The sequence below is a fragment of the Rhea americana genome, unplaced genomic scaffold, assembly GCF_003343005.1.
Source record: "Rhea americana isolate MKP2758 unplaced genomic scaffold, rheAme1 scaffold_13, whole genome shotgun sequence".
Lineage (NCBI taxonomy): Eukaryota > Metazoa > Chordata > Aves > Rheiformes > Rheidae > Rhea > Rhea americana.
Window position 1 is genome coordinate 5,598,154 of NW_028185372.1, and position 133,542 is coordinate 5,731,695.

The following is a 133,542-nucleotide window of genomic DNA, read 5'->3' on the forward strand; positions in this document are numbered from 1 at the left end:
TTTTGCAATTACAGATAATGGAGAATGAGGTCTAGATGATCTCTCGTAGATGTATATTGCATTGATGAAACAATGTAATATAATCATGAGCTTTGGAACCTTAGGAACCATACTGTATGAATGCTAATACTTGCTTTTAGATACTTGAAAACATGTTTAAGATGTTATTTATGGTATAGAGCAAAAAAATGACCTATAGTTGCATCACAGTAGACATCTGTTGATTTCATCAACAAAAAATGAATGCTGTTGTCATGTTTCATTAAGTAGTCTGCACATTGAAAGGCTTAGTGACCTCAGGGGAAACTGGATGTCACTGCCTTCCCTGGGATGCTTTGGGACATTGCAGGATTAATGCTTGGTCACCATCCCGTGTGTACCTTTGTGCCTTCCAACAGCTACATGAATTGAAAATCTAACTCAGGCCACGTATCATCCTAGATGATAAGCAATTCTCAGAGTGTGCAGGAGTAACCTCACTGTAGTCAGAGCCAGAACTGCTGTAGAGAAGGGCTTGAGGAAGAGAGACTATGGTGGTGGAGAACCAAGGGGAGAACAAGAAGCAGAAGATGGCTGGATACTGTGAAAGGTGACAGAGATAAACACATGTATGTTGGAAGGGGAAATGGAAAGGCAGGTGTGAGAGCTTGAGTCAGAGAGAAAATGCTGCCGTCATGAACATGTGAGAAAAGATCGTATCGGGGGGAAGAAACTCTCTTAAGAAAAGAGATTTTAATGTGGTGTGTTCTTAAGAAATGTACATCAAAATAATTAAAATAGGTTACAAAAAGGAGTAAAGAGAAATACATTTTATTGCTATGTTTATAGGAATCAAAACAGAAAAGAAATAGAAATAAAATGCTCAGAATAGTATGTAATTATACATATAGCCTGAGCAGCTATATAAAAYAAGGCAAACTTTCTTATAATGTGTTGCGCATTTGCACATAAGTGCATACATTTATGTACTATAAGGGATATGATAATGTTGGCAGGGCAGGACACGTGCCTTTCTCTTGCTAATTGTTAAGTTCTTGCTCTAAAGCACAGAGTCTTCAAATCTTGCAAGGGTATGTATATTTTTTTCATAAGGATAAAGAACATTTTCTTTTAGCCTCATTCCTAGAAATAATTGGCTCATTTTAGTTTTTTTTTTCTTTTTTTTTTCTTTTTTTTTTAAGAACACTCAAGGTACTGATATGCAGTTTGAGAAACTTCCACTAAAACTTTGACAAAGACTTGTCCCAGTTCAACAAAGTCCAGGGCAACTGAAAAGGAGGTTTTTAGTGATGGCATGATAAACCATGTTATGTACCATGAACGGATTAAAATTTGGCTTTAACTTCAGTTGTGTCACTATAACTTAGATCTAATCGTTGCTGTTGCAGTTTGTAACAAAACTTATAACTCCTGGCTGAACTAGCATTTTCATTTCAGGCAAACAAATTAAAACCGTATTAATTATAGAACAGCTTTTCACCATATATTGCCTAGGTTTCCTACTAAAATACTTAGCTACAATATGAAAACTGAATGTGTGTGTGTGTGTATGCATACAGATGAAGGAGAGGTTTGTAACATCTGTCTAATTGTCAGTGGGATTTTAAATATGAATTGCAATCCTGATCCACATAAATTTACTAGAATAAAGAGTTTACAGTGGGGGATGCTCAGATAATGATTCAAAATGAAGCCTACAGAAGTATGTAGAGATTGTGGTAGACAGAATTAACTATAGAAGCTGCAGTTAGGTATGGATCTATTACTGTCTGTTATGCATATTTTAAAATAAGCTCTCATGTGGTGTGCTTTTATTCCAAAAGTCATAAAACTAAGACAAGAATTGGCATCGCTAGAAAGGTAATATCCTTGATGCTTTTCAAAGTTCCTTTGAAAGTAGAAAAGTGCCYTCTGGTAGAGACAAGCCTGAGTTAAAATGGAGAAGAGACGGCGAGAAGGGGGTTCTGGATGGATCTGAAGATGTACAGAAATTTTACATTTGGAGACATTTCTGTTGCTACCAGAAATAAAAGTTCACAGCACATACTGTTATGACTTGCCTCCAAACATTATACCTTGCTTTCATACTGATAACTCAAGAACTTACAAACTAAAGGAGTGTTGAGTGCATGTTCCCAACGCTTCTGTTTGCAGCTTGCACCAACACTGGCATTTGTGAGAATTTTTGCCCTCATAGGAAGAGGAAGAAGAAAATAAGTTGYTAATCATTTCTTAGCTCAGCAGGTCCCTTTCTCCCCTTGCTAATGACATTTAATTGGGGACAATTTCCTTTGAAATCAATGTTGAGCGTAAGTATAACCAGGCAAGAAAAGAAGAAACTTGTTCTCTTTGATTCTAATTTAGAACAATTCTTAACTAAGTGAGCTATATCTGAGATGTGGGAAGAGAAGCATTGAAAAATATTCAGTCTGAATTGCATAAAAAGAATAAAAATGTTCTAATGCATAATTGAAACATGTTAAAAAAAAATTTTGTATGTTCTTAAGATTGCTTTAACTTAAAGTCCTCATGTTTCTTAGAGGTGTAGTCACTAAGTCTGAATGAAACAAAGGTCTTATTTGGTGAAGTGGTAAACTATAGGGGTACTGTTCAGGGAAAATAAATCAGTTCAGGGTAGTATTCTCTGTTTTATTTTTCAGAGGATTTATTTATCTGAGCAAAAGATATTTTGCTTCCACTGTTTCATTTTGGAATATTAAAATTAACTTTCAAGRACTTTTGTGTGGCAGATGTGGAAAAAGTATGTCTGAGGCAGAATCTAATTTAAATCACATCTTTTTAATTTAAGACTTCTGGTAGCAATGGGAACTCACAGATATTTAGTGGACCTGGAAGATGAATGAAATTTTTATGCTGTCATGTATTTAATCCATCAGTGCTGAGACACTAAAATTAAAACATACATTCCTAAAATGCTTTAACTGTATGCATTTTCTTTTTTAAAAAAAAAAAAAAATCTGATGTGCACTTCTAGAGCAGTGCAGTGCTGTGGGTTAGAGTCAATCCTTCACTTACTCTCTGAAGGCAGTGCTGGGAACATCAGCATCATAAGTGCCATTCTTCAAAGCGTTTCCTCTTTTTTCTGAAACAGGAACAAGACTTACGGAAATGTTGTTTCTTAGCATTGCCCCTTCTAAAATGTTCCGTTAGAAYCTACTGCTGAAACTGCACGACCACTAAAATCTTCTGCTGAAGCCACATGGTCACTGCATGACCACTAAACAGGTGTCTGTTTCCAAAGCCGAGTGGCCGCATTGTGTTCCTGCCATGCAGAGCCTCTGTATCTGAATGGCAAGATACACTGGTCATACTCGTCTTTGCTGTACTGTGTAGGAAGCCCATATGTATAATTAATTATCCTCTGTACCAAAGCTTAGACTCTCCTAGCTTTGTGTGYGCTCTCATGCTACGGTGAAAGTTGGCTCTGCCTACAGATGGGCCTCTGTAGTATTTGGTTCTATTTCTAAGGTACCCGAGGCTTTTCTGTACAAAATATTGTTGATAATGAATAGTCCTCCTTCTGTGAGAAGTTTTTCTGCTGTGCCTTCTTTATGTTGTGAATGTTGTTTGGAGTGTGCAAGAAATGCTTTGTCTGACAGGAGAGGGTTATCATATGTCCTAAAGATGGTCAGAGTGTGAATTCAGCTTAGCCATCCTAGGAAAGTCTGTCCCAGCATCAGATCTTCCCAGTTGAGTGTTTTGTCCTCAGCTTTAATATAAAGTTCTACCTAATGATTCACTGTGTTTTGGAAAAGCACTGTTGTCTATGCAGTGTCTAGGAGGAGTAGCAAAATCCTGATCTTTCAGAGAACCAAAGTAATTCAGAGGGGAATGCACTTTCTATTGGTAGAGACTTTTCTGGAAGCAGGTCAGACTTACTAGCTTGATCTCTTCACTGGAATGGATGCTCCTATGGAAGAGAAGTGGTAGCAGGGAGTAAGGAAAGGGTAAACCAGGACAGGGAGCAGGACATGAGGCAACAAGCAAAGCTGCAGAGCTGCTGTGATGCTGTGGTGGCTGCCTTGTCACTGAGCAGCAAAGCTGTTACACTTGGTGATGCKCCCCCCTCTGCATGCTCAGCAGGAGATGGAGTTTGGGTTGGGTAAACCACAGCTATGTGCTYCCAAGTTTCTTCTCTTTTCTTTCTTTTTTTTTCCTTTTTTTTCTTTTTGATAGAAGATACCACTCCTTTTTCCCAACATGTTCTCTGGGTGCAGGCACTCTGCTTTTTATTCTCCCAGGCTTGGGACCATGAAGCCCAGAAGTCCTAATCCTGGTGCTGATGCCTCTGGCTTTGCACTCCTTGCTAACTTCTGTTTCCAGGGTCTCACCTCCARGGTGGATTTACAATTTAACAGGTAGCTGTCAAGTGAGAAGAAAAGGAAACTGGTAGGGATAGGTACAGCGTAGGTTTTTCTGTGTCAGTTACATTTAACTTGGTTGATATTACACACAGACAAACCCAGTAGAGTCCTACAGCTGCTTCCCTGCCTTATTTCTTCGCTGTTCTGAGGCGTCCTGTGGCCACAGCTCAAAACCTCCCACACTGACCTGTGTGTGTTTGAGTCACGTTCCCAGGTTTGAGGCTTGCTGACCTGCTGGGGAGGGCCGTACTTCCCTGGCTGTCTTTGGCTTGGTTCTTCTGACTTTGTGGCTGCCTTCTTCATCCCCAAGACTCGCAGCATCAGACTCTGCTCTCTTTCTTTGGCGGAGGTGGAAGGTTTTTTTGTCTTTAAACCTACCACCTTTTGCAGAGAAGACAGAAAATTTGTGTTAACACAACCTGGTTCATTACTTATTAGCTCTTAATTACTATATTTTTTACCTGATAATTTTGTTGGTATTATTTCTCTTCATCAGAAGGAAGACAGTTCAATCCACAGCAAAAGGCAGCTGTTAGACATAAAAATAGAGACAGTTATAAAGGCAAAACAGAATTCATGTGTTTTTTATATATATATATATATATATATATATAAAAATATATATACACACACAGATTCACCCACAGCACCAGAGACAGTGCTTTCAACTTTTGCTTGTGTTATTTCCTTTCTCCCTCTTGTTGGTCATTCTTAATGAAGTTGTTCGAATGCTACTGTAATATTTTTGTCATGCTTTTAATAGGACCTGCATTTTTTTCATCTCCAGAAATAAAGGTTGCAGATTCCTGAGGCAAATACTCTCATTCTAAGTCCTCTCCCTCGTGCTGCTTTTTTTTTTTTTTTTTTCCTTTGGTACCTGGATGAGGACTTGAAACTTGAGAAAGAAAGCACCTGGTGCTGTGCAGCATTCATCTCAAGTTAGAGCTGCTGCCATCTTGCACACCAAACCCTTCACAGAATCACACAGCAGAACACTCTTTTTTCACGTTACGAATTTTTAGGTAATATATTTCCCTAAAGAAAATCTGAGATGTTTGTCAGGGGAGATGCTATCTCTGCACTGACCACAGTTTTAGAGAAAGAAACTATCAGTTTCAGAAGGATTATAGTGTGGGTAGGACTGCATAGTGTGTTGCCACAACTAACCTGATAAGCATAAAAGATCTTTTTAAAGGCTACTTTTTCCTTATGCGTAACTGTTTATGTAGGACTTTACTATAGGGATTTGATAGTGTTAGTATATTTTTCAGCACCAAAGAATTCCTTTTTTTCAGTATATGATATTCAGTTGTGTTGGCAAAACATGAAAATACTAGGTTATTTTTTATTTATTTGTGCCTTTCAGCTGTCACTTCCTTAATCTTTTGTATGATCATAGAACAAATGATTAGTCTGGTTATTTCAGTTTATTGCAGAGAGTATTATTTCATTCCTATAAAAGCAGCTCTGTAGTATACACCTGAAAGCAAGAAAGTGGTGTTTTAACTGTCAGCTCTTTTAGTACCTCAGTTTCACCAGTGTTGCATGGGGATAACAGTACTTTTTTTTTGTAGTTGTATTCTGAGAATAATTAGTCCGTGGTACTTTATCTATGTTAAACCAGCACAGTCGAAGCTTGTCGTCATTACAATCTTAAGGTTAGGCAGCAAGAGCCGTAGCAATTCCAACACCAGCTGATCCGTGCTCCCACAGCTGAACTCTGTGTATGCGCCTGCTGTAGCTAGCTTGAAAATTACAGGGTAGGTAGAGCATTTAGCTGCCCACCAGCCTTTGTGGTTGCCCCAGCCTGTACAGGAGYGTTTACATTTCTCTTTTCCTTGAACTACCTAAGCAGATGGTACTTAAGGTACATATCCATGAGGACTTAAAGACTTGACATTTCAGAGCTTAAGCTTTTTCATGATTTGCAAGAATAGAATATCAGAATTTATACTTATGACCATGCTAGTTATTTCTCTGGGGGCTTTGACATCCCTTGATACATCTTAAAGCTTTTCGTTGTAGTTTTGTGACCAAATAGGGAAAAAAAAAAACATCTTCATAACTGCTATGCTCTCTCATGTGTGCTGCTATCCACATCTGAAAATTTAAGTCCGATGATGCAAATTCAGGGTAGAAAAGGGTGAAACATTGGGGAAAGTGTTGTTGCAGAGACTCTGTTCAGTCTCAGAGCATAATCCCATGTTATACTTAATCTAGTTGAACTGCAGACTGCTGCCCAGAGGCTGCTTTTTGGTTGCCCTGCGGGAAAGCGGCGGTGTTAGTATCCCCTCCCTTCCGTCAGGGAGTTGAAATAAGGGAAAGCTGATGATTTATGCTGCACAGTCACTAGGTCCAGCACAAGGAAGGCAGTGAGATTGGTGGCTGGGTCTTGAGAGCGGTGAAAGCAATGAGAGGAGAGCAGAGAAAGGGATGTCTCTCTTCAGTGGCAACCCCCTGTTTAGGCTGAAGTAAACACAGTATGAAGCTGCTCTCTCAGGGACCAAAGAGTTAAGCCTGAGATTCTTCAGTTCCTCTGTAACTCACCTTTGTTGTTCCCACACGTCTCCCCTCTCAGTCAGTGTGTAACAGCATGATTCACACCCCCCCCTTAGTTTTAGCTTATTTTGCTTTGTCGCTGTGGTTATGAATTTGTCACCTCCAGACGTATCTTCATGTTAGGCACATTCTGCTGGAGAAAACCATAGGCATCTTGCTTTATTCCCCTGTGGTCTGGTTTGGATTTCATTAGGCATGCCCCTTACAGTGGTTAGTCCCTCTGATGCCCGAGAAGAGGTGATGCACACCGTAACATTTGCTCCTTCAGACTCATGTTTTTATGCAGAGAGCACATTGAGACAATCTCTCACTGTCTTGCTGCAGCSGCAGGAGCAGGCATACTCTTGGTGCATACAGACCAGTTAAGCATTCAGGAGCAGTTCTGCTCCCTCTAGACTCTGGTGTGATAGCTGGCAGGTTGAGAATTAGGTATCAGAAAAATTTCTTAGCCTTAATATGAGTCATTGTGGAGCAGCAATGACAGCATTACGACTTCCAACCACTTACTGCTATTGCAGATAATTGTGATTACTAGGCAGCTACTTCCTAGTGCATGGAGATAGGAATTGGTTAAGGAATGGGTATGTATGGGCAAGTGAAAGGAGGTTTTGGGGTTTCCCTGTCTAATAATACCTGCTGAAAATGAGGTGGACTTATTGAAGATAGCGTATGCTGGTGAGGGAGACCTGGTTGAAGCTTTGGATATAAATTTGAATAGATTCTGTAGCATTAGGTCCAAGCTATTTATTTTTGGGTAACAGTGTCATGTAATACACTTACTTGATATATAAACTTGATATAAGCAAATTATCTTTGCTGACACCTTTCTTTTGATGATTAGAAATTCTTTCCATTTCTAACATAACTATATTTAGTGAACTAGTGCCCATCCACTTGTTCTTGATGAACCTTTTCTTTTGCATTAAATAGCTGCTGTTCTTTCTTGCTGTAATTTATTGGAGTGAATTTGCATTCACTCTCAACTTTATTTCTTCTTGACCTTTGTTGGATTCCTCCTGAAAGGGTGGTTCTCCCTCTGCCTAATCATTCAGTTTTGAGATGGCTGCTACAAATCTGTGAAATGAGGTCTGTGATTTCAGACTGTAAAATCAACTTCCATCTTTTTTTTGCACTTTGGCTTACTGTGTTATGGCTTATTAAATCAGTAATAAATGTTCATTATCTGCAGATATCGCTAACAACTACATGCAATTAAGAGAAAGAGGTTTCTAAATTAGAGATTTGTAACTGAAAGCCATAGCTTTTTAAAGTAAACTGTGTGTGTTCATGGCTGCATTTTAGTTATTTTCYTCAGCTGGAAAAGATACCAGCCCTTTCATAAGTGGCAGCCATTAATTTGGCATATTATAAGAGAACATGCTTACATTTTCTTTTGAACTATCTGTTCTTATTATTAGATGCTGGTATAAATTAAGGAACTTAGTGTTCCCCAATGTTGTCTAACAGTCTCATTTGTTAGACTTAGCTGTTCCATTGTAACAGTTTATGACATAATTTGATAAGTTGTAGATTCATGTATAATATGTGGAAGGAAGAGTATACAGAGTGAACAAGTTTCTCAGTACTTTAATGCAAACGTGTGTTGCACTGCAATCTGCTAATAAAAACAATGTCTTGAAAATCTATTTAGCGGTTAATGGGCTTGCAGTAATTTTATTTGTCTTGTATATAGACAAATGAGAATGTTAAGATAAAGTTAAAATAAGTGCAAATATATATGTATAATTTGTATTTCATATAGCTGTTTTTCTGACCTTGTTGGGGTGTCAATACATGGCATATAGGGATGCCTCCAAAATGACAGAAGAAATACCTTTTTTCCCCCCTCTGTGGCTAATGAAAAAGCTCAAAGTACTCCCTACCATTTTTTTCATTTCTATGTATTTCACACTTGCAYATGATATGCTATATATGACGTATCTTTAAATGGATAGGGTTTCTTGACACTGACACGGATGTACCCTACCTAATTTGAGGTACTTACCTGGAACTGGTGCTTCTACTACGAAAGATGGAATTGATGTAGAGGATATATTATTTAGTATAACTTTTAAACTCATTCTGGCATCAATATAGAATTTTACTCTTGCTTGCATTTACTCTCCATCATATTTTTGTGTTCTGGTTTGGGTCATTCAATTTTCTGGTATTTTGACTATGTAAGGAGTGAGAGACCTAAGAATGTGTCGTCTTCCTAAATCCATCTCCTTAGCTGTTTTGTTTTCCACTGGGGGATACAAAAGTTCTATTTTCCCCTCTTTCTGAATTTCAGAGAAAGTAAGGAGGTATAAATTTCTCTTCCTGTGAAAGCCTTTTTGATTCCTATATAAAATCAATAGCTGCTCTTCTCTTTGAAATCATGAAATTCTAGACTGTTTACTGAAGTAGGATCATTTAGCCTGCATACCAAAATTAAATGATGCAGTACTGTAGCTTTTTAGTTCTGCATTGCTCTGTAATGAATATAATATGAGTTGTGTCAATAAAATATTTCCTTGTGTGAAAAAAATCATTAAGAGAAGAACTTTAGTAATGCATGGAGGAGGTAAAGGTTCTGCTAATGAACAGACTCCAAACTAACCAAAACAGTAATTTAACTGGGACTGATTTTAATGTATCTGTAAGTAGGCAAAATGTGAAACACTTGTTTGGAACTCTAGGAGGATCATATTAAATTGTCCTAATAGCTTTACACTATTATAAATTTAATCATTATGGGGAAAATGGGATTTGGGTTTTGTGCTTTATTTCCTTACTTGACCAATGTAGGTTATATGGCAAGTCTCAGGGAGATAATAAATCTGCCCTCTGTACTGTAAAGTTGTGAATAGTTTTGCATGCTCACATTATTATTATTATTAATTACTATTATTATTAATTACCACCACCACTTAGACTGTAATTGTTAATTGCTGTGCCCTAATATGAATGGGGAAAGAGGGAGAATATTAATTTAATACAGTCTGTGTATTCTCTAATTAGGCTTATGCATCTCATCCCCCCTTCAGTGCTTTTGAACAAATATTGTATAATACTCAAAAGTATAGCTCAGGGACAATTTTAATTGTGAAGTGCAGTTTTCAGCTGAAGTTTGTTTTTTTCCCTCCCATCAAGAGGCAAAAGACTCCCTGGTGGAAGTGGTGTTGGGATAAGTTTTAGATGGACTGAATGAACTGAAGGGATGGARCAGTGCTAGGCCTCCCTGACAACGTGTGTCTAACTTGCTTTGTAATATATCTTGTTTGWCAGTCACTGGGATCTACTGAGAACTCAGCTAGGGCGGACTGGTCTTAGGAGTGCGGTGGTTTTATGATGTAAAGAAACATTCACTGACAGCTATCACACTCCACTACCTGGTCTGCTAAGATATTAGTTACTGTGGCAAAGTGGCTATCTGCACCAGTTTGAACAAATCGTCTCAGTGCCCCCTACCAGCGCACAGGATCTCACTGCTGAGCTTTATGGATGTCACTGTCAGGGCATCCATCCCGCTAGGCAGAAAATAATTAGAAGTTGTAGGTCAGTCATCTGTCCACATATATAGGCTAACCTACATTGAAGTCAGAAAAGTCATGTTSTCTTATGCATAATGTATTTGCAAAGATGTTCCAATATGGACATTCCCTCCCTGCTTATATTCAGGAACTCATATCTAAATCTCTGAGTTTTAGTACAGTTTTGCTGCGTATTTTTGTGTTTCTGTAATGTAAGACCATAAAACTTTAATCAGAATGAGACTGAAGATTTGCTTGGGTAGATACTCATTTACTATATGTTTATGCAAGGCACGGGGAACCCCAATCTTGCCTGAGGTTTGAGGATGTTAATGTTTTACAAGTAATTAATTTAAGCTATTCATAATTAAATTCAATTGAAGTGATTTTTCATAATAAATTGTTTAATTGTAAAARCTTATAAACATCTCTGCTTAGATACTGGCCTAATATCTTAACATCCTTATTTTGTAATTGGCAAGGATATTGCAAAATAAATGAACATTATTGYTCCTCGTGACCTTCAGGCTGTTGTTCCTTGCATTCTTCCTGCTTGCATTATCTAGTAGTTCAATGGTGCAAATTTACCCCAGTATAAACCCCTTAYTATGGGCCAAGACATCTTGCTTACTGGCTGCCATGAAGCTTCTGCTTCTGTTTTTGCTCTTGAGTTTGTTTCATTATCTCTTTGCAGTGAAGTGTGTTTGTTGGTCAGTTAGTTGCCTTGGATGTTAGATCATGTGCAAGAGTTTCTGCCACTGTGTTAAATACAGAGTATTTAGTCTGCTCAGGGCACAGAGGACATGAGGTTCCTTAACTACAATTCCCAAGAAGCTCTGAGGCCATATAAAAATATTTCTGCTGAAGAGTATTTAACATTTTGATTGAAAATTCATCTGTAGAAAGCACATTCTTCTCACAGAATTTTTGGGGTTGGTGAAGGCATGATGTTCAGTTTTTAAATAAATAATGAATAATTTTTAAACCCTTTCTATTTAACATAATGAACTATAGCCTTTCAGAGCTCCCTGTAGATCAAGAATGAGGAAACGCATGAGGAGAAGGTGAGAGAATAAAATGCAGAGGAAAAGAAGGAGGAGGAAGAGAATAGGGTAGGTAGGTGAGGAAGACACACTTTTTAGGAAGAGAGAAAATGGAGGCTTTGACCACCTTGCAGTATTAGAACAAATAGATGTTTGTCTGTGTATCAGTAAGTGATTGATTAACCTAGCAGAGAGAAGCAAGAATTACTCCTTCGGTAACTCAAAGACAATGTAATTTGAAGTGCAGAAATCTTTAGCAAAAGTATTTTTTAATCATTTCTTTCATAAATGCGTACTTTAGAATTATAAACTATAAAAAATCCTATGCAAATCTTAGTTTTCCACAAAATCTACAGGCTTCTATTTTCATGGGCAACAGTGCTTTCCTAGTTTTATTTTTGAAATGTAGATTTTAAAAACTGTCAAATTAATGCAACTGGTTTTTTATTTATATGCTCAAATTATACTAATGTACACATTTTTAAAGTTAAAAGCAATCCTGAATTTATTGTTGCTTAGGCTTTTCCACGGTATACAGAAGCAAGGTGACATGTATTATGAACAATACGTTTTTCAGATTGTTCAGTTTTAAGAACTAGATTAGGTAGGGATGTGGAAAACCAGCACTCTTCCTTTTTACTGTTTGTGAGGGACAGAGGCTCCTGTGTAGTTTGGGCATAGCTTGGCAGACAATCTTTTCAGAAAGCCAGGTGCTGCACTTCAGATTTTTTTTTTTAACACCACTTTTCCCAGTCCCCCACTATAAATGAAGAACACTTTGTTTATTTTTTTCTTTCCCCCACCCCAATTTTTTTTTCCTTAAAAAAATCTCTGAGACCTTACAGCATTGTGTGTCATGTTTGCCGTTGGCTCTCTTCTATTTTTATTCTGGTGCCTTTTGCTTCCTTTCCATTTCTCRTGTTGATCATTTTGAAATACACATCAGCAAAGACATTTATAACTTCAGCTTGTGTTAATGAGATGCTAAAGGTGAAAAGTTTCTCCCTCTGCAAAGGATGTAGAAAGCTGTCACTGAAAGTATGAGATTGTCACCTAGGTCAGTTTGAAATTAAGGGAAAGAGAAATAAACCATTCTCCATTCTATTTTGTGTTAAGGTGTAGGACATGGATGGATTAGAAAAGAAAACAAACCCCCTGAGATAAGAATTTGCTAGTCTTTCATATTTTGCCAAAGGTCTCTGTCCTGACCTGTGCTTGAAAGAAATAAAAGGCAATAAAACACCTTGAACAGATGAATCTTTAAACCTAATGTGGACAAATCCAGTGTTCTTTAGCAATATATTGCTTTGGAGTTCACAGCTAAAGAGAGATTTGATGAGCCTGCAGATTTTTTAAATGAGTTATGATTACTCATGATTGACATGGAATTTGAATCCTGAGTGAAAACCAGGCATTGTCCTTTGGGCGATGGCCTAGTGAAGCCTGAACCCTGAAGTTTGACAGATCTTCAGAAAGCAGCTCTGTCTTGTTTTGGCAGATGAGCTGTGTTTAACCAGTGTTTCTGAATCACGGCTCAGACGGACATGGGCAGTGTGGGGGCCATGCACGTGGTAAATGCACTCTGTGTATTGCCATAGACCCCCCTCTCAGGTTTAGGGATATGGTGGTTTCCTCCTTGGGCTCTGTACAGGGCAGTAACCCACACTGGACTTCTGTGGCCTAGCCCCTGCGTTCATCAAGGTTCCAGAAGTCGAAAGGTTCACCGAAGGAAACAACTGTCCACGTAGACAACCGCCAGCTCTTTGAATCAGCAGGTTTCAAGATCACACTGTATGTGAGTTGGAAATGCAGTGAAGAGGAAACCTTAATGCCTCTTCTGATGCACTGTTTTGCAGGTTGAGAGCATTCATACAGCTGGGGTTTTTTTGTTTGTTTTTTTAACTTCATCGTGTTGTGCAAACATTAGTGAATCCATTTGGTGTTACCTATCTTTGGATCTTGGATCAGTAAGAGTTTGAGCTAAAGTCATTATCTCTGTGTTGGATATGGGAAATAAATCTGTAGAGGTGTATTTGGTACTGACCTGATTAATGAAGAGTGTGGAAAGGCATCATCAAATCTGCTGTCAGATCAATAGCTGTTGGAGTGAGGAGTTTATCCACACAGATAGTTATTCTGCCTGTGTCTTTAGGATTGCTTGCACTAATGCTCTCTGAAAGCACTACTCTTTTAAGTATACCTGTGGTTGCCTGAGAAATTTTTTATCTCTATCTGAAAGCATATGTCCTCTCTCTTTATGTGCAATCGTTGATCCTTTCCCCTTCTAAATGTAAAATCAAAGGCAGTCTATCAGATTGTACTCTCTTAGACAGAGAGCTGGGAGCAATGCCAAATATGTTATTGGACTGGTTTAACTGTACACCTGTGTTTTTAATGCAGATCTTGTACCTGGTGCTGTGCAGTGTTTAAGCCTGCAGAAATTAAAAAATTTATCTAGCAAATAAGAACATGGGAAGGAATTCTTGAGTCCTCACAAGCAACCCTGTAATATTTTTACAACACAGCAAACTATTAGAGAAGATGGTCCCAAAATAACAAGACACGCTTGCATTTAAATTAATATACTTTCATGTTTCTCTGGAAATGAGTATAAATGCCTTTCCTCTCAAGCTAAGAACAGGATTATTGATTTAGATTTGTATACAAAATGTAGACGGCCGTGTTGCTGGCCGCCTGTTCAGTGTGTTCTCTGCCTCTTTCCCTACTCAGAACTGTGGTGTTTTTTTTTTTTTTTTTTTTTTTTTTTTTTTTTTTTTTTCCCCTCCTTCCTTCAAACTCGGGCTTTCTACCTACTGTTCTTGGTAGCAATGCTTGCTTCTTCACTGGTGGCAAGCAACAACAAAGTGTAGTGGCTTCTCCTTCTGCCAGATTTGGCCTCGTTTCTTTCCCAGCAGCTGGGGAGGCACATAAGGGTGAACGGGAAGTGTGGATATTCATTATGTGGGAGGGAGAATAGGTCTTTGGGTTGCAGAGGGTTGTGGGCCCTATATCTTTGCTGGAGGAAAAAGAAGATTCTGGAGGCATGTGAGAGCAACCTGAGATACTGGAGACCAAGAGATGCCCACAGATACTTCTCACCCCATCAGAGCTTTCCAATACCCCTTGAAACTAGCTCCTCCTATCCTTCTGCCTTCCCCAAATCTCCACTTTTYTCTGTCATCTCTTCTCAGCCCACTAGTATTTTATTACTGCCACTCCAGAATACATGTTTTGCCTTTCCTGGAAAAGACTCTCTGACTGTGCTGCAGAGAAACCCTGAGTCAGCTTACTCAAGAGGAGGAGGAGGTTGGGAAATCTCCTTTTATGATAATTCTTCCCACACTTCCTGGTATTTCTGTTTTGGGAACATTGATCCCAAAAGCTGTGGGCTGCTTTCTGCCCGGTTTCTGAGTGTATGGAAACTGTTCCTCATATATGAGGATGTTGGCATCACCTACTTCTCCTGATAGTAGATGTCAGCATCCTGCCTCTTTCCCCATCTGTAATGAGGACTGATGTTATCTCCACTTTAAGTGTGTTGTAGTGGGAGGCACAGAGACAGGAGGCAGAAAGCCTTTGCTGAGCTGTGTAGTTTCAGATTCCAGTTATGTTAGAGATTTCTGAGGTGGTCCTTAGTCTGAAAGGCTATTGCTTAGAATTTGATTCTGTGCGATAAATATATTCCCATTAAATTCCTGGGGACTTCAGTGTTAATTGAAGCATGACTGGACATGCAAAACTGACAGCCAGTAAGTTTTGCAAATAATGCACCATTCATTTGAGAAGTTTATGCAATTAAAAAAATCACTTCTGTTTTTGAATTCTAAAGGTCACATTCTGAGGCTGAGCATAATAGTGCTGATTTGCATATAATATTCATCTAGATAAAAATAATGACAAAAGAGAAAATAGTATTATTCAGTTCACTTTTGAAAACATCTTCAAGTGCTTCATTTCTGTTTCATACTGGAATTTAGAACTGCTACAATAGTGACAAGAGGAAAAAAAATAGAATTGCTTTAGCTCTGTTCTTTCACCCACAGACTTTTTTTTTTTAATGTGGAAAATGAATCATCAAGAAAAGATATTTTTACTTTGCAACAGAGATTAGAGAAAATTTGGTCTTCAAACAAACTGTATGTCAATTGATTTACCACTCAAAAGGTCTGATCCTGCTTGCATTCCCTTGCACAGATCATGCCTCCCCCCCCCCCCAACTCTGAAGTTGGAAAACAACCTGAGCAACCAATTTGTTTGCAAACAGTTTGGATATGATTCTCACTTTGGGAGTTTTGTGACATGACTGATGTGMGGGTTGTGCTGGCTACTAGGTAATCTGACTTCCTGCATTTGGAAAAAAAAAGTAGGGCAGCAGGTTTGCAGAGGCTGATGCTGTCGGATGATCTTGGGCTCTCTTGCAAGCACTGCCACAGGCTGTCCCGCAGCGGGAGCATGGTGGGGCTGCCAGGACAGGGAGCTGCCCTTGTGTGAATCACTCCACTGCTCTCCCCCAGCTCTGGTTCGATGCATTTTGCTACTCTTGGGCATGTGTGAAGATTTGAAAGTAATGCTGTTGATGAGGCCAAGGACACTGGTTGTTTTTGGAGGTGGAGGCTCTGACAAATTGCAGCTTTGCAAGGAGTTTTAAAGAACATTTCCTCTCACAGGTGAAAATTGAGAACTAGTTTGTGAGCTGACTTTTTGGTTTGAGAAGAATAAAGGTGGAGATTGGCGAGGAGGCTTTTGTATACTGTCTGAGAATTTGACCACTAATTTACTTACACTCCAAAAGGAGACGCAAAGTAAAAGGCTTCAATGTGTATATATAATAGACATATACTTTTCCTTTGCAGTTTTCAAAGCAACCAAAGGGGAACAGGAAGCATACTGCCCAAAGCCATATAAAGGACTTTATTAGTTGTCAGGCACAAAGCTAAGAACTCTTTCTCATTTGTTTTCATTTGCCCACACTTTTATGAGTGTCAACTGTTCAAAGAGGCTGTTGGCTCAACTGAATGTAATGCTACAAACTTAAAACCACAAACCTGTATTTTATCACCCAATCTTGTTCTCTGGCAAACTACCGTGATCTTTGAGTTAATATTTTTCCCTAGCAAAAATACAGATTTTTATTACTGTTTTTACATTATTATTACATTTTCTATTGTATTTGTTAGTATTTACTCTGTTTTCAGCTTTTTTACRAATAGAACATCTGGAAAGCTTTGCTATATGTATGTTCAATCGTAATTGATTTTTGGAAGCTGGTGAGCTGTGAAGCTTACAGTTAGAATATCCTTAATCATACTTTGGTGGTTGGTGGTTATACAAGAGCTCTTTCTATTTGGAAATCAGATGAAGAGTTGGCAATTATTTTTGTAAGTCCTGCCCAAAGATGACAGCCATCAGGAGCTGTTGAATGGGGTAGCTTGACAGAGGTGATGCTACCCCAGCTCCGTGTCCCCAAGTCCAGCCAGTAGTGAGTCTGGGCATGTATTTCCAATAGGTGCACATGCACACGTTCGCAGTATGCCCCATACCAATTAACACCGACAGCACCACTCGTGCAAACACCAGTGACACGAACGGCCTAATCCTGTCTCCCTCTTTGGCAGATCAGGATGAATGTCTGTTAGTGAGAAGTATATACGTATATATAATGTAAATCCCTCCAGCAGCTGGCTYTGGACACTCCATTTATCCAGTAATTGGCATCCGCATCCCCAGGTCTCCTCAGCTGCTGGCAGGTGGGYGTGCAAATCCCTGTGGCCTGCAGCCCCATGCCAGGTGCAGGTACTCAGACCTGTGCACATGTGCACTGTGGATCCCCTCATCTCCCCTTGCCTCACACACACACATACATACACACACACACACGCGCGCGCGTGCAAACAGGTCTCTTGGTTGACCCCCACACTCCACTGTCTCTCCAGTAGCTGGCTTGAACACCCTGGTCCCTCCAATAGGCTCTCTGGTCTCTCCAGGATTCAGCCCAGACCTAGGGCCTCTTCAGTACTTGGCTCTCCAGACTCTTGCAATGTCCTCTAGCGATTGCACGCTGACCTGCACACTCATGCAACTTGCAGTCCAATCTCTCTAGTTGTGGGCACCCCAGGCACACAGCCCCCRTGGCTGCAGGTACTAGCACACCACCATACACACGCAGGCACGCAGAACAGAAAGCCCTCTCACCCAGAAAAAAATAGCTAGAAATAGTTTAATGAGAAGACAGGACAGACGGGTGATTAGGTGCAGGGCATGGCCAGACAAACATACTGATTTGTTACTGACCCCTTTCTATTCCACTTTTATTCCCTTACTCATTTAGTTTCCCACACTTGTTCTTGCCCTCCCTTTCCCCACCTTGGCTCTTCCTCTAAACAACCCATGATAAATCTTGTGCAATCCTCAAATGCTCTTTGTGTGTCCCATAATGACTCCATTCCCCCAGGCCATGACCCCAGTCTGTGTGGCGATGATACAGAGTTAAATGCTTCTTGTGGCTTTGTCTGTAGACCTTGCTGCAACAGGCACCTGTAATGTGCGAAAAAATATGGAGAGTTCCCTCAGCTGCTGACTTGTACTGAGTCATCAAGCTGTTTCCTGCTGGTTTTATCTGTCTATTAATAAATCGACATGCATCACTTTCGCTTGTGCTTTAAAAAGGTAAAAACACTTGAACTGAACTCCTTGAACTCTTTTGTTTATTTAAATTCAGTATGATTTGAGAGAACACTGATTTGGGCAAATTATCCTTTTTTTTCCCCCTCTCCTTTTTTCTATATGACTAGGTCTCTTAATGTATCATAAAACAGAGTTCACTTTCATCTCGCAAATTGGATGCTCAATTATGAAAACTTTTACTTGTCTGTTTCTGCATAATAGAATATCTTTTTATCATAACTAATAATTTAAAACATAATATACGTATGTACATTATTCCCTTGAAATCTCATAGGGTGGTGATACCTTCTGAGATGATATGTGGGCAGGACACCATGTGCAAAGCAGTACACAATATGGTATTTATTTTGATAAACATTACCTATATGTAAGTTGAAAGTCTGGAAGAGTGTTCATCATAGTTGTGTGTCTTGTTGGTTGGGGAATATGCCTTAAGCATATATTGTGTGAAAAATCTTTGGATTGCATTGTTGGCTTTAGACACAGATTTTTATCATCTCAAGAGAAGTAAGGGCAAAATATTTGTGCTACTATGTGCAAAAGGAGAAGGTTGAGTATGTTACAGCCTCACATGTTGCCTGAGAAGAGTGTAATTCTGCAGGTTGCTGTGACAGTAGTGTGGGATGCAGCCCACTCTGTCCCTCCAGCCTCTCTTTTAGGGTGGGATAAGTTAGACGCTGTTCAAACACTCCTTCATTCTTAAACCTTCTTTTCAAACTTTTCCTATAATTTAGTAGTTGAAGCAGTGGAAGTATTTGTCCCTTTGTGGAGGGCATGCTAAAATCCCTTAGACCTCAGCTGGGCCGGGATTTACTCTAAGAGTTTTGATTTAATGTGATTCTGAAGAACGACTGAGCAAGTTCATGACCTGCTAAATCAGCACCTGTCAGTTTTTGGGAGATTTGGACAGGTCTAGAAGAAAACAATGTCAGGAGTTTTGCTACGGAGGCCTACGGTGGTACAAGAAATGGTAGAAGATGAAGCATTTAAAGTGTATGGAAGCAATTCTTTCTCTGTGGAAGTGGATGCTCCCATTAGTTAGTGGCAGTTTAGTTGAGAAGTTTAATCACTAAGCATTCGCAGTTCATGTAGCTTTCCACATTTCAGCTCCACACACTTGATCAGTTAAAACATAACACTTGTTTTTCCTCTTTTCTCCTTCCCCTGCTATAAAAGAAGGGCTAACATGGTATTTTCAGTTCTTTCTTAAAGCAGTAGCTTCATTTATTCTGGTGGATCTGAAAGAAGAGGCTATAAAAGGAGAGAGAAACAACCTTTGATTTAGAATTCTGTTTTTCTAACAGATCTACCAAGGCCAGTGGGAGAGGGCTGCTTGACCCTGAAAAGCAGAAGAGACTCCTAAACTCAATAGTTTACATTCCTAGACCTCTAATTGCCTGAATGAGCTATACCCATTTCTTTTTATATTTATTTAGACAGTAGTTTCTGCTTACACAAATGCTTTGATGAAAACAAATACAATTCACTTAAAATATATTGTGTGTGTAAGTTGTTGATGCCTCTGTTTGCCTGCTTCATTAGGCACATTTACAGTGCACTGCTGCATTTCCCCTTCTGTCTTACCCAGTAAAGTATAATACCTCTGATGGAATTGAGTTTCATTTCACCCTTACTTAGCAGTTGCTCCCATGTCCTGCAGGGTCTGCTTTTTATTTTTAAAAGCAAAGACAAACAAAATTGTTGTTTCTCTATATTTTTTCTCTAGATTTTGTGTATTCTCTACATTCTATTTTTGAAAATTGTTATTTCTCTATAATTTCACTTAGATCACTGTTTTGGGAGGCCAGTTCTTTTGATATTAGAAAGATGAAAGATGTAGTGTGAATTACATTGATGCTCATTAAGTTTGACTGACATGATGAATTCACAGAAGGTGAGGGGCAACTAATTATTGTTTAAGAGATTGAATCTTAATTATACTAAATTCTCATCAAAGTGAAGATTTGTTACTGATGTGAAGAATATTTTGTAAAAGCAGTCTTCTTTTTCGTATTTCAGTATGATCCATATTACAAAGATCTTTTTCAACAAAATCTATATGCAGAGGGTTTGTTTGTCTCTAAAAAAGTCACTTAACTGTATAATTTTCTTTTAATTTTCCTTACACAGTATTTATAACACTGTTGTATCTGCAAGGTCTGTATTGGCTTTACTGCTGCTATAAAGCCTTATAATCATGATAGGATCATTCCTTTTGGTAATACTATGCAAGAATGGTCATGCTCAGTAAACTCTTGTATAAATGCAATATCCTAAAAATAAGAGCTATACCTAGTGGAAGGCCTCTTGTTTCCATTGTTGATGATATTATTTACYGCTCAATTTTCAAGCTTTTAAAGATCAAACTGATTATTACTCATCTGCTTCTGTTTGGAGTCACTAGTGAATGTGTGTTCAGTAAAATCCCCTTGGCCTGCAAACCAGTGGCAATCGAATAGTCAACTGGTATGACTGTTTGGTGGATTTTTTATTAAAAARGAGGATGTTATAAAACAAAAAATCTTAATTTTATTTAAAATGCATAACAGTTGCCTTCATGTAAACCATTCTACTTTGTTATTCCAAAAGAGAAGGTAAAGGGTTTTGCAATTTGCAAAGAGGAACAGAGCAGTATTGTTTATATTAGTTGTAATTTCATTTTATTGCACAACAAATTCATAGTTTGACTTAGCTAATTAAATTAGCAAATAGTAGATATAAAAATTGGATCATATAACTCACGACTTGGTAAAGGTATCCAGCACTCAGTCAACTCTAAACCTTCCCGTGGGGACAGAAAATACGTATATTCAGCGGGAATCAGTCAATGCAACTGGTGTCTTGAAGATGCTAAATGTTTTGCCAGCATTAAAGAACTTCGTAGAAGAAAGGATTGTCTTTCAGCTGAGGCTTATGATGGTCTTGTTGTCTACCACTGACTTAACTGTTTGTGCTGAAACTTTTCAGAGTCCTGGGTGTTGTTCCCCACCTATAAAACAGGAGGGATATCTGTTGGCTCCCTACCAAAGCTGTGTCCCAACACCCTTGTTAATGAATGCCTTTGAGAAAGAATGAAATGTGTATGCCCACTGGTGGTTCAGCAACTGGCAAAACTCAGAAGGGAGACAGGACTATTTCTGCCTCTGTCAGCTCAACTGCTGCTGACTAATAGGGGAACTGAATTAATCAGTGCAAAGTTGTTAGATTTAACAAAAAAAAAAGCTTGAAATCTGATTATGTTTAACATTGCTTACCACGTTCTTGTTAAATGCTGTCAATTAATGTTACTTGATCTGATTGAGTCATCTAGATTACCTTGTCCTTCAAGCATTCTGGGCCCTATCCTGTAAGGTGCTATTCCCACGGAGTTCTCAGTGGGGCTTGAGAACCCTTAGCGTGTCCCAGGATCTCAAATCCAAGAGATTGAATCCCGTACAGAGTAAAAATACATTGAAGCTTTTCAGATGTGTTTTGGTTAATACATTTTGAACTCTACTACAGTAGTAATTCCTGTGCTTTAATATATCACTGTATGTATTTTGTTAAGCAGTAAAATAYTACTATATTTTTCAAGCCCTTTGCTATATATGTCCCAGTATGAAAGGAGACTTATTTTTCTTTTAATCTCTTGGGTGTAAATAAGTGATACAGCTTTACTTTTCCATTTCACCCTGGGGAAGTAATTGTGAACAGTTGTCCCACTTCTCTTGGGCTTAATGACACCATGAGATGATGGAAGGCGAGTGACCTTTCAAAACGGAGTGGGCTGTAGTCACTCTTCCACTGTGGTTTGAGTTTTCCGTTCTGCGGAAGCCGCCTTCGCAGTCGCCCTGTAGCACCCACCTGGGCTGTGGAGAACGTCTGTATCGTTACCGATCCGGGTGCTCACGTGGCCTGCGCCGCCGAGGTTCCTGACGATAAYTGTGTAAGCGTGTGGGCAGTCTGACCCGTGCCTGCTGGTAGGTTTTTCAGGGGAAATGTTTTAAGGGCATTAAAATGCAGTGCACCCACCTACTTGGGGAAATACTCCCTGAAGTTTTTCCTATGTAAACTCTGCTTCCTCAGAAAAAACTCTATACTCTGATTCTCAAAATAAAAAATACTCTCAAGTGCTTGTGTTTACACTGTTTTAACTCCATCTGATTTGAATTATTTGCAGTTTGCTTACCAATGCCATGTGTATTTCTGTGTCCCGACATGCCTGAGAAAACAGGTTAGATTTCAGTAAAACTGGCCCAGATTTTTCAGATGCAGATGTCTGAATCAGACTTCTAAATCTCTGTATTCAGGTTCCTCAGTAAAACAGCCTTAGTTTACAGGGTGACAAGCACTTGCAGCTGATTTACTACTTCCACTGATACTTTATAGTAAATGTCAAAGCTGGCTGAACAGTTCTTTATGTCGTTGAAAGTGCATGCGCTGTCAGTAAAGCCTAAAGAAGAGAATTATTCTTTGTTGTTTGTTTTATTTTTTTTAATTATTATTCATCTTATTTTATAGGCTAGTTGTTTTTTGTTCTCTTTATGCTATCACATTTCTTATATTAGTCAGCATCTATATCTGTGTATTAACTGGTCTGAGATCTTCAGATTAGGAGTTCTGTATTAGTGAAAGACTTGCTGTTTTTAATCTCATGTTAGTAGAAGACTGAAATTTTCTGGACATGTTGATTCTTGTTCTCTAGACTTATGGAAATGCATCGTAATAGAAGTATTTGATAATTGTGCCYGATTAGAAAACTTAGTACTTACAGGTGATTTCTCATCTTTAGGAGGCTTTCTAAGGTTTGGTGATCATTTTTGTGGCTAAATGTACTATACTTTGCAAACAGAATAGTAGTAAGGAAGGGGCAAAGGGTGTTTGTCTCCTCTGACATTTTATTATTGCAGATTTGCTGATGAAGAAGCGAAGATAAGGGTAAACTCTCACTTTTTTTGACATCAGTGAGAGTTTTGGCTGTAGATTTCTGTGGGGCTATGATTTAATTGTGTGTTTTGAAAAATACGTACCAATTTTGAGTGCCTTAGCTTGGGTTTCATTTGGCTAATTCCGCAAAGGTATTTACATACTAACCTTAGAAAAGGTGCTTAGATAGCCATCTCCTTTTTAAGATACCTAAATGCCTATTGTGGAAACCCATGATAAATTAGACATTTTTATATCTTTGTGAGTACATTGAGCTATCTAAAATAGTGGATATGTCCTGATGGGATTTTCAAGTCAAGCGTCTAACAGCAATTTCTGCACAGATTTTGTTGCCTAATTCTGTTTTAAATCCGGACTGTAAAGCTAAATTTTTCAAAACTGCCAAAGGTTCTAAGTGTTTTCTGTTGGAGATCTAGAGGCTGAGCATACATGAAAGRTAAATCAGTGTCTCAACACTTTGTAATTAGTGAGTGCCTTTTAAAAGCATGTGCATTTCTTCTTGCTGGGAGGCACTTCCAAAGTCAGAGTAACAGAGCTGAGAATAGATCTAGCTCCATCTTTCCAAAAATTACATGGGATTCCTAAGTTCCCATGGTGTTTCATCTGACATGTAATTAGTTTTATGGGAAGTCAGGGACCTAACTAAGACTAGTGAAGGGATTTTTTTTTAAATGTATCTTTATAAGTTAAAATAATATTCAAACTCTACATGTTGGGGTAATATACTAAAATTATTTTTCTATGTTCTATAGTTTACTTAGCATTTTCTATAGGAATGTCTATCAGACTATATTCAGGCATTTTTATTTGGATATAGTATAAAATACAGTATTCTGTGATCTGTCATGCATTTAGTAGCTGTTTTTTGGCTCAAAGAACAGTGCTTATATTTAGATGTTATTCCCTATTAGATGGACTGATGCTAAGTGTTCTTTAAGAGAGAAAAAAAAAAAGAAAGAAAAGTAGTGGCAGTGTGCTTTTATTGCGTTCTGTCGTGAAGAGGAAATCAGTGTGTGGTGTTCAGGAACAGCTAAAATTCATGAGAAGTTGGTGCAAGAACTGTTTCAGATCTTAGCTGATGCTGACACTTCAAATGCATGAAAAGCTCTTGAACTCAGATTCCCTGCTGCTATTGTTCTGCATGCTATTAAGTTATAGTACAAGGGATATACTTTGAATTTTTTCCCTGAGTCACACTGAGAATCATCAATGTCATATTCAACCTACAACTTTTTTTCCTCYGAGCAATAGTGAGAAAGGCAAGTAACAGTTTACCCATTGATAACAGCTTTGAAAGTAGTAATGGAAAACATACTAGTTCGTATCATTGCCAATGCAAAATTGTTCCATAAATTTTATTTAAGCTCTTTTTTTCAGGTTTTAAATGACTATGTGATTAGCCTTCTGCCACTTCCCCAGGAGACTAATTCACTGTTTAATGGGGTTCACAGTTTCTGATTTTCATCCTGGTTATACTTTTTTCCTCTAATTTCACTGAATATGACTTACCATTTTCCTTTGGGCCATCATATAAATGATACCCATCTTCACGTTTGCACTCTGGAAAATGTCTCCTCTGCATCATTGTATTTTCTACCACACTTGGTCATTGATTTGCCACACTATGTGTAACCAGCTGTCTGAACATCTTTTAATTTTTTTTTCCTCGCTGTCCTATTCTACCAGATTGAAAATTGTTTCTCAGTGATGCCTGAACTACCTCCAATTTTCTGGCACCTTTCTAATGCTCAGGATGTCCAGGACTAAATGTTGTATTTGAAGTGTTACTTCAGCTATACGCTCAAACTGAAACTGTCATATATTTAAAAAAAGAAAGAAAAATGTCWTKTCTTCGTGTTGTCTCACACTGAATTTTCTGTTTTGTTTGGTGTTCATTGTTACGGGTTTTGCACTATAGTAGCAAGGGAGTTAAAAGTATCCTGTTGTGAATCCAGAGGCCAGTTTGACCCACTCTCTTGTTTTATGTTGTTCCTTGCACCACTGTAGTTATGACACTGCTGGCCCAAGGATGCAAAACCAGCTGGAACTGAGGGTAGCTTTTTTATCTCCAGCTACAGAAAATGATATGTTTTGACCATACTAGTGTCACTGGACATGAAGATGAGCCAGTCCATTAGTCCTGCAAGCAGTCCTTGCAGCTCTATACCATAGGCATCTGGAACAACCATCCTTGCCTTGAAAGTGTTGTTTCATGATCTAGTAATCAGAGGTGCCAGTCACCATCTTATTGACCAGACCAGAAGACTGGATGCATACAGACAGTTTTTATCTGTTGCTCACAACTACACACAGAGACCTGAATTATGTGTACATTACTATGAACATACTGATGTGTGCAGTTTCATACATCAGTATCTATTGAAACTCTTGCTCCATGTCATTTTCATATGTGGAACGTGTGCAAGAATATGCAATTGTCAGTTTGAAGTATTTGGAAGTTATAYGTTCTGTTTGTATTGATGTTAATGGAAGCTATAGGTACAGAATTTACAGAAAAATACCTTGATAGAACATTTCAGCAATACCAGGAAGTGTTACGGACTTTATGGAAAAACAAATTTCGTACACCATCACATGTCTCAAAGAACTGACTAGCCTGAGTATTTCAATTTGTTATTTTTTTGCCCACACAGTAGTGACTGTCACACACCTCATTAGACAAACAAGCAAAATGTCAACTAATTAATGAATACATAGAGTGATCTAAGAAGGATGCCTAGAACTTTGCTCTCTAGCCAAACACTGCATGTAAAGGAAAAGAACTTTTTCACTTGCTAGTGACTTGATGAAGGTAACGAGTRTATGTCCCTATGGATTTATTAAAGCTATATTTATTTATTTAATAATGGCCAAGTGAGTAGAATTATCTGTTAAAATGACTGGATGATAATTCTTATGAAAGACTCTCTTCTGTTGCGTGGAACATTGTTAAACTTTACTCAGTTTGTGGTTTCCACGTGTCTCTTTGTTAGGATGATGAATATTTTTTTGTTTGTTTTCTTTTATTTTCAAAAATCTCAGCCTAGGGGCTCCATACAGGGGCTGGACAGGATTTCTGGTGCCATTACATGAATGAAATATGTATTGAAAGCAGAGTTACCAGAAATAAAGTCACTAGAGTAAGCCTAGTAAGCCTTACTAAAGTCACTGGAGTAAGTTCCAATAGGAACAAAGGGGACCAAAACAGAGTTTAGAAGCCAGAGTTATCTCAAAAAAGGAGGCATGTCAAGTGGCTGTTTCTAACAGTAATGCTCCAGTGCTCCAAAACAAAAACAATTTGAAGAAAGGAACAACTTTCCTTCTCAAAAACAAACAAACAACCACCACCACCACCACCAACAAAAACAAAAAAAAACAGCGTAAAAAGATGGGCCCAGCACGGGAAATAAGATTTCGTAGAATCAGTAAGGTTGGAAGGGACCTCTGGAGATCATCTAGTCCAACCTCCCCGCTCTATGGTCACATGTACCGTACGTACACTGTTCTGGCTGCAGCTGAGCTGGGCTGAGAGRTTACTGCCCAGAGTTTGTTCTGAACTCTGGGAAAGGCTGAAACTGGACGAGCAGCTAATGAGGACTGTGGAGACGGAACTCAATAGTGAAGAGAAGGAAGAGTGCAGAAGACAGAGGTCTAAAGAGTATCTGTGTTACTGGGAGGGATCTGGCACTGGTTGGACAAGGGCAACTGCAAGGAGACACCACCTCTGCAGGTCTGGGACAAGCTGTGTAGTTCTGATACAGTCTGGTTTTGGACCACCTGGCTTTGTACATGTAGCTTTATGTTAGTGCATTTCTTTCTATGTAAAAAATAAGTGGTTCTCATGAAAGCATGCAGGGTTTTTTTCAGGTGGTCTTGATTTGGTTATTTTATTAGTAAGATGATTTTTATTTTTAGGAGTGCCCTTGTGTTGCTTGTTGGAGAGATGATTAATCCTGTAGAGTACTATATGTTTACTAGAAGTTGTCATACTTTTTTTCATGGGAAGTTTTATAAAAGGGAAATGGTTGAGCTGCAGTCTTCTGTTTCCCCTTTATTTGAATAACATGCTAAATCAAGCAGCGCTTTATGAGTAGCAGTCACCATTTGATTCAGATGTATTTTGGCTGTGTGAAAGGACCAGTAGCACACTTATTCTTAGTGACAAATGCAAACATATAATAGCATTTGACTCAGCACCTCTGTTCCTCTAGGTTATGTCAGGAAATAAAAGCAGTGCGATTTTTGATGTATTGACACTGTTCATATGTCTTTGAAATGGTTTGCATTTGTCATCGAAAAAAATGTTACAGGTGCCTGGGAATTTGCATATGTCATCACACATACGTTCTCCAACATTCAGAGGAAAAGATTACTCAGAGTCACTTGTTATTCTTTTCTGTATAATTGCAGGTGCACCATAGGGAAATTTGATATATAGTGAAAGGAATAAAGAATATATCGACAAATTTTGATTCTTTACAAGCACCTGGATCTTTCTAGTTGAAAAAATAACGGTGACTGTTGCTGGGTCATCAATTATTGGATCGCAGAGGAAACAAATTTGTTGAACTAATGTATTTCAGAAAAAGATTTAAAGTGGCCTATATATCTGAAAACAAATTGCTGGGATACAGACAAGCACATTCAAAAAATTTTAGAGAGTACTTAAAATATTGGTTTGAAATCCATGAGCTTTATTTTAATAAGGAATCCAGAAAATGGCATATTTGTGAAATGATTTGATAGTCACAGTAATATAGCAAGCTGCAAATGTGAAAAATAAAAAAAAATGCTCACCAAAATTTGCACTACCTGGAATACTTCTTGAAAGCTTTAGCAAAGCAGTTACATACGTGTTTATAGAAATACCAGGAGCTTTGCAGAGGCTGGAAGTCTTGTATTCCCTGTGCAGCTCATCTGTAGTCTTAGTCGAGTACTAAAAGCTGCCTTAAATCTCGGTGGGATTTAATTCAAGTTCTAAATTCAGTAACAAGAAGAAAATATATTTTAGTATCGTGAGAATGTTCTTGCTGCAGTTGGTTAATGGTCACTTTTTCCACAGCTGTACTAACATCTGCGTGAGAATTTATATCCATTTACTTTTAATTTCTGTCTTATAAGAGTGTACTTTTAATTGTCTTTTCTGGAAGATAAGTATGATGATTTTCAGTAACTTATTTAATGACATTGGTGTATATTTCACTGTTTAAGAAAAGATCTTCTGCTTCAACATTTATTTGACTATGTGCAAGAGCAAAAAKGCTGTATATATATTTTTTGAATTTAAAAAGCTTTATGCAAGCTTTTATTTTCAGAATCATATGATGTGCTATCTTCCATATTTCTAACTGGCCTGATTCTAACTAGCTATTCATCTCTCTACGTGTCTGTTTAGACACGTGTCATTTTGTGGTTAGTGTTTTATGCAATTGAAACTTTTTTTTTCTTCTAATTATATTTTTGTCACATTACCTGGACCTTATTGTAAAGATAACTTGAATAAATGAAATACAATACTTGCTGATCTTTTCATTTGGCTCTTTTGAATAGTATTTACTTCACTCATAAATGTGATTTGCATTACATTTAAAATTTATTAAGTCTCTAGTGTGTTTTAACTAAAGACATTGTAAAGTCAATACTACCACTAGTTCATTAAATAAYTTACCTAATTAAAAAAACATAGAGTGCTGCCATAGTTTTACGTGCATTTCTGAAAACTGACTTCGGTACAGCCCTTCGCTGATGTGTGCAGAGTTGGAGGGATTCTTTCAAAAGCCCCAGTGTGGGTTAGCGAGATTGCTCCACCTATGGCATGGTTGCATTCTTTCTGTAGAGCAGCAAAGAGAGGTATCCACAACCATTATGCTATTAAATACGTTGATACCAAGTGATCAAATATTTTGCTAACTCATTTGTTCACAAATTCTCAGKAGAATTACCATTTCTCATTCACTCATGGCTGTGACAGTTTTCAACAGCAAAAGGAAACTTTGCATTACGTTTTTCTGGCTTAAGTAATCTGGTACTGCTTTCTGCTTGTTTTTCARTTGCTTTATACTGATTTTGTTTGTGCTGTTTTCAGCATAAAATGTAATTAAAAATGTCTCCAAACTGTGATTTTAGAAGGCTTGACTTTTGGCGATGTTCACTAAGCTGAAGAGAACTTGTGGCCATATAAGGCTGCTGGGTCTTTTCTGCTGTTSTTTGCATGTATATTATCTTCATACAAATTGGAAGAATGATGGTGACATTGAAACCTTCTACAGAACATTAAACCATTAATTCTTTCAGAGAATTTCCTAAGATTCAAATAATGTCAATTAACAAACAAAAAARTAATAGATTATGGATTTTGTTTCTGATTTCTGTCTATGTATTCCAAAATTTTTGTGAAAATAGTCTGCCTGGCCTTTCAGGTGGTAGATATATAAATATTTTTGTCTCTTACCAACTCTCAAGGTACTTGTTCAAATGTCAGACATTTCTGGAATGCAATCCGGAAGTTTTGTTTGGAGGGTGTCCCACTGTACATCTTCTGAAAATAGTAATTTCTACCTTGTACTTGTGATGTGATTTATTCCCAAGCTTTTATGTTTCAAACTGGATCTCAGACCAGCTAGTAGAAAAGAGAATAACCTGTGTTTGTGGATGTAATCCTTATGGAACCAGATTTGTAAAAATRCCCTGGTCAGAAGAGAAGCAATTGYAAGGRTCTGGCTTCAGGACCAAAATGCGATTTTCCTGAGGTGGAAGAGGAGGCAAAAGGGAATGAAAGCGATAGGAGTCTATTSAAAGATTTGGACCATTTTTGAAGCTAGTGAAACAAAGGGCTGAAGGTGGTGTTCTTCTTTTTCATGTTATAAAATAGATAATAATTGTGATAGTTTATAGCTAACAATTGGTAAAAGAATGCAATTTCAGTTGAATCTGTGCAAYTGAACCTTGTTCTTATTCCTTCTTATTGCTTCATCTAGAATAAGGAGTAAAAACATCAGGCCTATATCATGCTGTGCTTTCAGAAATAATATTCAGATCATTAAAAAGGCCTTTAATCCAAAGGTTTTTTCCAGGATATTTTTTCTTTAACAAAATGTCCCTGACATTTTTCCGCCCTTTTTTTTTTTTCTTAGCTCACCAACTCATTCAGAAGTTGTCCCTAGCATATAATCCCAGAGTAGTATTTAATCTTATGTATTTGTCCATAGTTTTCAGTCTTAGTATTTTTCTTCTGGAACAGACCTTGGTGGCTCTTTTTAATTTAATAATTAAGTCATTGATGAGATAGATGTAGGGTTGTGGATAGCTTAAAAACATAATATCTTTAGTATATGTACTTCTGAACCCATTGAGATTAGGTCACATTTACTCTATTGTTGTATCTTTTCTATTGTGTTATAGATTGATATCAGACGACCATAAATGTCCACACAGCAGAAAGCTTGTTCCCTTTCTTGAACGAGTTTTTAAGCTGTAACATTAGCACATGGATCCCTGGCTCTAGGAGAAGCAGCTAAAACTGGAATAGAAACTAGATCACAGTTTCCACACTTAATAAGGCATTAATTCAGCTGTTGCCGTGGGACAGAGCTGGTTAAACTGTCTGTCATAACTATTCCATAGGCATAAATCTTATACTTGTGCCAGATGCTTCATTCTTTCCTGCTGTGTAAAACAGYTGGAAATTCAACTTAAAGGGTTTCATTCCTGGAGAGAAACTACAGGTAGGATGAGTTGAGATAATGTGAATTTGATGGGATGACACGTCATGTACTTCAGCTATAGCATCACTGTTGTGACTTCAAGATGAATGCTTAATCCTGTGGTATATACCATGATACATAAAACTTACAGTTCTAGGCACAGGAAACAATATTACAAATTGATTTAGAGGCATAAAGCTGGGTATAATGGCTGATATGAGTTTATATCAGGAAGCTGACCTTATGGAAGAACATTGCTATCATTCATTTTTCTTCATATGGGCTAAATTCATGTAATCCCCCCAAAATTGTTATATTTAAGGGAGTTTCTTTTCTTTTCTTTTCTTCTTTTTTTTTGTTTTTTTTGAACGTATTTTGTTTCAGTAAATTTTGCTTTGCTGTCTTTGGAAGTTTTCGTGACATTTTTTTCTTTGCCCAGGAGCTTACATTTTGGCATTCTTTTTACTGGCCTGTGCCCAGTAGTGTAATCTGTTTGGACTCTGTGCTGATTATTGAACCCCACAAGAGATAAGCCCACTTAAGATTATTGTATAGGACTGTGGCTTAGTATCATAAAAATGTTGTTTGTCAGGGATATCTGAAGGCCATTTAGTTCTACTTCTGTCAAATCTCAAAGCATGAGGGGTGTATGTTACTGGTGGCATATAGTCTGTCTACTTGCTAAGTAATGTGGATGTGGATCCTGACTCTGCAAGTTGTGAATCTACACAGGCTAAAATGCCTTTCTAATCAGCTTTAAGAATTTAATGTCAAGTGCAGGTGAATCTGCTTGTTCTGTATCAAAATGAAACAGATTCATCTGAAAAATAGCAGTTATGTTGTGCATCCTCATCCAGTTTATAAATCAGTTCTCAAATGCACATAGACCTTTACAGGATAATCTCTCTAAAGAAAGAACTGATATTGTTGAAAAATATTAGAAAATGCTTGCAAGAAATGCACCACAAATAAAATTATTGCTAAAATAAGGCAGGAGCTCTGCATATGAATATTAATTTAAGAAATAAGAGGTTTACATTAAAATCTCATAAGCAGTGAAACATGATGTTTCTCATATGGTACTCTATTGTTCGCTAAATAACAAAAATTTTGCAAGACCGTTTCCAGTATGAAGGTTGTTCTGAGCTTAAAGATCAAGAAATATATGTATTTTAGGATGCCTTCTGCAAAGTGTCTAAGCTGGAATCAGAGATAACGTGGTCACTGGGGCTTTGTTTACACCCAAGAGTTTAACTGTGTGTATGTAGCTAACGCAATATAACTGAATGAGCATGGATGATGGTTGGCCGGTTAGGATGTGTTTATGGGAATGGAAATAAATTATAGTCCTATAAGCTGTATTTATAGCAGTGTAACTGCAATGGGGTTGTGCAGTAGAACTGCACTACCTGAAGGAAAAATCACACACCTCACTGGTATAATCATGTTGTACTTCTACGTGGAGACCAGACCTAAATTAGTTCCAGTTACATTTCCGAGTACTTAAACAAAGCTGCTTTAGTAAAGGCTTTCTTTAGCTCAGTGAGAATTTAATACTGAGAGGTGTTAACAGCTGCATGTTCACGAAGGTCTGTGATTACTGAAAGTGCTTTAGGCCATTGCAGTCCTGTGTTCCTGGCTTGGCTCTAGATATCTTTGAAGCCAGCGAGAAAATGTTTCAGTGACTGCAGGACTGGAACCTCAAAAGAGACCTTGTTAGTCTAGTATGTCTTGTCTTCTGATAAATCAAGTGCCCAACCAGTAGGAAGCAGTTTATCCTGAGTATGGAAAAATGTGCCAGACTCTGATCATATGATCATACATGATCACCAAAGTGAGTGGGAACAGAAAAATTCTGTTCCATTCAGTTCTTTTATTTTGACTTTTTGTTTCCATAGTCTGAACATAACTAACATAGGATTACAAATGCAAGCAAAGTAGCACCACTCTGAGTAGCCTCACTCAGCCTCACTCTGTGGGGCTCAAACAAGCCATGTATTCTCCCCAGCTCTGAGCTCAAATAYGTATGAGAGGAATAGCCCATCTAAGAGCTGTTCCCTTAGAGCTTTCTCTGACGCAGTACTTCTCAGAGTATATCCCCCGCGTGGTCTGGGGGCCCTTGAGAGAGGGCAGCACAGGGATCCCAACATGTGCTGAAAATAAGAATTTAAATAGAAGAAAAACAAATGAACAGTCCTTTTTTGTGTATGTGGAGAGGCTATTCATGTAAAGAGTTAGCAATTTCAGATTAAATGCACCCAGCATAATAAACAAACAGTTCTGCTGGGAACCTTAAACTAAGTTCCAAAATTGAGTCACTAGTGTTACTAACTAAAACTTCAGGTTTCTTTTATTTGGAAGTAAACATTCTGTTTTCAGTCACTTTGTTTTGTAATCTTTGGCTTACGTCTCCCTTAAACACTGTTTTCTGAAGTGGCGGCTCAGACCTGTCTGATTCCAGCCAACATTTTATCATTTGATTTTGGTTTGGCAGTTACATATTCCATTAATGCTTTTTCAAGTGGAAGTGACGTAACGTTTTCATGGCAAAGTTTTGTCTATGGAGGGAGTTTTTATTACTGGATAACAGAATAATTTTACTTTATACTCTTTTATTTATTTAAAAAAAAAAAAAAAACTTTTCCTTTCCCCTCTCTTATGATGCTCATCATAGTAGTGAGGCCACTATGAGATTCCCTGGGTTTTGGATTAGAACCTGAACTTGCTTGCAATCATTACAAAGTCTGGTTTCAGATGATTAGTAACCTGCATCTTCATGAACCTTTTCATTTTAATTCCATCTCACAAGACTGTATAGGATTTTTTCACATTATTTTCCATTTAATGTGGCCACAGATACTTCTGTGACAGATACCACATAATGAAGAAGAAGGAAAAGAAACACACTGTCATAGGAAACGTGCACATAGGAACATAGAGTAATTTGGATGGGAGGAGACCTGTGCAGGTCATCTGTTCCACCCATCATTCAAAGCAAAACCAACTTTGAAGTTACATCCAGCTTCAAATTTAGATTAGGTTACTGAGGGCCTAGTCCAGTTGAGTTCTGAGTACCTCTAAGTATGGAAATTCTGCCACTTCTGTAAACCCCCTTGGAATGTTAGACCACCCTCACTGTGATGAGATTTTTATTAGTCTTGGAAGGACTTCTTTCGGTGGTAGGAGGAAGAATTTGTGGTTACAAACATATCTTCTGAAAACTTCCTGTCCCACACTGGATGATCTTCTCTTTTTTTGGAATGTTCTCCTCTTTGAAATAGTGATAGCTAATGCCACAGCAGATTATTTAGCTTTAAACGTCCCATATCTTTAGGGAAAATTATCCAAGGTGAAGGGATACAGACACTGCCTGTTCCAGATGTCTGAAAAGTAACTAAAAGAGARAAATCACAATGTTGAATTTACACAATGATGGGATTTAATGCTGGCATGACTGAAGCTATCAAAGAGTTGTGTGGCTAAATATGTTGTCAACTGTAATAAACCCTCTTTCTGCTTCCATTTATGTGAACATGTGCAGCTGTTGAAGAAACAGGCATCTTTGCTTCTTAATCAAACAATACATAAAATGAATTATACTAGAATAAATTATGTGCGAAAACTGAGCTGTGCTGTAATAGATTCACTTGTAGAGGAAAGTATGATATATACCTTTTTTTAGTGATTGACTCCCATGGTCATTGAATTGTGAAAGTAGAGCTCACTTCTTGTGAGAGAAAAAGAAAAATATACACAGATTTATTTTATAGTCTGCATGGAAGTTGCATTCACCTAATTTAGAATGATCCACTGCATCAAGTTTTGGTGATGTACAGTACATATGAAAATTTATTCAGAGAACTCTGCCATCCTGCCTTTGTGTGTCTGCCGAACTCTGCAGATGTGAGCACACATCGTGTATTATTTAAATGTGTAGGTTGACACATGCAATTTATAGGATTCAGAAGTGGAAAGAACTTTAATTATATGGCAGGAAGCTTTCAGCATGCTCCAGAGTTGAATTTATTTAAGGCAAAATGAAGATATATGCTAACCTTAAAAAACCAACAGGACTCAGAGGGTACTTAGACAGTTGAATAGACCATTATATCCATTTGTACTGTTCACAGCAGTGAATTYAGTGAGCATCTCACTGGGTAGTAGGGAAAGCACATGTGGACTGAGCTGGAAAATTGAGACCATATATTTGTATTTCTATTTTCTGACAAAAGAAGTTCAGATAATTTGCATAAAAAAGCTACTCTTTAGTGTGACTGTGGCTCTCTTAAATTTGATTTCTACCCAACTTGATGAAGAAGTCAAAGAAGGTTGCCACAACTTCTATAAATACGGGATTTTGGACAGAGAAAGCAGTCCAAACCATACAGAGCTAGTGTTGTGAGTAATGGGGGTACTCCCCATTATAATGCAGGGTTACCTCAACTGGCAAGAAAGGCTTCCTGCTGAGCTTTGAGTTAGCCCCAGGAATAGATGCAGAAGAATGTAGGCTTTTCCAGTTGCGATGTTCATAGAGCAATTTTTTTTTTAAGCGTAAGTACAGACATTGTGAAATACTATTCTAAACTGARCGTAGTGCAGTCCTGATTATTCTTTTTAAGAATGTTGAATTCAAGATGTGCCAGTTTAGCAAAATAAGCGTTCAAAATGGGCATGACATAATTGTTTTTTTAGCTGAACACTTCAAAAGCTGTCAAAATAGCTGTTGCTTCCTGTCCTGGAAACTGTCAGAAACCTATAAATAAACCTAAAATAATACAAGAGTAGGAAAAAAATCTTATGCCAGCAGTTAATGTTACTGTTATTAATTCTGTGTTTTTTTTTCTTTTTGCAGTGTGTCTTATTCCGTGCATGTCTCTGAGGATTACCCAGGTACAGTGCAACATTCTTGTCCATGACACCTGTATGCATGTTGCCACAATTTGCAATATTCAGATGAGAATATTTGAAAAGGTGTTAATGTGTTCCAGGTGCATCCTTATGCTAAYCATTCTCCATTAGTTAGATTATTTTCACAGTCATTTCTCCTTTTCAGGCAYCATTTGTCAGCTGGGTCAGGGTGAGAAAACCTGGTTCACAAGTTTCCTGAGGCCAGGGGTTGTGATGCTTTCAGTGTCTGGAACCATCAATGTTAGAGATCTGGAAGTGCCCAAATCTTGTTTGGCAAAGTAGATAAGGCTTGATCTTTCAAGAGGCTGAGCAATCTGGCACTGGTCCAGTAAAGCACTTCAGTGTGTCAGATCTTAATAAGACTACCCACGTTCTTAAAGTTAAGCCTGTGGTATGTGCTTTGTTACCTCTCAGGGTTTGCTGGACCTGAGGGTTTGTGTATGCGTATGTCTCCGTAACATAAACTTGCAGAACAATTCCTGGCTGCTCATTCCTAACTCCCTGCTGTACCTTGAGCTGGGTTGGCAGGCGCATGGTGGAACTTAGACAAGGGGAATGATCCATGTGAAAGACAACCAAGCAAGAAAAGAAGGCATTTTTCAGCTAGCTTATTTAACAGAATCACAGAGGTTGGAAGGGACCATTAAGAGATCATCTAGACCAACCCCTCCTGCTCAAGCTGGGCCAGCCTCTCTGGGCAACKTGTTCCAGTGCTCTGTCACCCTCACAATAAAGAAAGTTTTTCTTATGTTCAGAGGAAACTTCCTGTGTTCAGTTTGTGCCTGTTACCTCTCACCCTATCACTGGGTACCACTGAAAAGCATCCAGCTGCATTCTTTCTTCACCCTCTCTTCAGATACTTAAACAATTTGATAAGATACCCCCTCAGTCTTCTCTTCTCCAGGCTGACTAGTCCCAGCTCTCTCAGCTTTTCCTCATATGAGAGATACTCCAATCCATTAATCAGTTTATTGGACTGACTCCAATGCACCAGTAGCTCTGCATCTCTCTTATTTCCCTGATTTCATTCACAAAGACCTTGGATGAATACTGCTGGTGGCATAGAGGTTAGCAGAGCTAGGAAAGGGAAGCTGGGGTGAGGGCAGACAAGGAAGTACCTAAGTAAAGTTTCATGGTGATACTGTTGGATTGTACCTTTTTGGAGTATTCTACACTTGGTAGTATTTAAAAGTATAAATATATTGAGTTATGGATATGAAACTCTCTGGCCTTTTTTGATGGTTATCCGTAACATCTCTGTAATATTTCTAAAAGATATTTCTTGTTTCTTTCAGAATCTCTGAAAAAGTAAGGCTTTGATCTTGTTCACTGATAAACAGGAGTGTACTATGTCTATTCACAACACCACAATGTTTGAAACAGATGCAGAGAGGTCAGTCTCAGTATTGATGTCAAACAGGATTTTGTGAAAGAATACTCACACTTTTTATGAGAGAGGTTTTTTCTCACCAGTAAAAAACAGAGGAAAAATTGCTACTAATGCTAATCTATTAAAAGCATATAGTAACTGGAGAAACATATTCATAAAAAACACAGTCATACCAATTGTAACTTGATTAATTGACTGCTCTGTTGACCTGACAGTGAAAGGAGGGACAAATAGTTGAAAAAATCTGCATCGTCATTAACTTTTTCTTTTATAAAATGTCAGCAATGGATTTATTCATTTCAGCACGTGAACTTTTGTAAAGACAYGGAACTTAATCTCTGAGAACTCCCACGCTAAGTCACAAAACTACAACACTGAACAAACGGTTAGTCCCGCAGCAAATGAGGTCTTATTTTCCAGCAAACTCTCCTGTCTGGCAGGTCTCAAACCTCCTTTGCAGATGCTATTTGCAAGCATGCTCTGATGTTCTACAAGGCTGAGCGACTTTGAATCAGCGTCACTAAAACTTGTTGAATATTCTCTGCTATCAGCCCCTGTATTTTAAAGCCAGCTAAAATTTGAACATTTTATGTTATAGCTAACTTGTGGAGGGGAAGTAAAGCAGCTGTGTGTGTGTTTACTGATTAAAATTTAAACCTTCAAGCCTGTGGAAGAGCTGATTTCACATCTCAGGTTTTTGCAGTATGTACATTTGCTTTGTGATGAAGAGATGTTTACTGTTAGGAATGATAATTCCTAAAGAGGAAACTCTTTGCCATTTTACAGCTTTGGGCCTAAATATAATACTTTTGACTTGGTGGAGCAGATTCTTTGCCTTCTTTCTTTGTACTAAACCTCTAACTTAACATTGCTGCTGACTGTGACTGTCTCTTCTCTAGCATGTCTTTTAAGGGATGTTTCAGATACATGTAAGGGTGTGATAGTGTCAGGCATGGAAAGCTCTGTGCTGGTATCTTCTTCAACTGCAAGATGATCTTCAAGTATTGCTACTAGTTGGTGGAGTTTAGAAGAGCATGTACTCATCAAACAAAATTTATTACAGGATAAGTTTTTACAGATCGCTTAGCTCATAGACATATCAGTTACATCCTTTAGAGACTGAGTGTGTGTAATACGCAGTGGATCAAGTTTGAAAATTCAGAAGAAGGCTGTCAGAGTTGATCATCAGGTAAATTGCTAGTCTACTTAATAAATRTATGAAAATAGAAGGGAAAGAAAGAAAAAAGCTACTCTACAATTGGTGTTTGTTCAGCCAGAAGTTATACCACTACAAGTAAATTTTATTTACCATAAGAAGAGCTTTGGATACGGAATATATTTTAGCTCCCTGCATTGTGTTGTGTGTGCATCGTCATCATTTTGGCACTGATAATAGTGTGATGCTATCGCTCAATTGGTTCATATTTGTACCAAAAGATTACAAACAGCTGAGTGTTAATCATAGCTATGGGAACTGTTATATGGCATGACAACTTTAAATAATGGGAGGTATTTGACAGTTTCATAATTGTAAGTGAAAGCTGAAAGTATGCTCATAAAGACACACTGAAGAACTTAATAGGAATGGTGTTGAGACAGTAATGTCTCAAAGTTATTTATACATTGCTGAAATTGTGAAAGAATCAGTGAAAAATTTAGAGGTAGGTAATAACAGTTTCAGCAAAAAAAGCTTTGCAACCATTTTCTCGTAACATTGAYACAATTGGGGGAAAACTGTGCTCCTCTGGAGCAGTTACAGACTCTAACATTAATGAGTAGACTGAAGTTCCATTAATATGAATCGATCGTGACTCCTGTGAGAATCATTACAGTAGCAAGCATTTTGCTAATGAATCAGTGTTCTGAGTGATACATGCTGGCTGTCAAAAACTTGTARAACTGCAATCGTCTACTCTCAGAGTGGTTTATGGATTACACACACGTTAACAGAAACACCTCTTCTTAGAACTCAGTTGATAGCAGCAGTGATGGAGAGAACCAGAATGTAAACCAAAACCAGTATCTTAAGTTTCATTAGACTGGCAGAACTAAAGAAGGAAAGAAAAATACCCTTAGTGGTTGCCAGATGGAAAACAAAGCTTGGCAGTTAAAAGTTATTATCCAGCTGCCAAGAAAGAATGACAAACAATGGGCATAAAAATATAATTAAAATCTATAAAAACTGTTATTGACTAGTCCTTTTTCCATATATGTAGATCTTGGTGATTTTATATTCTGTACAGCACATATGATTTCTGACTTTTGTTTTCTGCTGTTTCATACGTGTATTTCCTACTTTTTCATACACTACAGCAGTGACTTCTAGCAGGTGGATTTCTTTCCATCCATCCGTGTATATTTTGTATTAGGTATGTTCAGAGCCAAATGATAACCTTCCTTATTGCACGGCCTCAGTTTGGCAGCGCCAAGCCACAGGCCCAAACCTGGGAGAGCGGTGGGCACTTGTTGCCTCCCAGAGCTGCCCCGCGTGGTAAGGCCAAAGCGATGACAGCGCAGTGGAAAACGCAGGTAGAGGCGAGGCAGGAATTCATGGGAAGAGTGAGATGCAGCCATCGCGGGGGGAGGTTTACAGCCTCCCTGCAGGCCTGGAGGCCTAGGTGCCAGTAGAMAAACGCGGGAGAAAGAGGAGTAAATGCTGGCAGATGGCTGGAGGCGCCGCGTTTTGTTCGCGCTGTGGTGTGGCTCTGAAGCGTGTTGCTGTGCCAGCGCGTAGCAGAGCAGACGCCGCCTGCRCCGGCTGAGCGGATGGAAGGAGCTAGCGTGCCCGCCGGAGGGCCGGGCGCAGGGAGGCGCCCTGTCAGGCTGCAGGACCGGTTGCCTCCTCGCAGTGCGCGGATTGCTCGCTGAGCGTCACCCCACGGGGCGGTGCAGGAGTGCAGGTAGGCGAAGCTGTGGGATGGCGTCAGACGCGGCAGAGCCGTGCGAACGTGGCGGAAGGCGGCCGTTTCCCGGGCGGCGAGCTGGGGAAACSCCGCGCGCTCGTCCGCGTGCGGCGGCAGCGCGGCCGCTCGTCTGCGAGGCGGTGCAGCGCACCTGAAACACCGCTGAGGCCACCGCGAGAGAGGCGCCGCAGCCCCGGCTCCTGCTCTCGATACGGGCCTCTAAGAACCWCTGCAGTACAAATGATACTACTTGTGAATTAATGTTGCGTTTTTAACGTTTCACTGGAAGCATGTAGTCAGAGGCAGTGAGACCCAGGTGCAGCAGTGGGCTTAAAATTATATATGATTTTAGGCCCTTTGCTGAAGTGAGGCCAGAGTGTGCATCATCACGGTAGATCAAGTCCTTGTTTCAGTTCTCTTATTTCTCTCTCTATCTGTGATTATCGTAATTGTCAGCATTTCTGCTCGAGAGCATAAGTTCCGATTCAGCCCAGGTCGGTAGAAAACAAAATTTTATTACCATCATAGGCAGTTCAACAATTCACACAAAATTAGCTGCTGCAGATACAACGTACAAAGTTACTGCTCCTTGCTAGTTGTTGCTAAAGGTTTGTTTGAAAGCAAAAGAGAAAAAAAAATCACAAATATAATGTCTTCCTCTAAATCCAAATTGCGATCAAAAGTTTGGGGTAGACTCTGCAGATTCATATCCATAAGTTTTTGTTAAGTTGGGTGGTTGGATGAAAGATGATTTTTCCTGCACTAGGCAGAAGAAAAGTTCTCCGGTGATTATAAGATACTTCAAACACCCTCTGTGGAACCAGCCAAAATGAGGCACAGACGTTCTTCATAATGTTGTTATATGAACACTGGGCTCTGGATCCAGCCTTTACTCTGCACACAGACCTAGCTTCACTTTTAGTGTCAGGCATGGCAAGAAATGCAGAACAAGTTTTTGTTTGGGGAGAAGTTGGCTCAGCCCCACACGAGCCTTGCGGGGTGGTTCTGAGCAATGCTTCTGGCTCAGCACTGGAATACAGGCTTTTGCTCATACAAAACGTAGGTCTGAATCTTCTATCTTCCTTCTGGTATTTTTGTTATTATTAGCATTCTCAGCAGAAATAAAGGCACCAGGAAAGATTATCGTGCTGAGCTTATGGTACAAGGGTGAACATAGAATGGGCATCGTAGGAAGAGGTTTGAACAGCGCCATTGAACTTCAATGTACATGTTTTTCTTTTGTAGATAACACGTATGTTTCCAGTTCAGATAACGATGAAGATGTGTTAGTTACAACAGAGCCAATCCCAGTAATTTTCCACCAGATTGCTACAGGTAATCTTAAGTTCCGAGTGTTTTATCAAGTTCACATTTGGGGAGAAAAGACAAGACTCTACACTTATGTAAAGAGAGATGTGTTAATGTGTGTAATTGGGTAGCTTGCTATTTCCTCACAGGCTTGCTATAATGGCTAGTCTTACATTTGAGAATAGAGGAAACTGAAATACTTCTTTCTGGGATCAACACAGCCGTGTAGGCAGAATGCRTTTTATTCTTCTAAAGTCTTGCAGTCTTGTGCTAAAGCATTGCTCCTTGAATCCAGTCAGGGTGCTTAACTCTTCCCAATTATAAGTTCTCATGCTCACTTGCTTAAAATGTCACTAGATCTTCACCACTGGGGATGAAACTGTTTGTAGCTACCATTGTCTCTGGTGAATTATTTCAGAAAACTTTGAACAAAATTGTTCAGTCATTTCAGAATGTAAGGCTGTGGAAAAAATATGTTTTTTTTTTTCCTGTGATAAAAAATTTTAGGATCCTTTTCACTTGAAATTATTTCTGTGCTGTACATGGAAGGGCATGCTTTTCAGAGATCTAGCCACATTTATACAATAGATAATCAAGATTTGTGTATACACTGTAGAGATTTTTTTACRTTTTAACAGCCAAGTTCTCTGATAATCTCAGGATGCAGGAGAGACTGTACAGAGAAGTCTTAATTCTGGTAGTTCATCAGATAGGATTACTTGACTTTGCAGTCTTTTTATTATTTTTGCAATGCTTTAGGGTTTTTTTTTACGTAACAGGATTACTTTGAATTCCATTGGAAAACCAATATAATCTTCAGTCCCTGATCTTATTTGTATCAACGTAAATCAAGAATAATTTTATTGATGTTGGTGGAGTGGCACCCAAAAAATCATCATAGTCAGAACTTTAGGATAAATTTGTACTGCAGATATGACTGTAATTTAAAAATAAATAAAGCTTGTAATTTAAAATAGAATAAAACCACTCCAATTAAATATTTCAGGTCTACATATGCAAAGTTATTTCACATTTTCTCAGATGTTCCTTATTCTTTTTTTTTTTTTTTTTTTTTAAGAATTAAGAAAAACCAGTGATGTCAACTACTGCTTATCCATAAAATCAAAATTACAGAGGGAAATTGGAGAGGTATGTAGTTTCTCTGTGTATATTTTAACAAAAGACATATTAATGACCTACAGAGAATAATTAAATACGAAAATATATCAAAGACTTCATCCTAAAGGCATCCTTACCCAAGCTGTGGGTTTGCGTGTTTTAGAAGATGGGCCCTGCATTTCACTGAGTGACTCGCCGTTGAATTGCTCAGTTAGGCTATGGATGCTGTCACCCTAGGAGATGCAGTTTTGGCATTTATATCACTGCTTGTCRAACAGTGACCCAGACCCTGGCTGCTCTAGAAATACAGCTCTGCCAGAGAGGTTGATMAGGATGCCATTACCTTGTAACCTAGTCCTGCACGCAGGACCGCATCCTGTTTCTCAGCTCCCTGCTTATTCCTGTGGCCTACAGCAATCCTGCTAGTATCTCTGGACCTCTGCATGACACTATTCATCATAAGTAGCATCTGGAAAATTAAGCCCTTCCAGTCACAGTTGTGTTTGTGCTGTACCTTTATCAGAGTTCCCTCTTGACATTAATTTAAGAGAGAAGTGATGCTAACATGAGGTCCACAGGTGCTGACAGTATTAAGGCTTAAGGAAAGTTCTGTATCTGTTCCCACTCCAAGCAAGAAATTGAGCACTACGTGCAGACTTCAGGTGCTGAACTTAAGGACTTTCCTGAGTAAGAGTGGTTCTGAATTTGGAATACATTTTTCTTCATTACTGCTTTTTAGACTGAGATTTGTATTTGGTCCTGGAAAAGGGAGATAACCATGGGCACATATGGTAATGGAGTTTACATATATATATATATATATATATATATATGTATATTACAAAGCTGTCCTGGAAATATTTTACTTCTACTACCTCGTAATTGTATAGTGCTCTATATATGTGAGACATCTCAAATGCAATAATAGTTTACCTTTTTGATTAAAAGCTTGAGATGCAGTTAGCTTTATGGRATAGAGTTTCAGCTTTTATTTTGTTTTTAATTGAACAAGGTACTTAAGGATGTAAGTATCGCAAAAAAAAAGTTACRTAAAAGTCTTCAGCATTGACCGTTCTGTTGGCCAGACAGTTACAGGTTTTGGACAGCATAGGATGGGTTTGTCACCATTCTGGTGTAAGAGTTTCATTTCTCTTTAGTTTGCACTGAATTTGTATTCATGTGAGTTCTATTTTAAAACACTTCCCCTTAAGCTAAGGTTATTATTAAACAAAGAAGACTGAAGTCACTTTGTTTCTCTTCAGCAAAGTAGAAACAGAAATGATTTTTAACCCTTGTCTTAAAAAAATGCTTTGTAATTGGCTGAATTACAATTTCTGCTCTCCATATACATGCAGTGAATGCAGCATGAATTTGGAGGCAAAGGTAAGGAAATGTGATGAGAATATCTGACTATAGAAATTGGTGATAATACTATATTTGACTTTTATGGGATTTAGGGATAACTTCTCCTCTTTGACTCTTCTCTTTGGTTTTTATTCCATTATGGCAGTTYTGTGCAGGACATAAATAAAAACATGTAATAAGCACATCATGTTTGGACTGAAATGAAGAATTAAGGTTTTTGAAAGTATTTTKTGGGGATTCTTGTTAGTGTAAGGCCTAAGAATTACAAACAGATTGTGGGACACAAGGRTTAATATCTTTAAACAGTTATATAGTGGTAAGTATAGGCTGCTGAGCTGCACTGTACTRTGATCAGTTCTATTTGCTTGAGGGAATTATTCACAGACCAATTTACTTGAAGCAGGTTTTATTTGGGCAAACAAGTTTATTGGGTACTTTCTGATCCTTCGTTTTTGAAGTTTTATAATGGACCTAGCCGTAAAAATAACTTTTGAACGTTTCTGGCAACAGTTGATACCTCCGTTAAAAATAATAGTTATGCAGAAATGTATCAGAGAGTTTTTCACAGAAAGGAGCTAAAGAGTTTCCATGCTTGAGCTTGAGTTAGTTCCTTAAACCAGCATTCTTGAWGAGTAAGTTATGGTTGGTTTAGCTTTAACTTTATCATGAAAGTCTTGGTTCTGATTGCTCTCTGCAGAAGCACAGAGTGAAATATTCRTGAATATTCTCCCAGTGTCTCTAGTTCCACAGAATACCATTCGGCCTCTGTAGCCAGGCAAAGTGTCATTTATCCAACATACATTCAGAGTGTTTTTATGTGCCCAGTTTACTGGGTACAGGTTTTATCTGCTGTTTCACTATTGACAAAACAGGCCTGCAGTACTTTTTGAGAAAAATGAGATCTCTGACTGCAGAGCAGGAAGGGCTTACTTATAACGACAGAATCCAGCATTCGTAATTAGAAGTATAAATACAAGACCAAAAGATATCACCTGTATCATTGTTACCTTTCCTTTTTAATTAAGGAGTCCAGGCACAACAGCACAGTTGAAGAAGATTCTGAAGGCGATAATGACTCTGAAGAATTTTATTATGGAGGACAGGTAATAAGGATATTTTCCCACAAATTTCAGAATGTTAACATTTGAAAGCTRTAACAATGATTTATTTCTTCTGTTATTTAGTATACTATAGAATGTGGTGTGTATGTGTATTACTATGATATGTATATTCTACTATTTTATAATAGAAATACTGAATATATTGTACAGTATAGTTATATCAAATGTATAATAATATGATTTCTTTTATAATTGTAAAGCTGTAGGAACAGAAAAAAACAGCTGTTGTTCAATAGGTTTGAAAAAAAAAATCCAGTTTACTTCCAGGAAATAATTATTTACTCTTTAAAGCATATCCTGCTATTAATACAAGTGGGAAGTCAGACTGGATCCAAATCTGCTTCCTTTTGGAGGACTGACATTCTGTAAAATCAACAGCACTGCAATTTAGTGGTGTAAAATGGTTATTACAAAACCAAATTTTGATTCAGGCAGCAGTCCGTTCTTTTTCTGAGCTCCTCAGTTAAATTCGCCTTGAAAAACGCAGAAAACTCTTTCAGGTGGCTGTGCTGCCCTGCGTCGTTCCCGGTTGTTTACTGTGCAGCGTTAGTTGTTACCGCGTTCTCTCGTGCGGCGGTTTGACGCTCACCGTAGCGCGTCGCGCCGACGGCGGCGGCCGCGGCCCCGCGCGGGCAGGGGCGGTGGGAGCGCGCTGCGGCGGCCGGCCGGGCTGGGGCAAAGCCACGGGCGAGGTGCTCTACGGTAAAAGCACAGCCCTGGATCCACAGAGGATGCCTGTCAGTGCCCAAATAAATTTTAATATTGTCTTTGGAGGAGGACTACAAAGACCAGTAAATCATTTTGCAAGGTCTAAACCAGCTGTCTAATAGGCAGTACTGATCAAAATTTAGCCATCTTACATTTGAAGTGGAAGCTTTATATTATATTGCCCTGTACTTTTTTTAAGTTAGTGCATTTAATTACAGGAATGATAGCAGGCAAAGAAAGGAGYTAAATTACAATTAAATCAGCAATAAAAATAAAACTACTATGAACATCTTGAGTATACAACTAGAAAATCAAAATGAGGACAAAGACAAAAATAGCCCAAGACACCACTAAAAGCATGTTAACAACAAAGTCTCCTTTGGAGATAGGATTAAAAATTACGTGGCAGAAGAAACAATTCTGAAGACCTGTAGAATTAAATAAATGATAGTACTGGGGACTTGGGCAATAAATAGGAAACCAGATAGTGAGCAAAGTTACTCAAAAGAACAGTCCTTTTTTTGGATGTTACGCTTTTCCGAATGTTATGATTGTATGAGTTACCCATACAAGTGAGCACCCAGGTGTATAGGGATTCAACAATATGAAAAAAGACAAAATGGTTGATTGTATATGTGGGCAAAAAATGAGGTAAACTGCGCCATTTGAGACGAGTGACACTGTTCCCACAGAGAAACTCTTGGAAGAGGAGTCTAAAATAGGGTTAGTGAATTCTAAGGGTTTTTGACAAAAAATATTTAACAACCAGAGGGCAATTTATACATGCCAGTGTAATTGTGTGATCAGCACAGTCGAAAAAGGTGGTGGTCAGGGATAATGCTAACATTTCCGAGTGGTTACAGCTGGAAAGACAAGATGATGAAACAAGGATCGTGGAAAATGGGAAACATCATTTGATGGGCAGTGAAAATAAGATACGAACTTCTGGTCATAAATTAAATGTTTGTATCCGCTTTCTATGCACCTGCTTGTAATCCTCCCTAAGGATTTAATGAATAAATACTTTAAAGTAGCTAAGTGATTCAATAGCCTAAGTCCTATTGATTTTCAATRGGATTTAGGTTTGTAAATCACTTAATCCCCTTTGAAAATGCAACCTTTTGTCATTATGTGGGACAGAATAATCTGAATCAGGGCTCAGATTAAATGCTGAGACTTTCTAAACACAGATCCTTCAGATACAGCAAAGTTATCAGATTTTTTAGCTTTTATATTCRCTTTTTCTGAGACTCTTTTGTTAGTTCTTTCTTTGAATCTCCACCCTCTGTACATTTGCAAAAGAGAACAGGGAACTGAAACAACAATACTGCTGCCTTTGAGCACTCTTTCCCTCTCCCTTGGGCTTCTGTTACAGAATATACTTGCCAATGCAGATATACAGAACTCAGCAGTCTCCTCTGCATAYGTCAGCGTGGCTGCGGCACTAATTCAGGGATGGCAAACACCATAGTGGCACRTTCCGTTTTGCCAGAACACAGCTTTATTTCCCTTCATTTTCCACTTTGAGGAAAATGCTGCTTTCTAGCAGAAAATAACTTGGAGAAAGCATTATGTTGAGTAGTTTGGTACTCCAAGTAATGTTACGTATGAGACATCTCGGTCCTAAGAGATTTAGATTTGGGGTTCCCGCTTTGCAAATCTCAGACGGCTTAGGAGAGCCAGACAGCTCCAATGTTGGAGCTTATCACCATGGCGTCGCTTTTGGGCATAGTGTTAAGAAACTTTTACACGTCTGAGAACATCTTGTTGGGAGAATTTTCAGGATCCTAAACAGGTGCCAGTGATGAAATAATAATAAAAAAAAAAACTTCTAGCAATTTTTCTCCTGGTAGGTTAGCTATGATGGAGAACTTCACAAGCACCCACAGCTGGAAGCTGATTTAACAGCGGTGAGAGAGATCTATGGTCCTAATGCAGTATCTCTCAGGTATGTCATTTTACACTTCCATATTCTGGAACCTTTAACATTTTGGAGATGGCACTCCATGTAGGCCATGCTTCACTGCCAAAAAAAAAAAAAAAAAAAAAAAAAAAGAAGTCATTTCTGAAGCAATGATTTCTACATATTGCAGGAACACTGCTAGCTGGCAGTAATGCTAGTTTTGGTTTCGTTTTGTGGTTGAATACTAATACAACTGGCTATGTGGAGAACTGGTCCTGGAAGCCTGTTCTAAAACATAATTTTCTTTTGCAGTTCAATAGGTATTTGATCAGGCTATTGTCTTTTGTTGAAATTACTATTCAGCATGACACTAAACCCTTGTTAAATTGCTTCTSTTCTTTCTGATTATGTCTTCTGCCCGGGAGGTGAGCAAGAGGGATGATAAGAGATTTAGAAAATATTGTCACCGGGGAAATACTAAAGGAATTGGATTTGTCTAGTCTGGAAAAAAAAAAAAAAGAGAGAGAGAGGACATAATAACATTCCTTTGAGAAAAAAATTGCTGTTTATAGACAGGATAAGTGATCGATTGTTCTCCATTGTCATCATGAGAGAGACAAAAATAAACTAACTTTATTAGTAAAAAGAAATAAGTTAGATTTTAGGAAAGTTTTCTTACTGTAAGTTGGTGGAACRTTAGAGTAGACTGTGCAGGGAGTTTGTGGAACCTGCTTCAGAGGTGAGTTGTGAAAAGAAATTCCACAAAATTTCTGTGGGACATACACAAGTGTGCATAGCTGTAGGATATCTCAAAGTCCCTTCTACTCTTCCATTTTTATGACTTCATTTTCCATGTATATATTTGTAATAATTTTRTAAAAATAACATGTAGACAAGATGTAGCAGAAAGAAAATATCAAAATTCTCATACGAAACAAGTAATGTAATGTGGAGACAATAATAACCTTAGGCATACATATAGTGCAAGTAACAATCCCGARTTACCTCTAAACAGTAATCTTTATGATTTTAGTGTAAGAAAAGAGAGCTTATCTACAACTATGGTGTACTATGCCTTTTAAATTAAGTGGAAATTCATTATGTTTAGAGGACCTGGGGAATTACAATCAAAATAGTTGTATATGGCTTTAAGAAATGAATGRGATAAATACTTAGTCGCCAAACTAGTAACTATGAAACTGTATATACCTTGATAGTATGGTCCTTTAGGCTCTTAAAACAGCAACATTTTATGTAACTTTTAAAAACTTTAATGCATCTAATTTATGGTGCCTTGAGATCTCCTAGGACTCGATGCATTAGAAATTGGCATCTGTAGCTGCTTCTGGCATGTGCAAAACTTTCAGACTTCTKGCACTCTCCAATAGTTGAAAATAGTAATAAATTCTTGGAAATCAGAAATACAACTTTTAGCATGCAGTTTCATCGCTCTCCCGGAGCTCCAGTTCTCTGACTGCAGCAAGTCACTCACTAAGGGTGCGCTGGCGTGCCTCATCCCGTGTGCAGCCAAGTCTGATCGAGAGCGAGCTCCGGTTTGCTCTTACTGGAGAGTACTGCAGAGACACCGAGGTTTGGTAGAAGAGGTTCCCTTCACAAAGCTTTGTGGAAGATCAAGGCCTATGTACACTTGGACTTTGTTGTCAGGAACTGGTCATTTCCAGTGCTAACTAGACCCTGCCACTGGTTGAAAGACTAGTTTGTTAAGAGATAGGTATATTCACAAAAATATTTTCCTCTGTCACAATTACGTTATCAGCTTCATTTATGCCCAATTGCTGCTGTGTGTTATCTTTATCTAGCATAGTTGAAAAACATGAGAACAAGCATATAAGTGCAGTGTAAAGCAAAAATTTAGAAGAGTAATCTGCTAATCTGTGAAAAATTTAGTGACTGCACTTCTACAGAATTGTCCACTTAAGCAATTTAAATAAAAAAGAAACCAATTTTTGATTTACGTGTATGAACAAATATTTTCTAGCCCTATTTTTCAGAAGTCTTCAAATACACTAGGTAGGAGCACTGAGAATGAATCAGAAGACAGACAAAACAGTCACACTTTATATTTAAAAATTCAGAGGACAATGAAACAACTAGGCTATGTCGTATTTGTCTTTAATGTCTTTGTTTATTTCAAGCTTCTACTTAGATCACTGGGTATTAACCTAAAATATTTTTTTAATTAACCGTGTTTTCCCTTTCTTATAAGTTGGAACAGCATGTGACCATCATTGTTTTCTTGATTTGTTTGTCCAGTACGTGAGACAGAAATGCATAGCAGCAATGGAGTGAGAACTGAGGGAATTYGTGTAAAAAAAAAAGTTAGCTTATTTAAGCAATATATACTGAAAGAAAGTTTCAGTGCAGCAGAGGGTCACCCACTGGGAATATTGATCTGATCTATGTAAATGTGTATTTTATAACCATTCTGAATTTACAGTCAAGATTATCCTTTATAAAATCTTCCCTGTTCTAAGTACTGTTGGGCTGAGGAGTATCTTAAAGACTTCTAATCTAATGTAATTCTTTCCTTTCAGGGAATATGGAGCCATTGATGATGTAGATATTGATCTGCATATTGATGTTAGTTTTCTTGATGTAAGTAATCTAATCACAGAATTACATAATGAACGTTAATACCCATTTAATTCTGCTACACATCAGACTCTAGATAATCAATGAGACGTCTCTTCTTCAGAAGCTTGATCTTCACAAGTGGCTGTCATGTTATTGATTGCTGCTCTATGGAAAGGTTTTCTTTTCCTTTACAATCTCGTTATTAAAATGTTTTGTCAGCTTTTATCTACTGCATGTGTATTTCCTTTCAAACGTACTTTGTGAATGGTAAATCTTGTAACTGATGTGAATGAAATACATTTCTTGTTTTGCCATCCTAAACGTTAGTTGGGTGAAAGCACTTCATGGTCTGGGAGGGAAGATGACCTTGGCTAGAGTGCTCCTGTGTACTTCTCAACATCTGCAGTTGATTAGGGAGAGGCTTGAGTGGCAAAGGAGACGCAGGACAGCGGTGCTGACGGCTGGCAGCCTGGCTGCTCTAACAGTTACGCTGTCATTAGTTCCAGAATGAAAATTAGTGCTTTTAGGGGCATCATTAGTTTCTGCACAGATGTATCGTATTCCCAGGTCACTTCAGCACATAAGATAGTAGTTCTGGGGCTTTTTTAAAATTTAAGAGAATCTGATTGTGCTGTGAATTGATCTGAGGAGCTTAAGGAGGAGCAAATGTTTCCTTTGCTCTGTGTTACGGGATAAGCTTCCTTTCCATCTTTATTTGCTCCTTTGCTCCTCAGCTTTGAAGCAGTATCTCTTGGTAGAGGGGAATGTGTCTGCCTGCACTGCAGATGCAGTACTGTGCAGAAACCTGCACCCAGCTCAAATGAGCATACTTGAGAACTGAAAGCAGTCTAACACTGCTCTTATGGGCATCAGCAGGCAATAGTTTGTCCTAATTTCAAGTTTAAAGTTGGAGCAGATATTCCATTAGGGTAAATGAATGGAAACTCAGTGTTTATGCCTGCCCTAAGGTATAGATTGACAAAATGCAGTTGTTCTTTATGATGGCTAATGGTCTTTGTTATTCTCTTTTTATCTTGAATTAGGAAGAGATTGCTGTGGCTTGGGATGTAATTCGCACAGAGCCTATAATAGTGCGATTGCACTGTTCACTTACACAGTACTTAAATGGTCCAGGTTAGTCACCTRCATATTCTTCATGTGCTTTGTGTGGTGTCTCAGTGCTGATCCATGTACTTGCTCACATGTGTCTGCATGATTAGACCCKCAGTAGTGGCATGGGCATCTAGTTTAAACTTTTAGAGGCTGAGTTTTAGAACTTGTTGACTTGATATCCTGTGAAATATAACCTAGGCCCTAGGAATCCGAGATGCTTAAGGAATAAGGATCTGCAATTTTTATTTGTTATTTCCTGATTTTGGAAATTAGGCRGTTTGTATGCAGTCAAGGGATCATCACCACGGATGCAGGCATCCCTGGTTATGTACACGTACACAGTCCTGTGCAGCACATTAATATGCCCCTTTTTATGCACCTCTGAAGAATCAGGATGTGATAATTATCCTGTTAACTTCTGATTTCTATGTGACTGTGTGAACTCTGGGGATCTTTAAATTTGAATGAGAATTTTTAATGTTATAGTCATCCTACTCAGTGGCTGTTAAGTAAGTAAAGCTTTCTCATGAGATTAAAAATGTTCCAATTCATGAAGGCCCAAATGAGATTCGAAATTTGGAAACATTCATATGCAAGAGTCAAGTTCAGATATATTTTTACAGTGGGAAGTCAGAACTAAGTGTGTATTTTGGATCAAAATTTGCCTGGATTTGGAGGCTTCCAGTGCAGCTGTCAGCTTAGGCTTGTATCTGTGGGAGAATTCTGCTTCTGGAAAATGAATAGATATTTCCAGCCATGGTATGTTTAGAAAAATATATCCCAATGAGCTATTTTTATAGGATATGTTGTCTGCTGATACTAACTATTAGCTATATTCTGTTCACTCAAATGAACATTTCCTACATCAGTGTCATTTTTTTTGCTTGTTTTTCATCTTTGTCTGTATTTTTTGATCCTTTTCTAAATGTGCAGAACTTAAAGTATCCATTTGCCATAGGTAACTGTGTTAGTAATCAGAAAATCTCTGTCAAAATGTAATTTAAAAAAATGTAAGTGCAGCAGGTAAGAAAGGCTGAAATGTGAAGAGCCTTGTGCAGGAAGAAATAATCTAGTGAAATGAAAACAAGATATCTTTCRCACTATTGACAAGGTTAAACAGAAAATTAAGTTCCCAATCGTGCAGCTGACTGCTTGTGGGTAGTGACTGAGTACCGAGAAAGGCAGGRTCAGAGCCAGAGCCAGACTCTTTGCTGATATTGGTATTGCAAGTTCAGTGCTGTTGCAGCTCTGTGTTTTTATTTACCAAAAAAGGATGGTGAGATCCACCATCCTTTGTGTTATCAAGATCCTTTCTCTGTATATTCCCCATCCTCTTGAAAAATATTGTTTGGAGACTACCAAGCCATTACTTTCTGCAACATATTTTTCTCTTTATAGTACACGCTGTTGATTGAGAAAAGAAACRTATATGCAGTATACTGCAAAGCACAGTAGGAGGTGTACATAACACCTTGTAATTATTTAATATYCTGATTTTAGATACTCATTTTTCTGATTAATATCTTTTCTGATTTTTGTATATGCCTGTGGGCAGTCTCTCTCAGTATCTTAGAAACCTGCCTTAGATTAGGTTGAATCACCCTTTCGGTGTGCTTGGCTGTCTCCTCTGGCTATAAAGCTCAGATAACAAAGCTAGTCTAGCTGTCAGGCTTTAAGACTGCTAAATCTAGGTATGATGAATCCCATTGAAAATAATCATCTCTGTCCCACTCTGTGTCCTAAATTTGATAATCTAAACACATTGCTACTCCTAATTAAATTATCCATCCCTTTTGAAAAATAACCAGTTTGTCTTTATAAAATGAGATTATGTTTGAATAGTAACATTAGAGAACGGTGACTACAGTGCTTTGAATTCAGTGAAATTGGATGGCAGAGTTAGATGTATTTTTTAAAATTGTCTTATTGAAGGGAAATTAACAGAATAACTTTGACATCCTTAGTAAGATCTGGCTTTCTGAGTGATCAGAATAATGTAGATACTGATATAAATGCTGGGGGTTTTTTAGTAAAATTTGAACCAAATTCAGATTTTTTGTTTTTCTTTGCTTTTTCTTTTCTTTTACTGTTATCATTACTGCCTTACCTAACACAAAGTATAAAGCTGATTCATACTTTTAATATGTGTTTGCTGTTGTCTTGCCTCGAACACCTGAGGCACTCTCAATAAGCGCTGGATTCCATCTGCCACTTCTATCTAGTAAATGTCCTTAAAGGATTTTAGTAATACTAGGAGCTTATTCTCAGCCTCTATCCCTTATGCTTTCAATTTTCTGGCAGGTAAATAAGGATATASCATTAGAAGGAAGGGGCTTGATGGAAATTCAGGGTAATCCTTGGCCACCGGGATTCGTACATCAGGCACTTAGATGATGAGTATTATGGACCTTGTATTAAAAAGTCCTTAGAAAGCCCAAATATTAGTCAAATTGTTTTTATTCTGCTCTGGGTTTTCTTCATACTCAYAAGAATTGTAACCATATGGAAAAGTATTCGGCTAGATTTGGGCTTTTCTCCACATGCTTATCCAAGATCTGTGTTTAAAGATGCTTATGAGGAACTCATATGAATTCTACTTGTATTTAGGAAATTTGAATTCTTAAGTGGAATTGTCTTCTCAGAAATAACAGAAATACTCCAGGTACCATGCACMTTTATAAAGTTCTGAAATTCAGATTATGTGGGAAAATCCTTCAGAGATCTTACTGAGGGAAAATTTGGTATGTCCTGTGTCCCTGATGGTGAGATACTAAAGAAACTGTATCATCAACTCCTCTTTCTGTGAAAGAGCTTCCTCACCACTGGTTACGCAAGTATTAAATCTTTGCTTCCAGTGAGGGCAAAATCAGTTTGGACTAAAGAAACTACATGTAAAATTTTTTTGAGATTCTCCCGTGGCCGTTAAAAAGTAATAGACTACAAACCAGAGGTAATAAATAGTGACACCTSCAGTTCTCAACTGAGAAGATTTTAACTAGGTAAATTTATTTAAAGCCAGGGCTTCCTACCCTGTGTATGTAAAGACTGTTTACTTGGGATAAAGTTTAAGAGATTATGACTGAGCTGTTTTATCAATACAGATATATTTAATCTGATCCTGCTCTCAAGTTGTTCCTATACTATAAAAAATAAAGATACATTTATATAACTAAAATCAGGGGAAAGGGATGCATTTTAGGGGATTAAATGTTTAAAACTGATGTTGACCAGTATTGCAAACATGAYTATTTCTTCAAAGACTCAGGACATGACCACTTCCACCACTGCTTCAATGGTACTGCCTACGGTAAAGGTCCAGCTAGAACAAGGTCCTCAAATATGTGACATGGTCCTGAATTCTCTATTCTGAGTATTCCTGCAAGTACCTGTATCAACAAAATCTCTTTTTTCCCTAGTGCCAACTGTGGATGTATTTCAGATCTCTACTAAGGAAAGATTTGGGTTGGGACATCAGCTGAAAAAGTAAGTCTGGAAAAGTGTAAACCTGTGTGTTTGGGTTTAAATATTATACTTATTTTAGCTCCCCAACCATCTCAAGAATGACAAAATTCACAGGTTGTCAGGTTGGCTAGATCAAAGCATTTCAATCTTGAACTTGTTTTTCTTTAAAAAAAAAMAAAACAAMAAAAAAAMCCTCCACCAAAAACAAAGTAAAGTTTTTGCTTTTTTTAAGTTCAGTTTTGACAGTCCTTGAAGAGAGGTTGATTTGTGCTCCTTGCCAGGGTTTCCTAGCACTTTACTGCCATTTAGGAAGCAAGCTACAAAAGTTCAGAAAGACTAAGCTAAGAGTKTCATATTTCTGCTGAGGTTGTTAAGGCATCTTTTTGAGCATCATGCATTCAGAACACCATGCTCCATAAAGGACTGCACTTTCTAACTGGTGGTCTGTGGAATATACCACAATAATGAGGCCACCGAATTCTGAGGATGAAAAGAAGAATTGTAGAGAAAAGTTAGCAGCTGTTTCGTGTATTCATGATACAATCCAGTCTTATTAACGTTTTGATGAGTCSTATTCTCACATATGCTTGTGTTTATATCTCTGAATCAGCTTGTCCCTRGAGCTGCATGAAAAGCCCCTTCCACAGGTCTTGCAGCACTTGGTAACACGGAGCATATTCTCAATATGAGTACCATGTGAATTAGTTTTGAGGGAGGCAGAAAGCATTTTTGAGGAACTGAAGCACCCAGTTGTCAGTCCACAGAGAAATTCTGCCTATCGAAGGAGGATGTTGCATCACATAGCCTACGTGGTGAATACAGAGGCCCTGATATTAAAATGAGCATGACTTGGGTATGATATGAAAATCTTTCTTTCTTTCTTTGCAGAATCATGCAGACGTTTGTTACACAGCAGTGGAAGAATAGCAAAGAGAAGTCTAATTGTACGCACAATAAGAAGGTGTCTGACAAAAAAGTGAAATCCCCTCTGCACATCTTTTCTACATTGCGCAGGTAATGACAAGGAAAGCAAACTGTTATCGTCAGATCCTGTTCAAAATCCACAGCATACTTCACAAGGTGAAATGTTGACTTTTCTCCATAGAGAAGTATTCTATTTATATCCTACCTTATGGGTTTCCAGTCCTTGCCTTGCATGACTTCAAAAGCAAACTACGTACTACTGCAGCTTCTAAGACTATCTGAAGACAGAACCTTTCAGTGCTGTGCTCTCTGCAACGACCATGATTGATGTAGAACTGGAAATAATTCCTTTTATATTACTTAAYTTGGCTGTATTTGTTACTCTACTAACTTGGTAGCATTTTAATGTTATTTGGGTAGCAAGATGTATATTGCTAATTTTGTGATTGTCCAGCTCTTYTTTCCATACACAGCTGCACATATTTTTATTTTTTTAAAAGTAGATTGTTCCCTATGCCAAAGATTGATTTGAAGAGATTCTGAGTACCCGCATCTCCCCACTATTTGAACACCTGAACGCTCACAACTTCTGAAAAGCAAGCACAGAATTTCAAAGAACAAATTCCAAAGACATTAAAAAACATACAAATAATAGTTTGTAATAGGTTAAATTCATTATGACTGCTACCAGTTACTCTTATATTTTAAGTCTCTGTAAAATCAGACTCTGATTTTCTGTCTTTCAGGAATGTGACTATCTGCTCTAGCCTATTTGCCTGCTTCTGAAGGGTTGACAGATCACCCCTTCTGTGAATTTGAATTGCATGTTCTTTGAATGGTTCTTCTTTTTGGTGAATTTTGCCATTCTAAATTCTATGTGTAAAAAGTAGGGGAGAAAACAGTTGATTCGCATCGAGAAGGGAGGAATGTCACAGATAACAAAAGGCTTTTTCCCTATTCAAAGGTAAAAGAGGAAAGGATGTTTTGAGCAGAAAGCTTACCCATCCTCTACACCGCCACTCACCATTGGCCAACACAATTTGTGCAGTCTGTAGCTTGGATGCAGTTTTTATTCAGAAAGGGCATGCAAAAGCCAGCTCAATCTTCCTCCTCTGGAGCTGGCTGCTAGGCAGTCCCTCTCCCAGGAGCATTCAGCCCAAGCCCTGTTTCCCTCTCTCTGAAGTCCTATTCCCACCTCCTCCCGTACATCCACCATCCGCATGCGATCGTGAGCCATCTGCAACCGTGAGTCAGCATGCCCCACTCCCGTTTCCCACTGCCGCCACTTGCTAACGGCTCAGGGAAACCTGCCAGCCTCTTCCAGGGATCTTCCCCTTGGGGGKTTGTTTCTTTCTATTTGATACAAGCCAAAAACTACTCAGAAGATTTGGATTACTTATAAAGCATAGAAAAATGATTCAGCATACCTGATACCAGTCCTTGTTTTGCAAGAAAAGGTAAATGTGAAAGTTATAGAAATATGCCAGTTCATATGAATGTTGTTTTGCAAAAACTTTGTTCTTTATTTTCTGTATTCATAAGTTGGGTTCCTCACTTTCCCATTTCCAGCGTTACAGGGGTAGAACTTGTCTAAAACAGCACAGAATGGGGTCAAATTGTCTTCCACAAAACACTTGAATTATTGTGAGGTTAAAAAATTATTTCACCTGAATTAAATTTGAGTTAGTGCCTGCAAGTTTCATTGCTCATTGTATCTTCCGTTTGATCTGCATGTAAAATTTGTTATGCTATGTCCAGAAGACAGTAACTTTAATGGGATCATGCCATAATGATTACATAGGAAAGATAGATTTTTGATAAGAGAAATGCATTATAATYTTGTGTGAAATATGCAGTTTCCTTTTCAAAAAATAACTGCCTAAATAAGTGGTTTGACTAGAGATCTAGGGACATGGATCAAGAACTATAATAATATATCTCTTTCTTTTATGAATGCCGTTAGCTGTCTTTCAATCAATAAGAAGTTGTGTATAAATTGGAGTAAGATTTGGTATTAGGAATTGGTCCTACAAGCAAGTGCTGTTTTTTTTAAATGTTGGGCTGGTTTATCACTTGTCAGGTACCTAAAGACAGACAGCACTTAAGAATTCATGCGTATACGTTGACTTAATTGCTTTTTTTGCACAAGTTTTAGATTATGCTCCAACTATATCTTTCCATTATTTATTTTAAGGTCGCCAAGTTATCCTCCACCTGGCTGCGGTAAAAATAAATCAAAACTGAAGTCGGAACAGGATGGCATCTCCAAAACTCACAAGCTACTGAGAAGGACTTGCTCTAGCACAGTTAAGGCGGAGGATGTATGTGCCACAAAATCCCACAGAACCTTTGGCCGCTCGTTGTCCAGTGACCCTAGGGCTGAGCAGACGATGGCCATTAAATCGCACAAACTGTTGAACCGTTCTTGCTCCGCAGCTGTCAAGCAGGAGGAGTGCATTACTTTAAAGCCCCATAAGCTGTTAAGTAGGTCGTGTTCAGGGGATCCTCGATGTGAGCACAACAGCACCTTGAAGCCCCACAAACTTTTAAGCAGGTCTTACTCCAGTAATCTTAGAATGGAAGAATTGGATGGGTTGAAGAATCACAAGTTACTCAGCAAGACTTACTCCAATGCCCCTAAATCATCCAAAATGGAGCCTTTCAAGGAGTCCACCATAGCAGAGGGCAGGAGGCTCTCTCTTACCTCAGGGCTTATTGGTATCTTAACACCATCTTCATCATCACCTTCACAAGCTGCTGTGCGTAATAATTTTATTATTCTGCTTGTTTTTCCTCACATTATTTTCAAATATGCTATTATGTTTCTTATGCAAAGGCGTTAATATTCAGAGCATACCTTAGTGGAGATATTGGAAGAATTTAACATTCAGTGAATAATAATGGAGTCTGCTTTTAAAGGTGGATTTAAACAGCTATCTGTACACATATATTTAGGTCATAAAACCAGAATCTTYTTAAGTAAAGATGGAGACTTTACATCTCTCCCTGAACACAGCTTAAKGTACAGCTGCCGGCCACTGAGAAAGTCTGGTCACGCACTTCCTTCACTGCTTTCTTGCTGCAGGAATGAGGGACAGTGTGAGCTTCTGAGCTGCAAAATTGGCTTGGTCACACAGGTCTTTTTTGATTTTCCTGTTTGCTTCATGAGGGAAGCAACACCTCTTGGCTCATTTGGGTGCCAAGTCACTTCTCCCTTTAGGCTTTTTGTCTTCGACCATCATCATACTGTAAGGAATGTAGTCACGATTCAGTTCACTTTGTGTGCATTTATGCTTTGCGAAAGGTTTAACCTTCAAACACCTTTGTGGCAAGAAGGTCAGGGAAGGAATTATGCCCATACTGCCTCTCTTTCTTCCCTGACAAGTATGATTGTTTGGGAAAACCAAGAGTAGTGCAAATTATTAAGTTTAGGAGATAGAGCTCAAACTTAATTCTTCTATCTCTGACTCTTAAAAGATGACTTTTGCACTTTAGAGAAGGGAGCAGGACTGTTTGTRCTCTTTCAAAGGCGCTGGTCTGTTTTCTGTGTTAGGCTGGGGAAGAGGCACTTAGGAGACTGTCCTTTCCACTCTCCTAGCCTGACAAGACCTTAATTTTCCCAGCCTGTGGAAACTGAGATCCTTGGTTGAAATGCTGTACATGCATACATTCATAATAGTACATTTTGAATAATGGAATTACATTGAGTGTATTAGGTTTCACAGCAAACTAGTTTAATAAACTGCGAGCTATACTCATCAAATCTAAAAGCATTGATTTACTATTGGAAAATCATTTATATACATGCTGTGCAATTGGTTCCTGTAAAGTACACAACCAAACTAACTTAAGATGAGCCAACAAACTTTTTATTTGTATCAGTGCAAAGATTCATTTTTTTTCTGAACCAGCAGAGGAGGTCTCACATAACAGTCTTTTTCCTCCTGAAGATAAGTGCAGAAGTCTTGTTGATTTTGATAAGATAATGAAGAGTCGCCTAAGTGGTTTCATAGCTGATATTATCAGCTGATTCAGAAGAAATGCAGRCCCTACTTGACAGTCTATAAAAGTCTGTATTAGTTCTAGTAATTTTATTACTATAATGCATTTACTTTGAGGGAAAGTAATCACATACATGGTCACGTGCAATTCACTGATATAGTGGAAGGGCATCAAGAATCCATTTCACGTTTTACATGTGGGGACCAGATATACAGGTAGTCTGGGTGCCTAACTCTAATCTGAAGTCTGTGGAATGTGTAACCAATGAATTAAGACCCTAACTTGTTTTAAATTCTTAGCTAAAATGTTTGAGTCTCATATATGTATACAAATAGCAGGGTTACCTTCCAAGAGAAAAAAGTGAAAAGTTTCCCAAATAAGCAGTTAGAAGAATGAAAGAAAACAAGCCTATAAATAAAAAAAACTCCAAAAAACTGTAAATGGAGCTGGTCTGACTCTCAAACAAAACAAGGGTTGTTTGAGATAGATGTCAGCCTAGATAGAGTCCTGTACGTTACTGACCCCCATAACAAAGGTACCTTCTAAATTATGTTGTTGCACACTGAAAGAACAAGGCAGAAGGAATGTAAGTGGGATCTGAGCACAGAGAGCTGTCAGTTTGGAGCTCACGGAACTGAGTTCCTGATAAATAGAAAAGAAGAAGATTTTCAATTCTTCTAGAAGTTATTTTTGTCATTCAAGCTTAAGCACATATTCTGTATTTAGATAAGAATACAGACAATGCACAGTTTAAATGTGAAGGAAGTAATAAATTACCTGCTCATTAGACTGGAGCTGAAAAATTTGTGTTTCTATTAGAGACCAGAGTTTTGGGATACTGAGATATACAAGCTCATCAGATTTAAAAACTAAGAAAGAAATGCTACAAACCCACCCTTACCAAGCAAACAGTAAAAAAGATGGATTGTGATAACTGGTTTATGCAAATGAGATTTTTTTAGATGCAAATATTGTATAATTAACAAATTTGCACATAAAAATTAGAAATATTGTACCATGTCCTCAAAAAGCCTTGTAATTAATCTACCGTCACTGAAGTTACTTGAACTTTTTCCTTGCAGCAAAATTATGGTGCAAAATGCATTCCAGTACGAGACCGTGGCTTTCTTGTGCAGGTAGGATGTCATATCTTACCCATTTTCAAAACACTTTGGAGCATGAGCTGACTGTTAATTATTTTTAAGCAGATGTTATTCTCATTTTCATTGTTCTTAGACTATTGAATTTGCTGAGCAACGGATACCAGTGTTAAATGAATACTGTGTAGTTTGTGATGAACCCCATGTGTTCCAGAATGGCCCTATGCTAAGGGTAAGTTGTATGTTTGCTGGGTTAAATAATGCATTTTTAATGCCTTCAATAGCAATGGACCATACAAGCCTGTTACAAAACTATTGAATTACTTCAGATGAGGTTCATCCTAATTTTCTATTAGGATACGAAAATGTAATGCATACTATACATCTGAAGAAATGTAATGCAAATAAGAGAGAGGGAAAGGAGGCTTGCATAATAATCATAGAAATATAAAGGAGGAATGTATTTCACTGAACATGAATGCGTTAGAGCAGTTGTGATGGAATAAGGACAACTAAAGGCTGTGCATTGGACTGCTTTTCCAGCTCCTCCTGATGCCCTTCTGAAAGCTCAGGRGTTATCTTAGTCCTTGAGCTCCCATCATGCCATGACCAAGGTGCTCAGATACACTGGTATTAGTTCTACACCACCACGAATACTGCTGCCATTCCTTTGCACATGGGCCACTGGAAGGAATCATTCTCCATAATTTGATTAAAAAAAAGGCAATAGAAGGAGATGCTTTGTGAAGAGTCCTAGCTAGCAGCATCCTAGGCCRGAGGTACTGTGGTGGTTCAGTGTGTCCAAGGTCTGGCCACTTGTGTAGCTCCTCCTCCCTTCTCATGCCCTTATAACTGAGGATGAGGAATTCTACATTGTAAACATTGCACCCTCTCAATGCTGTTGATGAATGCATAAAGTGAAAAAGAATAAGGTTGGTCATGAAAGACACACTTTGCCTGGGACTGCTGGATCAGTAGAGCTTTTTGAAAAAAAGTATATGGGAGAATAAAACTCTTAACTTTCAACCTGGTTTTACTGTGAGGACAGTTCAGAATCCTTTGTGTTTCACCTATCCTGAATCATCCTGAATCCTATGGAAACTCAAGTAACTTTTAAGATTAAAACCATAGAAAATTATGTTAAAGTACCAATGAATGAAAAGTCTGATACCTCACCTGCCAATACCTTTTTCAAACATCAGGTCCACAGTTAAGTCATCAGCTACACAGGTTGAGCCAGATATCATCTATGATGTTCCCATGGAACTAAATGCAGGAGAAATGCATCAAAGCAGAAATCGCCTCATAGTCAGCCCCAGTGATGCTCAGTGGCACAATGGCCAGGAACTTTGACTGCAGGCAGAGTATGCAAATAGGCTGCTAGTAGGGATTTTAAAAGCACCTATGTGTTTGGCAAACACTGAATTAAGTCACAGTTAAACCTGTGTACTTTTGAAAGTCYTGTCAAGTGGCTATTTGCCTCTTTAGGTTCACATCAGCCTTTTAAAAACATTTTCTGCCAGCTTTATCAGTAACAAAATCCTGATGAGAAACTTACAGAAAAGGCACCAGTTTCTTATCTTTTCTCTTTGAATGCAGTATTATGCAAGATACGTGTGACAAAATGAGATAAGATTCAAGTGAGTTATATGCAAAGCTTGGATAATATAATTATTTAAATTACCAGGTCTTTTCTATTGTCCATAGGACTTGGATAAAGCAAACAGTAGAGTTTCTTCCTGTTTGCATGCTCGCCTACTAAAAGAAAACAGCAAGGAAAGTCATCGAGTCTAAATTAAAAATCTTAATTCAGGTTTACTTCTAAATGTTTTTATTCTTCTCCCGTCATAGTGATCAAGATCTCTCCATATGACTTTTCTCTTGGACATMTTCAGAATAGAAGAGTTATTTTAGCCATCACTTTGGAATTTGTTTAGTGCTTCAGAACAGAGGAAGGTGCAAACATATTTGCCATTGCACACACATTCATCAGTGCATTTGCAGACAGCATAACCTAGCAAGCATTGCAAAAATGAAAGTGTGTCCTTACATCACCCAGAGAGAAGGAGACAGTGGGAAGAAATCTGTCATGCCCTCTATGCTTGAATGACTCAATAAGCAATATAGAGCCATTAATGAATCTGCATTTCTGCAGAGGGTGAGAAAGAAAAGATCTCAGTTTGAATCCACCATGAATTTGCTGGAAGGTTTTAATGTTTTGTTCTTCAATTACTGCTTCGTTCTTCTGAGCGCTCTTGTGGAGGCAACCCAAAGTAGTGAATTTTAAGCTTGTTTCAGAAAGATTGTTCCATTCATTTAGATGCTTCAATACTATGAACATGCATATATATATTTATATCTCTCTATATATATTTATATATTAATATATAAATGGAAAAAAGAATGACTCAAATAAAGAACACTTTGATACTGCTGCAGCAGTGAATCTTGGGAATACACTGCTCTATTAAGCAGTGTGCAGGAGGCTTTCATTTAAGGTAAGGCTCCATGGGATCTAGCCTCACTTCACTTATAGATCCTATATACAGTATCCCTAGCCTTCATAAAGAGTTTAGAGTACTCATGGTTTTGATAGTGCAGTAACTTCATTGAATTTTGTAACTATCACAATCTTGCTGTTGCCTGTTTGAATTTTTAAATTCTGTGACTTGACCTCGTTTTCAAGAGATATCTGTATCTCAAAAACATTGCTTAGATATGCTCTATAGTTGGTTTTATCACAAAAGATGACACCAACTAAATAGCTGTGGATATTTAACCATTCCCTTCCTTTCAAAGAATAGTTCCATCACACACGTGCACAGAGAGAGGATCATGTGTGCAGAGGAGCATGTACCTAAGTGATAAATTTCCCTTCTACTACTTAATGAAAAAGAAGGCATATGAATTTATAAAAGTATAGCATAGTTATTACTTAAGAAGTTATCTTTAAATGTATTTAGACTTGATTTTCTGCTGTCTAATGAAGTTTTATTCAATTACGAGGCAGCAATAATCACTGATGCTAGTAAAGAATTTGATTCTGCAGCCCTCACCTGTCAGCCTGACACCTTTCCTGAATGGAAATGTAGCTTAGTTAATTGTCTTGAAATGCAGCTTAAAAAACTTTACAATTACCATCACACAAAAAATACATTATTTTAGTACTTTAAATGATACTTAATAATCACGTACCTTGGTGTAATTTCTTGGGCCACTTATTAATGACTTGCACAGTTTTGATGTCTTGTTCTCAGGACAGCTGAAGATACCATGTGAAACTTTACCTTTCTGCAAATTTGTTCTGCAGGCTGTGTTTTTCTCTTAGTCACAGTGTCTTTCAATCTCRCTCTCTCAGTACTAACTTTCTTCTCAATATTATTACTGTTATCCCTAGATAACCTTTTGGGGAGGATTAGTCTGGTTTTAGTATCTTTCAATTTATTTATTTATTAATCTTGACATCTTCTTTCCCCTTAAATAGGAACAACTTGATAATAGCAAGGTATTTCTTTTTGTATTGCTTAATCTAGTCACTAGATCCGTATGGCAGACACACCATTGTGTGGAAGATGTCTGCTGTAGAACAGCCGTGTGGAACAATTGTGTAAGTTTGGTTTTATGCTCTTACGGTGAAAGCCTGTCTTGCTCCAGAGACCACGGTGCTAATCTAATTATGCAAATATTCCCTGACAGTTCAGGGATCTTGCCACACAGAGGAATCTGTAGATGTTGTTAAGCTATTTTAGTGACTTTAGTGAAGATAGATAAAGGGGAAAATGTGAGATTTCTCTTGGAAGTTTCTTTGTGGAGCAAAGTATGGATCCTAAGGACAACCAACCAATTCTCTTTCAAGCTCCAAGAGTTTCCTGACATGTAGAAGAACAGAATTTGCAGATACTTTTCCTGCATGTTCTCCATATGTATGTGCAAAGACAAATGCACGTTAAGRAGTTGGGTAACTCCAAATTACTCACTACATAGTGCTTTCACAGGGCGCTGCACTGCTGTGATTACTATGAAGGGAAGGAAAAAAGTTCTTAGAGGAAAGAAAAGTATTAGAAAAGTACAATAACCCTTCCTGAAGGAGTATCACCTCTTCATTCYGTTTTCTCCATTTTAAAAAGTCAGGAAAGTGGGCAGTTCTTTCCTGTAGGTATTCACACCCTTTTCATATGAGATGAGGGTGAATGTAATCTCTTGTCACAGCAGGTTTCTTTAGTATTTATTTTAAGAGCACAGTGAAATCTATGCTTATTAGCACTTATTAGGTCTAATGCTTAGAGCGCTCAAAGTGCTATAAATACTAAACCAGTTGTATAGAAATACACACTTCTACAGAAAGCCACAGAAAACTGAAAATTTGCTAAAATCACTGCATGGCATGATTAGCACTGTTTCTGGAAAGCACAGGGAAAATGCAATGAATACATGGATATTCAGAAGAARAAAAAATTACTTGACCTCTTAAATAGCATAGGCCACACTATTTCATGCAGCTCTTCCTGACATTGAGCCTAGCAATTTGATGTGAATGCTAAATACTTCACTCTTCATAAAGAGATTGAGACAGAGCCTTGAAATAAWTAGCAAGGGCTGGGGCTGCAGCTGCTGCATCCAAACCACTGTTTTCTTCTCGGATAAAGAATCCTAGAGAAATGGGCTGCATCTCCTGAAAGCCGACCTGCGTTGCACAGCTTTTAGAAGCTCCATAATTGGCCCGTGCCTGAGCTCTTTGCTCRGCTTTGGTTAACAGCGGGAAGGACAAGGCCAGAGGTGGTTTTGTGCTGAGGAGAGACAGAAAGGTCAGCTCCTGTAAACATGCTGAGAACAATAAGGCTCTGCTCGTGTGAATCTTTACACAGTGTCTCATGTCAGTGGCTTGAATCAGTTCTCAGTGGAAAAGTTGTTTAGATCAGTGAGACATAGACTATTATTTGCTCGTAAAGCAATGGCTAGATCTTCTTTAGTAAATTTGCTTCAAAAACGTATTTTGGATTTTTTTGTGACATTTTTCAAGCAGTTTATCTCATTTACATATGTGATGTTAAAATATTTAAATGGATAATCTTGATTTCTGTCAAAGCTGCATGTTAGACTAAATCTTACAAGTAAAGTTAGGAAATCTTAACCACTTACGCAACATCCATTCCAAAGTACTGAGGTGAATGTGGCAAGTGAAAAGCAGCTGAACCTGGAGCTTGTTTTGTCTATTGCCTTTTAGAGCATTTTGTAAGCTTATGTACTTGAAATTTTGTAGAAAGCAGTGTCGGAGCGAGAGGTAATTTCACCTGAGTCGATCAAGGTAGGCATTATGTCAGTCTACCATAGCACCATTGAAATTCTTTGACTCGCCTGCAATAAAGGAATACAGTTTTCTCAGCTTTTTTGTGCAGTGTATTCTATTCCTGTTTCCTTATTTATTTATTTGTTGTGGTTTAGGAGACAAATAAACTCCAAGACAGGAACTGTCTTTTAGTACGYCTTTGTATAGCTTTTACAGTAAAGAGCCTGAAGGGAGAGTGCAGTCTTAGAATCACAGAAGTTGGGAACTTTAACGTATTGGTTCTGTCTTAAACAGAAACTGGATCTTCTAGTTCATATATTTCACATTGTTACACATTTTGTTTAAGATATTATAAATCAAGTCCTTTCCACTTGTTAAAAAGATCTCTTTTTTTCCCCCCGCCGTTCTAAAGTCTGCTGCTTATTTGTCCTTACTCCTGAGAGTGAGTCTTGGATCAGGGACTCTCTTTTCATGAATGCTTACCTTCTGTAAGGAAGAACTTTTTTCTCTTACCAAGTATTGAAAACATTTCAAGTTCAAGCTTGTCCTTTAACTCCTGACAAGCACAGAGACAGGAAAGTAATACACTTAGATTGCAATTCTTCAGGTGAAGTAAGGTCTCTTTGGACTCAGGAATAGAGCTAAATGTCAGCTTCCCCTCCCCTCTCCCTGAGAATTAATTTCCCAAGAATTCCTAAATCTCATGAAAGTTGGTGGCTTTGTTGTATTGTTTATGAAGTGAAGATAGCTTTTTTGGCTTAAGTTTTTCACTTTTTCCCTTGGGCTGTTGAAAGTTACCACTCCAGGTGCTTCTAGTAGTGGTAATAGGCGTTGCAAGTAATATGCCTATAAAATACAGTAAGCTTTTACTGCTGTCGCCAAGGATGTCTGCAAAATTAATTTTTACACTGTCAAGCTGTAGCCACTTTGTCTGAACCACTTGGAAAACTTTTTAGAGTCAAAAAAAAAAAAAGTGACAAAGACTCCACCTGCCATGTGCTTGGCAGTCAGCTTCAAATTACCCAATGGATGATGGGGCAAATGACACAGAGAGGGCAGAAGATTTGACAGGAAAATTACAGAACTTAGAGATGTATAAAAAAACTCAGAAGCCTGTTCCTGTTAATGGGTTTTCTGTAACTAGTGGTGTTGCAAAAGGCAGAATAGGTATTTTAATCCTTGCCCTATGTAATCTGTAATCTAGAAGAGCTACCAAGTGAGGGCAGGGTAAGAGGAAAGGTGTCCTCTTGTGRTTTTCCGTGTAAGAGTTGGTCTAGAAAAGGTGATGCCTGAGTAAATTAGTCCTGGCAATGCTAGAAATACTGACGGTGAGGAGGTTGCTGAGACATGTAACATCCTTACCCCTCTCCTGTCTGCAGCATGAGAGAGAGAGCTCTTTCTGGGTAAAGTATAAAGATGTGTGAATGAAGTACAGATTTAGCTACTGTTAGATAAAGCTGGTACTGCCTTAGGGAACAAGAGGAACTCACTGACCTCCAAAGGTCCTTCCTAGTTCTATGATTTGGTTCCTCTAGCTAAATGTATTTTACAGAACAGATGTAATAACATAGTAAAGAAATGTCATCCTTATTTGCTTCTGTATTAAAAAGCTATTAATATTTAGCTATTAACATTTTTCTAACATCATCTGAAATTATTGTTGTTACTCTAGAGCTGTAATAATATTCTAAGGACTAAATATTTTAATAATGCAACAGTTTTGCTGACAGTACTGTAGAGAGATCTTGGTTTAGGATTCAGCATGTGATAATAGTATTTTTATTACAAACATTTAGATATAATGAGATGAAGAGGTATTAGCAAAAGTGGTTATTATGTTTAAGTATATGATTAAAAATGGATAATGAAAATATATTATCATATTCAGCTCTTACACAGTATAATTTAAAATGTGTAACTAATGTCTATCTTATTGTCTGCGYGCCTTCCTGAATTTCTCATTCACCAATACTACAGCCATTGGTAAAACAGCATTGTTTTACGGATTTTAAAAACCTGTGAGACAATTACACAAAGCAAAAATTCCCAGAATAAGATGATAAACAAAAACGTACCTCAGGGTATCGATAAATTTTCTTCTAGTCACGAAATCTCTTTAGAGTGCCATCTTGTGTTGAAATCTTAGAGTAAGGCCTTTTTAGAACAAAGCAGGAAATAAGCAGTAAAAAAATCAGCAAAACTAAATATAGAAGCTATTTTCTTTGAAATATGCACTCTAGTACRGCTGTCTCTGCTGTTTAAACTTTTGCCCATAAAATATGAATGGTAAAATACTTTGAAACAATACTTGAAATGCCTGTTGTTTGTATTTAGCTCTAAAACTAAGCACAGTCTGGGAATTCTGATATATCTGTACTTATGTTAGCAACTTTACATTTTTAGAATGTTTTCCATACCGCAGTGCTTAGTTATGATTTAGTCATTATGGGAGAAATCTTGGCCTCATTGAATTCCTGTTGACTTGAATAGGTCTTGGATTTCTCTGGCCTTTGAATATATGTTTCTTAACCACCAAACACACACAGTAACATCGATGTTGCAGAAACAGTGCACCATTTAGGAATGGGTGGTTTCTGAGTAAAATAAAAGTCATTGAACTATGGAGAAAAGTATAGCTGTGCAAATATATTTAGCCAGACTGGAGTTTAGCCAAAGTGCTGGAGTTAAGTTTCCTTTCTTGCAGAATTGCACCATGATCTTTCTTATCATCAGTGCACAGTATAATCTGCTTTTTTTTTTTATGAAAAAGTTGTCTCCAGTTACAACTAGTACTTTAGTGGAATGGACTTCAATCATTTTATTGTTCACTGGGAGAGCAAGATGACTGTAGCGTAGTCTGTCCTGGAGCCAAGACGTTGTCAGAGCTCACCTTGCCCAGCTAGCGCTCTGTAATGCGTGTTTATTTGCCATCTATTTACACACCTGAGAAGGAAAAAAAAAAAAAAAAAAAAAAAAAAGTCTGAATTGTCAAAGAATGCAGAAAGAATGCAGGTACAGGAAATATTTTCACTGTTCTCTCAGCACCTACAGAACCAGCTATCAAAAGTTCATTCAGTAGTTCAAAAATAAACTCAGTTTCAGATTCTAGGCATTTACTGTGTCAGTGGTTTGACTTCTTTTGAAACTTCAGGACAAAGATGTACTTCYTAGTAATTATTTATTTTTAAAGCAATTCCTAAATCAGAGTAAATTTATGAGATACTATACAGTGCCATAATTATTTAATTTTGAATGTTTATTTTGAAATATRTTTTAATATAAAGAAAAGATGTCTAAATACAAATTATTAAAACATAATTCTGATTTTTAATTTTAACAAAACGTAAGTTTTTAATCCACCATGGGCTAGTAGTAGACACAAGGAAGTATATACCATGGCAGAGTAGGCAGATGTGCATTTAATTTGCCTTTCAAAATAGTTTTGATCATTAATAATGAAAAATTGCTTGAATTCTGAAGCCTGATGAACCTTAAGTTTAGTTAATGATAATTCTGGATAGTTTCAGTAATGATGTAATTAAGTCCAGAAATCATACAGATTGGACTCTTAAAGTATAATTCTGTGGAGTGTTTTCTTCAATAGACATTACAATACTTTTAAAAAAAAAAGTTTTATCAATTTTGAGTTGAATTGAGCATTCTGGGAAACATAAAAGTCTTAAACTCATAAATGTGCCTTATTCTAGACTTTTTTCAGGGAATGAGCATTTACATAAAGTGTTTATATAGCATTCGTAGAAAGTATAAAAACACCGCTGTAGTGCCTGTATTCCAGTTACTGTTTTGACACTCATATGTCAGATTGTCGACAGAATTGAGGTTTCTGGAGTGTTTGTTAATTTGCCTGAAATCATGGCTTACAGAGGTAAGCTATGAAGATCCAAAGAGAGCCTTTCGAACAGCTCTGGATTCTGTTTCAGATGTGGTGATGTTATACTTACTGGTMCTAACATAATTGATCTTTATGTAACATGGACTCACGTAGTACTGAATTAGAAACCAATCTTATTTTGTCTTCTCTTATCTAAAAATCCATACTTTACACAAACTATGAAATAAACCTGGAAAATATGAAARCTCTCTTGCAAAAGAAACCTTAACCTTCCTATTTGTTTTCTTCTTTCTTTCCTTCCTTCCTTTTTTCCTTCCTTCCTTATCTGTCTGCTTTGCTTTTTCCCTCTCTCTCTCTGCATCTATCTATCCTCATTTTGAATATTGTTGCTGCAGCATTGGATCCTCATCTTTCTAGCACAGGCACTGACTAGAAAAAGTTCCTCCTGTTGAAAACCTAATACTACCATGGCTGAAAGTTGAAAATAGAACATATATTTGAAGATGTATCTCCACTGCCAGGGCCTTTCATTAGGAGTGAGATGGTCGCTAATAGTTTCACCTTTGCCATTTGTGACATTTGCTATAACTCTGACTGTGAGCCTTCTCTGAGTTTTTCCTAGTAGATCAAAAGGTTTTTAGGTGTGTCAGTCATTCTGCAGCCTCATTATTGTCTGTGTGGTGTCCCACAGGGTACATGAGAGGGTGGCACATCACTTTTCTGAGCACAGCTGCACCACGCGTTGTAAAATAGCAAGATAGATCAACATTGACTATGAAAGTTTCAACTAATTAATTGAAAGAATGTCTGGAAAATATTTTAAGTAATGCATGAGTCCAGAAGCCAAAATATGTCATAGCAGTTTGATGGTTTGCCTGTGTGCTATTCACAGACACTGCTGTAAGAAGTGATAACTTGCTTTGTCTCATGTAGGAAATCTGAGTTCTTTTTCTTTGCAACAGCTGTGGATGAGTGCTACTGAGCATGCAAAAAATGGGGGTGCTAAAGGAATACTCAGAAAACCTTATTCTGTTCAAAAAATGCTTTCTGCTTCATCAGTGCCTTCTGCTTTTGAACATTYGCAGTCTCAGCCTGTTGGCCACCCAGCTCTTGTTTTCTTCTGGCTTTTCCCCAATGGAATAATTATCCTTCTAAATCATATTTCAGCACCAATGATCTTCACTTAGCTAACAGTTTTGTGGAAGCCAACAGCCTTATATTTACTTTCTGCCTTCTAGTTAAAAATGAAGTATATATGAGACCACTGGTGTTTTTTGAGAAATGGGAGTTACAGCCCCGCTCTTCAGATAGTGGAGAACAAAGTCACACAACTACTCAGTTCAGGCTGCCATTCAAGGTTTCAGTTGTAATCTGTAAAATTTTGCATGTCCTTGAGACCTCACTGTCTAATAGATAAGATCCAAGCTCAAACTCATATTTAGACATGTATTTTCCCTTTGAAAACAATGGAAACTGATGGGATCTGATGCAAGTAAAATATTTATGTATCTTTGTGGATATGGGCCTGCATCAGTTGAATGTGTCTATGCATGAAAGTTCTTAGAAAAATCAGCTTACTGAATATTTAATGATCTTAAATCAAGAGTATCCAAAAATGACATTGGAACAATGTAACGCTTATAAATGTGTGACTGTTGTTGCTCTTGTTTGTTTACTATGGATAGGGGCATTTCTCATATTGATGATGTGGAGTTGGAACAAAAGACTCCCAAGGGCTCACACATCCTGTTATAAGAAAAGAGACATGTGGACACTGTAACGGGAAACACACTTACAGCATGCAAGAACAGGAGTAGCAGCATGAGGGTTACCTTGAATCCCACCCCACAGCTTTGCCAAAAACCTTGTGATTTTCTTTAAGCTTTGTCTTCTAAAGATATATTGGAGTAGACAGATGAAGCAGGTTATTGAAGCATCCATGTTGCTATAGGATTTGGGTGTTTTTCCCTATTATATTGACAGAGCCCAGGTGTTTTCATTGAATGCAAAACTATTTTATTTCTCCTAGTTTTTAACAGAAAAGAGCAAGTGAAATGCAGATACTGTATATTGTATAATTTTTATGTGGTTCTTTTCACATTTTTTTCTTTAACCAATGCCATTTCAAACAGGAATTTTGTGATTTCAGAACTTAGATGGAACCTACCATGGAAATGCTTCAAAGAAGTAGTRAGTGAAGGAAGACTAGTTCAGATTAGATATATCTCCCTTTTTTTAATTGCAAGATTAGGAATTGGAGTAAATTTTGGGGGGATGTTGTGTACTGTATTATTTACTTGAATTCTGTGTAGCAAAGTGGTGATTCCTGAAATATATGTTACTGCTTACATAGAAATTGATTTGAATTAAAAAAAAAAAAAAAGAAAAAAACACTGGGAAAAGTTGTTTCTCCTGTTTTGAAGGAGATCAGATAAAGTAAGCATAACTGTTCCTCTGATTTTTATAATGTATTAAGAATTTAGCATGTGAGGTTTTAGTTGCTGTTCTTGGATGGTTTCGTGTTCTGTCTGGAGGTATTTTAGATCTATTATCTGAACACAGAAAGAAATAACACCAGATTTTTGGGTATCCTGGAAATGTAGTAATTCTTCATTCTTTCCATTTCTTAATTATTCATTAGGCAAAGAAGTTCATAAAATGCATAAAATCAGAAGAATTTTGTAATTCCTGACTGTAATGTCTGTTCCTCTTCAGAGGTCAACATTTGGCGTCTTGCTTCTCCTCATACCTACAGTTCTCCAGCTTTAAGATTTTAGCCTCAATATCTGTCTGAGAGAAAAAGTCCTTTCAGATGTCAAACATAAATGCAATGATCCCTTTACTAGATACTCAAACGTTTCTGGCATCATAAAACAAGGAAAAAAAAAAGAAAAACCAGAAAAGACAAATTCTGTGTTCCGTTTGCCATCTTTAAGTCTCAGAGTAACTTATTTTGCTGAGTTTATAAACAAAATGACAAGAATAAATATTTTCTAATGCTTTTTTATGGCAAACGTCGCTAAATTTAGCCATGCTGAATTATTTCTCCATTCCCTTGCTCTGGGATGAAAGCGAGTCTGTGTATGCTGTTGACTGTGAAAGTCAAACTAGTAGTGCTACCATGCTTCCACAATTACTTAAGTAAATGGTTCAACCACCTTCTTGATGTGAAAGCGTAAGAATAATGGCAATAATAAATACTTTTTGTCTAGTGTGTGATGGCACGGTGAATTGGATCATGTTAGGCTTCGTCTGCTGCCTAACGCAATGTAACGTAGCAGATAAGATAAATCAAATGGTGACACTCTATTAGACTTGAAAGATGATAGCTCTTGTAAAGCAACTGATGTGAGAATATGTCAGTGCAGTAGATTTCTGATGTTTATTGAAGTCTGGAATCTTTGAAACCGAAGAAGGCATATTTGAAGGGCTATGAAACAAGTGACTGCAAATACAGCATTATACTTATTACCAGTAAAGCTCTTTCCTGAAACAGAATTCAAAATTTTGTTTGCTTTGTGTGTTTGATAGATTTTTCATTTCTTGCCAGGACTTTCTAGAGACATTACCTTGAACTTCAAAGCATAAAGTAACAAATTCTGTAGAGATTATCATGGTAGCTAGACTCAGAATTTTCAGTTGTTCAGTGGTACCTAGCAAAGATAGCTTTAAATTTCTGAGTTGGGGTTTAATACTGTGAACTCAAGGAAATAGTAACCAAAAATACGTATTTTTGACTATTTTCGGCACTGTAGTTAAAGTTTCCATTGTTGGGATCAATTATAAGGAAGATTTTAATTTATTTTCCACTCTTGTACTGTTTATTCATTTTGAATGCTTATAACAATTTACTTTGTATAATTCATTACTTGAGTGTTTAAAATGTTCAACTGCTAATTAACTTTCAATAAATAAGCATGGAATTGCTGTAAAGAGTGTATCTAATTAGGAGGCGTATGAAGACATGCCTATTCTCTTTACTGAAGGCTCTGTTCTTTTTTGTTTCTGCCTTTTTTTTTTTTTTTTTTTTTTTTTTGTGGAGACAGAACCCTCAAATCTTGCTTACTTTTCATAAGTCTAAATAGATATTTTATTCAAACTTTGTGTTAGCACTGTGATTTTAATATTTCAAAAAAAGACAGACAGAAAGGTTTAGCAGTGAGGTATATGGAGTTTCTCCATATCAAAAAAAAAAAAAAAAAAGAGAGAGAGAGTTCACACTTTATTTTTAGAAATAGCATGTGACCTTCCCAAGTAAGTATTTATTCAATGAAAATATAATGCATTTACCTGAAGTTTACAAACAAATTTTTAAATGAGATAAAAATCAAATTAAAAGTATTCTTCAAAATAGATTCTTCAAAAATTTTGTCTTCTGGAGCAGATCTTTTTGTGTGTTTTCCTTAGCAGAACAGCAAGCTGTGAAAAATAAACTTGCAGTTATGAGGGAGGTGTGCCCATGTTAATTTCTAGATTTGTTCTCCATTAATTTTAATTATGTTGGTAGTTTTCAGAGTCTGATAGAGCAGTGTTAAGGACATTTGTTTACTGTGGCTATAATTTATATGCTGTAAAATGTTTGGATTTCTCTTAGGTTGAGCCTTTGTAAGTGCTGAAGAGCTTTTGAGTTTTTAATCACTTGTTTTGCAGATTATTAAAATGCTTTTGTAATGCATCTTCCTCAGTTATTGGCATGTATTCATTATTTGAAATTAATGTTGCAGTTAATATCTGGAGAAAAGAGTTAAGATTAAATATGTTTGCTTTTTGTTGTAGGTATTGTATGATGAAAGCAATAACCTCAAACTAGAATAAAAATATGATTAGCTTTCTTTCTCTGTCTAGCCCACTGTGTGTGAACGGGAGCTCTGTGTATTTGCTTTCCAAACACTGGGAGTGATGAACGAAGCTGCTGATGAAATTGCAACTGGGGCTCAGGTAGAATTATCCAATGCTCATTGCATGTCTGATTTTGTATAAGTATACTCAGTTTCCTCTAGAATTTATTTTGACTTAATTTGACTTAATTTCTCTGTATCAGTACTTTTTGGTAAGTATTATTTATTTGTCAGCTCTTATATGTATAGCTGTAACTACGCCATTTAAGCATGGCATTTTTGAAAGGTACTAATGAGGTGCTTCCATTGTTTTCCCTCCATGTAATTAGAATATTTTCTTGTTTAGTTGTATTCAATTAGGTCACCTGGGTTGTCAGTAAAGGCGACCATTGTCTTTTGGAGATAATTCCCATTTATTTTCACCTAATGACCCATCACTACTCTCATGCAATTAGTAAGCTACTTCCTGTTCTTGATGTTGGGCTGCAGCTATCCACTGAGCATCTGCTGTTTTGATTATTAAATAACAGTGGGAATGTCTGTATTGATGTGGCTACATAAGTTTCTTTCCTTTTCCCAAGGATCAGAAATTTAATATGAGCTTGCTTCCTGACTCTAAATTCAGTTATTAATCGGAGGTCTTAAACTATGCTTCCAAATCACTGTAGATTAAAATAGTTTTAGAGTTTCAGTAAATTCAAGGTACAATGGCCTTTAGAAATCTTATGGATAACTACACTTCTCTTGATTTCCTAAGCATATGTTCCTCATTATGCAGTTAGGTATGTAGTAAGAAATATGTTTTTCAAAGTGCAGACATTCAGTTCATTTAACTAGCAAGTCTATCTGTTGGAAATAAACTACTCAGCTAGGTGCCTGAATGTCACTGTTAGGCACATCCACAAAGGAAAAATCTTGCAGCAGAGTACACCAGCCTGTTGACTTGAGCATATAACTGCAGGATCTGAGGTCTGATGTCAGAAGACAATTGGTTGGCTATGAGTTTTATTTGCAACATCTAGCATGCCAAGCATTGGGATACTTTTGCAAGCCTATTAGAAATGTAGAGAGATGTGGTGATGAAACACCTCCATCTCCAGTCTGATGTCTCTGATGTTTTTGAATGTAGTCACTTAAGTGGTCGTTTAGGTACAGAAAAGAGGAGCTYTCACTCCTCTTTTTAATGAAACTGAAAGGAGAGATGGCCCTGATTAGGGCTCCCTCTGTGTTTTATGGAGATCTCATTTCTGCTGGAATATGCTTAGCTAGGTTTAGGAGTGCTGTATTGAGATGTGGCACCTCTACATCTACAGAGACTTACTGAGCAGTACTGAAATGATTACAACCTTACTGGTGCTTAAAGCAGTTAGAAAGAACTTTGTTGATTGTGCTGTTGGACCTAATCGGTGCCTAAATTTTGGTGAGTCTTAGTTCTGTGATAGCTTCTCTCCCAGCTCACTACGTCTGATCTGATTGGGTTTCCTTTCTTGTCTGCAGAAAGAATTCAACACTTTTTGATTGAGTCATCTGAGCTATTTTTGACATAAATTTAGGATTATATGAATCACAGTATAAGCTATCTACACAATGGTTATTTTCTTCATTGATTATAGACAGAACCTACACTGACTAGCTGAGATGTAAGTGTTCACATGGTGAATATCTACATTTCACTAGAAGAATCTTCCCCTCAGTCTCCAAATCATTTTGTACAGCTAAGAAGCCCAAATATAGGCTCCCACTATTGCAAATCATATCCTGTTTTTTATACTATGCTTTTCCTAAAGCTAGTTTTAGAACACTAGCTTAAAAATTAGCTAAAAGTAGCTAAAGCTAGTTTTCTAAAGTATGCATCTCTACTTTCRCTCCCAATATTCTGATGGCTCTATGTTAATAATCAGAGATTGCACTTTTTAAAACTTTTAAGTTTAAATTCACCATGCCTTATTTCAATAACTTACCTAAAATGCCTAAAAGTTAAGGGCCTGATTTGTTGATTACTCAGACTCTTTCTAGAGAATCTCTGAAGAGAGGTAAGTACTGCCTAAACAACTGATGTTATACAAGAGAATTGTCCTCAAAGATGTCTATTTTTCTTCCCTGAAAGTATTTTAATCCCAATTTACCTACTTAAATGTCCCCTGTTGGGAAGGAGAAGTTCAGGCTTAGCTATAAGGACATTTACTAGATCCACAGCTTTTCCTGTTACCCAGAAACACATAAACAAGTTTGTATCGTAATGTTTGTATTACGTTTATCTCCCAGTTTAAGCTGCTGAGTTCTATCATCTTAAAACAATGATTTCAGGGGAAATCAGGGGTTTAATTAAGTCTAATCTATTTGTCTTTCTCYCATGAAAGAAATATACTGGTATGATGATGAGAAACAATATAAAAGTCAACACTTGTTTTAAAGGGAGGCTTTAGGATAACATTCTTGTAAGTACYGTGCCAAATTTAAGACTCACCATGCAAGATTTAAGACCCACCATGCCAAATTTAAGTCCCACTATGCAAGTCATAAAGCAAGGTAACTTTGGGTCACTGTGTTATAAGATTTGGGGACTCATACAACCCTTCCTTAATAATATTTTACAACTGGAAATAGAAAAGTGCTTCTGAGAAGTGGAGTATATGAACTCAGGCTCACTTTCATGATAATACATTTACACAGTTGCAGGCTTGGTCGCCTGACCTGGCTGTGTAAATAGACTTCTAGTCTCCTTTGCAGATGCTGGTGTAGATGCCCTATGTTCATCGCACTTGTAGGTATTATAAACTGGAGAGAAATCAGAGCACAGTGGAGGAAGGAATGATTGCTCAAATAACTTTATTGTTCAGTATATGTGAGATACTAAGTAAGGGGAACTAGCAGAATATTTTTAAACAGATGGAGAAAATTGTCGATTCATGCTAAAGGAGCAGAGGAGGAGAATGACAACAGTATGACTCACAGCAGCACAATTCCTTTTTGCTTTCATTACATGATTCTTATTTTCCTTCTGCTTCTCTGAAGGACCCTCTTTTTTATTTCCTTCCTAAGTCATCAGATATAATAACAAAAGTATAATAACTTTTAGAACAGCTTGAGCTGTAAGTTGGGATCTGATCTGTTGGGATTGTGGGAGGAACCAGGGCTGCCTACTGACTACAGCTTGTCTCAGCTTTTTGTTCCTTTCATAGAAAAGTCCATTTTTACAGCGAAATGTCTTCAAAAAGCACAGAGGAACCAYGAGAGTCAATTTGCAGCTACATTTGTATGTAGCAACTTTGGGATTTCATTGTGAGTTAGAGTTAGGTTTCATAGCTGCCAGAAAACTGCTTGCTTTCTGTTTTGTGATTGTTACAGTCTATTTTTAAGCTCTCAGTTATGAATTTTAGTGCAATTGTACTTAAATGCGTGTGCATCTACAGGGACATACGCACATACATGCATGTGTGCACATTACACAGTCTTATGGTGATAYTTTGGAAATGAAGACATACTCAAAGCTACGTTGTAAGTCTGTACAAAAGAAGGGAAGAGGATCTCTCAGTGTGAGCTGTGCGAATGACTCTTAAATTGTTGCACAGTTCTGGCTCTTGCAGAAGCAATGTTTACTAGTCTTTCTACAGTTATGATCTTCAGGAGAACAGTGAGCAGTGGTACAGATCCATCAGCTTCATCATCTCCTCCRTTCTTTCCTGCTTGGGAGACTTGTTGTTGGCGTCTATTGCACAAAGACCCAGCATAGAGCCATTTCCTTAGAGGATAAATTTCATTTGGGAATTATCACATGTAAACAAGAGAAGGCAGGACCATAGACAGTGTGTTTGACATGGGGGTATACTTGGGACAAAATACTGGTTCCCCTTAGGCATCTGGAATAAACTTCAGGGCCAGACCCAAAGCCTTTGGAGGTCAATTTCAGTCCTAAACTACGTGCTATGAATAAAACAGTTTGGATAAAGTAAATAATAATGAAATACCATATTATTATAAGGTATAAAATGAAAAACAGATTGTGTGATACAATATGAAAGTATATACACCAAATAAATCTTTTTCTTTATCCACAGGTGGTTGATCTGTTAGTATCCATGTGTCGGTCTGCATTAGAGTCACCTAGGAAAGTTGTCATTTTTGAGCCATATCCTTCTGTAGTTGATCCTAATGATCCTCAGATGCTGGCCTTTAATCCCAGGGTGAGTAGCTGTATTTCAGTATGTTATAGCTTGATTTAAGTCACGTGTTAAATTTCAAAGCAAAGCCTTCTTGTCCAGACGTCGTCTTTACTATCAGAGATATGGCTCTAGAATATGCARGTGTGTGGCTCTGCTTTCAGAACTCCGTAGTATTTTGTATTTGAGAAAGTAAATAAACTGTAAGCAATATTGAAGCCAAGAGTTCCTTCTTTTAGGATACAAATTCAAGATGAAAAATTTTATATTTTTAGTGTCCTTCTATCAGTATGCACTTTGGACACAAAGCAAAAGATGGCCTTTGGGAAGTGTACCACGTAGGCCAGGGAGATTTCCATTCCATCTTTTATATTCTTAAACTGTTTATTGCTGCCATCTCATTTTCAGTTTGTAAACAACAATATCCTTAAACTTAATTTATCAAATGCTGTGTGTACAGTTGAGTGTTGTACAAACATCAGATACTGAAGCAAAGAATTGTATTTGCAGTACTTGCTCCTTGGAATGCAAAGGCTGCTTCATAGGAAAGCCTTAGGGGAACTGGGAACTATTATGTTGCATTTGAGCCATTCTCAAGAGCATAAGTGAAAACTTTGGACCTCCTTCATGGAATATACTTTTCCAGTTTGGAAAGAAGGCCAGCTAGCGGTGGTTCTTCCTCAGAGGAATTGGCAAGTGTTTTCCGTAGAGCATGGGATGGAAGGATTGCAGGGAGGTGCTGGGAAAGGAGTGAATGAGGAGGCAGCTAGTCTGGCAATTGGGGCAAAGCGTGGGTATGAAGCTGAACAGGAAAGGAGAATGAAGGTAGCACCAGTGGAGGTGTGGAGAGAGCCTGGGGCTGGAAGGGCCCACACCGCCCCCAGCTCCTTGCCCCATGGTGGGGTGAAAGCCCACAAGGGCCAAAGTTGGCATGACCCAAAGATGGGAAGTAGTGAAGCTCCTGTGGCTGACATAAAATGTGGGGCTCACAAAGCATGGGCTGTTAAGCTTGTCCGCTTGGAGAAAGTGGGGGCCTCTGGTAGCAGTTCCCAGACAGGAGACAGGCAAGGGTTGGGGTCATCAAAGGCGGATGGCCGGACATGCTACTGAGTGCAGTTCCGTGTCTGTGGAGCAGCAAAGTCTGCTACAAGCAATGCACGCACCTCTGGTGGTTTAGAGCTGTTAGCAGAGTAAACGCATCAGCATTTAACATCTATTTGTTCACTGCATCATTTAACATAATAGCGTATTATTTAAATAACTAGCAGAGCCTGTGTTTAGCTACAAATATTTGTTTAAAAAGTGAGCTAATTTTTGAAGTGTTCACTTTGTTGCATGTTGGAGATCCCAGTGAAATTCAAACAACAATTCAAACAAGCTTAATTCTTCTTTTCTTGGAATGATCGTGGACTATGAATGAGAGTGTGTGTGTAAGATGGAAGGAAGCTCTTGGTTAGAAAAATTTGAAAGGATTGTTTGCTGACCATTTGTTTTAAATGTGGTTTTATACACAGTCAAAGAACTGAGGTTTTCATATAGCTAACGACCCAGAATATTATTTTAATTTATTTGCTTATTTTGTATTACACCAGAAGAAGAATTACGACCGAGTCATGAAAGCATTGGATAGTATCACTTCTATTAGAGAGATGACACAGGTGAGCATAAAAATCTTTACATAATTTAATAGCTATTTCTAGAACTAGGTAGGTGTTTACATTGTTGCCTATGGGGGAGAGGGAAGGCAATTTTATTATCTCTTTCCTATAGAGCTGTAAGRATATTAAAATTTGTTAAAAGGGCAGGGAGGGGGGGAACTACCGTATCCATAGGAGCAGTGAAATAAAGGTGATGGAAAGGAACTCAGGTATTCTGGAGTTTAAATTAAGAGATAATATTAGCAGAATCACAGACTCAAACATTGCAGCAGAATGATGGCCAATAGCTACATTCTGAAAATATCAAGGCCAGACTGAGTCTTCTGTTTCCAAAGCAAAAGATACTGGTTTTGTGACAGTGTTCTGAGGTAATTTTATTTCTGTTATAATGAGACACTTGGTCAGTAAGGTGTGATGGGAGGCTTGGTTGGGAGTCGGGTTTCTTGAGATTACTATCATACGATTTTCCAAAATTCCCAGTGGGACAGAATCTAACAGCCATACTTGGTTGTAATGCTTCGTTTCCCAAACAGTGCACCTAATTATCGCTGATTACCTCTGACTCAGTATGAGCCATGATACATCTGTCACATATACCTTGATTTTCTAGCTGCTATATGGACAAGAACCTATAAATCTTATTCTGTCTGTATCCGTGAAATATTTCAGGAATCTGGAGTTAGGAATGAGGTGTTTGGAGAGCATTAAGATAAGCTGAAAACAAGCATTCAGGTGTTTTTGTTATCTTATTTAAAATCCTTTAGTGATAAGATTCAGATGTTGTTATCTGATAAAATATCTTTTAAAGATAAAAATAGCCACCATTTTACTTTTTTTTTCTTTAGCATTAAATAATTACAGGACTGAAGAGTTGCAAAGAGACAATTTGCACTGTGATTGAAATTAAGAAAAAAATTCAAAGAGAATATAAGCTGATTCTGTTTTACTTTACCAGTTTGTACTATGGAACAGTTAAAAAATACTGGAGTGAATTAACATGGGGTATTTTGAGACACTTAATTTTCTGAAGTTCCAATCCAATTTCTTAATGCAGGAGCCAAACATAAGTAGATGTCTTCTGCTGTTCTCACTGAGATCAACAGTGTTCACCGTAATATACTCATTTTGATGCTAATTATATGCTTATTATTTTACTCTAGGGAAAATAATTACTGTATTAATTCTTGTTGTTGTCAAAACACGTTTATAACTGTACAAGGCTAAATGTCAGTAAATCTGTGATTTAAGTCTAATAATGAGTTCAATGTATTCATTTTAATAAGTGAAGTCATGGGCAATGTAACATATAAAATGTAACCTTTTTATTTCAGCTAGCAATAAAGAGCATAATTACTGTTTTCTAGGCACCTTACTTGGAAATAAAGAAGCAGATGGATAAACAGGACCCGCTTGCACATCCTCTTCTACAATGGTATAAAATTGACTCACATGAAATGATAATTATTAAAGTAGCAAGTTGAATGAATAATCACTTTACCAGTTTAGTTTGGTTTAAGTTCACCCTAAGAAATACTGTCCGGGTTGACATTTGCAAGTGTGTTTGTTCCTGGACTGTTTCTGAATCTCATCTGAGTCCTCTGAARACAGTGGAAGGACTCCAGCTGCTTTGTGTGGCCTCAGATCTGGTTTTCTAGTCAAGATTTTCTAGTCAAGCTTTGGTCTGCTTTCATCAGATAGGTTCGTGCGGTTGAGTTCTTTGTGATGGGATTCATCAACATTATTAAGAAGAAAGTTCTGATTTGTCGTCATACCTAATGCATCTAACTATTTCTTATTTTAGGGTTATTTCTAGTAATAGATCACATATTGTGAAGCTACCAGTGAACAGGGTAAGTGTCTGTGGGTTACTTCTCCTGTTATTTCTTATTTTATCATTTTTATGGCTCGTTTTAGCATTTTAGGTGGGATTCACAAATGTAGGTGTCTACATTCAAAGTAGTCATCTATGTTCCATTAATAGACAGTGGAAAGAAATAGGCAGTTTTAGGTCATGAGTCATAGAATCATGCTGTGAGTATCTAAAATAGGTCGAAGGAATCATGCTCTGAAAGAGCCTGTTTAAGGTGAGTAGCTCAAATACAAGTTTACAAGTTCCTTGTAGATCTGAGATTGGTGAGGACCTCTCTCTCTCTCTCCTCTCTCTCTTTTTTTTTTTTTTTTGTTACCATACAGAATATTAGATAGAGGGTTGTATAAAAAGCAATGCACATACTAACATGACCTGTGCCTAGAGACTGGCATATGAGAATGCTATATAAAAAAAAAAAAATAGCTCTGAAATTTTAGAGGGATGGTGCTGAGATTCATTTCTCGTTATGTGTTCTTCTGATCCTTTGGTTAAGGTTGTAGTAATCTGCAGCCTTTCAAATCTGAGCTTTAATTCAGAGCTAGCTCTGATCAAAATGCCGTGATGAAATTGTTCATTTTGATTATTTTACTGGAGTCATATAAGGCTGAAATCTGTTTCAGCAACTTGCATATGTTCATAAGTTCTAAAGTATTTTTATTGTTTAATTTGACATAAAACTATGGTAATGAGACTGATCTCAGCTTAGTTCACGAAGGTGTTTAAATGCAGTAATACATTGTGTGAAACAGCATGATATCTTAAGACCTGCCATTCTGGAAATAAAATGCTTTTGTGTTAATCAGCTTCTTTTCACCTGTGCGCTGTTATATTTTGCAGCAACTGAAGTTTATGCACACTCCCCACCAGTTCCTTCTTCTCAGTAGTCCACCAGCCAAAGAATCCAATTTCCGAGCTGCTAAAAATCTCTACGGAAGTACTTTTGCATTTCAGTGAGTACATATATGTTAATCAAAGGCTAGCAAAATGCCAAAGCTGTTTTTTTTCCTTGCATTTGAGGTTTACAGCTGTGAATTTATTGTTTTAGAGGACTGTTGATTTAATTTTGAATTTATTCTTCCAGTGGTTCACACATTGAAAATTGGCATTCCATCCTGAGGAACGGCTTGGTTGTTGCTTCCAATACGAGGCTGCAGGTAAATAATAAACTGAATGGACTTCAGCTAAGCTGTGTACATTTGATTATGTATTAGACAGGTTTTCAAGGGGCATGGTGTTGGTACACATGAYGGCAGTGACTGCAAACAGTGTCATGTTTCACTGAAAAAGATACTTTTCTGAAGCCATTGAAATGCACAATGTGTTTGCTTGTATCAGTGGCTAAAATCCAATTGTTTTCAATGTAATTGCAGTTCCAGTTTTACGYTGTGCAGCAGTACCTCCAGGAGGCTTAGCTCGGTATTACTTAAAAGCAGTCTCAAGGATTAAAAAAAAAGATCCATATAAACTGTATCTAAACTATAAACTATACCTRTATTATAGGATCCAAGAGCACCCTAGGTTTTACAGAAGCTAGGTTTGCAGCATCTCATCTCCTCTGGTTTCCTAGGCAAAGGATTATGAGTGCTGGCCAGGAGGGAGCTGCTGCAAACTTCAGTTTGGTTCCCAAGGCAGAACTATCAGGAGACCAGTACAGCAGAGCAAAAGAGGCAGAGCCAGAGGGACTAAAGAACTCTTATTCARGGTGTTTTAGCATCAGGGTTTTGACAGCTGTTCCCCAGAGCAGAATCCATGACCCAGATTACATGCCTTAGAGGAGGATCTGAGTATGCTGAATAGAGAACTAAGGTAGTGAACAGGAAATCCTTAAAAACAGAAATGGAAATCTATACTTTTCCTTTTAGTGGTATAAATGCTTTTCTTAGCATCTTTGGAAGATGCTTTCCCATGGAAGCAACATTTATATACCCAAATTCACTAAAGTAAACACCTTTATTTATTGGATACTTTGCGTCTTTTTTTTTTCCCCAGAAGGGAGATATTGGAAAGTGGGGGAAGCAGTAAAGCCCTATTTTATACAAATCATCATAGTTAGATCTGTCACACAGCAACAGCATTTCCTGAGCCCAGTAGGTTCTACCTGTCCCACTAGCAGCTACCCAGGAAAAACAACTGGTTGCCTASTCATAGGATCTGGAGGAGTGGGAGCGTGTCTGTGTAGTCTTATGGGAGCTTTGGCATCTTGCACAGATCACTAGGCAAAAGGAAAGAACGAAGGGTGAGGATGACTTTGAAGCCCAGTGGTCATAGCATTTCTCTGGTTAGGAGATAATCTGGATTCTCATTTGTGCTGTAACAGCTACTTTGTGCATTTTCTTTAAGGGCGCTTTCTCACAAATTGTTCAGTCCCTGGAGGAGAAGCAAAATTTGCAGCATATATTTTTTTAAGCCTTTTCTGAACATTATTTATTATCAGGCAATAAATTAGTGTGATGAAGTGGATACTTTACATTAGGACTTGTGCTTTGTATTATTGTTTTGTTGARATAATCAAATTAATGATAAGCGATCACTGTGTTCTTTTTCAGCTCCATGGTGCAATGTTTGGAAGTGGAATCTACCTTAGTCCATTGTCAAGCATATCATTTGGTTACTCAGGTGATATTTATAAATCACTCTAAAGTTGGAGAAATATAGGGGGGTATCTTAGTTTACTGCTCTTCTTGTCTGCTTGAATGTTTACAACACTGTAATCAATTTTATCTTTGTAGGCCAAGATTCAGTTTATTAAAAAAAAAAAAGATAAAATCTAATTTCCCTTAYTAAATACCTGTCCAGATTTTCAAAGGTGTTGAGTACCTTGAAACTCTGTTTGAAGTAGGCAGTAGCCCCTGCTACAGTGGCAGTGGATTCATAGGCTTTTAAGACCTGATCTGACAAATACATACTAATTTCAGGAAAGAGAGTAGTTGCCCTGAAATCAATAGAAATATTCCAATATTWGTATTTAAGAATATTTCCTARTGTATCACCAGGTCAAGTTTACAGAGAAAGTACAGGGCCGTGTGTTTGTTTTAGCGTGACGAGGGAAGGGAACATAATTTGCCTCACTGATAAATCCAAAAGTGAGTCATTCACAGTTTTCCATATAGAAATAAAATCATAAATAGAAGCATGATATACCAATGTTATACATTAAGAAATGTTTATGGAGTTTTTAAAATACCGTGACTTCTTCCATTAGTTGTGTTTATTTACCATTTCATCACAAATAAGGGTTGATGTCTCTGTGTGTGTGTGCACATGCGTATAGATACTCTGAGAGAGCCATGCTTTCTGATTTTCAATATTTTTAGGTAATGTCACAATCCATTTTTAAAGCTTAGCATTTTCTACTATTTATGTGTTGAATTACAATATCAGTAGTCTCTGAAGGTGCTTTTAGCTTTTCAGAGATTGCGTGAGAAGTATGGACACTTTCAGACTGCACTGAAAGTGCAGACTGCAGTATCACTATTTGACTACAAACTCTTTCGCTTTGTCAGCTTCAGCRTGTTTTTTTGATTTCTCTGCCTTTCTCTGTCCCCTCCATCCAGTCTCCTCCAGAAAGAAGCCTGTATTCTCACAGAGAGTCTAATAGTTTACACTAATAAAAAGCAGGGTGGAGTCCTGCAATTCTGTTTCCCATAAATCAGTCTGAGATTGCACACTGCCAAGAAGTATGGGATACTGGGAAAAATAAGCAGCCTGCAGTAGCATACAACAGAGGAATTTTATACAAAACAACATGAGTAATGTAAGAGAGATCAAAGACACAAACACAGGTATTTTAATTTCTGACATGGAGATATAGGCATCCAAGCTGGCCAACAAATAATTTAGTAATTCTACCTTTAGATAAATTGATTAAAGTAGGCAGACTTAAAGCTACCTTTAAATAAATTAACTACTCCTAAAATAGTATTATAGCAATTAAAAAGTCTATTTAGAGTGTTGAAGAGGAATATCTAAAATCCTTTGTCTCAGGATTTTACTGCTCYATCCAGAGTAAATCAGAGTGTATGCTACTTTAGCCTGATTAGGGTCAATTAAACTCAGACAGGCTGATGTGTAACTTTGTTAAGCAACCACCTAAGAACATTGCTGAGCTGAATTCAGTGGAATTTAAGCTCATGTTTAATTACTTTGGCACCTACTTAAAACTAATTTGTCTTTCATAAGGTCCTTGCAACACATTCAGATGTACAGACAACTTGTAGGATTATATTGAAATATTCTGTGACAAAGTTAATTAAGTTTTGTGGCTCTGTGCAGAAGACTGTGATCCGCACCACGTTAGCTGCTTCATTATCCACGTTTAACTTTGCTTATTATGGTGTTTATATGCCAGGGTATCTTACATGATTTTAATATTCTTAGGGATGAACAAGAAGCAGCAGAAGGTGTCAGCTAAGGATGAACCTGCTTCAAGCAGCAAGGGCAGTAATGCATCGCAGGTACAGTAGTGTAGCGTGTCAGCCGTCCCTGGATACACTTCTGAGTTTGGGAACTTGATAGCTGACAAGGAGGCAATATGCCTTTTGTGAAAGCTAACAGGGGTGTGTGTGTGTGTGTGTGTGTGTGTGTGTGTGGAGAGAGAAATCAACCACTCCAGAGATACTGCAACCATCAAATATGTTGCAGGTCCCTGTACCCTTCCTTTCCATGCAGAAATATTTGGAAAGGGAATGGAATACAATTACAAATTTTGTATTTATTCTATTATGACCCTTAGCAAGCCCTTGCTTTCTGAATTCAAGATTTTTTATTGAAGAATGATGAAGGAGAAATTGAGCGTGGTTATCGTTGTAAAATGTGTAGCAGTTCATTGATAGCACGTCAGTTTTTCTTCTTCATAGTTTTAAGCATTAAAATAGCAAAATCTGCTTTATCTAAAACAAACTCTTAGCAACTATTTGCAGGGCTGAATTTTGAGAAAGAAATCTTGCATCCGTCTCCATAGTCAAATATAAAATGTAAGAAGTACAGAGAAATCTAGCTTTGCAGAAGCCTGTAGTAATAAGAAAGCCAGTAAAATATCAAACTGTGATCAAAGAATCAGCGATCAAATTCATCTAGTTTTTTTCTGCTCTCAATTTGTTGATTAGTAGTATTGTAATCTTTCTAAAAAATATTTTTAGTCTCTAATAATTTGGAACTTTTCCTTCTGGATAGGAGGGATTTAAATCCCTTTATGATATTCCAAACAAGTAATCAAATTTTTAGGAAGATAGCTTCCTTATTTATTTATTAATAAGACATTGAAAATAGCAGTTTTCCCTTTTGTTACTTTTTTACTCAGTTTTTCTTACTCTACTAATTAATTTTTCTCATTTTTTTTTACATCTCAGTCACAGAAGAAAGGACAACAGTCACAATTTTTGCAAAGCCGTAACTTAAAATGCATAGCCTTATGTGAAGGTAAGCTGAAAACTCTTGAAGAACTTTTTAAATCATGTGCATAGTGTTACTGGATGCAAATCAGTGCAGACTTTAATTCTAGTACTGGCTTTTTTAAAATAAGAGAGTGCTTAGTTACTTGCTAAGTAACTAAGGTAACTATCCTCTATATTTCGGTGCAGAACATATCCCTGCTCCAACAAAACATATAACACATGCTGAATTTACATGAAATAATCATATAGATATCGTGACTGATCATCTGCTCYGTCCTTCAAATGTGATCTTATTCCTATGTTATCAATATAACACAAGTCATGGTCTTTATTTGAAACCTGTGACAAATGCATTAAATATCTAAAAGTCAGAAATAACAGCTTTCCTTTTGAATTTCCRAATAACTTTTCACTGCTTGGACAAATATACTGGTCATCTGCTAACCAGTGTGTTCTCCATGACTGCTTCAGAAATTCTGTGAAGTTAAAGTCCAGTATGTATGAGTATGGTCATTCTTGAAAGACTTGACCATTCTTTTAATATATAATGAAAAGTTAGCAGGTGTTGAGAACAAAGTAAAGGATTATGAAATTTGATTAAGAGCCACTATGAAATTTCRATGTGTCTGATAAGTAGACTCACTGGCCAAAGAGGTGTGTGTGCGTGTGTGTATATATATATGTATGTATATGTATTTATGTATGTACATAATTCCTCTCACTGGCCAAAATATATGTATACATGCATACATACCTACATTTAAACTATTTGCCTTATGTTTTGAGCATTTGTTAATTTTAAAAGTAAAAATTAGTAAGACTGGATGCTGTTATTTAAAAATGCAAAATTTAAGTTATATACYTTTAAAAATATATTTTTCAATGTTTTTTAAAGAAAATAATTTAATATGACTCAAAAAATGCCAGTCAACATGAAACTACAGTTTGATCTTGGCAGAAAAATGCATAACTTCCATTCTAAAGGTTTTAGAAAAGATATTAAATGGATCTAGGATTTACTAGAATTTTCTTGGCTTTCGTGCCAAGTTTCTAAAAACGTTTCTAACTATAACTTGCATCTTTCCAAAGTGTAGATAGGTGATAGGAGAGGTAAACGTGCAAGATTTTTCATCTATATCTTGTGTACATTTATTAATGAATTTATGATTTTTGTAAGAGTGAATTTCAAATATTCAGTAAAATACATTTTACCTCAGTACATAATCACTTCACTTTTCTGTGCAAGAAGGTGTTTAGGGAGGATGAATGAAATAGATTTGTAACCAGTGTAAATTACAACAAATAAATGTTTGATAGTTGTTTTTTTTAAAAAAAAAAAAAAAAGAAAGAAAGAAAGAAAGAAAGAGTAGAGTCAAAGATAACAGTTAATAGAAGACCTGATGTAAAAATTGAATACACATATATTCATGCTGGTGTTTAGGTGCATTTATAGAAATCTTTTCAAATACAGACTTATAGAAAAGCTTCTACCTGGCAAAAAAATAATTCTTTCATGTGTTGCTCTTATTCTACTTCTAAACACCCTATGATCAAATACATAGCTATTTTCTAAAAAGTAGGAGAATTGTTTGTGAGCTTCCTAATCCCCTTGATTCGTAACTATRCTTCCTGTTTTTTAGAAATATTTGTTAGTTTTCAAACCCCAAATCCCTGGTATCTCAGTTTCAGGCTTTTTTATTTCACATACCATTTTTTGCTCAGTTGTCATCAAACACAGAAAGCTCTGTGCCAAAGGCTGATTAATTGAAACAGGTCCTGTTTAACAGCCCTCTGTTCATTTAAAATCAGTTTTTAATAAACACACATTTTCATTTTTCTCGTTTACTAGTCTCCAGAGCAGGTTTGGGGCCTTCAAAAAAACTCCATTTAAGTGAAGTGCCAAAAGACCATAAAAGCAGACTTGTGTTTAAAATCATTTCAGTGAACAACTGGCTCCCATACATCAAACATCTGTTTTTTTTTTTTTTTTTCTGGAAAATATATTGGTTTTTTTTGTGGGGGGGGGGGGGATCATCTCCCAGTTTGTACCAGCAGCCAACTCTGAGCTTTTACACCATGCCACAGACATGCGCTGGAAAACTGGACATTCCCCAAAGGCTATTTGAAGTGTATAGAAGAGCAGTTATTTTTTAATGACATTTTCCAGGTATGTTTTCATCGCTCTGAAATTTATTTTTTCCCTAATAGTGATAACCTCATCCGATCTGCACAAACATGGAGAGATATGGGTAGTTCCCAACACTGATCACGTGTGTACAAGATTTTTCTTTGTGTAAGTACGACGCTTCTCTTACTAGGTCTTTCCTAGGCCTTTTTTCCCCCACGGTTTTCCCTCTGACAGTTCTAAATGAAGTAGGTAAAAGAAGTTTCTTCCTAACTCTTTAAAGAATCCCTTGGTTCCTAGTTTGTGCCTGTCCTTGCTGTTGCGAGGAGGCAGCCCGCCGCCAGCACAGCTCCCTTCTCTCCGAGCGGGTGCTTCAGCCTCCGGCTTTTTGGTAAGGGGGGAATTGCTGCCGCCCTTCGCTCCCGGCAGCGTGGGATCTGCCTGGAGCGGCGGAGTGCAGCAGAGCGCTTTAACAGGAAACACGTTAACGTGTGGAATAAACACTCCTGACTATCGAGTGAAACAGAGGTAGTGTTGTGGGTTTTTTTTTTTTTTTTTGGAAGATTAATAAAAAACTAATTAAATGTTTTTTTTTTTTTTTTTTTTTTTTTTTTTTTTTTAGTTATGAAGATGGTCAAGTGGGTGATACAAGTATAAATACGCAGGAACCAAGCATTCATAAAGAGATTCTTCGAGTCATTGGCAATCAAACTGCTACTGGTTAAAAGGACCACTCTTATTTAATTGATGTGATTTGGAAGCCTTCCTCAGTCTCAAAGCTGGATTTTGAACTGAAGAAGATGCAAAAAAATAATTTATTATTATTATTCTAAGCAAATTAACCCTTTGAATACTTACTGTTTTCTTACTTAGTATTTCTTATCTCATCAAAATACCTAAGATGGTATGAATTAGCAACTGTAGGGGTGCAAAGTCTACTAATATACGACAACTACTAATAATTAAACAGGCATTTGGGTTGCTCACAATAAACAGACTTTAAAAAGGAGTTTTGTGCTGATATTTTTATATCAAACTCTTCAATTGGAGGTTTTAGTACTGTATACTGGTATTTTAAATTTAGAATGACTGAATTATAATCAGCAGAGAAGATTTTATAGCGGAGAACCTGTGTTGTGCAGGATACTTTGCAATAAGTAAAATATTCTCATATTTAAACACAATAAAAAATTGTCTGGAACATGTAAATTAAAGAGATTGGTTACCTGCACTTATCTTTGATTCATTTTATTTTACACAGATACAGCTAGGATTTAGAGTCAAACATTAAAACAATAATACATTTTTGACTTAATCAGTGAAACTAAATGGAAAAGAATAATACTGATGGTGTATTTTTGGTCTTCTTTATCCTCTCTGGAAAAAAGTATTTATTCATTAAATAGTTCAGTTACATTTTTTTAATTATACAAGCTCAGCAAAAAACTAGAAATAAGAAGCTAAATCCTTTTTACAGATTTGTTTTGTACATATTWATTTTGCAATTTCCATTAACAAGGTTCTTTAATGTTTCTGCCTTAACTTTAGTAAGACTACTCTTATGGTTTAAATTAGCTACATATTTAAGTACTACCAGAATAGAGCATTTTTATGTTTGGGTTGATTGATARTACATTAGAAAATACAAACAAATGTAAAATTTTACTGATTTCCGCTTGCTGAAATATTTTTATTAATTTGTTCCTAAGGCAAATTGAACCAATTCAAATCTCTGTTACCACCAAGTGAGCAGGATGGTAACACATGAAGGGGCCCAGTCCCTGACTCATAAAGTGTATCCTGTGCCCAGCTGAGCACCTTTGGCTCTCACATTTGCCACCTTGCAGGATCTCACCTTAAATAAGGAGAGCAGTTCAGCTTGCCCATCTGTACACTGTGCAAGCTCTCTCGGAAGGTAAAAATCGACGAGTTGAGTTCATACTCTCAATTCTACGTTATGCTATTTTCATAATAGAGATCTTGAAGATAGCTAAGAAAATTAGCATTTCTTTCTTTTAGAAAGAACTGCRTTAGAGGAATAATTTTTGTACTTACTAGTGGTGGTGATTCCTTCTTTTTAGTCCAAGCTAGACTCTCCTTATTCCCTGTKGTAATTGAAATGCGGTGCAAGTAAAATAGTGTTATTGGGAGTAGAAGCATATACTTGGGAGATTTTTTTTTAGCATCTGAGGCTTATTTATTGATCAATTCCGGTTTCATGTCTGGACCTGTAAACCTGATTCTGTTTGCAAATCCTCCTTTTGCTCTTGAATTTCTTCTGACTTTCACCTCCATTTTGTGGACCCCCTAGTTTGGGAACCACTTCTCTAATTGTTCTCTTTTGTKTTGGGATACAGGTTAACTTCTTGAAACAAAGAGGATTCCTGAAATTAATATATATATTTCTATATTAGGACTGCACTAGATTCTGCTACTGCACGAAATTAGCATAATTCAGAAGCAGAGCTTCAAACCTGGAATTACCATCCCTCCGTAGTTTGTCCTGCTGCAAGTGGCTGAATCAGAATGTCTTACAGAACATAGGAAAAAAAATTAGGAAGCAAGTCCACAAAGATATCCTACAGGGACTTATTGGGATGATTGTCCACCACTCTGAGTGGCCTCCTCAAAATTTAGGAGGAAAGAAAGATGACCATGAGAGAAGCCAGGTGAGCAGTCATCTGTCCCATGCAGCAGGATCGCAACTGAAGCCTTTCAAGGAAGAAACCTGGAATATAGCTATRATAGTGAGTCAGCCTTGGTTTGCATAGTGGTGTCATGGTACTGGCCATGTATGGAGTCACCAAAAGTACAAGAAGAAAATATATCTTTGCCATCTTTTAAGACTGCTCAGAAGATTGTTTTAAATAGCTCAGTGGGAGGAAGGGAAAGTGTGGAGGAAAGCAGAGCTCTGCAGTGTGTATGGGGACCTTGCTGTTGTAAGGTGCCCACTCAAGGGACTAGTTCTGAGGGGACTGACTGAAGCATAGCAGAGAAGGATGGTGGCAAAGAGTAAAAAGCATAAGGTGATGAGCACAGATGTTGCAAAACACTGAGACAAYGCAAAACCTTTGAGGAAGAAGGGCAGTTCTGCAGTGTCAAGTGGTTTATTAGTAGGGAAAAATAAAAGGGATGAAGGATGCCAAAGTACTGACAGGCTGCATTAACAGCCTAGGTCTCACCCAGGTATGTGAAAGTTATGGATGGAAGGGGAAAGGATTGGGAGGACAAAGCCACAGTGTGGGGCGAAGGCAGCCCACTGTTGAGGCACAGAGCCCTGGGGAGCCACGGGTGAAGGTGGGGCAMAAAGAGCATCAGTTTACAAGGTGATGATGGAGGGGTAGAGTGTGACTCTGGAAGCAGCTTATGTCTCCTGGCATTGGGGTGTAAGGAGCTCTGTTTATTCCCTCTGTRTCTTTCCCTGTAGAAGTCCTCCTGTAAAGCTCCCTCTCTTTGGGAGAGGAGGGCAGGATCCCTAGGGAGTCGCAGGTGTGTTTCCTACTTTCCGTGCTGTGCCCACATCCATGGGACTGTGCCAACACTGTGACTCTGAAGGAAATGTGAAGGTTTTTGCTTTATTTGGTCTTAGCATTGTGCAGTCACACAAGGGAGCATGCAGGCCTTAAGGAAAACACATACTCTGGGATTATTAGTCTTAATTGGTGGGGTTTTCTTTCTCAGATTACCTGGTTTAAGAAGCAGATTGTCCTGATTGAACTCCTACTTACCTATAGAGRTATTGTTTTTAAAAAAATCTCCTGTGCATAAAGATCAGCTTTAAAAAAGTATAAGGACCTGACCATGCAAGGTCCTGAGAGGCTAGGCCTTATAAAAAAAAACCTGTTATTAGTGGAGCTGAAGAGCAATGAGCTCATTGCAGAATCGATCTCTCCATGAAAGTATGCTACTCTTCCTACCATCTTTATTTTCTTTAMCTCTACCATGCACCTAATTGTATAGGAGGCTAAGTTAATTTCCTCCTGAGGATAAATATTTGTTCCAAGCTACTGCAGTCATGATCTACAGGTGCCAAAATCCATACAGCGCTGCATCATCTGAGAGCTCATAAATCCATGGGAGTTGAGGGAATCCCGGACCATATGGGATTGCATCCCACAGAAATCCTTCTACTTTTACCAACAGCAATTGATTTAAGCTGAAATTCACTTGCTACACAGTAACTAAGTCACTTCTCTTTTTTAGCTGAAATATTAACTGCARACAACTTCTAAGTGTTACATTATCTGCAGGTGAAAATGATTCTTCAGACTGTTCCTTTAACAAAGTGTTTGTTCTCATTGTTATAGAAGGGTGGAGGGAAGGAGGAAGTCCTTTGAGGTTTTGTAACTCAGAAATGAATAGCTCTTCTATAGCAAACTTCAGAACTGAAGCAAATACTTGATCATGAAGAGCTGGAGTGAAAAAGCCTGAGGAGAAGGTTTTCTTTGAAGGATTTCTCCCTAGAAGTTTTATCTAAGGATGAGCATTGCATAATGCCAATTCTTCCAAATGCTTACATTCACAAGGGTTCCAGCGGATGAAAAATATAAGCGAGGGTCATCTGAACAAAGACCCTGTGTTATTTGTAAAGCGTTTCCCCTTCCTACTGTTCCTCTATGTAAGAGCAATCTTTGACACTCCCTCTGTAAAGATGCAGGCTTTTCACAGACAGCTTTTAATGACAGAGAGAAAACAGAGCCCCGGGCTCTATCACCTTCCTTGGCAGAAATCTCCGTGAGGCCATCTCTATCTAGCTGTAACCATGTCCAACATGGAGCAACCTGGAGCACTCCTGGGAAAACTTTCTAACTTCTTCCTGCATACTACATCAAATTACAAACCCACAGATATAAACAGTTTAATGGAAAAATTATTTTAAAACCTTACTGTTGCACCCTAATTATAAATTGCCATATATGTACTTCTGCGAGTATTTTAAACACTGAGAAAGGAATTAAAAAAAAATAAACCTTTCTTGAAAATCAGACAAATGTTTAGCATTCAAGGGGTTAAGCAATATGGGTTATCTTCTTATATGATATGAATCAGTATAGCTCTATTTTCTTCAGCAGCGCTACACTGTATTGATCACCTGAGTCTTTAGCTCCGTATTACTTAACATAAATGGCCAATTTGTATAATATTCTGCTTAGTGTTTTACCAGAATTAGCCGATGACACCGGATTTGTTTATGCTTGTATTTTTCTCTAAAGCCCTTGAAAAACTGTTATTGATGCTGTGTAATTTTACTATTATAGCTGTCAGTACTAAAAATGAATCTGATGAATAATGCTAAGATTATGCTTTTGTTAATGCAAATCTATGACCATTTTCAAATTAAGTCTTTGTGCTTAGATCAAATGTGTTATGTTCATAAACCACTTCTTACTACAGAAATAATTATTGTACTTCCAACACTGATGAGTACAAAGTTCCTGAAAAGGAAAACTGAGTGAAGAGATTCATGATATAAAAGGAAAATCTAAAAAACCCTAAACAAACATGGGAACAGTATCCAATTGCTTACGCATTGTATTAGTTTAAATGGATTTCTTCTTGGCTATAGAAAAWGTAAGTCAAATAAAAAGAACCCTTTGCATGACTGACAGGGAGCTAACCATACAGAAGTAAAAGCACTCTGTAATCTTAGCATTTTCAAAACATACAGATTTTGTGTCTGATCCTGCATTATGCTGAACACCAATTGACGGTGCTGAGGGTTAGGCCCTGGAACAAATTAAGTGTCGTTTTTTTTATACGAGTCATTTCTCRCTCCTATGGTAAGTTTTTCTAATAGCTTCTGAAGCCCATTGCAAATGGGATCTCGCTAGATGTGGGCACCCGTGCGTCTCTAGATCCATATGCCAAGGTGGAATTTAGCAGGACTGAGCTTTTCTTTGCCGACTGCCGCAGAGCGAGCAGCAACCTTGTTGGGGAAGGCGACTGAGAGAAAGAGCGGCAAAGGCGCCGGCGCCGGCGCGGGCTCGCGGAGCCGCCTCCGGCCGCGCGCCGCCAGCGCCCGTCGGCCTTCGCGTCCGCTCCTCGGGCAGTCAGGGCCCCGCCGCGCTTTACGTGCTCGATGGAGGGGCCGATCCGATGTCCTGCTGAATTTCTTCGTTACAAACACTACCTCAAGGTGAAAGACAAGCCTGCTGACTAGATTATATAAGGGTTTTTTGTTTGAGGAGCAGTTAAAATACGTGCAAGACAAAAAATCATCCAAAAAGTATCTTGAGTCCAGTCTGTCAGGACAGTAATAATGATCAAATTTATTCCTTGTAGTGCTTGAGTGCAGGGAAACTTGTGCTTTGGAAGGGGATAAATTGGAGGGAAAAAAAAGAGTTTGTATGGAAGAAGGCTTTTTGGTGGGTTGAATTTCAGGATTTGGTTTGGAAGCTTTAGATTTGAAAGCATCGAGCTCCTTTTTCTAACCTGGATGGAAGTCCTTTACCTGTGCTCATAGCTGAAGCGACAGCCGCTGAGAACACCAAATGGAATAAAATACGTTGAGCTGTTGTTTAGCGTGACAAACTTAAATATTTTGATTGTTTTCTTCCTACTAAGTGTTAGTCTGCCAACGGACAGCTGCAGTGTAAACTATCCATTACACTTTGCATTGGGGTTTTGTATGCAGTATGATACATTAGGTGTAAGATTTTTGTAGGGGAAAAAAATTCAAGTAGATTTTAGATAAACATATCTAGTGTGTGAAAAAGCTGTTGAAGAATAGATTACATTAAACATTTACCAGCAAGTCAGTAAAAATAGACCTTATATATAGACTTTCAAAATAATTTAACATTATAAAAAATAATTTTTAAATTTACCCAATATATACTATATCTTTGAATTTTAAAAAGCAGCCACTCCTTTATGTAAACATAAGAATATGCCTATGTTTCTTTTAATTCTACAGCCTTTTTTTCTCCAAATAAATTTATTAAATTTTGTGCACAAAACAGTACTGCAGCCTGCTATTTAGCCTATGGTGCCTTAGAGTTATTACAAATATTTAACAACATGTACATAATGTAAATACTGCCAAAAGATCACTAAGGCCAAATATTTTCTCTATTCACTTTTTACTGCACTTGCTTTCTATTGCTATTTAAGCCCCTTTTATCCAGCTTTGTAACAGTTATAACATTGTAGCCAATGTAAATGTTTACTTTCAATAAATCTGAATTTGTTCAACAAGTACTGTGCATTTGGGCACTATTGTGAGAACTTTGTTCCAAGTTAAAATATTCTTCTAAGAAGTAAACTGAGTCTGATACTATTTCTTGACTTTCACTRGTCTCAACAACATCTAAAGGTTATAAGTAAAACTGTTCTGCAATGATCTTTTTTCAAAAACACCTAAGTGAACAGAAAAAAACAGCTTTCCATGCAGTGTTTATCYGAATGGGTTTCACCACTGGTTCAAAATACAAATACCGGAAACAAAACAGTATTTAGCATGCTCAGCATCATATAAAATGCATCAGGATGTCACAAGTTGCATTTTATAACTGATTTTAAAGAATAAGTTGTTTGTCTTGTTTTTTTCCATAGAACTGGTTTTGTCATGAAAACACAGCAAATATATAAAGAACCATGTCATACTTAATGTAGGTATGTTTTAAGTATAAATGCACATCTGCAGCTCATAAAATATGCAGACATTTGTGGAACTGCTTATTAATTCAGTGGTTGTACTATTTTTTCATTGCCTATGAGTGCATTTTATTTTTGAATCATATATGAGTGGTTATTAACTTGTACCTTTTTAAACTTTCAGCTTTTGCTTTGTAAAATTTATTATTTTATTATTGCAGACTTTGGGTTGGAAAAGTGGAAATAATACTATTATTTTGAATGCTGGTAAGTATTTTACACAAATATAAATATGAGATAGAGGAAAAAACATATCCTTGCTACCTGAAAAGATTGATATTGCTTTTGATTAGTATATACAGGCCAGAGTCTGAATTCTAAAATGCAAGAGAGATTCCTTATTTTGGGGAGCTTTGAGCTGGAACATGCTGTGACTTCCAAATGTGCAAAACCAAGAATTAAATCAGTGGTGAAATCTCAGACTCTCAATAAAATCAGAACCCAAAGAGGCACAAGATTTGTGCTAGCTTTGGCCTAACCATTACTCCTTTTCCAAGTCACTGCATATTAAAATCTCTCAATATGCAYCGTCAAGTTTCCAATAGGAAAGTGTATTCATGTTGTATTCACCTATTGAGCAGGTTAATGTGGGATACAAGAGATTTAGTTATAATCTAAACATTAATTGCCAGCAATGTAAATTATTGCAACAGAACAGGGCTGCGTTCAAATTCACACGCTGCTTTTGTGACAGGAAGAGGAGCAGAACATCTTCGCAGAAGAGAGACTGTGGCTGTTGAGAAGAGCACGTGCTGTATTCATTAAAGTGTATTCACACTTGCCAGCTTCCTTTTTCAAATAACAGTGCAGTGCAAGTTGCAGCAGATAATTTTACACAGGACACAAAGCTAGGGCCCCCTGCAAGAGGAATTTGTCCACCTGTAATACCGGGAGGATGCTTAAATAAGACTGCATCAGAGAATGAAGCCAATGGTAGCTGAGGCGCACATATTCGCGATGCTCCAGCTATCAGCACAATGAAAGTGCTCTAATGACTAAAGAAAAGAAATCTTAAAGAATGTAACAAGACTTACTTTAGGGCTCCATGCTTGAAAAAGCCTAGAATGAAATCAGGTGAAAAAAGAGGAAAAATGTATGGAAAAAAAAATAGTCAATTTTAAATTGGTGCTTTCTGTTAATCCATACAATAGCTCCCTCAGGATGATTTTCTTAAATGTGGCAAATGTTCAAGTTAGAGGGAGAGAAGTGCAATTCAACAAAAGGAAATTGAAGTGTCTGAACTGGGCATAAGACCCTATTAGTAGCAGCACTGATTGTAGCAAGGCCTAGTGCAAAACATCAACTACTGGATTTCATCCAGTTTCAGAAAACTGGCATTCTGCAAAATACTGAAGCTGTGGGAATAACACTAGCAGCAGGAACAGTGACTGCTGCTGAAGCGAGTCTCAAGAGAGATCGTGTCTGGAAAAAAATACAGGAACTCCAGGCTTAAGGTCTGTTCAACGAAAGCCAGAGCTTATCATCAGCAAAGCCATTCTGATTTGTAACTTTTAAAGAGAAAGCGTTCCATTGTTTGGGGGAAATGAGAGAGAGAGAGAAAAAAAAAGTTATTCAACCTGCTGTCCTGTAGCTGTATGGATCACTGCTCAACTGGAGATCAGTCTATAGCATGTTTTGAGCAATGTCCCACTGTTCTTGCAYGTAGCAGGCTGAAGTATTTAGTGCAGTGGCAGATTTCTTACAGATTCTCAGGTAGAATGAAGAATTGCTTGCTTAGTTAACAAACCTTTGGATCCTCTTTCTTATATTTTACTTACATATTTTGATGGAGTCTGTAGAGGTAAAACAGTCCAGAAACAGATAGATGTCTGATAATTTTCGTGTTGATTTTCAACTCTGATCATATTATTGTTCCCATGTGAGCTGCTAAAGAAACGATAGTTTGTGACTGGTTAAAAAAAGTCATGCGTCCTCATTCCCTTCTAGATAAACGGCTTGGGATTTGGGGATGTTTCTTGTCATAGTCATCTACAAAGGTTAATTCAGYATGAGAAAGTGTGAGGATGAGAGGAGAAAAAGACTCCCAATTAGTTTAAATATATATTTAAATATAAATATATAAGTATCTGTACGTATTCATATATGTGCATGTAAACAAAAACAGCTTTATTAGCTCAAGGACTAAGGATCGAGATAGMGCTTTTTACAACAGACTTGACAAGTACAGTGTTACAAATACTGGTTTTTTAGCAAATACCTTATTTTAATTGCTTTTAGTAGGTCTGATTTACTGTCTTTTTGGCAATGCCATTTTGTGCTACAGACTTATAAATTCCTACCATGGGGAATTGCAAGAGGTCGCTCATGCTCTCATCTGGGTGTGTTGCCACTTAGCTGACATGTTGCTCTTGATGCAATATTCCATCTGTGTGAAATTGTGTTATTCCACTACTTGGCTCTTTATTTTCTTCTGCAAACTTAGATTTCATGCTTGCCATGCTAATCGGGAGGATGCAAATATCAAAAAGCTGAAATCTGATCTGTGATTGCTGAGCTGCTCCTACTTGTAACATTTTTTCCCCYTCTTAGAAAGCATCCTGTTTCATGGCTATTGCTTGTGAAGGAAGTAGTTTCCCTTACTGCCCTATCTTTCAGTATTGCCCTTAAGTTGCTTCAGACGCTGAGTGCTTTGGACCTGCAGCATCTCTTTTTCAGCAGTATCTTTGCCAGTACCAGTAGCATTTGTCTCATTTGATGCCGTGATGACAAAAGTCCTTGGGTGGCTGCTAATAACTCGCTGAACCTGAGCTATGGCACTTCGTACCTCTTTATAAGAGGGATGGGCTGGGTTATCTTTTTGACTAGGATTTTGTTGTTGTTTTTTTTTAGTCTTGAGCAGTCTCTAAGTTACCAAGAGAGAGGAATCAAAGAGGGTGGGACCATTTTGCTGTTTGTGTTCTTCAATTACTTCTGCATAGCTGTATTACTTCTGTTCAACTATTTTGTGTAGCTATTAGCATAGCTGTATGATCTGAATTTCTAATCCGTTGAAGTTCTTTTCTTGTCACTCAATCTTTCACTCACACAGTTAGTCTTTAGAAAAACATTGAATATTAGCATTAAAATGAAAAACTGAAGATATTTCAATTAAAATGCAAAAATGTGCGGTCACGAACAATGAAAAAGTATTGTAATTATAATCTTGCAATATGAAAAGCATATATGCAAACCATTTACTTATACATGAGAACAAGAATGTGTGGCTAAAAGAGTATGCAGAGAAGGATGCTTTAAAAAGCTAAGGAGTTTTATGTGTATACAATTTCCTCTCATAATTCCCTTTCATCCGAGAAATTGGCAGTGTAGGTTTAAAATACTCGGTAGTTGTATTTCTGGCTACATCTTTAAAGAGGGTTCAGGTTGGACTGCTGGCCTTTCCTTCCCAGAGTCTTCCTTTCCTATGTTATTAAGAAAATTACTGTGGTCTTAGTTACTTTAAGGAATGATCTCCTAGATTAATAGGCTTGAACAGTTTCCATAAATTTATTCAAAATGAGCTTTTTCATCAATAAACTGTGACAGGCACTGGCTTGCTTTCTATGGAGATTTTTTTACATTCGTAAGCCTCAAGTCCATTCCCAAGTCCATTTACTTTAATCAAACTTTTTCTTAGAGGAATGAAAGATCTGATGGCATGTGTGAATGAGCTATACTAGGGATAGGTCTTACTTATTTCTTTGTAAGTGGAATTTCCAAGGCCAAGGCACATTGTGCTTTAGTGTAGCATAACAGTCTCTGAACGACTGCTTTTGTTTTTGGCTGCTATGGTACTATAGACACGATGGCTAATACTGAAAATGTTGGCAGTTTCATCCTAATTTTATCATCTGTAAATTCATATAACGCTGCTACATTCAGTGTAATGTGGGTTTTTCACAGTGTTATATGGTGTAAACTGTTTCTTTATATTGGCCACTTTGTGGCTCTATATTCACATATAGTCAATTCTTGCAAGTATGAATGCAAAGAAAGAAACAAAACTACAGTAAGTATTGTGGTCCATGATAACTTCTGAGCTGTGCCTGCAAAATGGGAGCAAATGCAGGATAAATTGTGCAAGGGATCATTTTAGCAGTTTTACAACTCATAGAATCATGTTCCATGCCCAGGAATGTCCTTGGGCTCTTCAGTGTACYTGCGTAGACATAAGCATCTTGGGCAAACTGAGGAGATTTGTTTGTCTAGACCTAGATCTTTGTCCACTCTGCAGTAGTATAGCTATTCCTTGGTGGAAGATTACATTTCTAAGGCAATGTTGTGCTCACTTTTCACCTTGTACAGTCTCCTGTGGGGAAAGCAAATGAAAAATGGATGAAGGATGCTATTATTTTGATTTGTAGCGTTATTTCTACATCCTGAGTAAGTACAAGTGATTCCACAGCATGTAAGTCAATTATGATTCAGACCTCTATAAACACTTTGATATCAACAATTAATTATCTTTATTTTCTTTAAATATACATATACAAGCATCCTTTTTAATTTTGATTGCAAATTGGTATTCTAGTATAGGAAACTGAGAATCATTATATTATCTATATGAGAATTGTCTAAACTTGCAAGGACAGATGAGACAGTACAGCTCTGTCATGAACAGCAATTTATTCCACTGCTCTGCTGAACAGAGACTACTGAATCCTGTGGGTGGTTTTATAAGAAATATGAGTCAACATTCACTGGAAATTTTAGTCTCTGTGATCAAAACAGATTCAAACCCAAGCTTCTTGAGGTGAAAGGCTTGTGGTTTAACATATTCCATCCCACCAGCCCCCAAACACAGATTTGATTAAATACTTGCTCCTTTTTCTTTTCTTTTCTTTTTTTTTTTTTTTTTTTTTTTTTTTTTTTTTTTTTTTTTTTTTTAAACCAGAAACTTTCTCTGGGCAAATAACTCTAACCAAAAACTTTTCTAACTGTAAAAGCCATTGCCAGTTAATCATGGCTGTGTCAGTTTAAAGATGTGATTTCCACAACTTAGTCCTTTAGATTTATGATGCCCTCTATGATTTTTATTTTCCCCCACATTATGAATGCCTCATTTCTCTTGAGGGCCATAAAAACTTGAAAGGTATAGTAGCAATATGCAACACAGACTTCCTTGTACCCTCTTGCTGGTCTGCATAAAACCTGAATTGAGGTACTCATTTCCTGCAGTTATTAATCAACATAATGTGATCACTTGCTGAAAATCATGCTATAGTAGTTAGATACTTTTAAGGAGTTTTTGTTTGTTTTGTTTCAATCAGCYCCATCAGCAGTAAGTGAAATTTGTTCTTTTTTCAGCTGCTTCAAGCTCATCTCTATATGATTACTTYTAATTTGTTTAGGTCAGGATGTTGGGCCAACCACCTTGAGGATTGCTTAACTGAGGAAGTGATTTTACCTAAAAGACTGTTCCTACAGCTTTACTGCTTGACCAGAAGGCTGAGAAAAACTCAGAGAAAAGTGCTTTTATGAGTYGCCTTCTGCTGGGCACTGTTACTGGCCCAGCATCAGAACAGCTGGCTCTTCTACCAGTCGCGTTTGCTGCATTACCAGAGAAGTCACCAACACACCTTTTGGTCATGGTTCACCTTCTCCTGTGTAAAAAAAAAAAAAAAAAAAAAAAAAAAAAAGTGAACTGATGGACTGAAATAGAAAAATAGAAAGAATGTACAAACTCCCTGCTGGACTTACCAGTAATACATGAATACATGATACTTTGGGGATATAACACTAGTGCTGCAGCTGCAAAAGCATAGCAGCCTGTGCTTTCAAACATTTCTTCCTTAGAAATGCTCTACTAACCTCAGCATAATCAGATTTGGACTCTTATCAAGAGTCCCAATCAAGAGGTGTGATATGTGTTCTTCCCTCTGTTCCAAGAAGTTTTTTTTCATTGATCTTCATATATTTCATGGCAGTGGTTCTCAGCTCATAACATATGCAAAGCCATGGCACAAAAATACAGAGCTCTGAAAGAAGCTTCTGAAAGAAGATTATGTCCCTGAGGACAGAGGGATATAATATATACCAAAAAGAACTGAGGGGAAAAAATGGGGGGAAGAAAAAGAAAAGAAAAAGAGAGAGAGAGAGAAAATGCATATTTCACAATACACAAAGTCTCATTTACCTTGTAAAAGTAACTAGTGGGACTAAGTATTTTCTGGATTCTGTTGTTAGTTGCATGGGCGGAGAGGAGAGATTTCTTCCTTCAGCTGCCTAAGTGATACAGACAACGCGAAGCAGTCCCTGATCGGGGGGAGCCTGGGGCTCGAGGCGGAGAACCCATCTCTTCAGCCTCGCACTGGGGCCTGTAAACCTAGGAGTCCCAACTGATATCACCTGTCAGTGAAAAAAGACCAGGAGAGAGAGAAGCTAATCTGTGAAGATAAACCCACGATTTTAGGGAAAAAATTGAGTCTGGCCTGCAGAGAATGTGGGCAATGTGTTTTCTGCAAGCAGCAGCAGCGAATGCGTGAGTGGCAATAGCGACTTCAAGATAGCGTTTGGCTGATGAGAGATGTATGCAGAATGTTATGTGCCATAGTTTTTTCCATATAAATAATGATGCTATCTTTGTAGTTRACCTTTTCTCATAAAATGAACTCCAGTGAATTAAACTCATATGACTAACTTTTGCCCTTTCTTTGAGCTGTGTAAATATTCCAAATTGAGAATAAACTCATGAATGGAGAGAGATGTAAGGCTACCAGAATTCCCACGGGGGTGAGCAGTGAGGGTTTTTCCTAAAGCCAAAGTAGGAGACCAGTCATGTCAACGAAAGGGTGGGGAATGCCCCCACAACCTAGCCCATTCTTATGAGTGGAGCAGATACTAAATTTAATTATTTCAATCTCAGGATAAGAACAAYAGACCGCAATCTCTTACTAGCACCTTTCCAAAAAACCTAGCACCATCTCCGTCAGTCTTAAAAAAAAAGGAAATGAGCCGTGCTCAATTCTTTAACAGAATAGATATACACACCTACCGCCAGAGACAACGCGTTGTTCAGTACGGCAGAAACACTGCCTGCGGCTCCCCAGCACGAGTCTGATCTCTGAAAAAGTGCCTTCTATTTCATTCTTTTTGATAGCTAATTTTAAGTGAATCCTTGCTCTGCACTTAGATTTGTGATGGCTTTTTACAGGGTCCAACTGCCTCTATACTTTGTACAGGATCATAGGCATTCTTGGTCTGACTCTTAAGATCCAGCTGTCTCACAGTCATTTTCATCCTTTCTAGTCTGTAATCTCAGCTTTTCCAGCCAGACCTGGTTAGAATTCCTAAAACTATCTAGGACCTGACATGTAGCCAGTAGAGAGGAGAATAATGATGGAATATAAAGGTGAAGCTCAAATTTTGAAGTCATTTATTTTCTTCTCTCARTGTGGACTCATTTATGCTTTTATAATCAACTCAGACAAATATTTATTCCTACCACCTAAGTATTGTCTTTTTCTTGCTTTTTGAGGAATGATATATTTAAAACATAATTTTAACTTTGTTTTCTTGAAAGGTTGCAATATTTGTTAGCCACAGAGGTAATGGCAAAAATAAAAGCAATTAAATCARTGTTCCTAGGTTTTATTTATTTATTTATTTTTACCTCAGCAGTGGTGGTGGTATGTGCAACAGCAGCAGGTTTTTCCCAAATTTGCTGAGCTGCAGGATTAGATTTGATACTATTTCCTCTTCCTATTAGTGTAATTTTGTTCATTTGGCTCCATTTTTATTATTATGATGAATTATGTAAACTGATAATTATATCATTATCAGCTCTGCTGAGGCACCAAAAAGCCTTGTCAGATACAGCAATTGGCTGTAGTTTGTGCGGCCAAAATACATTTAATGTTAAACACTTAAGCACAGGAGATTTTCAAGATCTATAAGCACTGAGGTCTAGATTTTTACTTTATAAATCTTGAGAGTGCTCATCAAGCATAAATGATTAATACACCTTCCTGACTGAAGAAGTATAAAATAAATTATATGTATGAATAACTTAATATTTATATTTTCTAGGAAATGAACTGCTCCAAAATAGTGTAACATTAATTCATCTTCTCTCAGCATTAACCTAGAGAGATTTGATTATCTTGGAATACGACATGATTCTTTTTTCATGTTCTTTCAGTACGACAGTATGGACTTTTTACTTGAGATGTCATCCAGAAAAGGGCTGCAGGAGAATACCAGCTAAGATTCATGACATGGCTTATAACCCTGACATTTGATTTTAAATGGCTTACATTGTGAGAACATGCTTATTTCACAAGATTTTTATGTATTTTGTTTGGAAGGGACACCTAGAAATAATCTGTGAAAAATAAATAAAATTAACTAAATATATATTGTTGTGCCAGGAATTGTTAAATGACTACCCAGCTGTACATGGAAATTAAACACGGGCAAAGAAGAAAATGTTTTTTCCCATGGAAAGACTGGCTCTGGGGTCAGAATGAGAAATACACAAGATGGTCAGTAAATCTGATCTGTCAAAATGTGCTACTGTATCATTAGGTAACTTTAAAAGTGACATATAAGACAGCTGCTGCCAAGCACTCTAGATGGTCTTTGTCCCTGTGGTTCCCCTGATTTTTGTTTTTCTCTTTACAGGTATGTACTTGAAATGATATATATTTGTCAGGGGAGGAAAACTAAGCTGCTAGTAAAAAATGGTTACTATTAAAAAGAATCTTCAACTGTTCAGAGCTTTTATCCAAGGCATAAGAGCAAATTTACAACTCATGCTTGTCTGGAACTTATGCRAAGACTGCATGCATTCTTCAGGATGTTGCTGAAGATACTGATGCCTGGTCCTCTGGATGGCTTGGAGGGAGTATGATTAAAATCTAATTCCCACAGTTATTGTGGTGTTTTAAATAATTTATAATTGTATGAATAGCTGGGAAAAAAATCCACAACATATTCTATTCATCTTTCATCTTCGGTAATTAAAAATGCACACTGCCCTCTGTGATGCCTTCTTTGTGGCGGTGCTTTGATCTGTCGCCAGGTGTTATTCATTAACAGGTATTTCTTTTACTCGCATCGGCATCCCCAGAGACGATCCTCGTACAGCTACGAATGTATTGACTACCTGAAGGTTCACACAGTTCTTCTAAGGGAAGGATTATTGTTCACTTCCATTTCAGAGACAGGGAGCCTGAGGCACTGAGCRGTGAAATGACCTGGCCAAATTCCTCAGGCATGGAGTACTACCTCCTCTTTCCACAGAGAGACAATATAGCCAGGAACAAATGCAATTATTGAGGCAAAGGTGGAGGCAGCAGTTGGTAGGACCAGGGCCACAGAAGGAGCTGCTGGTGGTAAACCCCAGATTCTGGGTGTCTGAATGTCTGTGGCTGAGATTCCTGGAGTCTGGCACCAAAGAATTAAGAGACAGAATTAGGTATTTTTTAAAAAACTCCAGTGTATGTTCCTGTCTTTAGACTGAGGATCAAGGCAGCTGTAGGAACCTGTACTGGGGCATTTACATTTGGGCCAGTGCCATATTCACCATCTTATTCTTTACAAAGAAAAAGTACCGTCCAGCGTCACACAGCAGAACAGACCTTTTTGATACTTCGTATAAGAGTTGTCTTTGCTAAGTCATATATTTAAATGAGCTTCAAAATGATAGTAGGATCATCAGTTCTAATTAATCACTTCTTACCTATATAATTGTGATTTCAAATTTAAAGAAAAATAAGATACAGAAAGAAAAGGTGAAATAGTTGTGTTCTTCTCCCTCTCCCCTTTCTTTCTGATAATGACTGAGACCAGAAAAGAGGGCAAAGGCTGGCTTTGCTGTCCTTTGTGGATAGGCCCTGCCATCYTACATGCTAGATTAGTAATCTTGTATTTTTTTTTTTCCATTTCTTTGAGTGTGCAGATATTACTGGGAGCAAAGCACATTATTTAAAAGAATTGCCAAGCATCTTTTATTGTAATAGAGAGGGAAAAGGCTGTGATATAATTTTGTTATCTTGAAAAATGTGCAAAGATGAAGCAGGACACCTTAATGGAGGCCCTGTAAACTCAATAAGATGCCATTTCTTAGACTTTCTGTTTGTAAATCAAAAAGGTGTCCTGTCGCAGGTACAGCAAGCTCTGTGGCATATCTGAGCTTCATGTTCAGTTTTAGTCTGCCTTTGACAACTTCTTTAGCAAGGAATATTTTGCAGCCTGGACAAAATTCAGACTTTTTATCTCTTGATATCTGAGAACCTTATATTCCATTTTAAAAACAATTTCTTCAGTTGGTTTTYAGCAGGACTAGATTTCTAAACATGTACTACTTTTGATATCCTGACTGCTGCCTGGGATGGGTGAGTAGAGATTCCCTCACATGCATGTGCAGCTGCAGCTAATTGGATGCTGACGGAAGATATATCCRTTTTCTTACTGCCCTAGAAGTAGGATTGCATAGAAGTGTTTGGAAGAAAAAGTGTTTTTATCAGAAAATGGCAATTCTTTAAAGCTTAAGGATGTTTTCTGGTAATATATTGTCTTATATGAATTAATTTTAAGYAGAGATAAACAGGTACCCTGCCAATGTACAGCTGAGGAGCATGTATTTCCAAACTCTTATCTCCTGGGCAGCCAGTTGTGTTAAGGATCTCTGCTTCTGGAGTACTTCTCTGAAATAAAGAAGTCCCCAAGATTTCCAGTGATTCCTGAATCTCTGCCATGGAATTAGGAAAATCTCAGGGTTTCTAGGCTCAGCACCCCACAGCTGCRAACCTGGGAGCCCTCGCTCCTAGTTTTGCTCTAGGCTATTGGGTTCTATAGAAGAAAACTTTTCTTCACAGAGTTAAGTGCTGAGGAAAAATTTTGACTTTTAACCAGTTTAAACTAGAACTCTTCTTGAATTTGGTAGATCTGCTGTAATAGTGGGGCAGATCAGAGCCATCTACGGTTCAGCTAGACGTTTGGGGTGAAGGATGTACAAGCGCTGTGATAGCTCCATTGCTTCTTGCTGTATAGGGAGTATGTAGGCAACTTAAACTCTGATACTTTGATTAACTGCCTCTGGTAGTTAATACTTTATAGTTTACTTACCCAAAATACTTGTTTTATTTTTGCCTTTCTATACTAATCTACTACTCATCTGAGGACTGGCTCTGTCACTGTCTTTGTAAAACAGGTCACACTCCTCCTTTTCATACCCCAAGAAGTTTAAGCTTGAAATTTTCTGCCCCAAGTAGGAATTTAAGTTGATATAATGTAATACTATCCCAAATCCTAAAGAGAATGATAATTACAGTTTGTGCTGCATTCAATTTGTAGGATTTTTTCCAGGCTGCATAGAATACATTTCCTTTCCTATTACTAAAACCTTTGTTTATTTTACAGATACTTTGTTTGTCTGAAGAAATAATTTTGAGTTTACAGCTGGTTTTCCAATCCAGATTATTACAACACATTCTGAAAGAAAAATGTCTGTGAGCACAGTATCTTGGGATATTATTGTGTTTACTAGTCTCTATTACTTGCTTTTACTTTGCCCTTTACGTTTTGTTTTCTGGGTGTTCTACCTGCTGTCCTGCACTCAATCTCTTTGTGAGAACATAGAAAATAAATGGTATTCATGAAAATGTAAAAAAAAAATCAATCCAGAGATGCTGTTGTTGGATGACATTTGTGAAGGTGTAATGTAGAGAGAGGCCTAATGATATTTATGGAATTGCCTAAATAGGTTGCAAGCACTGCAGCGACATAAAGCTGCTTTTGTAAATTCTGCCTGGCACTAGTCTTGCTACTTTTGTAGCGGTCTTTAAAGCCTGRTCCCTGGTCCCTTTTCTTTCTCTAGGCCGGTCTCACATGTTTACCACTATTTCCTGTATGTCTCCTTTTTGAAATCTGTGCTGATTTCTTAAAGCTTTTGTAATATGCAGTTGCTAATTCTACACGATCCCATAACAGCAACTGCAACATGTTTAAAAGTAGTAATTGGACAAGTAATCCTTTCGGGGAAAACAAACCATATCTGGTTGTAACAGTCTTAACAACAGTTATTTCACATTCTGTGCAGTGTTTGAGACACTCTGGTGGAGAGAAGGAGTGGAAATTTGATAATAGGCAAGTTGTGGATCTAGGCGAGAAAGATTAGGATGATTTTGCTCCATGGAGGTGAATGGTAGGCAAAATCACACCCAGTTTTTTATCAGGCTTAGCCATTGCCAATGGGGTGAAATTGTCTGTAGATTTCATCTAAAGACTATGCATCTTTCTGTAAGAGATCTTTAAGGCTTGGTATAGGAAAGTCTATTTCTCACATTAAGTCTAAAAACTCTGCATTACTCTTTCACTCCTGTTATAAGCTAACTAAGAGGTACAGTAAGGGTTGGACTTCACAGAATTCTGCCACAAACTTCTGCCTAAAAGTGGTTGATAAACAGTTGCATGTGCAAAAATGTTGTTGACCACAGCCTTGCAACTCCATTTACTCTCTAGTTCAGTATTAAGTACAATCTTCAGGCAGCCTATAAGCAGGGAACTACCAAAATGAATGAAAATACGGCATGCTTTACAATTTGTGTAGGAGTAGCTTCACTTGTTTTTCACAGGGAAGTTTACTCTTAAAGACACATCCTTCTCCTCACGGATGAATAATGAGGTAAGAAAATTTGCTATTGGTAGCAATTTCCAAGAAAGAAACCTTGGTGTTCTTGTGGGCAGTCCTTTGAGAGCATCAACTCTGTACTCATCTATAGTCTAGAAGACAAATTAAATGGTGGGAATTACTAAGAAAGGATTTCAGAGTGAAGAATAAATCTTTGCACCAGGGTCACCTGTGCTCTGGATACTGTTTGGATACTGAGATCTAAAATGTTATAACAGAGCTAAGAATTACGCAGAGAGCACTAAATATGACTAGAGGATCCATATGACAGGTAGATTCAAACTCTTCAACTTATGAAAAGGGAGTTTTTAAAGGGAATAGGTATATAAAATCATCAGTACCATAGAGAACGTGAACAGAAATGATGCCTCACTATTTCTTACAAAACAAACACTACTACTAAAATTCCAGACATCAAGTTTAAACAAACAAAAAGTAGTTTTCACAGGAATCACAATGAAATTGTGAAACACGTTGCCGTAGGATGTTATAGAGGCCAAAAATATTAATATGATTGGATGAATTAATAGAGGGTAAATCTGTCAGATGATACGATGATCCTACTTCAAATGTGGCTTATAAAGTCCCTAAAGCAATGATAGTTGGAAGCCAAGAGGGTTAATCAGAAAAAAAAAGAGAAAAACCTCATACTTACCATACTTCTAATATTCTTCCCTACAAAGCTGCTACCAGCCATTGCTGTAGACAGTCTACTGACAAAAAGATGGACTTTTGATCTGACCTAGAGTTTTTTTTCTTATCAAATTACATATCTGCTTTGAAATGCTCCTAAACACTTTCTGATATTATTGGTCTTTAGAACTGTTTTCCTTTCATAATTGGGTGATGGCCAGAAGAAATATTCTCATTACACATTATATATTTAAGATTTTCCGCTGAGTCTAAAAAAGGCAAACATTTCATTATTGTTCTGGTAAATGGAGTTAGAAATGTATGCTTTACTTGTTACATAGGTTTTAGGCAGACAGAGGAACCTGACAGAGAAATGACAAAGTAGGTAACAGCTACCTCCATAAATTGATCTGGCTTTAGCAGGATTGGACTGTTTTTCTTTTTTATATTTTTTTATTTTATTTTATTATTGAAAGCAAGTGTGCGTACACTTTTTAAACAATTATTTTACTGGGCATCTCAAAGGCTGATTTGCTTACATTATATTATAATAAGAAAACAGACAATATGTTTCAGAGAGAACAAATTGCTAAAGCATAATGTAGAAATATGAGCTATGCACTGAGTATATGCAAACTTCTTGGCACCCCTATGCATGGCAATTCCTTTAGCTATTTTTTTGTAACCTTTTTACATGCAAGTAACCACTCAATATCCAGTTCCTGTATGTTATTCCACCTTCTAGTTCTAATCTTGACAACAGGAAGCAAGATTCTGATTGATTCCTAGGAGACTTTGGTGTCTTCCTGTATCCTTTCATCTGTCATAATTTACTCCTTTTCCTTCTTTTCCTTTATCTTTCTCTCTCTTATTTTCCCTTCTGCTCTCTCCAGACTCAGAAGGAAATATAACTCGATCAACTAAAGATGCAATGATGCTATGCATAAGAAAGCTGTAACTGTAGGCATGTACACTCACCTAGTGGATGCATGACTGATAAAGCTTTATCGTGCTTTTCAGGCCTTCTGTTCAGGCACTCAGCGGCTGATATTTGTTTGCATTATTATGTAAAAATAAGCCAATCTTTGAAATGCCTAAGAAAATAATTGCTTTGAAAGGGCAGGCTCACCTATCTTCTAAATAAAACAGGCTAATCTTACATTCATATTAAATTATGAGAAAAGACAGGAAAATACAAAGACCTGTAATCAAATATGAATTATATACAGCATGTCACATTTTCATTTGAAGATATGCTCTAGGAATATATTTGGAGGAATATATTTGAAAATGAGCAGAAAAGTAGTTCAGAGTTATAAGCTAATATTCAAAGGAAAGTGAAAATTCATTTTTTTAAGAAAACATTAAGCACAAATTGTTAACATCCCCAATTCTAAACCCCAGGATGACTCAGTACAAAGTGGATCCCAACAGACCAAAATAAAAAAATCTGTATTTGCCTGAGTGTTAGCATTCTGTACTTTAGACTGGTCCAAAAGGTAGTATCATCTACTCTTTTGGAACYTTCTCAAAACCCATTTCTGTCTTAAAGATTGCAAAAGTCTACTAACATATAGTGAAATAAATGGTAAGTCTGGTAACCCAGAATAGAAACGCTTGTTTTCAATGATCATGCTATTTATTTGCTTTTGTAATGGACAATCCCTCCTAAGATTAATTAAAAGACACCTTTTGTTCTCATAGGGCTAGTTTCCAGTAGGTAATTAAATATCACATTAACAATTCCATATTAGACCAGAAGAATTCCAGAAATTGCAAAAGACTTTTGCAATTGGTGATGAGTTCAGTAGTGATACTGGAATCATGCATGAAAGCCCAGGTAGTTGCACTGGGCACCACTATGGCTAGTAGCATTTTAATTATTAAGATGCAACACAGTCTAGTCTCCTGGGTAATCTGCATCAATGCCATTRCCAACTCTATTCAAAATAAATGAATTATCTTCAGTGGAAAATAGGTAATCCTGAGTACAGTATAAAAAAAATCATATTTTGGAGATATTCTTCTGATCATGATTTTTTCCCACTCTGATACTCATTATTTATATCTAAGTTACCTGACTATTTCAATATTTGAAACAGTTTACATGTATAAAAACTAGCATTTCTCCCTTTCTGCATATTTCAATGTGCTAGTACAATATTTCTGCAGGAAATTTTATATTACAAAGGAAATATGGTTAATATTGTCCCAGCATTGACTGTATTCTGTGATCCTGTTTCCATGCTCTTTCCTAAGTGGACCTTAGTTAGCTGAAAATGCTACAGACTTTCTTCCTTGTGTCCCCACCAAATCGCTACACATTTATGGACCTTGATTTTAGTCCATTAAGTTGAGACAAAACACCTTCACAAAACTAAACCAACTAATCCATTTACTAGGTTCTCCTACCTTCTGTATTATCCTATCTGGCAATATATGTGTCTGTATTTTTAATTTATGTCTATGTCAAGCAAGCATAATTCTGCCAATGTGAAGAGCTGCTGGTGCACTGTTCTTAGGCGTTTTGGTGTAAGTCATTGTAAAACATTCCATTTTTTTAGACATGATCAAACTCTACCATCAAAGACTATATGGCCTTCCTTTGATTTGTGTGTACACTGACTGAGCATCTACAAAACATCTTACCTCTGGCACAGCTTTCTTACCATTGCAGAGCAGTCCATGCTCTATAAATCAGGTTCCTCATTATTATGTACTATTAATATCACTGACTTACATAATGAATTTGGATGAATCTGTGAAAACCTCAAGACACTTATTGACATTTTAGTTGCTTTTACTATCTAGTAATGGGTGAATGCCACATGCCAATATTGGTTATCTAGCACATGGGTTTTTATAATGTGCTGTTCTGAAGTCTGTTTTAAAAGAAAAGTTTTTTTTCTTACAGATGTTTCYAGTTACTTTTTTTTGCTAACTTTCTAAGTTGTTAGCTACAATCAGGACACTTTACAGTAGTTCATATTTGTTCCTAACTATTTTATTTTGCTTGATGTTCTGATATAGTTTATTCTCTATCGAATATCTTTTTTAACCTCTTCTCCATAATACAGATCATCATGTTTGGTCTGCTTTGTCACCGAGCATCTACAAGAGGGTCAATAACACATGAACATACTATTACGCACATGTCTGTATGTTAATACTCACATTCATGAACAGAAGTAATCTATGGAAAATTAGATGAGCTGGAAGAAAAATGTTGTACTGTAGACATTGGACATGATCTTGCACTACTGAAGTTTTACCACTAAGTTTGGTCTAGAAGTAAGTTCTGTGTGACTTGGGATGAAATCTATAACTAATGCTGTCATTTTGCAATTTAGATTCTCTCATCGGTGGTGACCTGTAGGTTTCTGGGGCTCTGTTTCRCAATAAGAAAAATGCTGCATGAGAATAGAGGGCATATTCCAATTAACAGGTTTGTAAAATATGCTGCCTGAGAAAAGGAGAGTTTTACTGTAGAGCAACAGAGGAGTCAAAGTTTTAATTCAGCCAGCTTTGCAGATGTTAAAGGCTGTATGCATTGACTTCATCAGACTTTAAAAATGTGTTGCTTGGATCATCATAAGTAGCATATTGACTAGCATGTCTTATCTACACACTTAGGCCTAAAAGACTCTAATTTGTGGTACTATTAGTCTTCCTTAAAGGAGTCTACATATTTCTGTCCTTCTCTAATACTAATTTAACAACAACATAAGAGATATTTAATAATTAAACAGAGCATTCATTTTGCAACAGATAAGTTATTCACTCTTTTAAGCAGATTGCTAAAAACAAACAAAAAAAACCCGAAACAAAAAACTATTATCACTGCCAATACCAGCTAAAATAACATTTATCAAACGTATACCTTTTGGTACGATGAAAGGAAAACCAAAGTAGAGTTCTCTGCGATGTGAGAAGGTGTTTCTTACTCTCCCGTATACCTTAACGCTTTGGAAGGAGATAGAGCACTTTTGTTACATGATGAAGTTCAAGCATTACAGCACTTGAACTTGACCACTATTGTAGTAAACTATTGCTGCCAGTAGTGATCTACTACCCTACTATTCGGAGACATAATCAAGCAGGTTTCTGGATCAATGCATGACAGTAGATCATGCCAATAGAAACTTTACTGGCTGTAGCACGTCAGTGCACACAGGACTTGCCTGGTATGATTATATTAATGGTGTTTGCTGTATCCATTTTGGCAAGTTTTCAGATAATGACACATTACTCCTTTCTGCTGAAAACCGGCAAAATMTAACTTAATGGGCTACTTCAGATGTCAACTATATTTATGGCACTTATTTCAGCTCTCTCATGTAACAAACTCTGAAAATCTCTAACCAGCAGGTTTTTGATTTGCCTGTTTTTATAAAAGTAAAAGTAAAAGTAAAAGATTTTGTAAGATTGCTTCTTGCTATATTTTTTTCTAGAACTCAGTAGAACAATAATAGCGTGACAACAAAGCCTGATGTCCCTCTGTGATATTTCTGCTGCTTAAGCTGGCAGTCTAAGCCATATCTGTTATTCTGTAAAACAGTGTTTCTGCAATGCAAATGTGTTGTCTAAAGCTATTCTGATGTCGTAACATCCCATCATCACTCACAGCCGAGTGAGAAGYCTCCTTAGATTGATCCTCTCTGTTCTTGCTGAGAAAATCAATTTCTGTAATTATGCAATGTAGTTTACTGCAGCCAGAGAGACTTTGGTGAAGTTATTTACAATGCTGACATGCCAGTAGATAACTATAACCTATTTATTAAGTTCTCTGAACTGAAAATAGGCCTAACCCCTTCCTCTTTTGCCATGAATTTTCCTTCCCAAATGAAACAAGTAGTAAAATTATTATTTTTTTTTTTTTTGCTAAGGAATACCCCTCTCCTCCCCGTTCATTTATTTTGTTGTATTTCTGGGTAATGAACAGCTGTCATCAAAACTGTTTAGCACTTTAGATGGAAAGAGGATAAAAAGGGAGTAGTTTAGGCTCTTTGCAACTTGCTACACCACTGAAAATGTGTGTGCCTTTTCGACCCTGGTTATTGATACTGTTGAAGACATCATGTTTATGGTAGCTTGGAAGGTGGTATCCACCACTCCCAAAGACCTCATTTCATAGTATTGCCATCAATAATTTTCMAAGTACCATTTCCAAGGCTGCCAATGACCTTGAGAAAAGTATTAACTGAGAGTCTCAAGAGGTATATAAGAATGTCTTCTGAAAAAACGGAATAGGCCAGTCAAGATATCAAAACTTGAGAAACTCCCTGTCATGCTAGGTAATAAGATTATGTTTGCTTATGGTTTGTTTTGGAGAGAGAAGAAAATGTTGGCATGTTACTATGGCTTAGAAAAACTGAATTACAGTCAGTGTCATCAAACCCAGAGAATTTTTAGAGTCAGGATTGGAAAGGTTTTCCTATAAATTGAGCATTCGTTTTAAGAGGCAGTAAAGAGTGAGACAGTGTGGTGCCATTCAATGCCTCTAGAGGCTGCATTTAAATCTTTTATTTCATTTTTAATTGCATTATTTCATGCATAATTTGCCTCTAAGAGGCTAGGACATTTGTAGAATAAATACTAAAATTTAGATTGCTTTGTGACAGGAAGTAAAACGATATTCCTATAGCTGGTTATTTATTTCTTTGTTTAGTACTTCACATAATACATCACTTTCCATCTGCATCTGCAGTATATTATAAAGTAAAAGCTTTTTTTTAGAAAATGCCCTTAGTAGATGGTCGCATGTCATAAGAAACCTCCTTAAATAATGAAGATGTTGTCATCTGTCAGGTACTCTGACTACTCACAAGAGTATTGATCGAGTTAAAAGTATAAGACAGTTACTGGAAAGTGGAAAAGTGAATCAGAGGATGAGAAAAAAAGTGAGAATTAGTTTGAAATTATTAAAGTGAATCATTAAGCCTGTCCCATAAAGTATCTGTCTGGGGAACTGTGACCTATTCAAGGCTATTCCCAGTGTCAGCTATGAAAACAGTGGAACTGATTAATGGCACCAGGTGCTGTGCCTGTGCAAGTCTGCATTTGGTTCTAGGAACAGTATTTTTTGAAGATATTGTTAAAATAATGAACTATTGTGTATATCTACATGTTACTCTGCTCTGCTAAGATTTTAAGACAGATTGAGCCAAATTTCCAGTGTTGTTTCACTTCTTCTTGTTCAAGCTGTCAGAAAAAAAAAAATGCATACCACTACTGATGGTTTCCTTCAGCATGGAACAGGAGCCTGAAGGCTAAGTCTTACCATAGCCATCTACCATGCGCTACAAAGCTCAGCAGTGCTCACAGAATTTTTATGGCAATAAAATCTAAGTCAATTTATAGGATTTTCTTTTCATGTCTGTCTGCATATGGGTCTGCTCTGTTTCTTCAGAAGAATATCTCCATCAAAAAAAAATACTCTCTTCAGAGACTAGCGTTCTCTGTATACCACTTAAAGACATCCAGAAAATTATTTGATTCAGGAAGTTCTATTCTGGAAATTCTGGTACTGAGTAACCAGATTAATTTTTAGTATGATTCTTGAGGCAATATTCTCATTGGCAATTTTGGGTAAGCTTCTTATAGAGTCATTTAATGTGGGCAACATATTTGTGTCAAAGCAGTTACCTACTCTTATCTTTGTTCTCTGTGCAAAATGGTAAGAACCTCCACAGAATAATTTAGCTCATCTTAAGCGAAGTACCTATGAGGGGATGAGTCAACCTCTGGAAGTGCCTATTTCTTTTCACTCGTTATGAACTGATAGTGAATTCTAGGTGGGAGTTGAGTCTCAACATAATTAATTGAGAGGGTAATGTTTCAACTACATCTAGGCATCTTATTAACACAAATTAAAATAATAAGAGGCTTCAAAAGGAGCTAGGATCCAAGTCTATTTTACTTCTCTTGAACTCAATGTGTATCTCTGTATACCTAAATGCTTTGGAAACTCTGCCTTTAATTTTGTAAATTTTATCTTACAATCTATTTTCAGAAATGAACTGGACACTTTGTTCTAAATTTTAAAATCATTTGAACATCTTTCTACTGAATATGTGATAGAAAATGAGTAGCATTTTCAAAACTTCCTTCTGGGTTCAGGCAGTTTCACTTCCATCTTAAATTCAGTATCTAGTATTTCCTGTTAGCTGGCTTTAGGTCCTCAGCCAGTGGAGAATACAGGGGGAGGTGGAGTTCAGGGTCAGATGGTTCTGGGTCACAATATCCTCTGACTTACCGACTCAGAGATGTCAATAGTTTTTATGCTAATTTGAAATAATTTTCAATGCAATTAAGGGTTTGAAGTTATGTTTGGCTTTCCTAGGAAGTTCCTTAGCTTTAGATACTTCCTATCTATGAAATTGCTACTCAGTAATGATGATGTTAGAGATTATTATAAACCTTTCAGTACTTGTGTGTAGTTCACATGAAAAATACTAGCTAGCTTAGGGATGGGGAGAGAGAGAGAAAAAAAAAAAAGAGAGAGAGAGAGAGCCTGGAGAAGATAAATGGTTTCTTCATAATTTTGTTTTTTGGTGTATGAAACCAATAACTTCTCCAAGAGCACCTTCCTGTTTAAAATCACTCTCCCCTGCACAGCAGGCTGCTTCCTGAGAAGCAATATACTGCAGATGTCAGGCTAGCTCCACCGTGTAAACTGCAAAATATATTAGATGCTCTGCTGAGTCATAATACTAGTTTGCCTATGATTCATTATAATTGACAGTTTTGTGCTTAGCGATACGGCAGGTCTTTTGTTTGTCTTCCTATAGCTAAGGTAATCTTTAGGTAAGAGAGACAGTTGAGATGATTTGCTGTTTACTCTATAATCTTCTTCCTAAATTCAGTCACTTTCTCACTTGATTGGTTCACGTATAGTACTTTGGCTGTCAGWGTTTCTTTAGCTTCACAATATATCAACAGTTCACTAGCACTTCTTTAATTTTTTTTTTCAGGGGATGTTCTTTACACAAAGAAAGAAYGTGTAGAAAATATGCAAGCTCATGCTCCAGTTGTGCTTTAGTTTTCTTCCATAGTAAATCAGTTGAACACAGCTTTCTTTTTATTTGTAGAGCTACTAATATAATGTAACAAAACCACTTCCAAAAAACTCCATTTTCTGAGTCCTAGACCACCAACCACACTCATTGTCTTGACTTTCCTACAGCTTCTGAACCAGAAATACAGGCTTTTAGGAAAGACACTGTAAAACTCTTGTAACTGTGTTCAGCTCAAACCACATGAGACTTCAATGAGTCTAGCCACGTACTTAACACACGTGGCTTCGCCAATTTAAGATTTCGGTAAGAATTCAGTGATTGGACTGAAGCTAGRAATACCGCTGCATGAGAAAACCCTTCTTAAAATCAACCAACACAYAGAAATGCAGATAAAAAGAAAGAAATTATATATGATGTGGAGCTATATACTGAAAATTGGGAAACTTTAATGCATTTAAGTCAGAGCTCTGTATGAATGCCCAATATATTATGCCAGGCAAATGCATTTTGACATACAAGTGTTTTTATTTTAGTGAATATTTAGTATCATATTTCTTTATGAGTTAGACAGCTGTGCTGAAAGATATTCTGTGTATACATATTTTGTTTATGAACCAGCAAGTCCTTTCAGAGTTTCTTTCATTTTTTCGTGTTACTCTCAGAATTGATATAGTAGAGTCTTATACTTGACCAGTGCTTAAATAAGATTTTATTTTATTTTTTTTTAAATATGACATTTTTAATTAACTTTGTGCTCATTTGGTGAAGCTCACACTATCATTGACAATAACAGATACAGTATTGTAGACTGAAATGAGGTTGACACATTTATCCCAGCAACTGGGTTTTTAAATCAAATATCTATTAGCTAACAGAGTTTTTAAATCAACAGACTGAAAGTACTTTCATTTCCYTTTTTAGCACCTCCTGAAGATTACTGGTATTTTTGTGCAACGCTAAACTGCTGCCCTGGTCAGTTCATTTTCATTGTCTAATGTCCAATTACTCAGTTGTCTACCAAAAATTATCATATTTTCATTCTACAATAATTTAATTAAAATATTTAATTCTAGAATATAAATCAGGAGTGCAGAGCAGCAACATGCTGTGTCCTCCTGCTACTGCTTCCTCAGCATACTGAGACGCGGAGCAGACGTGCAGATGTCTCCTGCGGAGAGCACGGGGGCAGCGCGTGTGGCAGGAGAACACCRGCAGACACCGCGGGTTAAAGCTCTTGTCCTCCTTATCCCTCCTGGCAGCTAATCTTTGCTTTTAAACATGCCTAAGGGCCCTATGATGTTTCTATGTTTCTACCACCTTGGAGCAGGAGCATCACTTCTGAGAGCTGCCCCAAAACCCTGGAGGAACAGTCAAGTTTTTCTGACTACGACATCGCGTTTGGATGGGGCTCGCGCCGGCCTTAGAGCTGCGGTGCCGTGGCCGGGCACAGCCTCGCAAGGTGCCTCTTGCTGCCCGTCTCCACCAGCGCCAGGCAGCCTGGCACCCACACCTAGGCACAAGAGGCATCCCCCACCGCCTTCTGTGCCGAGGCCCAGGTTTTGCTARCACTTACTGCACACACTTAGATTTAGACAGAGGTGAAATCCCTTCACAATGAATWGGTTACAAAAGGCAGTGGAAGTACTTGCGTTCAGATTTAAGCAAGGAAATATTTGCAGGAGCAGAATGGCTGTGGGTTTTTTTTTCCCCCAAGGAGCAATATAATTATTCRTATTTGAAACATTTTTCCTTGACATCAGAAACTGTTCTTGTTGACACCTGCCCTTTGGGAGAACAAAGTATTTAAATGCTGGTATTAGCAACCAGGGAGAGGCAATAGCTTATGCATTTAGATTCCATTATTCCTGAAGCAGAACATGCAGTTGGTTCATAGATCTCTTTGCTATCACATTTTCTAAACAAAAAAATGAACAGTTTACATTTGTGAGGCCATTGAGGCAAAATTTCAAATAAGAGCCTTTTGAAATAAATATTTAGGAAAAGCTCAATGCCAAAATATTTCAATAGATAATATTGTAAAATGAGGTAGAAGAAMAAAGAGGACTAGAAAGGTAAATTTCCCATAGGATTCTCCATCCTAGAAGAGTTTTAAGTCTCGGCTGGACAAGACCCTGAGGAATCTGATATAACTTGGAAATTATCCCTGCCTCAGCTAGGATTCAGATTATGACCTCCAGGCATCCCTTTTTTGTCTAGATTTTTATTATGATTCTCCGCATAGGAGACATTTTATATTTCATCCTAGAGCTAGACCTTACTAGGTAAGGCACTCCTTTTCTCTGTTTTTCTTTCTCTTTTTTCCCTTCACTAAGGGCATTTTCTTGCTTTGTTACTTTCTCATATTTTTTAATTAACTCTTGAACATAAATTCAACCTCCTTCACAAAGACTGTACTTTCATTCATGAGTTTTTCCTTGTTCCTTTAATGTGTAGAATTTTTCGTATCCAGAAGGGCACTGACCTGTGAGACAGTGGCCTCAACTTTACTGACACTAGCTTTGGCCTGGACAAACTCATCTGCAGGCTGGTAAGACWGTCTAAGGTAAGGTAAGAAGTGCTGTTCCCAAAGACCCCAAGGAAGGGCCCCCGTGCTGTGCTGAGGGCACTTTCTCAGAACTGAGCCAAGTCTTTAGACTCTGAGCAACTTCATCTCCTGCCAACCGTGGCGGGGACGTAAAGGCAGTTGAGAAAGTATTCATTTACCGTCAGGAATCCGCTGGGGAGGAAAGTATCGCTATTAGCGTCTGTTCCCAATAATCATTATGCAGACTGATAAGAGAGGACAAAATTTGGCACTCGGGAAGGAAAAGCCTTCCGTGCTGAGCGCGTGCCAATCTCCTCAGTGAAGCKCGTAGAAATGACACTTCGTGGGAGGTAGCTCTGGAGAGCTGAGGGTAGCTGTGGAGAAATGGGTTGGAAGACAGTCTCTGAATCTTTATTCTTACTTGTCCGACAGATCCTTATTTATATGTGTATGGATATATATATACTTGTCATATATACTTACTAAGTATACTTATTATTTCTTGTCAAAAGTAGCTGAGGCATTCATAAAAGAATGTGAATTAGCATACAAAGATCTTAATGTTTTTTGTCCAGCATATTTATTATATTATTTTTCATAATAAAAAATGGATAAGCCATTCTTTGATAGTGTATATAACAATAACTTGAGCTATAATCAGAGTAACACCACTGGTTCTTAATTACAGTAACAATGAACAGCGGTAAGCACTTTAGTTCTGTGTTCAAAGTTCATTTTTGTACTGGATGCCAATACAGAGAAAATGTAAGGTTTACATAAATTCCATCCATGAATGCATTTGAGGAAAGAAATTCATTCTTCTAATAAGTAAGGACTTTTTTTAAGAAATAAAATTTCTATCTGATGCAGTCAGATTCCTTGATTTGTTCATAGTACAGATTTATCTGTAGTCTAGATTGGAATTTGGAGGGGGTTAACTTAGATTATTCTCAGCATTAATTGAGTGCATTGAATATTTTTCACAGGAGACATGAATTTTGATGCTTTTTGTCCTCTTTTTCAATCTTTCTTTTTAATTTAGGTGGCCATGATGGAAACAAATCCATAAGAATAGGCAGATGATGAATAGAACTGCTCAGTGATTGACCAAGGCAGTGGTCAAAATCCAGAGCACCAAATCAGCTCACTGCGGTGAGGATTAGCACACTATAAAAATGTTGACTGATGAGCACCTTCTATTCTTAGACTGCAACACAACATGACATTTCCTCAAACGAGAGCAATTGAAATATGAGGCTGTAGAGGGAACTTGACATGAGGGGGGAAGGTGCTCACCAGAAAGAAAGAGAAAAGAAAAAAGAAACAAGAGGTATTGTGATTAGTGTCGTGAGAATTATTTTGCCCAGTACAGACAGTGTAAATGTTTTTTTGGGGGTATCCAGAATTATCTAAAGTGGATGCAATCTGGATCCTAGTGGCTACTATAATTTTCAGTTACATAGGTAAAGAGAAGATCTATATATGWAATACTAATATCTGAATTCTCCAGCATAAATAACATCTAACTTCCCCCCAAATACTCACACTCACAAAAGACATGATTTCATAGCTGGCACCCTGATTTTCCAAAGGATTATGAAGCACTTCAGTACCTGTCAGTTCAATTATGCTTTGGCCTGACTGGCGTGTTAGCACTCACACTGGTGCATGTCTGGAATGCAGGTCTGTATCAGAAGGTTTTCTGGGCCCCTGCAAATCCCTGCRCCCTGCAACCATTTCAATTCAGTTACAAAATTTGTAAGATCTCCAAAATCCTCTCAAATAATAATACTATTGATACTATACTATATACTATTGATATATAATACTACTGGAATAAAATATAGTGAATTGTATTATGCAATAATATTATGACTAGATAGATAGAATTAGACTAACAAACACTATGATTCTGATATCAACAATAAAGAGACCTAAAAGAAATCTTTTTTTTACATACAAACCTGTAAACAAACAGACCTTTCCGTGCTGCTGACCTGGCAATCTCATTCATGTCTGCAAGCATGCGTTGAATTGACACTAAATTAAATGCTATCACATATGCAATAAGTTACAGACCTGTATGCCAAGGTACAGCTCAGGTAATAATTCACAGTGAATAAATTATCACTTGATTTTTTAGTGGAATGTCTCCATCACTTTCTTTCTCTTCCTTTTGTCTCATAAGCCGAGCCTGAAAAATAAACTTTCTTGATTGAACAGCTTTTGTATCTAGTTTTTATGTTATTTGGCCAAACAAGTGCATGAATCATAAAAATATACACAAGTAAAAGCTGTTGTACAGGGAAAGCAAATGATCTGTATTCTGTAAGTGTTGAGGAAAAGACAAATACTTGTGAGTTTTAATTACAATAGAAAATATTCAGATCAGACATTAGGGAAACTTCTAACTCTATAAATAGTAAAGCACTGGAGTAATTAGCCTGGAGAGACTGTAAAGTTTTCATCCTCAAAGGTCATTAAAAATAAATTAGCTAACCATTTACCAAGAATAATGCGGATATAGTTGATTTTACTGTGGGGCATGTGTGACTAGATGACCTTTCAAGCCCTCTTCATCCTTATGATTCTGTAATTCTATGATGCTGCGATTTTTAAAACACATCTCTCTGTTCTGTTCTATCCTACCAAGGAAAGTAATCATTTTTTACAAATGCACTATTCAGTATTAGATCAGATGTAAAAACTACAGGGAATGAAATGATTTCTCTGCTTGAGCTTACAAGACAACTGCAAGCTAACTGTAAAGATAAATCAAATACAGGCTATCAATGCCACAGAAATGTGACAGTTATAAATAAACTGCCAAACAAGCATTGGGACATGTGCGTTAGGAGCATACATGTGGCACCAGTTCCATATGCAAAGTGGATATAAAATATTCTGGGTGGATATAAAATATTCTGGGTGGCCTGAGATCAAATCCACTGGGATATAATCACAATAATCACAACAACAACAACAACAACAACAAAGGACACTGAAATATTTGAGCTGCTGGAGATATGGCTGAGAAGTGAAGGCACCACTCCTGCAGTTTAGCTGTCCATCTGACTGATACCTAAGCTATAATTTTTAATTGCTTATGCAAAGTGAAGCTCTGCCATTTAAAATTCCTATAAGATGGGGTGAGGGTGTTTCATTTATAACTTTTTTATGTCAAAGGGGAGAGTTCACATTGTGAAAACCCAAACTGAGAGAAGGCTGCTTAAGTCACAGTCTCTTTTAGATTGTCTAATTACACTCTAGATACACAGCTGGAGCTGTTATACTCAATAGGCAGAAGTACACATGAAAGTCGGATATTATAAAGCCAAGTATAAATCCCCTTTAGAAATCTAACCCAGTAAGACTCTGCCTCTAGGCCTTCGCTGGGCAAAATTTGCCCTGCTATGCTTTGATTCATGTTTAAACAGTCAACAGAAAGCATTTGAAAGGACGATATACAGAATGCAAGATTAGAACTCTTCCTCTTTAATATTTGGAGAAAACAGATATTCTCTGAGCCAAGGTAGCTCTCAAGAAGAAACAAATTGTAGCTCTGCACTTGACTTGCCTTCTGTGAAGTATTATCCAAGCACACACACTTACGTATGATAATCTGCAATGTAATATACTATTTTATTTAGCAGCAAATAAAATGTGACCTCTTTAATGAAGAGAGATCTGGAAAACTTTCAATAAATGCATCTTTTCTTGTACACAAATATGAGGTGAATACAGTACCTAGTTAATCAAGTACCTTAAATAATAACTCAAAGCTCCTGGCTTTTAAATCATTCCTACAGCTTTTCTAATGACATCACAAGAAAGTGCTGCCAAAACCACTCCTAAGCAGRTAATAAAAAATTGTTATCCATTGAAAATTCTGGACACAGGGGAGGAAACCAAGAGGTAAAAAAGCAGATAGCTTTAGAACAGTGGTTCCTGGCYCATTTATACAAATAATTCTTACTAGGAGGTTAGAAGATACTGCTGTTTTGAATGGCCTTTAAAATGGTACCCTGCAAAAGGTTGCTAGATTGGGCAAAGAGAACCTAAAGGCTTCCAGATGCTTGAGAAATACTTGGTCTATAACATTCTCCACAGCTCTCACACAGGGAAAGTCTAAACAAGGGGACGATGCCAAATAGTCAAGTTTTGTGCAGTCAGCTTCAGTCTGACTTTCAGTTAGTAACTCTCAGAAAGTAATGATAGGAAAGGACRATAAGAAAGACTGGTAAACAAACATAAAGACTTTGCTTTAGAGCAACACTGTGGTGTGAAGGTGTTTTTTTCTAATTCTTATAAAACATCTAACCCCTGTGTCATGATACAACTGGATTTTGTACAATTACTTTTAATCCAGATTCACACACCATAGGGAGTAGTATTTCATGTCTGTTGATAAGTACTGGGCATCTTTCCAGAAGTTTGGAACCTTGTTTCAGATAATCATCGAAAAGTGCAGATGCTTTTTCCAATGAAACCCTACCAACACTCTCCCTCTAGCCACGCTAGATTTGTTAGACAGATAGTCTATTCCYTTTTTCTTTTAGTTAGAAATCTTGCAAGAGAAAGGCTCCTCTCCTCATGCACAGCTTTGAATTCAAACTATTTTCTGGACCAAAACCCACTTATAAAAACGTAGATAAAAGTAAACTCAATCTGCTCTGCAGCCAAAACCTCAAATCAAAACATCTTTCCATGTTAGAAAACATTAAAATGATTTGAATCTTAAATGCTATAGYGAGCTTCTTATTCCTGTAACTGAATGACCCAAAACCTAGAGCCAAACATCCTGACTGAACTTCATCATGGTTCAAATATGGATAAGAATCTTGTTTTGAGATTTATAGTTTGTTCTTTTCTCATTAAAAAGAGAAAAAGTGAAAAAGACAAAAAAATCGCTGAAGCATTCTGAATTCTCTGCAATGTACTAGGTGAAGGTTTGGATCAGTTTCTGATTCTTTGCAAATCACTTATTTGCCTCCTTCACATTTATTAAAATCCCAGCAGAGCATAACAAATTGGATCAACGGTTTGACAGGCAATCATCTCATTGCTGATCGCCCACTAGTGTTTCAAAAAGCATCCGGCTGAAACTCAGCCATCTCTTTTATCATCTGCAGCACACCAGAATATTATGAAACACTGCCAAAAAGGTGGGAGATGCCAGAGTTTGTAGGAGAAAYGGATAAAGTTTCATTTCTTTCATGAAAAAGCCTGCAGCCTTTAACAGAGAATAACTTTTCTATAGAAGTTTTATTCTAACAAATGTATGTTACAGGAAAGCTGCTGATTTCTATTAGATATACAGTCTATTGTTTATAAACCATTTGGAGAATGATGTTCTTTAGCAAATTCGATAGGATTTTAGAGCAATATAAGCAGTATTCTATCATTTTCATTGTCATTTTTTCTTTTCTTTTCACAGAAAGATGGAACAGAAATTGGAGCAAGGGTCCGACACATTAGCTGGCTCAGACCTGCCAAGCCAGCACGCAGTCAGGTTGTGTGTCACTCAGAATTAAGATTCTGCTTATGAGTAGACAGAAAAAGGGTTTTCAGCCGGTTCCAGTGCCCTGATGAGGAGGGTGGGTGGATCAGGGGTTAAGGGAGGGGCAAAACGATCAGAGATTTAATATACAAGATGAGGACTCCAGACTGGAGCCAAGCAAAGAGGGAAAGAGAMGCAAGGTTCAGCTCCCAGCTGAAGCCTGGCGCTGCTCCTGCCCGTTGCTGACTGACATTCACATCCTTGTCTACTCGAGCTTCAGCAGAGAGGCAGGTTTAAACACGTCCCCACGATCCCTGCTGGCTGCTAGCGCCGGTGCCCACCCCGCAGTGCATCACGGCGGTGTCGCCAGGCTTCAGCTCCCCGTGCCATCACCTGCCTCCTCTGCAACCTTGGCAGTGTCGCACAGAATCGGATCCACAGAGACGTATTTTCCTGATCCTTAGGTTTAGGTGTCTGATTCTCACTTTCTCTGWCTCTTCTCATGCCCCAAAGTCTCTCAGCCTTGTTGAGAGACCAGTTTGGTCTCACACCAAAGCCAGGCACGTTAGGTGCCTCAGAGTGAGCCTCACACATGCCAAAAGGGTGGGTGCAGACCAGGATGAAGTACTGACCTCAGGGGTATTTTTAGTCTAATTCAAAGGCTTCAGTATCCAGCTCTGGCATGGTCACAAGCTAAAATGTTAAGTCGTACATTATTCATAAAACTGTTAGTAGCTCATTTTACAGTTTCTCAGAACATCACTCTGTGCAAGAAATTGTGCTCAAAAGGGACAAAAGAGACGTAATGGCCACTAAAGAATATTAATGAGACAGTGAGACAAATTCCTAGAGCAGGATAACTAGAATTTGATTACATTTCAGTGGTGATGGTTCATATTGAATTGAAGAGCTGATGCTATCTACATCAAGTCTTTTCTTAAGGCGCAAGGGAAACTTCGAGTTAGCTAACAGAATGTGGATTTATAGGAAAGAAGAAAGGGGGGGAAACATAATTGTTTATATTTCTACTAATAATGATGATGGAGTCTCTGTTCCTCCAGCTCCTTTGGAGGTTGTCTGTGATATACCACTTCCACAAAACCTGATCAGCTACCTACTATTCACAAGTATGTTTGTATTAATCCTATGGTCAAATTTTAGCAGCAATCTTTTGTCTATGATCATGAAAAAAAACTTCTTTTCTGGAGCATATATCGTACCTCATAGGTTCTGAGTATTTTAATGTGCTGATGTTTAAGAATCTCTCGGTATCAATATTCCACTTAGCAAATGGTGTGTTATTTTTCTATTGTATCTTTCTTGTATAAGATATTATAGAACATTTCTTGGGATGGTGTATAACATTCGGATATGTTCCTCTAGAGCTCTGTCTTCTTATTTTGCTGCTTTTTTTTTTATTATTTATTTTCTGTGTAGGATTTGACTTGAAGTGGTTCTATACAAAGAAGTTGACTGGAAAATTTCACAATCAGATGCACCAGAGCCCAGCTCATTTATTTATTTTCTTCAATGGTTTAATCACTATCTGCCTAGTAGTATGTCTTTAGTGACTTAACACAAGGGAGCAGTTATTTTCTCTGCTTCTAGGAAAATGATTGCTTGCATGTATAACATATGGAATTAATTTGCACTAGTTGGCAAAAGTGCTGAGAAGAAAATGAGGTGGTGTTTTTTTTTTACACCACGATCACTCTGTATTAAACAGCTTTAACAGACATGCTTACAGTGACCCCACTTCTGAAGCTGCTGCATGCAGCACGGTGTTGACCAGTACTTCATTGCATATTGAGGGAGCTCCCTGCTCTAAGGTTTCAGTATGTAACACTGGTCAGAATTTACCTAATCTGGCCTTAAATTAGCTAATTGCAAGGTGCTGTACCACTGTGAAACTCAGCACAGACTAAAAAGCCTATTGGAGATGCAGGGCAAATGCTTGAACAGTTAGTTTAGCTAGCAGCGTGGTTATAACAGAGGCTGTAGCATTGACACTACCTACTGACACAACAGGGATGTTGCTACACCTTTGCCATCTTTCTCCCTCAAGGCAAATTTGTAGTAACTGAACTTTCTCTTTGGCTTCACAAGCTTCTGCTCACATGTCCCTAGGACAAATAAAGCCTTACCTCAATGGTTTCCAATGTGTTAAAAATGTCTGTGAGTTAGCTACAATCTGTGCTGGGTACTGTGAGATACCTTCTTTTCATAGGTACTGTTTTTATCTCTCAGTAATCTCCTTCCCCTGTATTTGTAGTGATTGATTGGTTTTTGGTTTTACACAATTTTAGAAATATATCGATGATTCTATTTTGAGTGGAAGCATCTAGACTCTCTAGAAACTGTAAAATTTTCCAACAGGTTTTCTCATTTTATTTTACCCGTGCCTCATTTTTTTTCCTGCTGATTGAGAAGTATGGCCTTGGGCATATAACAGGAATATTTAAACTTTTCTTCAAGATTGTAGTCTTTTGATGTGTTGCTTTTTTGTTTTATTTTGGTTTGTATGGACAATGTATTTATTCTGTTTAGGCTTAAAATCCATAAGGAAGCTAAAAGATGAGGTTTCGGGACATAATCACTGTGTCTCTAGGAGTTTCCTACCTGAGAAAATGCCAGACTGAAGGGAACTTTACTATCATTGGATGCCCCTACCTCACAGACTTCCAAAGCTATTGGCTCTGGGTTTGGAATTGCAGGAAATGTTGAGATCCACCCCACCACTGCTAGAAGGAGTGAAGAGCAGAATTTCCCATAAGGCATCTCTAGAAGTCTCTTGACTTCTATTTCAATTAAAAGACTCAATTGCAGTGGTTCTTATTGTATTGAATTGTATTTTATTCATGTGGACTGTGAAGCCCTGCATAAGTCCTCAAATTTTCACAATTTGTTGGAAATCATTTCTTGTATTCTGAATTATGCTGAGTATGAGCCTGACCTGCCTCTTGTAACTTCTACAACTTCAGTCCAACTGCAAATCTGTGCAAACACAGGTGGTGCTGCCCCCTAAAATCTTATAATCTCACAAAATGTAAATTCATAATAATGTTCGCAGGTATGAATGTAGACATGGCCATGTACTAAGCGGTGATTTGATGTAGTATCCTGAATAGCTTTGCTCCTTGTTATAGGGTATCTTTTTCTTCTTTCTCATCTTTGCACTTTTCCTGGAAAGCAGTTGCTCTGGGCTTTAACTTACACTGCTTCTTTCTAGCTGGCCTGATCCTAAGCACTCTTGATTTTTATGAAACCACATCCTTCTCCGTCTCTCCACCATGAGAGTGCTCTTGTAACTTCTTCCCTGCTCTGCAGTGGTTAGCCTGCTGCACTTAGCTCCTGCCCTCCCCCGCGTGAAGACTGCCTCTTCACGAGCTGCTCTCTCTGAGTTTAGCCCAGTGAATTGCCTCAGGAGCAAGACTGAGGACACACTGCCAGGAGAAGAGTGTGAACCCCTGTAAGGGCCCACAACTCCCGGTCCCAACAAAAAGAGCATGGACAGAAGGAAATGTGTGATGATAGCCTTTTTAGCCACAGAGTGGAAGATATAACTAAAGCCTAGTGGATAAAGACACAATATTGAAAAGACAACCAGCTGGAGCAGATCTTTAGTACATCTCTATAAAAATTAGAGATCCTGGCTGAAAGGCTCATATTACACAGCAGAAATGTCAGTAATTACCAGGCAATCAAAGGGTAAAGAGAGCAGGTGAGGCACCAGCTTGGACTTAACTGAGCTGGCAGGTGGGCCAAATTCACCTCAGACCAAGAATGCCAGCCTACCAGTTCCTGAATTTGTTTGGTATTCTAGATTGCAACAGGAAAAATAAAGATATATGAAGGGTTATTAATGATATGTCACCATAAACTTGAGAGATATTGATGAGATTCTTATTAATACTGATCTTATGACTTAATGAAGAAAACAAAGACGAATGTAATGTAAAGCACAGGAGGAAGTGATTGTTATTTCTATCAAAATTGTGGTTCACGTGATAGTAATAGTCTTTATTGTTATTATTAACATATCTATTACCATTACTAATAGTTAATAATCTGCTAACCTGTAATAAATATCTTAGCTATAGCCTGAACAGATTAAAAGATATTTTACAAGTTATATACAGTTACACTCAAGACTAGTGGGGAAGCTCAACTGTTATGACAAGGAAGAGACTTTTATATGTATATTTTTATATAAATCTACATATTCATATATGTGCAGATATATGTTTTTTTCCTAAGCAGATGATAAAAGGATAGCATGAACGGTTTCATAGTTTCATTTTATTTCCAACAGCTTCTCTGAAAGGAAAGAGAGCAGTAGTGATGGTAGAAAACAATTAAGAGTCTATTTGTTATTTTATTTGATTGCTGGAAAACATCAAGTGAGATTTCTGTAGTTAATTTGTTTTGGCACAGATATATCTAGCTGGTACAGCCTCTTCCTAAGCTGGGGCAGTTGTCATCAACTTTCAGGATGCTATTCCTGGATGGCTGTAATAAATGACTCCTGGTTAAACATGATTAAGGGCAATTTGTGAAGTGATATATTCTAAGAATCAAGGGATACAATCAGGATTTTGCACACTTTTACATCAGTGAAGAAACTACTCAGCTTGTTCTTCAGTAAGCTGGGATCTTTGTCTTGTCTAGAGAAAGAATCTGTTATGGAGTTCCTAGGGATCAATAAAATTCTTAATTTAAATAGGATGATGGAGGATGAAACAGAAAGGGTAGGAGAGCTATCAGTCTTCAAAGTGCAGAATGCCATTTTGTTCTCAGCTTGATAACTTATTGACAGGCATTATGGCTGTGTGTAAAACATACATGCAAATCAGTCACAAATTTTGAAGGCTTGAACATGAGAAGTGTTTAAGGAACTTAAGGAGTGCCTCTGACCCATGGATTTCTAATAGTGAACTTTGGAGACATGTAATACCTGGAAATAAATGCAAATATTCTGATCATATTCCATCCATACTTAAATATGAGTCCAATATTTATGATTTTAGGAAACACTTAATGAAAAGACATGAATATGTACAGCTAGGAGAGGAAAGGACAGAGTAAATGTTAGGGTCCATTGGATACTTGTAATGGGATCTGTGGCTAATGAGCACTTTGAAGCATGTAATGTATCATTAGTTAGGACTGGTTGTGCTATTTGCTTGTGAAATGATGAAAGCAGAAGTATGGCTTTTTGTTCTACCACAGAACAGAGCTAATTATAGCTGATTATGCCAAGCTAATTATAACTAACTATATCAAACTAATAATTAGGTAAAATGATTATTAACTCATGCTGCAATTGTACCTAGAGAACCTGTTGTGGTCTAGAACTCATTGGGATCCAGTTGCCATCAAGTGTTGTACAGCTGCATAGTGAGGTTTCTGACAGATAAGCCCTGATTTAACTGCAGCAATTTACCAATTGCTCACCTCACCCCCTGCTAGAAATGATCACTGCCTCCTCACCGGCTTAATTCCCTGGTGGAAATGGGCTTGCGTTCAGATGCTGGACTGTTAATTGCTGAGACATCCTGCTCTGCCATTCTGCAGAGCAGAGTGGGCTGAGATCAGGGACAGCTGGATCCCTGCCCTCGCTAGATTCTACAGTTCAGTCTATCAAGGCCTGCAGACAACTCAAGGGCAGAGATAAGAAGTACAATGAACTAGTCTCAGGCTAATCCAAATGCTGACAGTACCAATAATGTCATCCATTTGCAAGCAAAACAATATTTTGCTCATTCTACATATTACTGGCATTGAAGGACATCTCAATTCACATATAGCAAAGATTTTAAGCAAAATGCCTCGTGGAAGGACAATCCTACTGAAAATTCAGGTCTTTTTAGTCCTCTTGCTTTACTGGCATTATGCATCAGCTTCAGTGGGAGAGAAGCAAGGGAGGCAGGTGCTGAGGAAGTGAGGGGTCCATGGAGCAGACTGCCTTCTCTCCCCTTGTCCATCTCCGCCTCCTCCGTTCCTGGTTGTGATTGTATTTTGCCCCATTTCACAGTGCAGTAGCCAAGGAAGCTCCCTGGGGCCTGTGAAGGGGACTGTACAGTTCTGAATGAAGGGGATGTTTGTAACAGACATGACGAAGAATTTGGTCACCAAAATGTAGGTAGAAAAAAGAAAATCAGATGCTATACTATCCATGACAGAAAGTGACATACTTGTACTAACCACAGCCCCCGCCACACACACACACACACACACACACACACACACACACACACTTCCCCTCTTTCACCAGCCTCTTATTACGGCAGTCTAAAATGCAGCTTTCTGAAAGCCAGGAGTTCAGATATTATAGAACAATTCAGTAAAAGAATACTCCGACGTGACACCACCGTGGAGACAACGGTGGGAGCACTCCCAACAAGCTATGCACCAGTGCCGTGGAAGGAGCACCCCGGGGTGTGCCAGTGAGCGCGTAAACTAATTTCTTCCCCCCCCCCTTTTTTTTTCTTCTTTTTGACAGCAGCCCCTGAAGCGCGAGCAGGTCCCAGCGGGGCCCACGGGAGGAGGCCCGCGGCGTGGGACGCGCAGACGGGCGGCTCACGGCCCCCTCGGCTCCTGCTCCGCGAAGGGCCCGGCCGCCGCGGCGGGGAGGGGGGT

At 37.6% G+C, this 133,542-nt stretch overlaps 1 protein-coding gene across 1 annotated transcript; it reads left to right on the forward strand.

Moving 5' to 3' along the window:
- Positions 1-26,588: 26,588 nt before the first annotated feature.
- On the forward strand, positions 26,589-90,929 carry PARP8 (poly(ADP-ribose) polymerase family member 8). Its single transcript, XM_085297701.1, has 25 exons — positions 26,589-26,842; positions 35,668-35,705; positions 41,262-41,351; positions 42,403-42,473; positions 44,834-44,911; positions 47,491-47,585; positions 50,096-50,156; positions 51,179-51,269; positions 54,665-54,731; positions 55,599-55,724; positions 57,829-58,393; positions 60,719-60,772; positions 60,873-60,968; positions 74,722-74,814; positions 78,773-78,898; positions 80,467-80,532; positions 81,897-81,964; positions 82,334-82,382; positions 83,240-83,352; positions 83,484-83,556; positions 84,949-85,018; positions 86,780-86,856; positions 87,751-87,820; positions 90,004-90,088; positions 90,543-90,929. The coding sequence occupies exons 1-25, from the start codon at positions 26,589-26,591 to the stop codon at positions 90,643-90,645; spliced, it is 2,679 nt and encodes an 892-aa protein (XP_085153827.1). The 3' UTR covers positions 90,646-90,929.
- The last annotated feature ends 42,613 nt before the right edge of the window (positions 90,930-133,542 follow it).